The following is a 130,354-nucleotide window of genomic DNA, read 5'->3' on the forward strand; positions in this document are numbered from 1 at the left end:
TCCACGCTCAGTAATGGTTTGTTGGCTTGTCTGTTCTTTTGTTTTGGTTTTGATCCATCTGTATCGGTAGCCTTGTGTATGGATATGCATGATGAAGTTACATGCCCCACTGAGTCACAATGTGGCCCTGAAGGTTTAGCTTCTACAGCTGATAGGCTGCAACAATGTACAACTGTAGAGACTAACTGCCTTGCTTCTCATTCTGTGAACACCTGTAGAACTAACTGTCATCTCATTCTGTGAACACCTGTAAAACTAACTGTCATCTCATTCTGTAGAACTAACTGCCTTGCTTCTCATACTGTGAACACCTGTAGAACTAACTGAACACCTGTGAACACCTGAACTAACTGCATCTCATTCCTGTGAACACCTGTAGAAACTAACTGTCATCTCATTCTGTGAACACCTGTAGAACTAACTGTCTATGTCTCATTCTGTGAACACCTGTAGAACTAACTGTCATCTCATTCTGTGAACACCTGAACACCTGTAGAACTAACTGTCATCTCATTCTGTGAACACCTGTAGAACTAACTGTCATCTCATTCTGTGAACACCTGTATAACTGTCATCTCATTCTGTGAACACCTGTAGAACTAACTGTCATCTCATTCTGTGAACACCTGTAGAACTAACTGCCTTGCTTCTCATTCTGTGAACACCTGTAGAACTAACTCTGTCATTCTGTGAACACCTGTAGAACTAACTGTCTTCTTCTGTGAACACTGTGAACACCTGTAGAACTAACAACTAACTGTCATCTCATTCTGTGAACACCTGTAGAACTAACTGCCTTCTTCTCATTCTGTGAACACCTGTAGAACTAACTGCCTTGCTTCTCATTCTGTGAACACCTGTAGAACTATCTGTCATCTCATTCTGTGAACACCTGTAAAACTAACTGCCTTGCTTCTCATTCTGTGAACACCTGTAGAACTAACTGTCATCTCATTCTGTGAACATCTGTAGAACTAACTAACTGTCATCTCATTCTGTGAACATCTGTAGAACTAACTATCGGTCATCTCATTCTGTGAACATCTGTAGAACTAACTGTCATCTCATTCTGTGAACACCTGTAGAACTAACTGCCTTGCTTCTCATTCTGTGAACACCTGTAGAACTATCTGTCATCTCATTCTGTGAACACCTGTAGAACTAACTGTCATCTCATTCTGTGAACACCTGTAAAACTAACTGTCATCTCATTCTGTGAACACCTGTAAAATTAACTGCCTTGCTTCTCATTCTGTGAACACCTGTAGAACTGTCATCTCATTCTGTGAACACCTGTAGAATTAACTATCTGTCATCTCATTCTGTGAACATCTGTAGAACTGTCATCTCATTCTGTGAACACCTGTAGAACTGTCATCTGATTCTATGAACACCTGTAAAACTAACTGCCTTGCTTCTCATTCTGTGAACACCTGTAGAACTGTCATCTCATTCTGTGAACACCTGTAGAACTAACTATCTGTCATCTCATTCTGTGAACATCTGTAGAACTAACTATCTGTCATCTCATTATGTGAACATTTGTAGAACTAACTATCTGTCATCTCATTCTGTGAACATCTGTAGAACTAACTGCCTGTCATCTCATTCTGTGAACATCTGTAGAACTAACTATCTGTCATCTCATTCTGTGAACATCTGTAGAACTAACTATCTGTCATCTCATTCTGTGAACATCTGTAGAACTAACTATCTGTCATCTCATTCTGTGAACATCTGTAGAACCAACTATCTGTCATCTCATTCTGTGAACATCTGTAGAACCAACTATCTGTCATCTCATTCTGTGAACATCTGTAGAACTATCTGTCACCTACAGGCCTCTATATTCAGCTTCATGTCTCTCTACACAATACTAATCACCTACATACAGCCATAATCACCTCGATATTTCTCTTCACAATCGACACGCACTCACTCACACACAAGTGCTGCAAATGCGCCTGCAGCAAACATACAGTGCCCGCTTGACAAGGCTCTATATTGCCAGTTTATAGTCGCCAACCATATGAATGAATGGCATTGAAATTGCTTTCATGACGTCGGGTTATTCCATAGCTTGGTGCATTAAATCAAATTGAAGTTGATTTTCACACACATGTAGTTTCGTTTTTCGTGTATTCACATGTATACGTCCGTACACTCGTGAATAATACGTATCCATTGTAGTTTCGTTTTTCGTGTATTCACCTGTATACGTTTGTTCACTCGTGAATTATACGTACCCATTGTTATTCCGGGTGAGGATGTAGGTCCCTCAAAGCCTCAGCTGGAGACGACTACATGGACCAGGGGGACATGGTCGGCGACTTGAAAATACATGTCATCGTATTGCAGCTGCGTAGATGGATGGTCAGGATGCCAATCACTGGTTTGTTTGGTCGAGGATGAGCATCAACATTCCGCTGACATATAGCTGAAATATTCCTGAGTTCAGCATTAAGCCATAAAGGAACATTACACCTGTATCACACCGATACGTGTATGAACGTTACATACACCCACCAGCTGTTGGTAGCTACATCCAGGTAGCTCATGATACGCCATTAACATCAACTGGCAAACATGATAACATCATGGCTAATATATATGGAAATTGTGCCTTCCCATAACAGTAGCAATAAACTTTATATGCGTTTTCTACTGTATATTTTCTGTTTCATGGTCATGTGATTGTGTGTGGATTAATGGTCACCAGGCGGTGGCTGTCAAACCTTCGTGTGTGATGAGGCAGTTCTGCAGCTCCGTTCATGCTCTAGGTCGTCATCAGCTACACACGATAAGGTCAGTCCATTGGCCGGCACGTGATCTGTTGACGTGTACATCTTGCTGGGAAACTTTTAGTAACAAAATAAAAAATACACGTTTCGAGGTTTATGATTTCAAAGGAATGGTTTTCTAGATCTACGATATAAGGAACTCTTGACATTTACAATATGGGACCAGTATACGCTCCTCAAAAGAAGATAAAGACTGATTTCTTACGTTTTTTTAAAGGTGTTAACGAATAATCTGCCCTTCCTTGACTTCTTTCTTTTAGAAATATACGACGTTTATCTGCATTTTATCCTCAGTTATTGTAAACCTTGAAGAGCGATGACATTTTCATAATGTTAAATATAGTTTCATTTTGATGGCGGTGGGGTAGCCTAATGGTTAAAGCGTTGGCTCGTCACGCCGAAGACCCGGGTTCGAATCCCCACATGGGTACAATCTGTGAAGCCCATTTCTGGTGTCCCCCGCCGTGATGTTGCTGGAATATTGCTAAAAGCGGCGTAAAACCAAACTCAGTCAGTCAGTTCAACGCGAACGTTCCCATGTTTTGTCGTTTCCCAGAGGACATGAAGATTTGGATTAACTAATGAAATTTCGAAGTATTCAATAATTGTACCTCAAGGTAAATATTTATTATTATAAACAAACATATCCCATGGTTGTTTTTGTTTCGTTGATTAGTTTTGTACTTATCACAAAATACCCATCAACGCATGTCACGTGACAAATACCTTTACCGTATTAAAGAGAATCATAATACCTTGCAGATTTATCGTATCGGGGAGAAAACGTTCCGGTATTTATATTCACCACAGGAATTTGATGTTCGGATTACAAAAATCAAACCATATGTCTTTTCTTAATGATGCACCCTCTTCTCTACATATTCACTACTCTGGCTGGATTACCGGAGGACAGGGTGCCGTTGTACAAAACAACCTTAGCGCCAAAATTACCGTAAGTCTATGTTAAGGAAATATTGGAGTTACGGTCACCTTTGCGCTAATTTCGCTTTGTACAACGGCACCTAGGTCTCAAGCAATCTACCCTCAGTGTAAGATGACCGGGAGCGGATGGCCTGGTCAATTGTGTGTGTCCCTTTTCCGATGGCGTGACTCGCTGCTCAGGATATCGATCACTGGTTGTATCAGAATCGATTATTTACAGGACGCCTTTGCTTGCTATGAACATAAAAACAATCAGACAGACACATTTAATCTTCAGTAAAAGCCACGACCCATATTATAATAATATCCAAGAATTATACAAGAATATTTATATGAATGTTTCGGGGTTTCGGAGCCTTTCTCGACCAGACGCCAGCTGGCGCCATTACAATTAGCATCAAAATAAATTTCAAATTCATAATTCCCTTGTTTTGCATAAAACTTGAAAGAATTATCGTTCGTTGTTCCAGTTCGTCATAAGTTTGTCTCAATGAGTTGTTATCAGATATCATGTTCAGATGGCGGACTAATGTTGAGTATACATGGACGTAGATAACATCCCGTCAAACAATGGCGACCAACGACACACTGGTGACGAACCTGGCTGTGGGCTCGGCTTACAGTGTATGGTATTCACACATGTTGCCATTTCTCGTTTAATTGATAATTTTAATCACGTTGCCATGATCGAGCAATAACTCAGCCGCATCTCTTCCCGTGATGCACTGCGAGATGTCAGCTACAGTGTGGCAGCACCGTGCTTGCAGTATCACAATGGCGGACACCAGCTCGCACCTGTTAGATTCTGATATCCAGAGGCGTGTCCAGCTGCTAAAAGATCGTATCTTCCTTTCATTAAATCGGAAATAGCATACACATACAAAATAGACATAGTGGGTTTGAATCCATTATTAGTCTATTTATGATTTTCTGTTTGCCAGCACCATGCCCGTGTTAGCAGAGACCACATATAATAATCTATTATAAGGTGTCTGGTGTTAGTGATAACCACATCGAGTCATCATCTGACCATGACTTAACTAAAATACTGCTCACATAGAACTGAATGTGTGTAAGCCTTGACACTTTTCCTATAGAATCAGTTTGTCGCATCGAAATATGCCATTCACCTCATGCTATTTCCATACAGGGGCGGTGCTGTAGCCCAGGGGATAAAGCGTTCACTCGTCACGCCAAAGGCCCGGGTTCGTTTCCCCACACGGGTACAACGTGTGAAGCCCATTTCCGGTGTCCCCCGCCGTGATATTGCTGGAATATTGCTACAAGCGGCGTAAAACCCAACTCACTCACTCACTCATTATTTCCATACATCCTGCTCGTCCTTTAACATATCTACAATTGAGTCCGATGTCAAGTTCAGTAGAGTGTAAGATACTATGGAGGCCTGTGGAAACACTAGTTTAAGACAACTGTATGTTCCTCCCGATGGTTCCAACACTGAGTGAGTGAGTGAGTGAGTTCAGGTTTTTAGTTAAGCAATGTTCCAGCATCATCACGAAGGGGGAAACAAGAAATAGGCTGTTGTATCCATGTGGGGAATCGAACACACGTTAACCACGCTTTAACCACATACCACCCCACCACCCCCTTACCAACACTGGGTCATAGTTTCAACCGCAGAAGCTGGAGAAGCAATAGACATGATCGACAAATATTTGTAACAGAGAACAGTTACAATATTGCCTCTGCACATCTTATGTCGTTGTCTGTATTGCAATGAGAGTATACCACTTCACTAACGCTGTTTGCTGACCAGAGTAAAACTTGAATTAAGAATGTAGCTATTTTACCTGGAAATTCGTAATCAGCTGCCCTTAGCCTACTTTCACACCATTTATGTACTGTTGAGCATTTTGCAAAAGTGTTAACCTAAAATTCAACGGTGGTCGAAAAACTTCATTAAAATAAACCTCCAGATTAGTACTTAGTAAGAAAATTGCTTAATTTTGTTTTTATTTTCATTTGATAGAATGAAGACTTTATTCGAATTATCCACTGACGAACAGATGGTAAATGCTCGTGTTTTTCGTTTCACCTAATCCCCGCTAAAATCTTTTGGTCAAACAACTATTAATTTCCCTGGTAAACTAGGTTTTTGTTGTTGATTGTTCAAAATGATACAAAAATATTCTAAAGCATTGACACCAACATTATTAGCTGCGTCACAGGGAAATAATAATTAATGCAGGCCTATAATGTTATTGGAATTATGTGTGCCCCCATTCGTCAGTTCACTTGTAGATGTGGAACAATAACACCTATAGTCATGGTCGATGACCTGGCGAATGTCTTTGTATGAAGTACCACGTGTGCAAGGCGAGCACTAGGATGGCTCCGCGTACCAATGACTCAGTGAAGGCCCCTTCCGCTCTATTGGAGAACACTGTCGATCACATCACCAGCTGTTAAACAGGTACATCAGTGCCACTTGATCGATACCCCCTTTACAATCGATCTGGTAGAAGAAGTCTATGATATTCATTGGTAATCATTCCGCACAGTTTCAGCATTCAAAATGTAGACAATTCTGTCTTCATGAACCAAAAATTATACTCATGCCAATAATGGTTGTCACCCCCTTCAACATTTTTAATTGGAGAGGGGTGGGGGTGTGAGGTGTGGGGTGGTTGGGGTGAGGAGGGGTGACAACCATTATTGGCATGAGTATATTTGTATTTCAAAATGTTCAACATTTCGGATAAGTAACGATAATTTAAAAAGTCTGTTTTCCAGTTTTCTGCAATTCAGTGGGCTCGACATGAGTCCCAGCCTGCAACAGCCTCTGTATGTAAACCTGTGTCTTGCAGGCAGACATAGCTATACTATGTTACAATGCTACAAATCATCCACTGCTTAAAAGTGGCCCGTTCTGTACAAACAGCTAACCGGATTTGGTGGTTACACCTCGCTGACCTGGTTGATACATGTCGTCGTGTGGGTGTTCATGATGTCAGTCAGTCGATTGTTCAGGGCGGTGCTGAATAACAAACCAGTTATAAAATGCAGCCAATCAGAACTCAGCCACAAGCTTTGGCGAATATGGTGTGGGGAAGGTGTGAAGATTTTAAGACGCTTCTTACAATATGTGGCGTAGACACGACTCGTCAAACGAACACTCGCAAGAATGTGTGGTTGGGGCATATAAATAGGTATTTATAATGAACAATGAACAACGAAAAGATAAAAAGATACAGAACATGTATATAACAGAACGACTGACACAATCCACTCACTCCCCCCACTTTCATCCCCAAGCTCACATCCGGGGCGGTGGGGTAGCCTAGTGGTTAAAGCGTTGGCTTGTCACGCCGAAGACCCGGGTTCGAATCCCCACATGGGTACAATGTGTGAAGCCCATTTCTGGTGTCCCCCGCCGTGATGTTGCTGGAATATTGCTAAAAGCGGCGTAAAACCAAACTCAGTCAGTCAGCCAAAGCTCACATCCAAACTCCTGATGTTGCATTCTGGCCTCGTTGCGTCATTTCCATCGCAGGCTGACATCTACTTGTGCTGGTTTCACAAAACATACAATTATGTGCATCACTGATATCCAACCTGAATCCTTACAAACCCGTAGTTTCACCACGCACTAACGACGATAGGCCATTTAACATATACTACCCATTAAAGTTTAGACTCACTTAAAACACTCACTATATGTTATGTATATATACTACCCATCAAAAGTTTAGACTCACTTAAAGCACTCACTATATGTTATGTATATGTATGTGGTTACATCGAAGATGAATTTCTCCACCAACTTGGGGGGAACCAACTGAAAACCTTATGCAGATGAATTGCACAAGGATGATGCTTCAAACTGCGAAAGGCATGAGCAAATGTCGTGCATGTGAACAGATGCGTTTTGGTGTAAAGTTTTGTTAAGAATTCGCCAATTTTCACAGATTTTAATCATTTACTGAACTCATGACAATAATCTTTTCAATGTTACGAATATGTTTTACAATACACCAGTTCATAACTAAACAGTACCTTTAAACAGTATGGAATATTTTGCAAAAAGCTAGTTTAGAACAGTGGACAAGTAAGTGGCTACATTTACACTAGTGAGTCTAAACTTTTGATGGGTAGTATATATGTGGTTACAACGAAGATGGATTTCTCCACTAACTTAGGGGAACCAACTGCAAACCTTATGCAGCTGAATTGCACGAGGACCATGCATCAAATTGCTGAAAAGCATATGCAAATATCGTGCTTGTGACCAGTTGCGTTTTGCTGTGAAATTTTGTTAAGAATTCGCCCCTTTTTCACTGAGTTAATGAATTTATTGAACTCATGATAATACTCTTTTCTACGTTACGAATTTGTTTTACAATACATCAGTTCATGTGTAAACAGTACCTTTAAACAGTATGGACTATTTTGAAAAATCTAGTTTAGAACAGCTGACCGTAGTAAGTGGCTACATTTACACAAGTGAGTCTAAACTCTCCGAGTATAGTACAGCTTCTAATACTTGTGGAAGCCGCTGGTTAGATCGCTTGCTTTGTGTGCTGGCTAGTAGGTGCAAGTCCCTGAGAATGTGGGTTTGAATCCCGGATGGTATGGATAAATTTGACCACTTTTTAAAAGCGATTATGTATCAACAGGCTGATTAGCAAGGATTCAGGCTTATTCCGCGCATCGCGTTGTAGATCCAGCAAGTGACTGTTGTTAAAGGGCCACAGTCGGCTCTACTCGCCTAGTTCGTGAGTGAGTGAGTGAGTTTAATTTTACGCCGCACTCAGCAATATTCCAGCATATGGCGGCGGTCTGTAAATAAACGAGTCTGAACCAGACAATCCAGTGATCAACAGCATGAGCATCGATCTGCGCAATTGGGAACCGATGACATGTGTCAACCAAGTCAGCGAGCCTGACCACCCGATCCCGTTAGTCGCCTAAAACGACAAGCATAGTCGCCTTTTCTGACAAGAATGGGTTGCTGAAGACCTATTCCACCCCGGATCTTCACGGGTCCTCGCCTAGTTTGAGGTGAGGTGAGGTAGGTGGGTTTAATGTCGCGTTCAGGATTATTGCACTTACAAAGTAACGTGAAGCACGTGTGTGTGCGGGTTTGCGGTTGTGTAGCCCACTGAGATACCATGCTGCAGTTTCACAAGGATACCCCACTCAGTCCTTGTTTTATCCCATTAGTTCCCAGCTCCAGGCAGGGTACCAACAAGTACTTCTTCTGGTATGACGAGGATCTAACCACCAACATTCCGCTCTCCGGGCAGAAGCCTCGTACTGTAGAATGTGCAGGTGCTCGACACTCATACTGGATGAGGTAACCGATCCAGGCCGGGAACCCCCAGTTTCACAAACAGCAAGCTGTTGCTCTATTATCAAGCGAGCGTTCGAAAAAGATACCATCACCTTTAAACATTCCTAAAAGAAAATTTCGGTTGTGAAAAATACAATAAAAAGAACAATGTTATTTATGTACATAAAAAAAATCAACATAGTAATTTTATTTTCCATACAACCTGACTGTTAGTACATTGTGTTATTGTTCATAGAAACACTGTTCTTCACCATCATATGGGCCTAGATGTTTAAAGGGTGCGCTCGTCACGCAGAAGTCCTGGGGTCGATTCCCATATGGGCACAATGTGAGAGTCAATTCCTGGTGTCCACCGCCTCGATATTGCTGGAATGTTGAAAGTGGCGTAAAACCCAACTCACCCACTCACCATCAGATGCAACTCCAGATAAAAAAACACGTCACCTTCACCTCGAAAAGTTCGCGATAGTATCCATATGACACACCTTGACGTTCACCGTCGCCTGGAGATGGGTTTGGCAGGTGGTAAAAACAGCAGGCGCAAATACGAAAACAGATTTGTTGAATCCGAAGATTTGAATGTAAATACTTCCATAGTCTCTTTAGCCTGTGTGTTCGTTGTCATTTTCATTTTAACACTGACCAAGAGTGAGTTAGGTTATAACGCTGTTTTCAATTGTACTAAATTTATGCTACATGGCGAAGGCGTTTATAACATACTGAACCAACGTCACCGAAACATCGCATGAGTATGAAAGGGACGCAACTCTGCACAATAAATTGCAGTGTCCAAGACCACTAACCCACAGGATCTGTCCAGTTCTTTCTTTAAGCATCAAACAGCAATATTCAGCTATTACAATGAGTTGTCAAACAAGTAACTATATGTCAAACAAGTGGTTCATGCGATCAGCAATATTCCCCCATTAAAACCAAACCCCGCAGTAAGCAGCAATAGTTGCGTGAGTGAATTTGGTTTTACGCCGCATTTAGCAATATTTCAGCATTATCACGGCTGGGGACACCAGAAATGGGCTTCACATATTGTACCCATGTGGGGAATCGAACCGGGTCTTAGACTCGTTTGATGGCTAAAGACATGGAGTATGGTGTAATAGTAGTATACTATGGTACATTCCAGGCGCTTAACAGTTCGGCTGCAATATAACCTGTATTCCAGAACAGGTTAACTCCTCGTGGCATCACTAGTATCACCAGCATGTGTAACACAAGGAGCCCAGAATCTGCTGTTGGGTGAAGTGTCTCTCCAGATATCGTGACGTAGGCATAGCACACGTTGACCCATCATCATCGAAGGTCCCTTGTGAAAACACCCGGTAAAGCTTCAAACAAACGTATCGCCATCTTTTGTGTAAGTTTTGCCGTAGAGAAGAGAACTGAGATAGTCGACCAAACCACTCAACTGATAGTACTCCGCCTCGGTAAGTAGCTCCCGCCACAGATTTTCGTTCTGCGGAAGGATACCTTCCTTGATACAACCGTCTCTGAGGTAATTCAGTATATACCGGAAGTGGGTGCCGTCTCGGTCTATGAAGAAACTCCCGTCCAATTCTCGTTTCAGCTCGTGCCTCCCGCTAAACATGGCAGCCAACATGGAGTCGGGGTCCTTCGTTAAGGTCAACAACGACGTCGTGAACAGATGGCCGCCGATGTCGAGCTTGATCCGACTGTCCTGAATCTTATACATCTCTGACATCCTCTGAAAGAACATTGACTGACCGATAAAGGAACGCCGTCCCATTACATTACATACATGGTTAAAACAAATATGAAAACAAAATCGAGCAGATTCAAAATAGATGGTTGTAGGTTTCTGATTTGTTTTTTTAGGAAAATCGGGGTTTGAACCCGCGACAGGCAATTACAACCAGTCCATGATCACAAGGAAAAAGGGGCGCTGGTGTAGAGTATCAGACTAGGGCATGGAGTGGGGGTAGGGGTCGTATCAGATCTGACCACGGGGGAGGTCGTATCAGACCAGGCAAAAGGGTGGCGGGGTGGTCGTATCAGGCCTAGGACACAAGAAAAGTCGTATCGGGCCAGACCTCGGGTGATGCTGGATCAGTTTTTAATAGATAACATTTATGCCTTTTGATGATGACATCGTGACAAAATGAAAAATATTATCAATTATCAATTAACATTACCAATAGGAAATGACATACTTTTGAGCTTAAGCTTATATTTAAGGTTTAACTGACCATTAAGAACACTGTTTTTAGATAATCCAATTATCTTCGGTGAAAGCACATGCCTAAATACAAGGTCCTTTATAAGGTAATAACAGCAATGACAACTTTAACGTTGTTCCAGTAAAATCATACTTTGACATCTCGCGACAGCCGGTCCACGTGATCTTGAGAATATTACCATATTCAGATAAGTACATGACATATTAGACTATCTGTGACCAAATCTGCATATAATTAACATCTATGGGATAATAATGCACATGTAACCAGAGACCATACTTTAATAAGATATCTCATTATATGGTCTCTGATATCACGTGCATGAAATCTGATTTTACAACGCTTATCCTAGATGTGAACGTTCGTGAGGACAGATGCTTTTATAGTGTGATAGTGTGTGTAATGAGTATGTGTGTGCGTGAGTGTAAGGCGGGGGGCACTAAGGGAATGCTACATCTACATACAGTGTTCTACTCCGACATGTTGGGTAAGGGTGATGAAAGTTTCTCTTATGGACATATAGTAAGTAGACCATTCTAGATTTTCCCTGCATATGGTACCAAACGGTGACCGCTGGATATATTTTCAGATACCAGAGTCGTAAATATGGATCATATGCATTCTCCATTATCCAGAGGACATTATTCTCATCTGTTGAATGGGGACATTATGCACTGGATAATCGATAATGATGTATGCCGTCGATGAGCGAGTTGGTGAGAAAAGACTTTATACGAGTGTTTTGATTAATTAAAAAGTGTCACAAACCTTAATTTCAGATTCGAACCTGGCTCTGTCAGCCTCCATCTGTTCTCTTTCTCGGTCCATTTCATCTTGTTTCTTTCTAACACCCACTTCCGCTTCCTCCATTCGGTCCCGGAAGTCACGTTCAAGGTCAAGTCTCAGCCGCTCGTACTCTCTTATCTTCTCTTCACACGTGACGAGTTCGGTGTGGAGACGTCGTTCACGGTCCTCTAGACGGATAGACATCAGGTCGATGTTCCTCTCGCGCGTACTCATGTCACGTTCACGATGTCTCAGTCGACTCTCACGTTCATCCACGTAGTCTTTGGCGCGCTGGACGAAAACGTTGTAGCTTGAATGCAACTTTTCCAGAAAGGACTTTCCAATGTGGTCGATCTGGTCGTGGATGTCTATCTCCCACGTGCTCGTCACGTCTTCGAAGATGTCGTGATCGACGAGGGGGTCCGATGGGGCTGTCCTGACAAGACTCCGTGTTCTCGGGGTTTGTGTTCCAGATCCCATCTGGATCTGACACCTCCAGCGCAACAATCGGTCGAGTGAAATCTGAGTCAATGTCAAGACTTCGACCTATGGTCTTGTCTCTGTAGAAGACTGACCGCCAGTCACTGTCGACGTCCGCCTTCGCCCACATCCGTGTCGTCTTATCCTGGGGGATGTGGTATAACTCCCGTATCTTCCACTCCACGTGGCCAACCTTCTCCATCTTGCTGAACCTCACGTTATGGAAGTCTTCCGGGGGAGAATTCGACAGCATCACCTTGAAGGAATTTTGATTGTGTTCTATTTCAGCAGCCCTCGAGTAGTGATACACCACTAGCTTCATCGGCTTGTGCCCCTCCGACAACCCATACCACTGAATCAGCATCCTCCACGCATCTTCGTGTACTACGTCGGCAGTATGTGCGTAGTCTCGCCGTGTGACGATCGCCCCTGGGGTGAGGTAACGCGCTTAGGGTAGTACTTTCTCGTGCTGGAGAGACCCACGTATCGTTTGAGATGCTCCAGCCACTCTGCTACCACCACGTACCAGAGGTCTCCCTCAACAAGTTTCCGTTCAAACAACTGCTCCAACACCGTCTTCTGTGCTACCGGCTCGGGGGGAGAGGGTCCTGGCGCAGGGGTGGGAGGGGAGGGTGGGGACGCTGCTGCCATGCCACTCGACCGTCGTTCGACGAGCACCTGACGGTGGTGGAATGATGACGTCACGACAGTGCCGCTTGCAGGCATTGCCTGAGCTGAAACAGACAACATCACGTGAGACGTGCATCTTCTCCCCGCCCTTCTACAATCTACTGCGTTCTTGCATTCCGTACCTGTGACGCTGTTGCCAGAGGTGCCAGACACGTTGCTAGGCAAGTGTTGCTAGGCACGGTTCCTTTACAGAGCCAAAAATAAACTTTGGATCTGAGCCACGTGCCTTTGTTTACAAACGTTCTTAAAAGAAACTCCGCACTTAGTTTAGCCTATATTTCAATCCATCAAATATCAGGTTCTAAAAATGGACCTACCACCAATAAAAGACACAAATCTTGCTCCTATATTAAGACATTGCAGTAATAACGTCATGGCTGAGATTGTCCTCTGTAGCTAAGAAACGGAAGAGTTGTTATGAAACAGATATGATGAAATAAAACAATTAGTGCAGTTGTAAACGTACGAGCGGGGCGGGCGGGCGACACCGATGACGTCGCCGAATGGGACACGTTGCTTCTGTTTGTTACACAGTGTCAAGCCCAACTGTGTGACGATGATGATTGTTACGTTTATCACAGGTAAGACACAGGTAACAATCATTTAAGGTAAACCCACATGCATCGTTACAGGAAAGAAACAGACAGGTGTGATAAAATCCGAGGATAACGGACAGGAGACACGTGTCCGACCACGTGACAATGTGACTGGCATGTCATCGCCTGTGTCGTCATTGCCATTGTCACCCTCAGTGGTGATAGTGTATATACATGTACCATGTAGGTCAGAGCGAGTTCAGAGTTGAAACGTCATCGTGCTGGGATGCCGCCTACGTGTATCATCTCAACAATGGACAGACAGTATGTAACACTGACATTCTATATATCAATAGTTAATGCATACAACAGTGATAAAGGTGACAGTAATTAAACAATATTTCGTTAAAGCGTGTTTGTGAACGCAGAGATGTCGATTTACCTTCTGTTTACAAACACAGACACATGACAGTGGCCATCGCCAGTTCTCGAGAAGACAATGGTGCCCAACTGCCCAACACAGGTGTGTGAACGTGTGCTTACCTGGAGGGATGACTATTGGCATTCACCTGTAGACCGTGTGAGATTTTCTTTCAGACATCGCATTTGGATTTGTTTTATACAGGAAAAACTTCACGTGATTCAGGTGAAAGTGAGGCTACCTTTTTGTTTGGCAACAACCTGTTCGTGACGTCACTGCCTTGAAATAACGGCACCAGCGTGGATACGCTCCCCTTCGTGGAGTTCCGTGTCAAAATGCCGAGTGAGGTGAAGCGAGTTCGGCGACCAGAAATACCTATACCTGCACTGTACTGCCAGTGATTGGCCATGTAAAATAGGCTAGGTGCGTCTGTTTAGGGGGGAGGTGGTTAAGGGATCGGCTGGGGGGATGAGGCGAGGGAAAATAGACCAGAATGTTACGGTAAACTCGATTTTGAAACCAGACCCAATGACCGTATGCCGACCAAGACGCACAAAGCGTTTGCCGGAGCTCTCGGCGGGGCTAAATCTAGCTTCTAGATTGGCAATTACTGCGTATTTGAAACTTCGTTCGTAACAAACGTAACTTTGATTGTTCTGGGTTTGTTACAATGTACATGTTTTCTTAGTTCATTGCATTAATTTGAAATTTCAACTTACATATTTTTAAATGTCAACATAGAATCTTGAAATTTAGAGATAGCGCCTTGATATTTCAACTGAGTATCTTCATATTTCAATTTACTTGTCTTCACATTTCAACTAAGTATCTTGAACTTTAAAGACAAAAACATGAAAATAAAGAGAAATCAAAGGTTCCTGAATTTTTTCCTTAAAAATGTGTGACCTGGCTGACCGGTTGCTCCGTCAACTAACGGGATCGGGTGGTCAGGCTCGCTGACTTGGTTGACCATGTCATCGTATCCCATTAGCGTAGAACGATGCTCATGTTGCTCATCACTGGATTGTCTGGTCCAGACTGGATTATTTACAGACCGCCGCCATATAGCTGTAATATTAGGCCTACTGCGTGCGGTGTTAAACAATCAACCAACCAACCGTCGTCATGGAGCTTTCAAGACCTGATTTGTCTGTAACCGCCAGAGATATTGGCTACTGACTTGCAGGAAACAACATTCACTCATTCACGCCCCTACAGCTTTTCATTAATTTAAATTTTCTTCAATATAAAAATACTGTATATTTCTCCTTGTTTATAGTAACAAAATTAATTGCTTTTTTTATGTTTGTGAAACCTACTACGGCACGGCAGTTTATGTTTTGTTTGTTTGTTGTTTACAACACTGTTGAACAATATTCCAGCTAGATGTGGGCGGTGGGGTAGCCTAGTGTTTAAAGCGTTGGCTTGTCACGCCGAAGACCCGGGTTCGAATCCCCACATGGGTACAATGTGTGAAGCCCATTTCTGGTGTCCCCCACCGTGATGTTGCTGGAATATTGCTAAAAGCGGCGTAAAACCAAACTCACTCAGTCAGTCAGTCCAGCTAGATGTGACAGCGGCCCGAAAATAATCTAGACAAACCAGTGGGTGATGTCATGAACAATGTTCCATTCAGAAATGAGAGAGAGATGACGTCGGTTGATGCATACCATCATATCCCCTTTGTATACACCGATGCTGTAGATCGCTGGATCCAGCCTATTAATTACATACCAACATCATATAGCTGGCTTATTGCTGCGTCCTGCTTGTAACCTCAATCAAATCTCAGGACCGGTATTCGTGCCACACTGCATGAGTGAGTGAGACAATTTGGGTTTAACGCGCGAAGGGTTTTCAATTGTATTACGTATTGTGTTTTTATTCTGCTGTTGTTATGTGTTTGTGTAAGTTCCATTTTGTCTCTCTGTTGGTGACAGCCGACCCACGTCAGTGTACCTCTCTAATGTTTATTATAAACCGTCGTCGTACAGCTGGAGTGAGGAGATATCTCTTTCACGCACAAGCACGCACGCAAGCAAGCAAGCAAGCGCACGCACGCACACACACACACACACACACACACACTGTTCAATACAGTACATTGTATACTTGTATGCTGTCTAACCTATTGTAGCGTAATGTAATAGCGTAAACTATCTTACTCTTCGTTTTGTGCTGGATTTAAGAGTACTGCAGCAATCACTGCTAATTAGAGTTCAAGGATAACGAAAAGATTACACTTGGTAACTCCGGGGTACCCTTCACCGATACTGCCAACTCCTCCTACCTCGCAGTTCATCAGTACACAAACCACAACTTCTCCCCAACCCCCATCTCACCTACACCCCTCTACCCCTATCCTCATCCGAACAACACCTCTCCCTCACCCTTCCCACCAGCACAGCACTACCTCTCTTCTCCCCACTCACTCCCCCAGCCAGCCTCCTCCGTTGTAAGCACGAGAGGGAGAGCTGGCACCCATTATTCTAAAAATAGCACAAATGGCACCACTTCCGTCGGGCTTGAGAAGAATAAGTTGCACCAAGAAAGTTGTCAGTCTGATTTAGCTGTTAAGTCGGATTACATCAGAGTATGCAGAAATCTTGTATGATGGGTGCACGGTAGAGCTCAGGTGTTCGTGTGATACAGCATTCACCCAAACAACAGCGGAACGACGACATTGTGGAAATCAGGTAAACATTGGTAGAGGTGCGATTATTGAACACGTAATATCACACTGTTACACATTGTGACATGGCTGTGCCTGTCGTTGTGGCCTTGTCGTCGGCTGAGCAATATTTGGTTTATTACACGTATCTACGTATCTATGTGTGGAATACTTGTACTTTGTTTCTAGAAAGTAAACAATAAGACCCAGATTCACACATGGTATGCATTAGGGTCGCTCACTGACAGCCAAACCCTCATAATAAAAGTGGGGGTTTGTCTCAACCTTACACATCTAGCAGATATATATTTTTTGCCTGACATCATATTCTGAAGCAATTTATTTTGGGACTCTTTGATGCTTGGACAAGGCAAAAGTGTCACATGAGAACACTATTAAAAGGCAAGGCTTTACCATTTATATTCCTGTTGCGAAACAGTCAATAAGGATGCCATCTATGTTTTTTCATGATGTTTGGTATGACAGTGTAGAGTGTTGTTTCAGACAGTTGACCTGTTAACAGAGCACAATGGATTCTACAGAGACTCTTGCTTTGAAGACAATGTCGGAGTTCAATCCTCCCAACTATGGAGATGAGCGCCACCTGGATCTGTTCCTGGACTTTCTGCTGACAGTGGTGCTACCAAGTGGCATCGGCCTCATCCTTGCATTCTGCATGGCCATGTGCATGTGCAGCTCAGGTTCCAGTCGGTCAGTATCATTACATAATGACCAGTCAGTCAGTGTCATTTCATAATGATCAGTTGGTACATATAATTACATACTGACCAGTCGGTTAGTATCATTACATAATGACCAGTCAGTCATTCAGTGTCATTTCATAATGATCAGTTGGTACATATCATTACATACTGACCAGTCGGTCAGTATCATTGCATAATGACCTGTCAGTCATTCAGTGTCATTTCATAATGACAAGCCAGTCAGTGTCATTACATAATGACAAGCCAGTCAGTATCATTCCATAATGACAAGCCTGTCAGTATCATTCCATAATGACAAGCCAGTCAGTATCATTCCATAATGACAAGCCTGTCAGTATCATTCCATAATGACAAGCCAGTCAGTATCATTCCATAATGACAGGCCTGTCAGTATCATTCCATAATGACAAACCAGTCAGTATCATTCCATAATGACAAGCCTGTCAGTATCATTCCATAATGACAAGCCAGTCAGTATCATTCCATAATGACAAGCCAGTCAGTATCATTCCATAATGACAAACCAGTCAGTGTCAGACAAACCAGTCAGTATCATTCCATAATGACAAGCCAGTCAGTGTCATTCCATAATGACAAGCCTGTCAGTATCATTCCATAATGACAAGTCAGTATCATTCCATAAAGACAGGCCAGTCAGTGTCATTCCACAATGACAAACCAGTCAGTATCATTCCATAATGACAAGCCAGTCAGTGTCATTCCATAACGACAAGCCTGTCAGTATCATTCCATAATGACAGGCCAGTCAGTATCATTCCATAAAGACAGGCCAGTCAGTGTCATTCCACAATGACAAACCAGTCAGTATCATTCCATAATGACAAGCCAGTCAGTGTCATTCCATAATGACAAGCCAGTCAGTGTCATTCCATAACGATGACAAGCCTGTCAGTATCATTCCATAATGACAGGCCAGTCAGTATCATTCCATAATGACAAGCCAGTCAGTGTCATTCCATAATGACCTGTGAAGGTCCGGGTTAGAATTAGCCTTCAGTAACCCATGCTTGTCATAAGAGGCGACTAGCGGGATCGGGTGGTCAGGCTCACTGGCTTGAATGACACATGTCATCGGTTCCCATTTGTGCAGATCGATGCTCATGCTGTTGATCACTGGATTGTCTGGTCCAGACTCGATTATTTACAGACAGTCGCCATATAGCTGGAATATTGCTGAGTGTAATGTAAAACTAAACTCACTCACTCACTCATTCCATAATGACAAGCCAGTCAGTGTCATTACATAATGACCAGTCAGTCAGTATCATTACATACTGACCAGTCCAGTCAATCACTCACTCAGGGTGATATGCTGACTGGTAAATCAGTAAGAAGATATATTAACTAGTTATCCATCAGGGTGATTTGTTAACTGGTTTGTAATGGGATGACATGATGACTGGTTAGCCAGTATATCCAGAATGATGGTATATTGACCGGCTCTCCAACAACATGATAAATAGCCAGGTTATCCAGTAGGGTGATACACTCACCAGTCTGTCATTCAACATGTAAGACATACGCTGAAAGTGAAGGTACTGAGCATGTAGAGACTAGAGACACTGGAGACTGTAGATCACATGGAGACTTGAAGGACACACTGTAGGCTGAATACACTGGAGACTGTAGATCACATGGAGACTTGAAGGACACACTGTAGGCCGAATACACTGGAGACTGTAGATCACATGGAGACTTGAAGGACACACTGTAGGCCGAATACACTGGAGACTGTAGATCACATGGAGACTTGAAGGACACACTGTAGGCCGAATACACTGGAGACTGTAGATCACATGGAGACTTGAAGGACACACTGTAGGCCGAATACACTGGAGACTGTAGATCACATGGAGACTTGAAGGACACACTGTAGGCCGAATACACTGGAGACTGTAGATCACATGGGAGACTTGAAGGACACACTGTAGGCCCAATACACTGGAGACTGTAGATCACATGGAGACTTGAAGGACACACTGTAGGCTGAATACACTGGAGACTGTAGATCACATGGAGACTTGAAGGACACACTGTAGGCTGAATACACTGGAGACTGTAGATCACATTGAGACTTGAAGGACACACTGTAGGCCAGATACACTGGAGACTGTAGATCACATGGAGACTTGAAGGACACACTGTAGGCCAATACACTGGAGACTGTAGATCACATGGCGACTTGAAGGACACACTGTAGGCCGAATACACTGGAGACTGTAGATCACATTGAGACTTGAAGGACACACTGTAGGCCGAATACACTGGAGACTGTAGATCACATTGAGACTTGAAGGACACACTGTAGGTTGAAAACACTGGAGACTGTAGATCACATGGAGACTTGAAGGACACACTGTAGGTTGAAAACACTGGAGACTGTAGATCACATGGAGACTTGAAGGACACTGTAGGCTGAATACACTGGAGACTGTAGATCACATGGAGACTGTAGATCACATGGAGACTTGAAGGACACACTGTAGGCCGAATACACTGGAGACTGTAGATCACATGGAGACTTGAAGGACACACTGTAGGCTGAATACACTAGAAACTGTAGATCACATGGAGACTTGAAGGACACTGTAGGCTGAATACACTGGAGACTGTAGATCACATGGAGACTGTAGATCACATGGAGACTTGAAGGACACACTGTAGGCCGAATACACTGGAGACTGTAGATCACATGGAGACTTGAAGGACACACTGTAGGCCGAATACACTGGAGACTGTAGATCACATGGAAACTTGAAGGACACACTGTAGGCCGAATACACTGGAGACTGTAGATCACATGGCGACTTGAAGGACACACTGTAGGCCGAATACACTGGAGACTGTAGATCACATGGCGACTTGAAGGACACACTGTAGGCGAATACACTGGAGACTGTAGATCACAGGGAGACTTGAAAAGGACACACTGTAGGCCAATACACTGGAGACTGTAGATCACATTGAGACTTGAAGGACACACTGTAGGCCAGATACACTGGAGACTGTAGATCACATGGAGACTTGAAGGACACACTGTAGGTTGAAAACACTGGAGACTGTAGATCACATGGAGACTTGAAGGACACACTGTAGGCCGAATACACTGGAGACTGTAGATCACATGGAGACTTGAAGGACACACTGTAGGCCAATAATACACTGGAGACTGTAGATCACATGGCGGCGTGAAGGACACACTGTAGGCGAATACACTGGAGACTGTAGATCACATGGCTGACTTGAAGGACACACTGTAGGTTGAAAACACTGGGAGACTGTAGATCACATGGAGACTTGAAGGACACACTGTAGGCTGAATACACTAGAAACTGTAGATCACATGGAGACTTGAAGGACACTGTAGGCTGAATACACTGGAGACTGTAGATCACATGGAGACTGTAGATCACATGGAGACTTGAAGGACACACTGGAGACTGTAGATCACATGGAGACTGTAGATCACATGGAGACTTGAAGGACACACTGGAGACTGTAGATTACATGGAGACTGTAGATCACATGGAGACTTGAAGGACACACTGGAGACTGTAGATCACATGGAGACTGTAGATCACATGGAGACTGTAGATCACATGGAGACTTGAAGGACACACTGGAGACTGTAGATTACATGGAGACTGTAGATCACATGGAGACTTGAAGGACACACTGGAGACTGTAGATCACATGGAGACTTGAAGGACACACTGGAGACTGTAGATCACATGGAGACTGTAGATCACATGGAGACTTGAAGGACACACTGGAGACTGTAGATCACATGGAGACTGTAGATCACATGGAGACTTGAAGGACACACTGGAGACTGTAGATCACATGGAGACTGTAGATCACATGGAGACTTGAAGGACACACTGGAGACTGTAGATCACATGGCGACTTGAAGGACACACTGGAGACTGTAGATTACATGGAGACTTGAAGGACACACTGGAGACTGTAGATCACATGGAGACTGTAGATCACATGGAGACTTGAAGGACACACTGGAGACTGTAGATCACATGGCGACTTGAAGGACACACTGGAGACTGTAGATCACATGGAGACTGTAGATCACATGGAGACTTGAAGGACACACTGGAGACTGTAGATCACATGGCGACTTGAAGGACACACTGGAGACTGTAGATTACATGGAGACTTGAAGGACACACTGGAGACTGTAGATCACATGGAGACTGTAGATCACATGGAGACTTGAAGGACACACTGAGGAGACTATAGGATTACATGGAGACTGTAGATCACATGGAGACTTGAAGGACACACTGGAGACTGTAGATCACATGGAGACTTGAAGGACACACTGAGACTGTAGATCACATGGAGACTGTAGATCACATGGAGACTTGAAGGACACACTGGAGACTGTAGATTACATGGAGACTGTAGATCACATGGAGACTTGAAGGACACACTGGAGACTGTAGATTACATGGAGACTGTAGATCACATGGAGACTTGAAAGGACACACTGGAGACTGTAAGATCACATGGAGACTGTAGATCACATGGAGACTTGAAGGACACACTGGAGACTGTAGATTACATGGAGACTGTAGATCACATGGAGACTTGAAGGACACACTGTAGGCCGAATACACTGGAGACTGTAGATCACATGGAAACTTGAAGGACACACTGTAGGCCGAATACACTGGAGACTGTAGATCACATGGCGACTTGAAGGACACACTGTAGGCCGAATACACTGGAGACTGTAGATCACAGGGCGACTTGAAGGACACACTGTAGGCCGAATACACTGGAGACTGTAGATCACATGGCGACTTGAAGGACACACTGTAGGCCGAATACACTGGAGACTGTAGATCACATGGCTGACTTGAAGGACACACTGTAGGCCCGAATACACTGGAGACTGTAGATCACAGGGCTGACTTGAAGGACACACTGTAGGCCGAATACACTGGAGACTGTAGATCACATTGAGACTTGAAGGACACACTGTAGGCCGAATACACTGGAGACTGTAGATCACATGGAGACTTGAAGGACACACTGTAGGCCGAATACACTGGAGACTGTAGATCACATGGCGACTTGAAGGACACACTGTAGGCCGAATACACTGGAGACTGTAGATCACATTGAGACTTGAAGGACACACTGTAGGCCGAATACACTGGAGACTGTAGATCACATGGAGACTTGAAGGACACACTGTAGGTTGAAAACACTGGAGACTGTAGATCACATGGAGACTTGAAGGACACACTGTAGGCAGAATACACTGGAGACTGTAGATCACATGGAGACTTGAAGGACACACTGTAGGCCGAATACACTGGAGACTGTAGATCACATGGCGACGTGAAGGACACACTGTAGGCCGAATACACTGGAGACTGTAGATCACATGGCGACTTGAAGGACACACTGTAGGTTGAAAACACTGGAGACTGTAGATCACATGGAGACTTGAAGGACACACTGTAGGCTGAATACACTAGAAACTGTAGATCACATGGAGACTTGAAGGACACTGTAGGCTGAATACACTGGAGACTGTAGATTACATGGAGACTGTAGATCACATGGAGACTTGAAGGACACACTGGAGACTGTAGATTACATGGAGACTGTAGATCACATGGAGACTTGAAGGACACACTGGAGACTGTAGATCACATGGAGACTGTAGATCACATGGAGACTGTAGATCACATGGAGACTTGAAGGACACACTGGAGACTGTAGATTACATGGAGACTGTAGATCACATGGAGACTTGAAGGACACACTGGAGACTGTAGATCACATGGAGACTTGAAGGACACACTGGAGACTGTAGATCACATGGAGACTGTAGATCACATGGAGACTTGAAGGACACACTGGAGACTGTAGATCACATGGAGACTGTAGATCACATGGAGACTTGAAGGACACACTGGAGACTGTAGATCACATGGAGACTGTAGATCACATGGAGACTTGAAGGACACACTGGAGACTGTAGATCACATGGCGACTTGAAGGACACACTGGAGACTGTAGATTACATGGAGACTTGAAGGACACACTGGAGACTGTAGATCACATGGAGACTGTAGATCACATGGAGACTTGAAGGACACACTGGAGACTGTAGATCACATGGCGACTTGAAGGACACACTGGAGACTGTAGATCACATGGAGACTGTAGATCACATGGAGACTTGAAGGACACACTGGAGACTGTAGATCACATGGCGACTTGAAGGACACACTGGAGACTGTAGATTACATGGAGACTTGAAAGGACACACTGGAGACTGTAGATCACATGGAGACTGTAGATCACATGGAGACTTGAAGGACACACTGGAGACTGTAGATTACATGGAGACTGTAGATCACATGGAGACTTGAAGGACACACTGGAGACTGTAGATCACATGGAGACTTGAAGGACACACTGGAGACTGTAGATCACATGGAGACTGTAGATCACATGGAGACTTGAAGGACACACTGGAGACTGTAGATTACATGGAGACTGTAGATCACATGGAGACTTGAAGGACACACTGGAGACTGTAGATTACATGGAGACTGTAGATCACATGGAGACTTGAAGGACACACTGGAGACTGTAGATCACATGGAGACTGTAGATCACATGGAGACTTGAAGGACACACTGGAGACTGTAGATTACATGGAGACTGTAGATCACATGGAGACTTGAAGGACACACTGTAGGCCGAATACACTGGAGACTGTAGATCACATGGAAACTTGAAGGACACACTGTAGGCCGAATACACTGGAGACTGTAGATCACATGGCGACTTGAAGGACACACTGTAGGCCGAATACACTGGAGACTGTAGATCACATGGCGACTTGAAGGACACACTGTAGGCCGAATACACTGGAGACTGTAGATCACAGGAGGCTGACTTGGAAAGGACACACTGTAGGCCGAATACACTGGAGACTGTAGATCACATTGAGACTTGAAGGACACACTGTAGGCCGAATACACTGGAGACTGTAGATCACATGGAGACTTGAAGGACACACTGTAGGTTGAAAACACTGGAGACTGTAGATCACATGGAGACTTGAAGGACACACTGTAGGCCGAATACACTGGAGACTGTAGATCACATGGAGACTTGAAGGACACACTGTAGGCCGAATACACTGGAGACTGTAGATCACATGGCGACTTGAAGGACACACTGTAGGTTGAAAACACTGGAGACTGTAGATCACATGGAGACTTGAAGGACACACTGTAGGCTGAATACACTAGAAACTGTAGATCACATGGAGACTTGAAGGACACTGTAGGCTGAATACACTGGAGACTGTAGATCACATGGAGACTGTAGATCACATGGAGACTTGAAGGACACACTGGAGACTGTAGATCACATGGAGACTGTAGATCACATGGAGACTTGAAGGACACACTGGAGACTGTAGATTACATGGAGACTGTAGATCACATGGAGACTTGAAGGACACACTGGAGACTGTAGATCACATGGAGACTGTAGATCACATGGCGACTTGAAGGACACACTGGAGACTGTAGATCACATGGAGACTGTAGATCACATGGAGACTTGAAGGACACACTGGAGACTGTAGATCACATGGCGACTTGAAGGACACACTGGAGACTGTAGATCACATGGAGACTGTAGATCACATGGAGACTTGAAGGACACACTGGAGACTGTGAGATCACATGGAGACTGTAGATCACATGGAGACTTGAAGGACACACTGGAGACTGTAGATTACATGGAGACTGTAAGATCACATGGAGACTTGAAGGACACACTGGAGACTGTAGATCACATGGAGACTTGAAGGACACACTGGAGACTGTAGATCACATGGAGACTGTAGATCACATGGAGACTTGGAAGGACACTGGAGACTGTAGATCACATGGAGACTGTAGATCACATGGAGACTTGAAGGACACACTGGAGACTGTAGATTACATGGAGACTTGAAGGACACACTGGAGACTGTAGATCACATGGCGACTTGAAGGACACACTGGAGACTGTAGATCACATGGAGACTGTAGATCACATGGAGACTTGAAGGACACACTGGAGACTGTAGGATCACATGGCGACTTGAAGGACACACTGGAGACTGTAGATCACATGGAGACTGTAGATCACATGGAGACTTGAAGGACACACTGGAGACTGTAGATCACATGGCGACTTGAAGGACACACTGGAGACTGTAGATTACATGGAGACTTGAAGGACACACTGGAGACTGTAGATCACATGGAGACTGTAGATCACATGGAGACTTGAAGGACACACTGGAGACTGTAGATTACATGGAGACTGTAGATCACATGGAGACTTGAAGGACACACTGGAGACTGTAGATCACATGGAGACTTGAAGGACACACTGGAGACTGTAGATCACATGGAGACTGTAGATCACATGGAGACTTGAAGGACACACTGGAGACTGTAGATTACATGGAGACTGTAGATCACATGGAGACTTGAAGGACACACTGGAGACTGTAGATTACATGGAGACTGTAGATCACATGGAGACTTGAAGGACACACTGGAGACTGTAGATCACATGGAGACTGTAGATCACATGGAGACTTGAAGGACACACTGGAGACTGTAGATTACATGGAGACTGTAGATCACATGGAGACTTGAAGGACACACTGGAGACTGTAGATCACATGGAGACTGTAGATCACATGGAGACTTGAAGGACACACTGGAGACTGTAGATCACATGGAGACTGTAGATCACATGGAGACTTGAAGGACACACTGGAGACTGTAGATCACATGGAGACTGTAGATCACATGGAGACTTGAAGGACACACTGGAGACTGTAGATCACATGGCGACTTGAAGGACACACTGGAGACTGTAGATTACATGGAGACTTGAAGGACACACTGTAGGCTGAATACACTGGAGACTGTAGATCACACGAGGTAAAATTAGGTTTTATGTCGTGCTTAAAAATATTTCGCTCATATGACGACGTCTATGTGTATGTGCGGCTGCTTGTACTAACCCAGACTTAAGCTGGTTTTATAGTGCTAGCCCACTGAGATACCATGCCGCAGTGAAGCATGAATACCCCACTCAGACACATTATACTGACTCCCGAGCCGACCAGTCCTTGTTGTACCCATTAATGCTGAGCGCCAGGCAGGGACCAACAAGTACCATATTTTAAATGTTCTTGAAAGGCATTTAGAAGCTGGACAAACATGAATACATGACACGTTTTTATGGATAACAACTTTTGTATATTCTTTATACGATGTTTCAGAGCTAAAATTCTGCTTTGTTCAACAGGTGGGTGATGACGAAGGAGCAGGAATTAGCTCTGAAATCTCGTATAAAGAATACAAAGAAGTTGTTATCCTTAAAAACGTGTCATTTATTCAACCTTCATCTTGTAATGATAGTTAAACAGATCTTGTAATGATAGTTGAACAGTTTCACAGTTGGCACTTGGTTTTCTTTCAGGAAGAGAAAGTTAGAAGCTGATGAGTAAGTGGTTCTTACAGCATCTCAAGTTGCTAACAGCATTGTCTCATGTCGCTAACAACTCTGTCTCATGTCACTAACAACTTCATCTCATTTGGCAAACATTTTGTATTAATGATTATATTTGCTGGGTAATGGCTGCTAACACAACTAACAAACCACTGGTAATTCCCCTTTAACATCCAGTCAACTAGTTGCAGGTGTATTGTAGGACACTCAGATCTGGCTACATTTGTAGTGAGAAGCATTTGGCCTAAAAAAAAAGTGTTGCGGCTCCGATTACCCAACCGACCCTTGAATTCTGGTGCCGACCCTATCTCTTTCAAGCGGTATGAATAAAATAAGATTTCAGATTGTTTTTTCCCATCACCGTCGGACATCAGTCACTCAGATAGAGAAAGTCGACATGATGACCGTAAGCTTGATTGAATAAACAATTACACATTGATAAATGTGTTATTAGTTTGTACAGTGGACTCTGTCAATACCGGCCTCTGTAAACACCGGCACTCTGTCTACATCGGCACAAAGTTTCAGTCCCGGCAGAAATGCACGTTATTATCATTTAGAAACTTCTGTAAACATCGGCATCTGTCTATTCAGGATATCGGCATTGTTTTTCAGTCCCAACAAACAAGTTGTTATGAAAACGAATCTGTAAAAACCAGCACATGAAAGACGGCGTAACCCTTTGATGCAATTAGGTCCAAATGATGTAACAACACAATTCGCTGTGACTCGAGATTATTCAGAAGCGGGAAGTGTTAATCAGTATCTTGTTAATCAGTGAGTGGTGCGTAACACTTACCCTGAGTAATTAATAATGTAGTGGGCAGTTTGACTGTATAAACAAGCAAGTGTTTACATTTTGTTGATTCAGCGGATATTGACTCGAGATTATTCAGAAGCGGGGAAGTGTCAATCAGTTTCTTGTTAATTAGTGAGTGGCGTGTCACTTACATAGAGGCGAATCGTTTGATGGTGGGTATCGTTCGAAAGCTCTTAACATCAACAATATCACTGTACTCTTGCCGAGAGTATTTTAACATTTGTAAGAAGCGATTTTATTGGATAAAGATTGGTTTCTAACGACGCTTTTTCACTACACTCTGCTTATAAGGGTCGTGATTGGTCAAAATCAGACACGTGACCTAAGCAGCCAATCATATTATGGAAATGGATACCTTCCTCGTAAACGAAAACTTTTAGATTATGACAAAAGGTTTTTGGTAAAATAATGCTATTCTGAACATATTAAGAAAGACATAAGCTACCTATCGTAAATTATGGAGCGTATTGGACATATCGTGCTAGGTTATGGCCTATGACAAAAATGCTTCAAGCATATATTTTCACATTAAGCATCGAGTCCGGGCGTCAAGACGGAGGTGGTGAAAGCCGAGATGTAACTTGTTAGTGACTTGACTTACATTGCATGATCGCACAAAAGTATGGAAATAGTAATTTTATATGTACGTTTGACAACTTTTATGAATGTTATTGTTGATTTCAATTTATTTAATGATTTCCTCGATGTTTGAAACATCGTTACTTTGCTCTTTGACAATACTATTGTAGACCCGCTGCCGAAGCATAAGCAAGAATCAATAACATTGCGAAAAATAGTTTATAATTTTAATTCTGCCGATAATATATGATCAGTTGAAATTTAATAAGAGATTTCAGACATTTTTATTTGATTTAAACAACATGAATGTGCATTCAGACACTGCCTTGTTTCTTATTCAAACATCTTGTTAATGCTAAAGTGACAGTACGACAGCGAACTTCCGTGTGCGCAGGCGTCATAAGCGGACCTAGCTAAACCGGCACTCTGTCAAAACCGGCACTTTTATTTGGTCCCGACTGATGCCGGTATTGACAGAGTACACTGTATACTTTACTTCTAAAAAAATGTAAAAAAATACAAAAACAAACTCCTACCTACCTACCCTAAATTTCAAAGAGGGGTAATCGGAACCACAACATTTTTTTTATTTGGCCTTTGTAAATGGTGGTTCAATAGTTTTCTGATTGAGTTGTGGAGTCCTCTCTCGAAGTGACAGTAATTAGAATTAGCCTCCAGTACCATTGCTGGTTGGAAACAGTGACATATTAGATCAGATGATCAGGATCATATTTTTGATTGGGTGTCCTTACCCCCCAGTTGTTCAGGACATTGGTGATCATATCAACCCGTGGTTTGTTTGTTTGGTCAAGACTCAATAACGTACTGGTTAAACTCGGGAAAGTGTCGTAAATATGCTAGATCAATTTTGTTGTTGGGGAGAGCTGATCAGAGCTGATCATTCTTGTGACTGGAGTTCTGGATGGAGATGTTTACATGGATGAGTTGTTCTGGGGATATATTTGGACGGGGGTAAGAGCATTCTACTCCGGGAAGGTGTTATATGGGTGTTCTAGGTGGGAGTGTTTTAGATGGATGTGTTTTAAATGGGGAGGTTCACCATCAGAGTATTCCAGTTGGGGGAAAGTTCTGGGTATGGATGTTCTAGGTTTGAGTGTTCCAGATATTAGGATGTGTATGTTCTAGACTAGTAGAGCTGTTGGGTATGGATGTTCTAGGTTTGAGTGTTCCAGATATTAGGATGTGTATGTTCTAGACTAGTAGAGGTGTTGGATATGGATGTTCTAGGTTTGAGTGTTCCAGATATTAGGATGTGTATGTTCTAGACTAGTAGAGGTGTTGGATATGGATGTTCTAGGTTTGAGTGTTCCAGATATTAGGATGTGTATGTTCTAGACTAGTAGAGGTGTTGGATATGGATGTTCTAGGTTTGAGTGTTCCAGATATTAGGATGTGTATGTTCTAGACTAGTAGAGGTGTTGGATATGGATGTTCTAGGTTTGAGTGTTCCAGATATTAGGATGTGTATGTTCTAGACTAGTAGAGGTGTTGGATATGGATGTTCTAGGTTTGAGTGTTCCAGATATTAGGATGTGTATGTTCTAGACTAGTAGAGGTGTTGGATATGGATGTTCTAGGTTTGAGTGTTCCAGATATTAGGATGTGTATGTTCTAGACTAGTAGAGGTGTTGGATATGGATGTTCTAGGTTTGAGTGTTCCAGATATTAGGATGTGTATGTTCTAGACTAGTAGAGGTGTTGGATATGGATGTTCTAGGTTTGAGTGTTCCAGATATTAGGATGTGTATGTTCTAGACTAGTAGAGGTGTTGGATATGGATGTTCTAGGTTTGAGTGTTCCAGATATTAGGATGTGTATGTTAGACTAGTAGAGGTGTTGGATATGGATGTTCTAGGTTTGAGTGTTCCAGATATTAGGATGTGTATGTTCTAGACTAGTAGAGGTGTTGGATATGGATGTTCTAGGTTTGAGTGTTCCAGATATTAGGATGTGTATGTTCAACTTCTAGACTAGTAGAGGTGTTGGATATGGATGTTCTAGGTTTGAGTGTTCCAGATATTAGGATGTGTATGTTCTAGACTAGTAGAGGTGTTGGATATGGATGTTCTAGGTTTGAGTGTTCCAGATATTAGGATGTGTATGTTCTAGACTAGTAGAGGTGTTGGATATGGATGTTCTAGGTTTGAGTGTTCCAGATATTAGGATGTGTATGTTCTAGACTAGTAGAGCTGTTGGGTAGAACTGTAGGCTAGTGTTAAGTCAGTGATGCTGTCAACCAATCCTGCTCCTCCAAGCTTGCTATGTACATTGTCAAGGTCATAGTTGCATGTTCATCACATTCATATTTGATTTCAGAAAATACATCACAAAAATGTATGCTTTACTTAATCTATGAAAATACATTGTTCCTTCAACAAACGACCTAATCTTGATTATAAGCAGAAATTGAGTATGAGCATGCACAAACTTACAGCTTGTTCAGCTTTACCTTAGCTACTCTACATATGCATGACCCGGCAGGTCAAGTTAACTTCATTGAAATGGGGAGCAGAGAATGTTTTTAATGCCTAAAAGCCCGAATTGGAAACATTAAACCATCTCTAGCTTCCTTTTTAAAGAAAGTTAGGACATTGCTGATGATTTTTCGACACTGAGATGTCAAACAGCGACCATGTCTCAGCTGTTGACAATGAACTGACTAAGGTACACCCCTTCACAATAATGGACCCAACCAGTTGTGACACGGTCACGCAATGCATTAGTATTCACTTGATCAGGTCAAGCTGAACAAGCTGTACACTAACACTAACACTAAGATACCCGGATACATACTTTTCAGTGTTTAGTCAGTAAGTAAACCTGATCACAGGACTATGTGGCATGTATCTATCTATAACAAGTTCTATGCTATTCACAATAGTGCTTCATATCCTGTCCTCAGGTGAATACTGAGTAAATGAATCGAGTCAAACTAAAGTGTGTATCATTCTCTTCCCACAGAGGTTACTTGTCGTATCTTCCCATGTAACCTCTGTTCTAATACGACCCTTTCATGGTGCGAGTGTTCAGGATTCATGATTGGTTGCAATCAGATTTAGTTGTGCAATCAGCGACGTTGTTTCAAAAGTGATCATTCGCAAGGCCTCAGTAATTTCCGTATGCTTCGGGGAAAACTAGAACTTCTTCCCCTGTACGATGCGCAAACGTTTCTTCTAGACAGAACTCAGTCATGTAATGGCGACTCAATAGCATCTCCATCGCCCTCGTTGACAACGGACAAGCTAGCCATTAAATGTCTTGTGTGTCACATCAACACAAGTCCCCAGCAGAGGAGGGATATTTGTGACCCCATATTTGCTTGCATTAGTCAAGTTGGATCTAAGTCGATGTAACAGAAGAAAGAAGGGAGATAATTCGTGTAGCGATATCCTGAGACTAGGGGGATTTTACAAGAACCGGGAAATATGGCCGTATTAGAACAGAGGTTCGAAGGAAGATATGACAAGTAACCTCTGTGGGAACAGAATGCACTTTCTATTGCTAGTTTCTGATTTTCAGTTGAACATGAAATACAAATCTATCCTTCACATATTGATCAACTAACTCCATGGCGGCTGCCATATTGGATCGATGTAACACGTGTTCTGATTGGATATAAAGAAGGGAGATAATTTGTGTTGTGATTTTTTGCCGCCAGGGGATTTTACGAGAACCGGGAAATATGGTCGTATTAGAAGTAAGAAAAGAGGTTACGTAGGAAGATATGACTTGAGTAACCTCTGTGTTAAGAGAATGAGTGTGTATATATATATATATATATATATATACCATGCATACTCACACATGCAGCTTCGTACACTCAAGCACACACACACACATACGATATATTTTCATCAGTACATGTACAAAATTACAATGAATAGTCGGATTAGCTGGACAGTAGAAATTAGCATGGTGCATCATGATCAGTAGTCAGTGTCCAAAATAGCTGCCGGCCTGCTGGCCTGTGGCTAGCAAAACTTTGGTCAGGCTAAAGGTTCTGAAATGTCCCAAGCTGGAGCAGCCACTCAGATTTTGTTAGTGATACAGGCACACCTCCAAGTCGATTAAATTATCATAAGTTCTCCCAATTCCGTAGGTCAATACTACCATTAACTAAAATAAGATAAATATCTGTAACAAGATTACAGTTATTGACTTCATCAGTGTTTATTTATTGTTTATTATTTGTTGTTTAACCTGTTTTAAGCAGCATTACTTACAAAACCTAAAATAATGGGGAACAAAAAATATATTGTTGCATATTTAAGGGACTGAAATTTGAAACTGGTGAGCAACATTTAAGGCTTGATGGCTCACCTTGCAAGTAACATTTTGATACCAGTTTCCTACAAACTGAACATGGTCATTATTTTTCTTTCTTCTGAAATGTCTGGCTTTTGTTCGAACTGTCTTGTCAGGATCATGAAAACCTTTGAAAGTTCATTTTTGAGTGACTGTAGACAATGACAGACCCATCTCTGTCCAACTTGATACAAAACACTGTGTTACCATGTCAAGTTTTGAGGAACGTGTGTTTTGAACATGATGTTGCTGACCGTCACCTTCTTCTGGCAGTGAGCAGTACAGCCGCTATGAGTCTGTACGTCGGGCATCGCTCAGTCTCCGTCACATGTCACAGAAGCGAGACACGCCCCTCATGAACAACGATCAGTGTATGACCCTGGACCGTGATCACCGACATCGGCGTGGGTTCCGACCACGGGATGCGTGTCAGTCAGCTCCTGGAACTCTTCAGAGGTAAGCATGTTTAGAGCTTACACCCACAGGTGGCGTGTGTCAGCTCCGGGAACTCTCCAGAGGTAAGCATGTTTACAGCTTACACCCACAAGTGGCATCCAGAGAAGGTATCTTCCTCGGTGACTCAACCACCAGTTTGAAGCAAGTACATACAACTGCTTTAATAATATCGATGATAGGTTAAATATTTCTAACGATAGCTAACATATCTGCACAACACAAATAATACACTGTGATACAGAGAGGTAATGGTTGCAGGAATAACTGCATTAATCTACCTATCATATTCCAAAATACATGTTCCTTTTCAGCTGTCTCTGTACTTCATGTATTGTTCTGATGTGTTTGTAGACAACATCGATGGCGACTCAGTGTTCCCAGCCCCTCCCTCCTGCCTACAGCCCCCACCCCAGTATCCGGACAATGAAGATGACCCCTTCAATCCCAGCCCCCTGGCCATCCTGCCTACAGCCCCCACCCCAGTATCCGGACAATGAAGATGACCCCTTCAATTAGTAAGTCTGTGTCGTGTTCCGCATTGGCCATCATCTGGTGATGTCCTACTGCTTTGTGTGTTCCCTGCTGCTGTGTCAGTGTGTGAAACAGAGGACCACATGAAGATATGTAGTATGTAAATAGTGATTGATCTCTAGAACTGTAGTATGGATTTGCATCAAGGTGTTTAATGGCTCTTTGCAGACACCAGTTGAGTGTAGTGACCTTGACCTTATTTTAAAGATGTTAGTAAGTGTTCGAACAATTTGCTGATCGTTAGAGCCATCTCTAGAGCTTCTGCATATGGTTCAAACTGATGGCAAGGTATTTTGGTATTTGTTGATAATGCTGACCTTGAAAATGTTTCACCTTCAAAGATGTGGGAACCGTTTGACTAATTTGCTGTTTATATCTCAAACACTATGTATCTTTCTGAAATTCACCGTAATCAAAAAGTTTCTTTGAAAGACCACAAATGATGAAAGTTGTGGAATTGAACTCATGTTTTAAGGTTGCTGATTATTTTCCTTTGTACTGTTTCTGTTAAATTTATCAGTATATACTTCACAGATTATATTCATACATACAATTTAGAAATGTGACATTGACCTTGTTTTCAGCGTTACAGATAGTGTTGAAGAGATTTTGATTTTGTACATTGATCTCACTTGGGTGGTATTCATACAATTATGATTTTTAGCAGGCAAGCATTTTTTCCGGAATGTGTCAAGAAAAGGGATATAAATGCAGCTTGTGTCATTTTTGCTCATTATTATTTTTATCATAACCCACGTCAGCCATGATGGCTTTGAATTTCTATTTTCATCACACATGGTGATATCATTATAAATGCTGTCAGTCCTGTCAATCACTCTACGCAAAAGGTTATTTCCAGAGCTGATCTTTGAAATCATACAATACCAGAGCGGCAGATAACCTTTTGGGCCATTGAGTTATGTACTTGTTTGTGCACATCTCAATTGGGTATCCTAATTTTTCTTTGAGTAACCAAATAAATTGTACTCACCTCACTCAAACTCAATTGGGTATTTTGCCATTTTCCATTAAATTTGAAAATATAGTGAAGATTAAAAGTTAATGTTTGTTGTTTATATTTGATCTGTAATATGAGAAATGATAAGAAAGACTGCAAGTTGTCAAGTTTATGTCCTGAAATAGAACCTCTCAGTATACTTCAGTTATTTTATCTATCCAACGGTACGCAAGCTAAGATTTGACATTTTTGTGTGTACGTATGTAAGATCACATTTATTGAGTATTTACAAAAATTCAAGCGTACTTGTACGCAATAGACAGAATAGAAATTGAGTTTTCACATAAATATTTGCATAATTTACGCAGATACGCAGCTTATCTGTACCTCTGCAATACTTCCTCGCCAAATGAATTCTTGCCTTTTGATAGTTTGGGATTTAAAAAAAAATATATTACAAGTTTCCATAGCAGCAAATTTGACTTGAACTGAAAATATGAGTAGTTTCAAAATCAGTATAATTACTTCACATATTCAATGTATACACCCGTGCATTAATTAAGCACCACCCTATTTTGAAAATAAGATGTGATGCTACAGAAAAGTTAGGGTATAGCCTTCAATTTAATCAACCTGTAGTTAAAAAGCTTTATCCACTGACAAGTTTACAAATACCATAACCTTTTCTATTCTTTATGAAAGAATATGTAGATGAAAATGTGATGGGACTGAATTTTTACCCAAAATAACTATGACTCTCCTGCTCAAACTACACTATTAAATTAAGTTTTGGCTAAAAATAACAATTCTGTTATATACCAAGATGACATTGACACATCAAGTAAGCTTTAATTATGCATAATCAGGAAGAACCCAAATGTCAAAGATTCAGACCTTTTTCCAACAATTCAGATTGCTAATTGACAAAAACTGAAAAAAGGCCACATTAATAAGATTTTGGAATAAATTGTTTATGATTTTGAGTTTATTGTAATGAATAAACACTTCTACTTGCCGGATACTGATAATTACAGCTAAAATCTGTTTGTTTTGTTTGTAAAGAAACTTTTACTGCATTCTAAAATTTTCCTTTTTTTAGTTTGACTGTAAATTTTCCTCAATCTTAGTTTACAACCTTCCATCCATTCACAATAAATAGCGAATTTATAGGCCACACAACAATCAATTATTACTTTCACTTTTCAAAATAAGGTAACTTGTTTCAGGACAGAAAAACACCTGTTTTAAATATAGGCAATTATCCTAATTACAATACATGGTAATTTCAATGATGTTTTCGTTTTTGAAATGTTAGATGCTTGCTCTATCAAATTATAAAGGTTATTTTTTGGAAAGAGTTTAGAATTTCATTTCAGACAAAATTAATTGGTAAAAATACAGGGTGGTGCTTATTTTATGCACAGATGTACATGTATATTTACCCTATTTTATGAATGAATTTGTCACTTTTTGGGCAAAGAAAAGCTTTTCTATCTAGTTTCAAGATCCTTCCTGAGGTATATCAGCTTTAACACAATTGTCACGTATGTTGTGTTGGTTTCAGTGACGACATCCCGATGCAAGAGTTACCTGGTCACGGCCACATCAACACTGGTGCCTCCACCTATAACGGCTACATGACAAAATGAGCATCAACGCTCCAGCAGAAAGGGGAGACAACTGATGGAGGGTAGTCAGTGAGAGGATGTCTGTCTGGTACACATCACTGACATCTTGATCATCTGACATCATAGCCCATGTATACTGATGAACAGAAATAAGGGAACAGATACCTGGGATAGACACCAGTTAAATCTTACTGCAACTGTAAAATTGTTTTGTTTCCTAATCTCAGTAAGGCCACACAAAAAATATTCTCTTTTCTCATCACTTTTTAAAAATATATGGGTGGGGCAGGCAGATTATATTTTTACATTTTATTTCATGTCCAAAATTCCTTGATTTCTGTGGAAATTTACACCTTTTCTCTGACAGAAAATAAAAACTTAGAAGTGTGAAAAATCATTCACATTTTGAGAGTCAAAGTTGCATTTTCTATAATGTAAAAATCTTAGGGTTGGGTCGAATATTTGGGTCGGGCAGTAATGAGAAACAAGAATATTTTAATATATGGCCTTTTAATATTCAAAATCTACAGAAAATGATGTTCTGAGGTCCCAGATGGTGTAAGTGAACTGCAATGATTTTGAGCACAGACAAAGACACCAGTTTTCATCTGAATATTTCAGAGAACATCTTGGACATGTGGTTTCTGTAAGATAATAGAACTGTTACGACAGACAAGTGTTTGTTGTTAAATCATGCACCTTGCTTACTCCTAGTTGATAATGTGCTACAATAAAAAAAAGTCAATGGCTAAATGTCATTAATAGTAGCACTTATCATATCTAGACAGAGACAAGGATGGGCAACAGATCGTTGCACCAGACCACCCATTAACAATCGTCATAACACACATTAGTCTGATGTGATATTCCTTTATCATCCACAAGATATGTTACTATGTCATCACAATCAAATGACATCACCAGTCTCTCTCCTACTGATGCTGGTTACTTTTTGCACTCAAGACCCTGGTTGTTACTGTTTATAAACCTTAAAGTTAGAAGAATGATATTGGGATTGATAAATGCAATCTCTCTTGAGCATATTTTGATATCAATATATCAGTTACAGCTTACAACTCCAAAGTCTGCCCTATTATATTTGAAGATGGGGTGGCATGTCCGTCTTCAGCTTCATCTGTGTCTATACAGCCTAAAACTGTTGTAACTATGGTACATTAATATGGATATTGTTGTAGTGGTAAGTGTGCCTTAAGTGTAGTGGTGAAAGTGCTGCCCCTGGTCAAGTTCATATCCTGCCAGGGTGTGTATGTAGTGACCTTGGCACTGAGATTATTGTATCATCCATATGGTAAATGGGTGAGTGAGTGAGTTAATATTTAACGTCACATCGGCAATATCTCAGCCATATCGTGACGAATATGTTAAATGCACATGGTGTGATGCTAAGACTGATCTTTGGTACAGGGTCTGGTGAAGTTTAAATCAAATTGAAGCCTGTACCATAGAGTGTGATGTTAGTGCGCTCCATCGTCACGGCAACATGGTTGCTTCATGTTTTTATAACTTGGGGGACATTATTTTGTTCTGTGTTCAATGATGGCATTAAAATAATAATACAAAATATCTTTTTGTTCAATTTTTTTAAAAGTTTTTATTCCTTAAAATATACCGTAACATTATGCTCCAAGCTGTAATTATATTGAATCATGATTGATCATACTTTTACATGCACCTTAGTAGCAAGCCAAGCACATTCTGGTCATCAACTCATACTGGTAACTAGGTAACAAAAAATATACATTGTAACAGTAACATGTTCATGATTGAATAAATATAAATAACTTTTGTGCTCTCAAATTCATTATCAACACATACGTGTAACTTGGTAACATAAATATATAACAGTAACATGGTCATAATTAAATATATTAAAATAACATTTGTGCTTTCAAGTTCATTATGAACACATATTGGTAACTAGGTAACATAAAGATATAACAGTAAAGTGTTGATGATTGAATAAATATAAATAACATTTGTGCTCTCAAATTTATTATCAACACATACTTGTAACTTGGTAATGTATGAAGAGTTTAAAACTTAACGATGACAAGATCATGATTGTATAAATATAAATAACATTTGTGACTAGTAACAACTGGCAGTTATAAGTGGATCTCTTAACAGTTGTGTGCGATATATCTGTACAGTAGAGACCGGGAATCATAGGACATTTAATGTATGCCAGATTTAGTAATGAGGTAATAATAATTAAGCTCAGATGCTTTGATCCAAAAGGAAATTAATCATGAAGTCGTGACGGAATGTTAATTCCCTGCTTGTCAACACTCACTCTACCATTCACATGGAACATGACATCCATGATTATATATGGGTGATTTTCATTAAACTTGTATTTGGTTACACATCAATTTAGCTGTGTAACCTATATAGCATCAGGACAATTGCATAGCAGCTCAGTCACAACATGGCCATGGAAAGAAACCTTCCAAAATGTCCCACTAAACCACAGCATCAGTGAGTGGACAATAATTAGTGGTCCTGTCTGTGCTTCACTGGTCTAAATAACATTCGTACATTTACTTAACAATCAATACCAAATTCACTGGCCACCAGGACCACTGCAAACTTACTTGTCCTGATGAATGTTGACTAGCCAGAACCAGCGTAAATTTCGCACACTGCATGGGTGATATGATGCTGGTGTCACTCCTGACGTCATAAATACTCGTGACAGTTCCCTTTGAACAAGTTGGGGGAATCTGGGCTACTAACCTTGCCCTTAGAACAACTTATAAACTGCTACTGTGTGAAAGGTAAATTCATGCTGTAGGACAGATCAGGTCAGGTCAGACCGGAGTTGCTGCCATTTACCAGTTCCTTCCCCTGCGGAGGTAGATGTCACCGTATGCCTCCTTCTGTTTGGCTTCAAGAATCTGGTTCCCACACAGGTCTGTAACGTAAGTTGACAGTTATGGCAAAACTGAAATGTTGTTAAAGGTGGCTTGTAAGTAATCTAGTCTTGATAATACAATCCTGTAAATGATATCAATGGAAACAATTCATGCTGTCAATGACACATTATCAACCAAGTAACGGAGACTGACCATCGAGACTGACCACCGAGTGAGTGAATATGTTCTACACCACTTTTACCAATATTCCATCAATATCATGGCTGGGGACACCAGAAATGGGCTTTACACATTATACCCAGGTTCTGAATCAAACCCAGGGCTTCAGCATGACGAGCAGACGCTTTAACATCATCTAATTATATTTGGTTGCCTCTTTCGACCAGTACAGGTTGCCGGGGAACAAGTCTAACCAAAATTCCCTATTGTGTAATACTGGTAGACCAACATTCCCTATTGTGTAATACTGGTAGACCAACATTCCCTATTGTGTAATACTGGTAGACCAACATTCCCTGTTGTGTAATACTGGTAGACCAACATTCCCTATTGTGTAATACTGGTAGACCAACATATTGTGTAATACTGGTAGACCAACATTCCCTATTGTGTAATACTGGTAGACCAACATTCCCTATTGTGTAATACTGGTAGACCAACATTCCCTATTGTGTAATACTGGTAGACCAACATTCCCTATTGTGTAATACTGGTAGACCAACATTCCCTATTGTGTAATACTGGTAGACCAACATTCCCTATTGTGTAATACTGGTAGACCAACATTCCCTATTGTGTAATGCTGGTAGACCAACATTCCAGGTAAATATTTCGGGACATAAATTTGGAGATCTACCTATGACGGCATTGAACATACTGTAAATGTGGACACCTACCTTGTACAGCATATAACCTACCAGATACGTGGACACCTACCTAGGACAGCATATAACCTGCCAGATACCTGGACACCTACCTAGGACAGCGTTGAACATTTTGGCAGCGTAACTGCGGAAGGTGTTGTGAGTACCACAGATGGTGTGGAATCTGGTCCACGTCTTGGTGACTGTTCGCTGCTCCACGTGTCTGACATACAGAACATGATGTGAACATACAGGCTAATATAAAGGACTGCTCCACGTGTCTGACATACAGAACATGATATGAACATACAGGCTAATACAAAGGACTGCTCCACCTGTCTGACATACAGAACATGATGTGAACATACAGGCTAATACAAAGGACTGCTCCACGTGTCTGACATACAGAACATGATGTGAACATACAGGCTAATACAAAGGACTGCTCCAGGCCTGCTCCACGTGTCTGACATACAGAACATGATGTGAACATACAGGCTAATACAAAGGACTGCTCCACGTGTCTGACATACAGAACATGATGTGAACATACAGGCTAATACAAAGGACTTAACAGATGAAAAACTAGAGAGGTTTGGTAACATTACACTTAACTTTTCTTAGCTTCTATGGTTAGTGCTGCAGGTAACATATTAAAGCTTGTTCAGCTTGACCTGATCAAGTGAGTACTAATGAAGTTGGTTTGGTCTATTATTGTGAAGGGGTGCACCTTTGTCAGTTGATTGTTCACATGGTCCAACAGCCGAGACAAGATCGCCGTTTGACTTCTCTGAAATCGTCAGCAATGTCCTAACTTTCTTTAAAAAGAAGCTACATTTTGTTTAATGTTTCCGAATCGGGTTGTAACGAATCTATGTGGGCATGTCTTTCACGAACACAACATCAATAACATTCTCTGCCCCCTATTTAATGAAGTAAACTCGACTCAGGCAACAGGCTGTGCTATACACACTTACCTGTATTGGCTCATAACCTAATACCTATATCGTGTAGCTCATAGACCCATTCTATCAATTTGTGCAATTTGGACGCCACAGCTCAAGTATTTCACAGTGAATTTGCTATGGTATTTAATAACTAAATACTTAATTGGACATTCCAATCTTCTCTAAAATGAAATATTGATTGACTGAAACATTAATATTTTTAAACGTGGGATCAAATATTCACTACGTTTCAAGCCTTTTTGCTTTTTTCCTTTATGTCCAATGAAATATAAAATTCACACAAAATTGTTACAAATTAAGTATTGTGATACATATTGTATAATGACTAAAGCATAATGATAGAAATTGTATCTGGAGACAGTTGTATCATGACATCACTACTAGTTTATCTACAACAGATTACACATTTCAACTTCTTGTGTTTACTGACCAGTGTCAGTGAGATGCCTTGAATTGTTTTAGAAAATATGCATTGAGGAAAATACTTAACTTATGATTGATGCCTTGTCTGAGTTACCATTTTGAATGATGTGGGAAAGTACAACTTGCTTAATGAATGCAAAACATTCAGAAAACTATTTGCCTTTATCAGCAAGTAATTAATGAATTCATCATTAATATTATTATTGAAGAAATGTTACACAGCCCACCTCATCATTTCCTCGGGGTAGTTGGATACTGAAGATGGAGACCTGACAACAGGTGGCACCACTTCCTGTTCTTCCTGCACCGTCTCCAGGGGCAACAGACCAGACATCCCATCTTGCTCCTGCACCAGCTCCGCCAGAATCTCCTCCTCCGAGGCGAGCTGCTCTGATCCTCGTCGAGATCTGAGATGAAGACAGCATCAGTGAGATGTTTGAACAGGTTACAGACCTGAGAAGCAGCTGCCATCAAACATCATAGAGACAGCAGGTGGCCTTAAGATCAAGGATACAGTCATCAGTGTTACAAGAGATCATAGAGACGTCAGATGGCATCAAATGTCTAAGATGGAGGTGTCACTTGGCAACAAGAGTCTTAAAGAACAAATAAACTTTGGTTTTTTGTACTCTTTTAACCATTACATATGAAAGATTTGTGGTTAGTCTTATGCGGAGCACCAAATTCATTCTTAAAAAACTTGTTTGTTAATTAATACCGAGCGATTAAAAGTTGCCAAAAAGTCGCCTGCGCCCGCCAACGAAACCACAGACAGGTTACGTAACTCTGTCGCCAGAGCACTGCAGTGACGTCATATGAGGAAGGATTTTCAGTTAGTTGTATATAAAGTGTGTAGCAAGCTCGTCATTTTGATGATTTCTCAACATCAACGAAGACAGTCATCAAAGATTTAAGATGCATAGAATTGGCATATATGATTAAAGATCAAGACATTATTATTGGGCCTAATGGACATGATTTGACATAAAACGTAAAATTTGAATTGAGGCGAAAATGTTTAGTGGCATTATGTGTAGCCACTAGCCAATGAGAAGAGATTTCTTTCGACCGAAACGTCGCACCTAGTGCAATAAAGAAGTTGTCTATCCATAAACAATTGTTCTTCAATAATATGAGGGTGATAATTTGGATTATTGTGACATTATCTCCATCCAGAACCCACACATCTGCGAATGTGTAGTGACAATGTCACACACCTTGGCCGACTTAAGATACTGTCCTCCATACTCTTCTCCCTGCTCCGCTCCAGGCTGTGGGTGCTGTGGTCAATCTCAATGGACACGTCTCTCTGGCGACTTCTCTCCAGCGAGAGTACCGAGTCCCCACGCGCCACCTCCATAGAATCTCCCTCCTCCATCTGCTGATGAGAACAATGCAAACGATGATGTCATAGGGCAGTTCACAACAGCAATGTTAGGGGCCTTTACCAATGGAGCAATTCACAACCGCAATGAGACGGATGTTATCTTGTTGGACTGTGGCACATCCCAGTGGGGTAACACTATACAGTTTGGACTACTGATTTCATGTCAGCTCTCTTCTACATATGCACCCTGACAAAACGGTGTCTTCTCTGCTGGAGCGATGGGGTAAACTTGTGGTTTAACTTGTCGATTTCCTAAATGGGTAGAATGTGTGAAGCCCATTTCTGGTGTCCCCGCGTGATTTTGCTGGCATATTGCTAAAAGTGGCTTGAATTTGTGCTCGCTCACTCACCTTCTCTGCCGATGGCTGACGTGTCAGACGCTTGGATCGCCGTGTACGGGTGCTCTTGTCAGAGTCCGATGACTGTTCAGCAGCTTTGAGAGGACTCAGTTTGAGGCCCAGGTCACTGTCTGAAAGACTTTTCTCTGTTGGTGGGACCTTGGTATAGGAGTAGTTAGTCCGCAGTCAGTATGTTCACAGGACAGTGTGTAATGTGAATAAACATAAATCAAACTTTACGACATATATTAAGGCAGTTTCTAGGGCTTGCATATTCTTGGCTACAAGGCCAAGAAAAAAAGTGAGATGAAAGACACTGACACATTGTAAGTGAGGGGAAAACTTACTGACCGAGGGTCAGTTGAAAACTGTGCTGTGAATAACTGTCGTCATGGTAACCACCATCATAGCAGTTATCATGATGGTTACTGTTGTCACTCACATAGTAACTGTCGTCATGGTAACTACTAACAGGTAACTACTGTCATGGTAACTTACCAGCACTTGTTTTGGCGACTCCATGTCCAGAATGGGAGACAACCTTCGTCGTGTCTGTCGACTCTCAGGAAACTCATCTGGGCTTTTCATTAACTCTTGAAAGGTCAAAGAATATAGAAATTGTTCATAATACTGATATTGGTGGGCTGTACCTTACTGCATCCATTAGCATAAAATCACTATTACATCAACAAGGCACTGTGCGCAATTACAGCATCTGACGTACATAAAATATTGACTGCCTCCATAAATTATGTAACTCCTCGTGCATCTCACCTGCTACTGTCCAAGGTGTGTCATCGATCTCCTCCCCCCATGACGGCATTCCTGGTCCATAGCCTCAGCAGCTTGGGGTGACACAGCTCTAACAACAAAGAGTGAGTGACTCAGTGAGCTTACTTTTATGCCACACTCAGCAATATTCCAGCTATATGGTGGCAGTTTGTAAATAATCGAGTCTGGATCAGACAATCCAGTGATCAACAGCATGAGCATCAATCGACGCAGTATGGATACGATGACATGTATCAACCAAGTCAGCCAGCCTGACCACCCGATCCCATTAGTCGCCTCTTATGACATGCATGGGTTACTGAAGATCAATTCTACCCCGCATGTTCATGGGTCCTGACAACAAAGAACATACTCCAACTCAGCAATTGCATCTGTTTATACAGACTGTGATCTACTCGCCTGCTCCCACTCCTGTGACAGTACGAGAAGTCTTACTCAGATTATATGTCCATGAACATACTCCACCTCAGCAATTGCATCTGTTTATACAGACTGTGATCTACTCGCCTGCTCTCACTCCTGTGACAGTACGAGAAGTCTTACTTAGATTATATGTCCATGAACACGGCCAACTCTCTTGTACTTACAGTAATCTGCTGTAATAAACCAGCACCAGTAAATTAGGGAAGAGTATAGGAGAGAAGCATGTCTGACTATGACAGTAGAAATGGATCTGTCACTCTGACAATTGGAGGCCACACAAAGAAAGAGGCATTGTGACCCTGACATCTGTCTTACAATATTCCAGCTATATGGCGATATATGGCGACGGTCTGTAAATAATCAAGTCTAGGCCAGACAATCCAGTGATCAATATCATGAGCATCAATCTATGCAATTGGGATACGATGACATGTGTCAACCAAGTCAGTGAGACTGTCTACCCAGTCATGCCTCTTGCGACAAGCATGGGTTGCTGAAGACCAATTCTAATCAGGATCCTCACAGGTTACACGTAAAGAGAGACAATATGCATAACAACACTGTTTACATGTCCAAGATTTACTTAAGTGGTGACATGGAAGATTTCACAAGCTTACACTTACCCTTTTTGCAAGGTCGGGAAAACAGTTCCTCGGGAAGGGAAGGTCTTGTAGATGGAAGAATCTAAAACGTCAACAGAGACCCAGATAAGCTGCGTATCTGGGTAAAATATGCATAGAAAATTTCCAATTACGCATTGAAAAATGTTTGTTGCGTACCAATTACACATTTAAAATGTTAGATACGCAAAAAGTTTATGACAAATGCGTACAGTAGGACAAGTGTTGTACTGTCAGTATAGGATGGGTGATTTTTTATGAAATCATTTCCCTTATATTTAAGTTGGTTTTGATTAGGTATGACATAAGGCAGAACATACCTGCTTAGTAAACATACTCAATGACATAATACTTAAGTGAGTAAAATGACTGAAATACGCACATATTTGAAAGCAGTGGGTAACGGAAAATGAAATACCCACTCAACATTCATAATACCCACTCCAAAAAAATACAATGGGTACAGTACCCACATGAGCTAAATCTTATCTGGAGCTCTGTATCAATATCCCCAAACAATAAGTTCTATATATCTACTTTGAGTAGCATTTAGAAGTTGGTGTAATGAACAACGAGGAGAGTTCTATGGATATACAACTTCTTTAATATTAATATGAGAAATGTTTCTGTAGCTATAACTATAACTAAATGAAAATGCCTTTTGTAACAAAAATTGCTTAAATCGAAATGATTATTCACTTTCGAAAAAGAAAAAGACAGTGTGTAGCACTTTCAAATGTTTTAGATAATTTAGACAATCAGAGATATTTCAAAGTTTCTCAAGTTTGTTTGCACAGAGTCAGTATTTAATATCTTGTACATGAATAAGACTCAACTGTCCTCACGTTTGTGCGGCAGATGTCTTTGCTGGTCACCATGTTGCGCTTCAGCTGTTTCTTGGATATCTGGGTCTCTATGTCGATAAACTTGAGGCGGCGCTTACGACGTCGAGTCACAGAACCGGGTGCAACTGGATCCAGCTCCATTGTCAGACTTGGCCGCTGGACATATATCAGCGTATTCATACATCAGTAAAAGAAATGAGGCTGTACAGCAGGTATATATTAAAGTAAGGCCAGAAATGCTTGGAAAATGCTTTTTGGCAATTATTTGATAATGGTTGATATTTCATATTCAAAACTCATATATAATCATTCATACCACCTCGACCTAATATGGCATATGAGTAATCACGATGTACCATTCCCTAATCATAATGATTACTCGTAAAATATCGAAAAACTTAGAAAAATTCCATGGTAGAAACACTTCAAAGAAACAAACTATACTGTGACCCACCTGGCAGGCAGACAGGGTGACAGTGTTATGTAACGCACGGGCAGTGCATGTCAGGGACCGTCTCAAAATATCAAGTGTCAGTATCACTGCTGGTCGAGGACTCTAGCGGAATTACAACAGGTGCAACTTGGCTGACGTTAATGCCATCCCGCAGATGGTATTCGTCCTCGATTTTGAGAACACGGTCTTCAGCCTTTTGCCACACTTCTGGGGTAATTCTCGCGAAAGAAGCATACACAAGCTCTTTAACGTCTGAAAGCTTGAATGTGGTATTATTGCGAGTAATAAAATTCTTACAGCTACCCCAGATCAGCTCGATGGGATTGAGCTCACAGTGCCGTACTGGTGTACGCAGAACTATGTGGCCTTGTTTTGCAGCTAGTTCGTCAGTGATGTACTGGATTGGCTTTTTGTGCTGCTGGATTTTTTCCATGAGCTAGGGCTTTGTTTCTGTCTTTCTTTGATTGCCTGTAAGGCACGTTACAGGAAGTGAGAAAATCCTGCAACTGAGCCTTGAGATTGCTCATGGTGGGTGTGATGGTACCAGGGACACCTGGTTTGTCCAGCTGCGGTAAAAGCTGATGTTCGAACCAATCCAAAAATACCTGCCCATTCATTTCCCTATGGTAATCACCATCAGATTTCTTGGCCTCAAAAACAAAGTCACAACCCCAAATCAGTCCCTTGTACCAGCATGCAAGATGATCAGGCGTCTACCTTTGCCTGATGGTAACACTGGTGCCTTAGAACAATCTGAAGGAAGCCACATGCGATCAGTTGAGTGATTTTTATTACACCAGGTTTCATCAAGGTATATAATTTGAAACCCCAAATTGCGGTATTCTTCAACTGTTCTGAGATAAGCTGATCGCATGGACAGGATTGAGTACTTTTCTCTAAACACAGCTCTGTCATCTCCCCATTTGGTGTACCTGAACCCCATTTCTACCAGAGCTACAATAAGTGTTGTTTTCGAGACATTTATTGTATCTTTGATCTCATCTTGTATTTTAGCACACGTCGATGGGATTGTGCGTTCATACAGATTATGTATGACACCCTTATCAAAGCTATCCAGTTTGTGTTTCCTACCTGGTTTTGATTTTGACACGACCCCTGAGGTAACTGATTTGTTTACACCTTTGTAAACCTGACTATATGTCAAATTAAGGGCTTTACACATTTTATAGTAAACCCTGTCATAGCTGACGAGAGGTTTCCCCGGTATGAAATACTGGTATAAATTTGAAATTAATTGTTCTGCAGAGATATCAAGTCGCATGTTGCCAGTTCAATGCTCATACATGAAGTGAAACTTCTATGGGTGAACAAGATTATCTATGCGATAATCTATGCGACTTTTTTACGTAATTATTTTGAATATTACTACTACAAGAGTTCCATCTTTTTCACACATAGATGTTAAAAAAAAATCCAAAACTTTTACAATCATTTATGTAATTTCATTAGTTGAGGCTATGTGAATAATTATGGTCTGTATTTCAAAACTACAGTTTGTACTTAAAATATTTACGAATGTTGTTAAAACGTCAAAATTTCCTCCTGTGAAGTCACCCCTCAAGTGCATTTTTTCATCTGAGCTTTAATATCCAACTAGGTAGTGCCGTACATGTATCATATATGTGCTTTTATCTTGTGTCAAATTCATCATATTGATATTGAAGTCAAAAAGCATTTTCCAAGCATTTCTGGCCTTACTTTAGTACTTAATGCATTGACAGACATACCAGTTCAGCAGGTATATATAGTACTTCTGCAAGGATATATCAATATAAGTTAAGGCAGCAGTGCTAATATTTAGTACTCTATATATGGACAATGTAATTTTCTGACTAAAATTGATATTTTATACTTATCCTGACTCATGCTAAATGCTTGTCTCCTTCTTGCAAATGATAGTGGAACACTTGAAATCCTTTGAAGTTCCCTTCTAAAAGCGGATGTAAAATCACCACTCACCCACGAGTTACCTCCCTTGCCTCCTTGGCGCCCTTTTGGTCACCTGACCGGCCATGTTTTGTCACTCTCTCCGTATGTATGCCCGACACCCAGATTTACAGGGAAATCGAGCAGTTTCCATGCAGAGCAAGTGTAGACGCCAGGGCTCTGACTTCATGGGGATTGGAGGCTCGTGGAGGCTCAAGTCCTGCTGCTTTGTAGGCCCTTAGTATAACGGCTCTCATCCATGTCGATATTGTTGTCCATGAGACTTCTGTGGGCGTCTCAGTGGATAAGGGGATGAATAGGCGCTTGAATTTTCGTCTCCTTGTTTTTGTCCTTTGTAGGTAGACTTTTAGTGCTCTGACAGGGCATAAGGATAGATCCTGTGTATCTGTGGCCCAAGGACTGTAGAGAGTGCTGGGATGTGGAACTGTCTGTCGGGCTGGCCGGGCAGTTGGTTCTTGGCAATAAAGTCCCATCTCAGTCCTAGATGTACGATGTCACGATGTCTTGATTCAAATTGTGTTCGTTCAAAGTCCAGAGCATGTATTTCTGACATCGGTGCTGCTGTTGCTAGGGCGATCAGGAACAGCGTTTTCTGTGTCAACAGTTCAAAGGATGTCCGTTCTAGAGGCTCGTAGGCGTCACTGGTGAGATGTTGTAGAACTACGTTGAGATCCCAGGCAGGAGCCTTGAATTTCTTTTGTTGGTCTTCCAACTTGAACGAGCGTAGTAGTGCCAGTATCTCTGGTACTTTGGTCAGCTTGACACCCGTCTTCATGGTGATAACTATGATGAGAGCAGCCAGGTACGTTGAGAGTGTTGAAGCTTTTAAGTGTCTCGTCTGTCGCAGATGACACAGGTATTCCGCCACTTGAGGATGGGTTGCTTTTACCGCTGTAAAGCCTTTCCTCGTTGCATACTGTTCAAATCTCTGCCACTTGTCGTCATACAAGTTGCGAGTTGATCTGCTTAGAGCTAGTGTCACTGCTTTCGCTGCTCTGGCGGAGTACCCTCTAGTCTTCAGGCAAGCTTTGATACGCTCCACGCGTGTAGCTGGAACAATGCCGGATTCCCGTGAGCTTGCTTGGTGTGTGGATGGACGAGCAGGTTTGACCACTCTGGTAGTTTCAGGGTTGGACTTCCGAGTTCTTGTATGAGGACGGGAAACCATACCCTCGCTGGCCAATAGGGCGCGACCAAAATCAGTTGCAGAGTTGTCGTCTGCTTGATTTTCTGTATTACTTGTGGTAATAGTGCTGGAGGTGGAAACGCATAAGCGTTTAGTCCTTTCCATGAGATACTTAAAGCTTCTGTTGCCCATGCCTGAGGATCAGGAATCGGTGAGACGAATGTTGGTAGTTGCTTGATGAACTTTGTTGCAAACAGGTCTGTCAGTGGAGATCCTATTGTCTGTATGACAAAACCGGAACGCTTCTGGGTGTAACATCCATTCCGTCGGGGATGGTTGTAGTGGACAAGATAGGGCGTCTGCTATGACATTCTTCGCTCCTGGAATGTGGCATGCCTTCATGTAGATGTTCAGGTCGTCGACGATGCTGATGAGTTGTATTCCTAGAAATTGAAGATCCTGTTTCGGCTCCAGTTCCGACTTGAGGAGATTTACCAGCCATCCTGAGTGAGAAGCCTGATGGTGAAGTCTAGTTGCAGTCTGAGTTGACTGGGATCTTGATGAACTTGAGTTCTGTCGTCCAGACAAAAAGCACTACATAGACCTCGACGATGTAGATATGTGACGATGGGCTTGGTCACTCGAGTAAACAACTGACGATATTCCAAATGGTAGAACCTTCCACTGGAAGTGATGTCCGTTGAAAAGGAATCTTAGGTATTTCCTTGAGTCTGGATGTATCGGGATGTGTAGGTACGCATCTTGTAGATCTATGCTGGCGAGGTAGTCTGATGGATGAACGAGATGTCAGAGCTGAGGAAGATGTATCATCTTGAAATTTGCTGGTCTGCGGAGATACTCCTGGTTGAACTTCCTCATGTTGTAAATGAGCCGAAACTTCTCCTTTGAATTCTTCTTCGGTACCAGGAAAATTGGGGACTAAAAACCGGGCATGATGAGATCTTGATTTATTTCTTCTACTGCATCTTTGTAGAGTAAAGTCTTGATTGCGCCGTCCAGTTTCTCTGTCTGGTCGGCTGCATAGTTGAAGGCCAGTGGGTTGCTTGTAAGCGCCGGGGTGGCTTCTAACTGTATCTTGTTCCCTCTGCGTAGTATCTGGGATACGTAGTCGTCCTGTAGTATTCCCCAATTCTCCCAGTACCGTTGAAGACGTCCACCCACTGTCGAAGGTTGTACAGGAACGGCTGGGGGTGGAAGACTCCAGTCGTTCCAAACCTGTCCTTCAGCGCTTGGTTCCTCTGGCACCCCTGGGTGCTCAGCCTCTTCCGGGGTTACTTCTGGGGGCTCCGGTTGGGCGACGAAAAGAACCTCTTCCTTCCCTAGAGCTGGAATACTTCTTTTCTCTGGCTCTCTGGACTCCTGCAAACTTGGATTTGTTGGAGTAGCGCTGGGACGCTAGATGCTCCGACATAAATTGGTGGTCCTTTTTCTGAGTCAGTAGCGCAGAATATATCATCAAGTCATCTTTGTCGGTGCAGTTCTTGAACTTCGAGATGAGTGCTTCGTTGATAGCCCTAGACCTGGCTAGTCCGAAGAAGGTACGCCTAGTAGTCATATCCAGTTGCGCTAACTTCTTGTCGTCTATCTTGTAATTCCTATAGCGGGAGTCGTTGATGATCTTGTAGTCCTCATTAATCTCTGGTGCCTTCAGGACGGGTTCCATGTGATGTAAGGGGAATTTCCTGGCGTTGAACGTCGGGATATGCTGATTCTGGAACTTGGTAGCCTTATCAAAGGCTGAGCTGAGACTGTCCGGTACTTGGTAGATCAGGTCGATCGGCGGAAAGGTGAGTGTGTCGAAATCATCGTTGGGCATCTTGTAAGTAAACGCTTCGTCTGTGTCCTTGGAAGGTGATGCTAGGTCCAGGCCATTAGCAATCCATGAGGTTACTTCCGTATCGGACTTCACCTTCTTCCTCTGATTTAGACATCTCCCGCTCTGACGATCCACGACGACGTGAGTCTCTGTGTGATGATCTGTATGACGAACTGCGCGCAGGTGAACGATCCTGATGTGATCGTGTATCCTTCCTGGAGTCTTGAGATCTCTCTCTAGGCCTTCGTGAAGGTTGATTCTTAGACGTAGTTTCCCCTCTGTAAGATGTGGAGTGCATGCGTGCAGGTTCCCGATGTGTGTCTGAGTCCGATGGTGATGGAGATCCATATCTCCGGCGTCTGTAGGGTTCTGGAGAACGCTTCGACCTGCTTCTGCATGGAGAATTCTTAGCGGCTCCTTCAGAGACGTCTAAGGCTGAGCTGACGTTGGTAGCGTTGTCCAGGCTCCTAACTTCAGACGGGGAAGATCGTCGGGTGCGTGAGCCTTCAAACAGGCTTCCCTCTTCTTCCAAGTGCGTTGGAGAGACTGCTGAACCTTCACGCAGGCTAGTAGTCATCATATGGGTCTTCGTAGCAGCTTTCTCCTGCGCGAAGCGATGTTCCATCATCAACATCATCTGGTCTGTAAACTGTTGCATGAACAGCCCTGGGTTGAAGTTCTGCGACGTCTGATGAGACTGCTGCAGGGTTGATGATACTTCTGACAATGATGAGGCCTCTTCTAAGGTACGCTGCACTTGTGAAGAGTTGACGCTGCTGCTATCTCTTGTACCCGATGTCTGAGTTGATAGAAGGTCTTCTGTCAATGTCTGCACTGATACAGTTGCCGATGTAGCTGTAGAAGCAGGCTTCGTCTTCTTGCTGACGACTGTGACTTCAGGTATGAGGATGGGGGGATCATCATACATGTCTGCTTCATTCGGGAGGTACAATCTCGGCAGAAAAGGATCTCGACTTCTGCGTAGAGCTGTGTAGAGACTTCGACAAAGTCTTAGGGGTAGTAGCCTTCTTCTTCTGCGAAAAGGTCAGCTCCGTTGACGACGATCTCTTATTAGCTCCAGGGTTCATCACTGGAACAGCGACCTGCCCCCGTAAAACGCTCTGCAATTCACTGGAAATATGAACATCGGCAGCAGTAGTTAACACACGGTTATCAGCGCAGTCACTCGATTTAGACATGACTTGTGAATACCTTCTTACCCAGTCCTTTGCATGTCTATGAATGGAAAAAAGGTAGTTATTAAATTTAAAAGTGGTTAATTCCAGACAATGTTTACAGCGAGAGCTGAAAGAACATGAAGTAGTGCAATCAGGACATAATAAATGTGGGTCAGCTGCAGACAGTCGGTACCTACAACGAACACAAGTTTTCATCAAACGTAAACACGATGAAAAAACATGTCAAACAACGTATAATTTAGATCACATTTCAAACAATATAGTAGAATACAATCCTAAAAGACGTATTCAGCAATAATTTTGATGTAAAGTCCCATATAGGGACCCAGGTGAGCTCACAACCGTCCTCAAGGGCGAAGAAGGAGAGAGTGACAAAACATGGCCGGTCAGGTGACCAAAAGGGCGCCAAGGAGGCAAGGGAGGTAACTCGTGGGTGAGTGGTGATTTTACGTCCGCTTTTTAGAAGGGAACTTCAAGGGATTCAAGTGTTCCACTATCATTCGCAAGGAGGAGACAAGCATTTAGCATGAGTCAGGATAAGGAAAAAGTATTAGCTTATATCACAAGGAACATAACAGGGATATACAGTACTTGTTTACTTGTAAACGTTTCATTGTCACTTGAGTGCTGGCAAATATCAATATATTGATATATAGATAGCAGAGAGAAGGCTGTATAGATAATAGTGGTGATCCGATTAATTGAAATAATCGAAGATTGGTCGCAGTGACTAAACGACCAAGCAATCGATCATGTTTTCTCATAATCGAACACAAAACAATTCTGGAACACTTGTCTTCATCAACAATATTTTTCACAAGGTTGGTTTTGTCTGTTACATTTCATAAGCACTATAAGCTCGTTCCAAGTCATGATTGAATTTATCTTAAAGACACCATGAAATTTATGTTCCTAACATACTAGTCATCCTTTAAAGATGTGAAATTTTGCCAAAGCCCCCAAAATAACTACGTTTTTTCCTTATTTTTTGTGTGCATTAACAAATTTCATAAATGACGCTAACCAATTATTTTTGATGAAGAACTTTACAATCATTGGGGTACTAACTACTTTTATCATCTGATCCGTCTGATGACGTTAGTCACATATTAATCAACAGCTGGGGATTATATCTGATCCGTCTGATGACGTCAGTCACATATTAATCAACAGCTGCTGGTCATATATGATCCGATCCATATGATGGCGTCAGTCACATATATTAATCAACAGCTGGGGATCATATCTGATCCGTCTGATGACGTCAGTCACATATATTAATCAACAGCTGGGGTCATATCTGATCCGTCTGATGACGTCAGTCACATATATTAATCAACAGCTGGGGGTTATATCTGATCCGTCTGATGACGTCAGTGACATATATTAATCAACAGCTGGGGATCATATCTGATCCGCCTGATGACGCGTCATCATATCAATCAACTGCTGGGGTCATATCTGATCCGTCTGATGGCGAGTCAGTCATATATTAATCAACAGCTGGGGATCATATCTGATCCGATCTGATGACGTCAGTCACATATATTAATCAACAGCTGGCGGTCATATCTGATCCGTCTGATGACGTCAGTCACATATTAATCAACAGCTGGGGGTCATATCTGATCCGTCTGATGACGTCAGTCACATATATTAATCAACAGCTGGGGGTTATATCTGATCCGTCTGATGACGTCAGTCACATATATTAATCAACAGCTGGCGGTCATATCTGATCCGTCTGATGACGTCAGTCACATATATTAATCAACAGCTGGGGTTATATCTGATCCGTCTGATGACGTCAGTCACATATATAATCAACAGCTGGGGGTCATATCTGATCCGTCTGATGACGTCAGTCACATATATTAATCAACAGCTGGGGTCATATCTGATCCGTCTGATGACGTCAGTCACATATATTAATCAACAGCTGGGGTCATATCTGATCCGTCTGATGACGTCAGTCACATATATTAATCAACAGCTGGGGGTCATATCTGATCCGTCTGATGACGCCAGTCACATATATTAATCAACAGCTGGGGTTATATCTGATCCGTCTGATGACGCGTCAGTCACATATATTAATCAACAGCTGGGGTCATATCTGATCCGTCCTGATGACGTCAGTCACATATATTAATCAACAGCTGGGGTTATATCTGATCCGTCTGATGACGTCAGTCACATATATTAATCAACAGCTGGGGGTTATATCTGATCCGATCTGATGACGCGTCAGTCACATATATTAATCAACAGCTGGCGTCATATCTGATCCATCTGATGACGCCAGTCACATATTAATCAACAGCTGGGGGTTATATCTGATCCGTCTGATGACGTCAGTCACATATATTAATCAACAGCTGGGGGTCATATCTGATCCGTCTGATGACGTCAGTCACATATATTAATCAACAGCTGGCGGTCATATATGATCCGGCCTGATGACGCCAGTCACATATATTAATCAACAGCTTGGGGTTATATCTGATCCGTCTGATGACGCCAGTCACATATATTAAATCAACAGCTGGGGGTCATATCTGATCCGTCTGATGACGCCTGTCACATATATTAATCAACAGCTGGGGTTATATCTGATCCGATCTGATGACCTCCGTCACATATATTAATCAACAGCTGGGGATCATATCTGATCCGTCTCTGATGACGCCAGTCACATATATTAATCAACAGCTGGGGATCATATCTGATCCGCCTGATGACGTCTGTCACATATCAATCAACAGCTGGGGTCATATCTGATCCGTCTGATGACGTCCAGTCACATATATTAATCAACAGCTGGGGATCATATCTGATCCGTCCTGATGACGCCAGTCACATATATTAATCAACAGCTGGGGTCATATCTGATCCGTCTGATGGCGTCAGTCACATATTAATCAACAGCTGGGGGTTATATCTGATCCGTCTGATGACGTCAGTCACATATATTAATCAACAGCTGGGGGTTATATCTGATCCGTCTGATGACGTCAGTCACATATATTAATCAACAGCTGGCGGTCATATATGATCCGTCCTGATGACGTCAGTCACATATATTAATCAACAGCTGGGGGTTATATCTGATCCGTCTGATGACGTCAGTCACATATATTAATCAACAGCTGGGGTTATATCTGATCCGCCTGATGACGCCAGTCACATATATTAATCAACAGCTGGGGTCATATCTTATCCGTCTGATGACGTCAGTCACATATTAATCAACAGCTGGGGTTATATATGATCCGTCCTGATGACGCCAGTCACATATATTAATCAACAGCTGGGGGTTATATCTGATCCGGCTCTGATGACGTCTGTCACATATATTAATCAACAGCTGGCGGTCATATATGATCCGTCCTGATGACGCCAGTCACATATATTAATCAACAGCTGGGGGTTATATCTGATCCGCCTGATGACGTCAGTCACATATATTAATCAACAGCTGGGGTTATATCTGATCCGTCTGATGGCGTCAGTCACATATATTAATCAACAGCTGGGGTCATATCTGATCCGGCTCTGATGACGTCAGTCACATATTAATCAACAGCTGGGGTTATATATGATCCGCTGATGACGCCAGTCACATATATTAATCAACAGCTGGGGTTATATCTGATCCGATCTGATGACGCTCTGTCACATATATTAATCAACAGCTGGCGGTCATATATGATCCGGCCTGATGACGCCAGTCACATATATTAATCAACAGCTGGGGTCATATCTGATCCGTCTGATGACGTCAGTCACATATATTAATCAACAGCTGGGGGTTATATCTGATCCGTCTGATGACGTCAGTCACATATATTAATCAACAGCTGGGGGTCATATCTGATCCGTCTGATGACGTCAGTCACATATATTAATCAACAGCTGGGGATCATATCTGATCCGTCTGATGACGTCAGTCACATATTAATCAACAGCTGGGGATCATATCTGATCCGCCTGATGACGTCTGTCACATATCAATCAACAGCTGGGGTCATATCTGATCCGTCCTGATGGCGCCAGTCACATATATTAATCAACAGCTGGGGATCATATCTGATCCGCCTGATGACGTCTGTGACATATCAATCAACAGCTGGGGGTCATATCTGATCCGTCTGATGGCGTCAGTCACATATATTAATCAACAGCTGGGGATTATATCTGATCCGCCTGATGACGTCTGTCACATATCAATCAACAGCTGGGGGTCATATCTGATCCGTCTGATGACGTCAGTCACATATATTAATCAACAGCTGGGGTTATATCTGATCCGCCTGATGACGTCTGTCACATATCAATCAACAGCTGGGGGTCATATCTGATCCGTCTGATGACGTCAGTCACATATATTAATCAACAGCTGGGGGTTATATCTGATCCGTCTGATGACGTCAGTCACATATATTAATCAACAGCTGGGGTCATATCTGATCCGATCTGATGACGCCAGTCACATATATTAATCAACAGCTGGGGTTATATCTGATTAAGCCTGATGGCGTCAGTCACATATATTAATCAACAGCTGGGGATCATATCTGATCCGCCTGATGACGTCTGTCACATATCAACAGCTGGGGGTCATATCTGATATTATTACCCGTGGTCAACGCATGGGTAGTTGCATATTAATCTCGTCGTCACGCGAGTAATGTATTATCGCGTTGACCTGTGTCGTGAAGCGACTTGACCTGAAATTCTAACGATTTGATTGGATAACCGATGACCTCTCAATTAGGTCACATTCTGGCGTAACTATTTTTTCATTCATAACAAACCGCGGAATTCATTCATTCTACAACTTAAATGCATTGTGGGAATGTAAACATTGCGAACATTGCCGTGTCGGCTGTTTAATTGTGAGTCGAACTGAGACATTATATCTGTCGAAAAACATAAACGCCAATGTTTCCACCAGTGATGTTAGCCGAATGAAGCAACTGGAAACCAAGAAGCGAGGTGAACGGAGTAGTTTACTGTAGGAGGCTGTACGGTGCGATGACAACTGGCATGCGTCGTGGCGCCGGGTTACCATGGCAGTGACGTCATTAGTGTGACGTCATGCAAATATTGTACTACAGTACAAAACTCTTCCGCCAACCTCTTTATGAAACCGGTTTCGGTTTGAAACCAAAACATAACAAAAATACGCTATTTTGTCAATTTAAATGCATGTAAGGCGTGGGTAATAAATAAAATGCCACACTTTCGGTCTCATTACATACAAATTATCACGAAACTTCATTGACCTTCCTATGTTATCTGACCTCAAGCTTTAAACGGGTCAGATACCATGGAAGGACACTCGCTTCGTTAATTAATATGTAATGAGACCTCGCGGTAGTATTCTCTATATGTGTCACTCACCACGCAGCGATGCCGCTTTCGACTGGGCTCTTCTGGTTGAATCGGTGTCACTCCTGGGGATTCTGGGAGTTTTCGACGTGCAGGTACTTCTTTGTTGTCCACCATTTTTTCACTGGGTGTCTCAATCACTGGATGCAGAACTGCCCTGTGAGTGAGTGAGTGAGTGAGTGAGTGAGTGAGTGAGCCTGTGAATATCCCTGCCTTGATCAGGCAAACCACAGACAAAGAAGCAATGACTTCTGAGTATGATGAAACTATTTATAATCACAGACTATGACAACACATCGTACACTTTAGAGGATCTTACGACCTATTCTAATTTACCAGGGTCCATAAGGACATCCTAACTTGATAAGTGTACTATATCTCTAATTCTCCATCCAATTATGACAAATACCTTAGACCTATCCGCCACATTATTTGAAGAAAAAAAGAAAGAAGACCTTTTATTAAACTATTGAAAGCAGGGGATACAAATCCTTATGCTACTAGATATTCCATTTGTCCTGGCATCAGTGCACAGTATGGCTTGCCATGAAAATATTTGACGTTTGTTTTGAGCCTTTCATCAAACCAAGAAGAGGGTCATATGGTGGGGTCCAAGGTATATACCACAAAACAATGTCAGCATGAATACCTTGGAAGCAATGGACAAGTCTTCAGCAGTTGATGGTATGTTAGTGTATGAAAGTAACTCAAGATGGCTGTATCCCACTTGGTCACAAGTCCGCAGCTTGAACTTCACCAAACTGTCTGCTATGTTTACATTTTTGGTCAGTTTGATTAAGTTAAAATTTGAAGCAAAAGTCTGTTGCTCGTCATGCTGAAGACCCGGGTTCGATTCCCAACATGGGTACAATGTGTGAAGCCCATTTCTGGTGTCCCCTCCATGAAATTGCTGGAATATTGATAAAGAGGTGTAAAACTAAACTCACTCACTGAAGCAAAACTCACAAACGAAGAAGAAGTTCAGAATGCTCAAATATCTACCAGTCATTGAGGGCTACTGCTAGATTGTAACTAGTTATCAGCACAGTTTAACAATCAAACAAGACTGTATTTAGATCATCAAGATATGCTTAGCTCCTCTCCAACAGCTGGCTGAGACTCACTCTTCTTCATGAATCACCGGCATGATGTCTGACATGCTGGAGGTTGATCGTGACCGTGTCTTCATCGGGGAGATGAGGTCAGCAATCTCAATGGGGATATCCTCCATCTTATCCTCAGACATCTCAATATCCTTCCCATCAAACCCTGGCAGCTCCTTCTCATCCGGCACCTGCACCACATCATATTCATTACAAACATCCTAAAAAACATCTTCACTTTCCTCAAAACCTACATCCCTTACACAGGCATCTTTAACATCATCGTCCTGGATAGCATCACCCTCAACACCAGCTCCCGCAACACCAACATCCTTATCACATGACCTTTACAGACATCCGCGCTATAAGCGTCATCAAGACTAACATGAACATCTTTAAAGCGGCCTTCACACAGCAAACTAAAGTTTGACAACACATGTTATTAAAATTTGAAAAGTTGTCAAACTCGCATTTTCACATGTCAAACACATGTTGTCAAACTTTCGTGTCATTTGAGCGCCATGTCTCTATCAGTGTGGTCACGTGACAATTTCGTTGGATGTTTCTGAACAACACGAGTTTGACAACACCGAAAGTTCGATGGAAAAGTTGGTGAGAATAGAGACTGATCCTATTTCTCAATACAGTTTGACAACTCTGAAATTGGTGTTGGTGGTGAGTTGGTGGAATGTTCACACTCTCAAACTCGAGTTTGACAACATGTGTTGTCAAACTTTTGTTTGCTGTGTGAAGGCCGCTGAAGACCAACATATCTAATACCAGCATCCTTAACATGTGTTCTCGACACAGACATCCCCAACATCAATTAGAATATCCTATACAACAATGTGCAAATATTATGATATTGTATCATATATGAGTTCACAATATGCAGGGGGTTGGGGTAGCAATAAAGCGCTATTCCCCACATACAATGTTTACTGGAGCATATTGCTGAATCTAAAAGCGGCGAAAACTTTCCAGTTTCTTTCCTATAGTTTACTGGAGCACATCTCTTTTCCATTTCTTAGAGTTCACACATCTTATAAAGAAAAACCTGACATGCTTTCTCTTGTGGGCAGTAGAATAGAATGTAAGTAACATATATTTTACAGAGAAGAAATGGAATAAGCCAAGTAACAACAGATAATGTGAGGTCAAAGATGCTTTGCATCAACCAAATCAGCAAGCCTGACCACCCAATCCATTTAGTTGCCCCTTATGCCTTCTGATGTACTACTATTAGATGAGCCACGACCTGACAAATGACCCCAATTTGCATATATGGGAACGCCCTCCAGAACATTCCATTTGAAAAATGAGGGAAACAGCTGGTTGTCGTCTAAAACTTGAAAAGTTCAATTTCCTCGTGCGAATCATGTTTTGATTGTTATATCATACTAAGTATGTGTACAGCTAAGATCCTTAGAAACTGAACCACGACAAATATAACTTTATTTACAAAACACCCCACACAAGTGCTAGAGAAAAGAACATGTTATGTTGACAAACAGATGTATAATCGGCATATATTCTGGTGCATCCTCTCCATACAGGGGTGAAATACGGAATAGATCCATTATAGAATTCACTGATTTAGGCATACTTCAGGTCTTAGTTGTCACTTTGTGAATCGGTCTCGGTGTCTGAATCACTTGCCAGTCCTACTTCGATCACGATTGATTAGGCTGAACCCCATTTATCTCAACCTCACCATCAAGCTGCCAACATTTTGGGACAATGTGGTGTTGTAGCAACCAAGTGTATTTGTCTAGATTCCCTGACCCGTCTACTTGTCACAAACGCTTGTACATGTACTGCGCAGGTTCATCTAATAAGAGTCAAGCAGTAGCATGAGTTACCAGTATTGTCACATGTATTTGTGTTCTCTGCTTTACCTGTATCCGTTCTGAGGCAAGCGAGTCGTCTTCCTTCAACCGAATGTCTTCTGGTTTAGATACAGTGTGAGGACTTTTTAGTGCTGTAGAGAGAATCACACAATGTGGAAATAGTCCACTCCAACTCCAACTTTTTATTTTCAAAACATATATTCCTACTGAAATATGGCTTAAAATCAAATCACAGATAAAGCTATCAACTGATACAGTCATTCTGTTACTTGTCTAGGGTTGCTATGACTCAACTATATCTCCAGATATGATGCATAACATGATATTTAAGTATTCTGCCAATTATGTGTGAATTCAAATATTTCATGAGACATTAACATCATTAAAAAGCCTTGACACTTCCTGAATATCTTTTCTCACATTTGAATATAAAATAATGACTCATTCACTTAAGTATTGTATTTCAGAAAAAAACTGTAATGTCGACATAAATTGGCTGGTTGTTTAACGCCGCACTCAGCAATATTCCAGCTATATGGTGGTGGTCTGTAAATAATCAAGTTTGCACCAGACAATCCAGTGATCAACAGCATGAGCATCGATGTACGCAACTGAGATGCAATGACGATAGTTTACTCTTATGACAAGCGTGGGTTGCTCAAGATCAAATATAACCCGGATCTTCACAGATTTGTCAACATAAATACTTTCTATCACTAATAATTATAGTAACTTCCCTTAGATGTGCCCTTGAAATAAAATACATTAAATATGAATAAATGATACAGGATTAAAATATCAGTTAATACAGATTAAAGGGCATTGTTTCATCTGAAAATATTACCAATGCATTAGTAAAATATGACATCCCTTCAGTTTCCTCTGATAAGTGTGGTACTTGTGAATTGTGTGCCTGTGTGATTCATGAAATGAGAGGGAGTTTGTCATGGCAAGTGTAGGACATTCACCACATTGATGAAACCAAAGAACACAGGTATGGAGCAGACAAACCAAGAAACAGTCTGGGTGAATCTGGGAATCAAACCCTTAATCATGAGTTTCTAGGGTGGTGCATCATGACTTGAAGTGCTTTCGACAACCACCACCACTGTGCCCAATGTAGGAAATATATAATCAGACTTCTCAACTATGAAAACCATGGGACTTACCATCTTGTACCATGTCCTGCATTGACAGAGGAAGGGGAGACAACTGCACCTCCTTGGGCGGACTCATGCTGATCCCTTGCCACATGTCCTGTCAACAGATTCGGACCCCATGTTGTAGGGTCATGAATTTATTAAATTGTTTACTATGCCAGCAAACATAAACAAACATATTTCAGAGTTCACACAGATGTTTGAACTTTATCAAGCTCTTTTCAAAGGTCTACTTCATTCATCTAAATGCACATCCAGTCAAAACTAACTTAAATATAATGGAAATGATTTCATAAAAAATCACTCATCCTATACTGACAGTACAACACTTGTCCTATACTAACAGTACAACTTGATAGCAATCGATGTCTTTTTCATTACGCAAGCAATTTTTATAAATATATTCCGTGACGCATTTGTTTTAAACTTTTTGCATATCTAACATTTTAAATGAGTAATTGGTACGCAACAATTATACTTCAACTCGTAAATGGAAATTTTCTATGCGTATTTTACCCGGATACGCAGCTTATCTGGGCCTCTGCATCCTGAATGCATGATTCAGGTCCAACAGGTGCAGCATCCAACTTCCAGCCCTGTTTCTGTCACAAGTCAGAGGGCCGATGTAACATTTGTGAGCTGGTTTCATATTGTCGGAAAACCAGGCTCAGTTGTTACTCATCATAACATTATAGTTAAACTGTATTCAGCTGTACAATATGTTCAAAAATTAATGCATGTAACCCATATGATAATCAACTGCAGACCTTTTTTTCATGCTGATAAGCATTTAGGAGGGTCTGGACAAAATCTGGAAAAATATTTTGAGGGTCATAATTATTTGGACATATTGTCTGGCAGTCTCTTGTGCTAATAACTAAAAAACATCAATGCTGTAATCTCAACTTGTGTGTAGATTATTATGTGTCAATTGTGACAAAGAGATCTACAAAAGAAAACGTCAGACTGAGACCCGCACCTGCTCCATGATGCTCAGGTCCTGACTTGGCAGATCCCACATCCCAAAGGTGTAGTTGTAGTCAGCGCTCAGGGGGTCGATGGTGCCCACAAGGTCTGGAAGATTCTGCCGTGCGGTATCCAACCTGTGCGAGACAAGGTATAATGCTGTCTGACACTTGGGTATAGGTTTGTTACTGTCTGCTATTGTACATTTTGACAATTAAATTAAAGCAAAGTCTGATGCCCTCAGCTCGCACTAATGAAGTAAAGCATTATTATCTTGCAGATTGGAGAATATTCTCATTTCATAACATACTCTAAAATATCTTCAAGCTTACGTTTATATTTTTTTCAAATCCAAACATTTTGAACCAAATAACTCCATTAAATACAATAGAAAAACTCTGAATCAGATTATTCACAAGACAATATCACAAACTATGCTTCCACAGCCTTCGCTTTAAGGAATTATTTTATTGACAAAATACTTTCATGACTCACAAATTTAGAAAATCACTCCAAAAAATTTTTTTACTGAGGCACCATGGCTCCCAGTCAAAGTAAAACCCTGGCATCCTTAGGGATCCACAATATCATTTCGTGTGCCAATTTCTTGACAAGAAATAGAGAGTTCCTGTTATAAACGTAATCATTACATATAAAAGTGCAGTACTATCAGCTATTTCATTACTTTACAAAAAACTCAAATTTGCTAAAAAGAGCCTTGAAACTAGTATCTTACTGTTCCTCTGGGTAACACCCTGGAAGTTGTTTACTTTTCTAGTTGTTATTCATCCAAGGCATAAATTTCATGATTTACAGTTAATTCAGAGATGCAAACGTGGCAAAAGGTTAAATGTTTCAATGTCAAGGTATGAACACTACAATACAAGTCTCGCTATTCCCTGCCACTTAGATGCCCTGATCTGTAAAACGTACCATTACCCATACACACGCATAAAAAAACCCAGGTCATCTTGATTGTTTCATCTACATCTATTTATAAATTGTTTTTGAAGCAAAACAATTCAGTCTACATTATCTATTATCAAGTGATCTAAATTATAAACTTTCAAAACAAGTTACACAATTATAGTGAAAACAATTTACATATTTTTGATATTTTTATGTTTCCTCAGAGCACTGTTCAAGACTGACATACTTGAGGTCAATGTCAAAAGTTGATGTCTTCAGGCCAGACAATGCCAGACGCGACCACAGTGTTGATGTGTCATCTGGAAAATATGACAATGTTGGCTTCAGTATAAGAGACAATATTATATGTTATCACAATCAGTGGAGGTTGATATTGGGAATTATCAGACCCGTGTAAGGTTTAATCCAAAGAGCTGCCTCCAGCTTGGGACAAAACCTAACAAGGGTCTGATAATTCCCCAGAGCTACAGATAACTTTTTGGGTCATTGAGTTATGTACGCGCTTGTGTTCATCTCAATATTGGGTATACTAATTTTTCTTTGAGTAACCAAATAAATTGTACCCACCTCACTCAAACTCAGTTGGGTATTTTGTCATTTTCCATTAATTGTAAAAATATAACATAGTTTAAATGTTGGTTTAGGTGTTTGTTGTTTATATTTGATCAGTAATATGAGAAACGATAAGAAAGACTGCAAGTTGCCGAGTTCATGTGCTGAAATAGAACCTCTCAATATACCTTAACATTTTCATGTGTACGCATGTAAGATCAAATGTATTGAGTATTTACAAAACATCAAGCGTACATGTACGCAATAGACGTAATAGGAATTGAGTTTTCACATGAATATTTGCGTAATTTACGCAGATACGCAGCTTATCTGTTCCTCTGATTCCCAATGTTAACCTCTACTGAATGTGATGATGCATTTATCTTACTGAAATGTTTCAAGCTATCATCAATAAAACAAACAAAAATGCACCAACATCTTTTATTCATAACAACGATGAAACGGGGTCAAAATCCAAACAAACTGGTTCAGGGGTGACAATGGCATGCACCAACTGACGTGAATGGACACTATTCATGTGCCGTGGTTTTAGACATTGATTGGACCTCAGAAAAAATTAACCACCAGGTGGGCGGTATATATGGAAATTTGTTTAGGTTCACGTAGACCAATCAGAGATCAAAGTTCTTACATGAGGTAGGATAACAGTTGCAGTGAGGCGTGGGTTCAGTTATCTCATAGTTTGTCTCACCACAGAGACAGAGATGTTTGTTTCAGAACAGAAACATTTGTCTCACCGAAGAGAAACTGGTGCTGTTTCCTGAACACCTTCACCGTGCCGTACATGAGTGTGGCTGACAGGTACAGGGAAAACCGCGGTCGGGTCTGCCCTCGTGTTGTAGACGGCACACGCAGCAGTATGTAGTCAATGATGTCATCACTGAAAGGTTTTAATATTGTAATGAAAATCAACTTGGACAAATAAAATTCATCAATATACTGGTATACTTCATCAATCAGTTCAGTTCTGAAAGCAACTAAATCTGAGTGAGTGAGTGAGTGAGTGAGTGAGTGAGTGAGTGAGTGAGTGAGTGAGTGAGTGAGTGAGTGAGTGAGTGAGTGAGTGAGTGAGTGAGTGAGAGTGAGTGAGTGAGTGTGAGTGAAGGAGAGTACACCAATATTCCAGCTAAAAGTGCTGGCCTGTACATATTCCTCTTCATCAGGATGAACCAGAATTCAATACCCACAGTTTCTGGTGTACCCAAGGGATATTTGAAAGTCACTGGTGCCAACCAAGTGTAAGGAGTACGTCCTGCCCTAGACTGGTTGGACCTGCAGCTCACACATTATGCAAACACAAGTATGTGTGCGTTGCCCTGACACCCCACTGAACTGCTGGCATGTAAACAAGTCAGACAATCAGTGCAATGTTTCCGCTGGCATATTTTACTGCTGGACATTGTGAGGCATTTTAAATACCGGCCATTTGTAAGTTTTACCGGTCAAGTGATCACACATTTCATTGTGCACGAGACCTTGCACCATAACAACCAATCATAAATGTAGAGGGTATCGCAATGCGTCAATGCCTGGGGTTTTCGAGAACTGCTGGGTTTTTTTTTTATGCCATTGTGAAAAAATAATGTTTTTCGAGGAGAAATAAGACTGACAGAGGTAATTAGAAAATTGATTGTAAAATGCCGGACAACGATGACCGACAGCCTTTGAAATTACCAGACATTCCAACTTTGTACCAGTCAAAATCTTGTATATCCTGGATAATGGAAACACAGCAATCAGGTGATGAACCATAAGTCTAGTCACATGATTGTACATTCGAGTAAAACAATACAAACTCATCACAATTGGGATGCAGTGCAGTGTATGTTCATTCTGATCTACCTCTGGTATCCAGGAGCTACATTTAATAAATCTGATTTTCTTAATTGGTAGCCCTACCATGTTCTTCTGACTCTGACGCTCATATACTCTCGACGAGTCAGTTCAGATGATCGAGTAGCAGCCACCCTGAAAAGTAGGAGAAATCACTATGCAGCATCCAACCGAAATGGATAAACAATGGCCTCTTACATCTCAAAGGTTTTAGCAACACTTAGTTGATGATTCTTTAACCCCTAGGAAATACCAATTTATTTATATTTACAAAAGAAAATAAGAAGATATTCTTTAAAGGTTGTCAATTCCATTTGCAAAGCTGAGTCGCCAATTTATACATATTACAAGCCAAAGAGTCTAAAAGATGATAGAAAAATTCATTGTTTGCTCTACTTTGAATTTTGTTCCATTTAGTGAACACTTTCTACATGGCATTGTGTATTCACTGCCCTTGGTAGAAAAAAATCACAAGCAAGGCTGACAATGTTGCTTTTTTGGTTTGGTTTGTTTTTTACTTTTATGGGGTGGGTGGTCCTATTTATGAATAATATTATTAACACTAGTGAATAATGAGGGTTATTGGTTGTTTCTACCTCTGCTTACTTGGGTCCACAGATCTGTTATCTGTGTGTATGACAACCTTATGGAAGATGATTGGACCAGAAATAGTAACAGATATGACAACTCACCACACAATACCAAATTTTCCGCCCTCGCTTCTGCAGAATGTCATGACTGTAGAACATGGTCAGCTCTCAGTGACCCTTTCCAGGAAGCTTGAAAGTTAATGCTGTAATAAATAATTACAAACTAGAAATGTTTCAACTGATCTGATCACTATTTATATCAGGATGGAAACACCTTTAATCACTTAATGATCTATTAGATATATCTAGTGGTATATTTGATTTTGTATTTTATAGTGTAGATAATATTTTTGGTCAACAATGAGTGCAGTTGCCATGTAAAATCAATGGTTTGTGCATAAGCAAATGCATTTACATGCTAGAAATACGAACTATTTCACATTTTACGAACAGACATACCGATCAGATATCCACTTCTTGCTGAACAAGTTTGACAGATCAAGTTCCTACAGTCTACACACACATTCGAAACATCAAATTTCCCGCCAAAAAACACTATTCGTTAGGAGCGCGAGAATAAAAAGTTGGCTTCCTGAAGTGAAAATGAAGCAGATTCAGAGGGTTTACAAATATTGGAGCAAAGCCACAATATCTTTTAGTTATACAACACTTTATAAATCTTTTTTGAAGTCCACAAATGCTATTAACTGCAGCTACAGATAACATATTTATACAGTTGTATTTATCTAAATCCATTGAATATTTCTGCTTTTGCAATCAACAGAAAATAAACGTGCCCTTATCCTACTTCCGGAGCCACACGTTTCCGTCTCAAAAGACTAAAGTGAAAATAGGGTTCTCAGATAAACTTACGCGGGTTTTAAAATAGGTTTGTTGCAACACATTTCGTCAGGAGATTTACTGAATTCAAAATGCCGCCACCAGACAGGTAATGATCATGTTTCCCAGTTATTAATTAGACATTTTTCGTTATCCGTTCTAGATATTTTCGTGGAAGACAGAAAACCAGGACGATACCGATGATGACTGTTGGTACTAAACAGTATGCTTCGAATTCCGACATTGTGTGACTGCCGCAATATAAATGTATGATATAAATTCATTATCAAATATCAACAATAATATTTTCTTCACGATATCCACCACAAGAAATATAAAAACATTCCCAGGAACAGCTTTCTCAATATATCTGTTTTCAGATATCCAATGTGAGAACAGCTTAATAGAAATAATGAAGTGTCGCAAACTGAAACAAGGGCCATGGCCACACCATCTGCCTTTACAGCATCTGGTGTTAGTGCTAGGCATAGGCTTTCAACAGACCGAATAATTATGGAATTTTGACGTTTGCTCATACAATTCAAACTTTTGCACTTAAAGTTACTATAATCTGAAATGTATTTGTGGCATTGCTTAGCACTAACACAAAGGTTAGTGATGAAAGCAGTTCCAAAGTTGGAGTTTGTCAAAAGGAGGACTGCCTCCCAGTTTGGGAGAAACATCACAGGAGTTAAAGGGTAGATCTTTCAGTTATGTTTATACCATGAATAGTGTTTGTTGCTTGTTAAAAGAATAATACAGTTATGTTACTGAAGCAATTTTTAAGTAAGCATCAACTACTTAAGCATCATTTTAAAACAAATTACAAGATTAATAAAATCATGTAGCATTATCAAGTTTTATCCATTTTATTTCATCAATAAAATTATATGTATCCTTGTAATAACACTGGGTTCAGTTATATCTATCTGACATAATCATTACCCGATTTCAAGAGCAAATTTTTTTATTTGTATAGTTATTTCGTAATGTTTGAGATGATGTACATATTCAGAGAGCTTTGATAAATATTTGCAATCTGTTTCAGATGGGAAAAATACACAGCACTTGGTAATGTTATAAAGGGGACAAGGATCGTGTGCTTCAAGGTGCCCCTCAAATATGTAAGAGCCACTCTTTACCAGATAGCATGAACATCACCAGGTTCACAATTACTCTACTGGTTAATCATGGTTATTAATTAGTTTTGGTTAAGAGACACATGTTTTACATTGTTAAAACTGTAAGTTTTGTTGTCGTGATTCAGTTAATTTCTCAAGCATCCCTAATCTCCATGACTTATAACTAAGGTTTGCTGATTGATAATAGCTTTGTTTTAATTGCAGCCTTTGGTTGAAAAGTTACCAGAAGAAGAAAGGTGAGAGTTTTAGATGAAACTGTCTCAAAAAACTAAACTAAACTAAACAAAATGTTATGTTGGTAGTGCAATATTCTGTTCAATATTTATTTATGGGCAATGTCTTGTTCTACTAGTTATGTAGTGCCAGAGATAGAAACTAGTGCTAGAGTGTCTGCACTTAGTAAATTGTGTTGAGGACTAAAGTACTGTCGAAAATAGGAAAACATTTTTTTTTTGCTGTTACTCTGTATCCCTAAAATTTACACAATTGCAAATAGCATATGTCGAAATAATCCACATCGGCCTAACTGGGCGTTCAGTGGGATGCGTAATAGGATATCCAGAAAAGCATGTTTACTCGTAAAATCAGGCAAAAATTGAATAGCCTACAGCCACAAGGGGTCATCTCAAAGATATTATATGCGTTTTCTTGTGTGTTGAATATGTCTCACATGTTGATGAACATCTAACGTGTCTTTCTTTCATAAAGTTGATGTTGAGATATGTAAAATAGTATGATACCCATAGAAAGGCTTAAATCAGCCATCATATTGAATGTCTCAAAAGGTAGGTAGCATGGCCACCGGAAGATTGACAGGACTTGATATTATTTGTAAATTGTTACTTGCCCAGTTTAATTCCCCTAAAGGATTATCTCATCTGAGCTGATATCTCTATACCCCAGCCCGACCCCAACCATCTTCTGCGACACCCGACCTGGTTTTGCTTTTGAGACGACCCCCATGTCTGTTTGTCTTTATAGTGGTAGTGAGACTCCATGGCAGCTACATCCTTAAGAGTTCACAATTAAAAATATTATTTTGTACGTCATCTATCGTTTATAATGAAGCTAAGTCTAATTTCAAAATGGGAAATTAAAAAGTGTCCTTTGTAATACAATATCATCGCACACTAATTTGCATAAAGCCAAGGTCTGTTCCAAATAAGTCGACTTGGACTTAGGAAAAAACCTCATTGCTCATTTCTGCACTAATCTCTCCTCAGTAAAGTCCTTTTTTCACGTTTCCTATCTCCCTACCACTGAGACTGTAGTTAGGCCGAACTTGGTTTAACAGATATTTCACACTTTCAAATATTACCTACATAAATTGTGGATATAAATGTGAAAAAACAGTTTTTTTCTATTTCCGACAGTTCTTTAGTAAAAATCACTATTGATAAGAGGTGGCTGAGTCTCCTGCAGCACTCCCATTTGCAGAGTTGCTTCCCTTGGGCTCCCAAGTTATGCTATATGTCAACATGTAGTTATACACAATTCACTCTCTCACTCATAATGAAGCATTATGGAATCAGTTTGGCAGATGAAAGTCAACAGGTGCAGTGAAATATACATTTCATTTACATAAACCCTAGTTAATGAGTCAGATTGCAATGAATGGTCCTGTTTCAGATTCACCCCAACGGCCTTGGTAAAAAAGATGGCTGACTCAGGCCACAACCTTGGACTTGTGATAGATCTGACCTTTACCAGAAAGTACTACAACTCTAAGGTTAGACTGATCACAACCTATAATATATAATAATAGCTAGTGTATATTAGTGGTGTTCCGATTAATTGAAATAATTAAAGATTGGTTGCAGTGAGCAAACGTCCAGGCAATTGATCACATTTTCTCATAATCATACACAAACAGTTTTGGAACTACTGTTTTAGTGTTTGAAACACTTGACGATGGACCATATCTTATAAGTTGTCAGAGCCTGAAACAGTGTTTAGTGCTTAGATAACTCACTTCACTTACTGAAAGACCGCCTCCGTGGTGTAGTGGTTGGAGCGTCCTACAAGCAGCCGCACATACACATACACACGCATGCATGTCGTCATATGAGCGAAATATTCTCAAGCACGACGTTAAACCCAATTTCACCTCACCTCATTTACTGAAATGTCATGACTGAATATTTCTTGATGATATTTCCTGATGAAGGAGCAAGCATACACTCTGAAGTGCCATGTTGTTCACAATAAAGATGTTGACATCCATAAATCTTGCTTTTCATATTTCTTGGAGACTCCAGGAACTTTATGTTCATTATATTAACCATCACTTTAAAGTAGCAAATTGCATCAGTTTAGATTGGAAGTGAAATTTACAAATATTACAAAAAGCAACAGATAATCATGTTATACTTATCTGCAATAACAACCTAAATAGGAAAATCTTAAAACTGACGCTAACCAATTTGTTTCGATTATTGCTCGTTGGTAACGAACCAATTATCAATTGTGAGATTTCAACTAATTTCCAACACATATGTATGTACTTGTACACCTTCAGATATATTTTGTGTGTGTTGACAACTGGCCAGTGAACAGGTGGAAAATCCTAAGGAGAAGTAGTATACTCCCCAAACTTATATAAACATGATATACAAGTCAAAAGTATTTTGTGGATTAGTTGTCCGCTTCCATTACCATGGTGACATGATCAAATAAAAGAGACTGATATCTTCATGTATCAAATTTATATCACAAGAAGACTTTAGAGCTTTTATGATAAAAGTAGCTCCCAACATGTTTGACAGTAAGTGGCAATAATTGTACACTTAGACACTATTTTTTTCCATACTAAGGCCCTAAAAATACATGTTATGGTTCTGATAACGTCAATCTCAAAACTAGGATGGATATTGAGGGATTCTTTTCTTTATATACAATTCATAAATCTATATCGAAACGTCGCTCTCACGAATAAAAAGAAGTTGTTATCCATAAATTGGCGATATTGTACTTCCCAACTTCTAAAATGCCACTCAAAGAAGTTGTCTATACAGTGGACTCTGTCAATACCGGCCTCTGTAAACACCGGCACTCTGTCTATATCGGCACAAAGTTTCAGTCCCGACAGGGAACTTATCATAAGCGAACCTAGCTAAACCGGCACTCTGTCAAAACCGGCATTTTTATTTGGTCCCGACTGATGCCGGTATTGACAGAGTACACTGTAGTATATTGTAAACCAAAATTCACTGTGTTCTTTAATCTGATTGGTTGAAAAACGTGATCAAATGGTATTTGAGTCCCGGAAATTCTCTACGTATTAATACATACAAACATCGCTCGCACCATTGTATTGTTACGTCGTCAGCTGTGATGACGTCATTAAAATCATATTGTGACGTAAAGTCCGAATGACGTCACAAATGAGCAGTTCCAGATGCTACCATGGGAGACAGCCGAAACGGCCGGCTGATGACATTTCACTGCTGTACCCGTACTCGATGTCAATGAGAGCAGACACAAAAACGTGTGTGGACCTTTGGGTTTACTTTTGTTTTATTACAATGTCGATAAACATCATGTCTTGGCCAATTTCGGGTGTTATTGAGTATTTGAAATTGAAGCACGGGAATATTTCATTTGAAACCTCCGGCTGACGCCGTCGGTTCCAAATGAATTCCCGTGCTTCATATACTCAATAACACCCGGAAATTGGCCAACACATGATGTTTATCTCCAAACTGTTCAGTCTGTTGATTAAGAAGGGAAATGTCAAGGTGAATGGAAGTCACCTATGATGAAAGTGTAGATTTTAACATAAACCACAGAGATTATGACAAAACCTGTTTATATTTCGGCCCAATATACTGGGTGTCAGAAAAAATAATGCATATTGCGCTAACCCTGGCAGTGAAATGTGGCAAAATTATGGAGAACAAGATCCAATGTATAGCATGTAGTTACTTCCCTTTGCATGCACACAACTTTACTGCACATCTTGTTATGGGAGTAGTATATTGAGCTTGAACTTTGAAATTGAAGCTCATTGTATGCGAGTGTTATGCGCACACTTGTGATCAAAGACTGTATTCTGGACTACCATGTACAGTTTTAATCTGTTTGATATTAAATGCCGCCATGTATGTATTTTGTGGTATTTTCATGAGCACTATTTATGTGTTCATTGATTTATATTGTAACTGTACAATAGTGTAAAGAATGTTAATTCTGATTCACTGGATATTAAAACAAATTGGCAATTATGACCATTAGGGCTGCAACGATTCACCCAGACCTTGATTTGATTTGATTTTCGATATTGGCCCCTCGATTCGATCATTTTTCGATTTGATTCTTCATGCAAGTTAAACATCAGACACTCGGAATCGGCTTTTTTAGCGTGAAATCCATCGTCAACTTGGTGATGTCTACTAACAACAATTCTCATCGGATAATTAACCTGGCGTCAACCAATGTGCCCAGTTTCACCTTATTTCAGCGCTCGAAACTGCTCAAGTTGCAGTCACAATTGCGTTCTTGCAGTGTGGAAATAATTGAAATAGGTATTCAAATTTTGAATCAAAATAGTGATAATGATTTTCGATGAATCAAACTGAATCGTTGCATTCCTAATGACCATAATAACATATGTACATCTGTCATTTAAGAACGCACTCATGGTTAACTGGGTATTTGGCATGAATATATTGTTAATGCTTTTGATAGTCTATATGGTTAATGCAGTAACACCAGGGTAACTGCAAGTTGTGAAATACATCTGTACCCAAGCTTGGTCTTCCTGCCTGAAGAGTTACCATGGCAACCACCCCAGCTGCTTCAATATGGATAAAGGGATACAACTACCAGTAGTGTTCTTATCAAGGAGACCTGTGAAGATCCGGGGTAGAATAGGTCTTCAGCAACCCATGCTTGCCACAAAAGTCGACTATGCTTGTCGTAAGAGGCGACTAACAGGATCAGGTGGTCAGGCTCGCTGACATGGTTGACACATGTCATCGGTTCCCAATTACGCAGATCGATGCTCATGCTATTGATCACTGGATTGTCTGGCCCAGACTCGATTATTTACAAACCGCCGTCATATAGCTGGAATATTGCTGAGTGCGGCGTAAAACTAAACTCACTCACTCACTCACTCACTCTTATCAAGGAATATCAATATATAGTGAATCCCCTTCCAAGGTTGAAAATAATAATAATAAAGAGAACAAATGGCTGTCTGCCCACACCTTTTTATCCCCGGCATGTAATGCTGTCTGTCCGTCCGTCCGTCCGTAATCATTTTGTTTTCAGAGCATAACTCAAAAACCGTTCAATATTTTTCAACAAAAATTGGTAGATATATCAAACAGAACCTAAGGTGGTGCCTTTTGCTATTTACAGAATTTTGTCATTTTATTTTGCTCGGTTTCCATGGAAACATTTTGGACTTAGTCTTAAAGGGGGATGGGCTTTGTTTCCAGAGCTTAACTCAAGAACCGTTCAATATTTTTCAACAATACTTGGTAGATATGTCAAACAGAACCTTAAGTTGTACCTTTTGCTATTTGCAGATTTTTGTCATTTTTATTTTTCCCGGTTTCCATGGAAACGATTCGGTCTCTTAGTCCCAAAAGGGATGGGTGGGCTTAGTCCCAAACTCAAGAACCGGGTGGGCTTCATTTCTGGTGCCTTTGCTATTTGCAACTTGAAAATTCGTTCAGTATCTTTCAACAGAAACTTGAAAAAGTTCAGCAGATATATGCAGATATATTAGGCAAATTTTGAAATGGTGCCTTTTGCTATTTACAGATATTTGGCATTTATATTACTCATGATTTCCATGGAAACGATTTGGACTTAGTCTAACAAAAATCAAGCTGGACTTTAAGTAACTGTCAGATGATTTGTTCTTTCAAATATGTAGGGGCCAGGGGGATATGTCATCTTCTGATGACTCTTGTTTTTTAATTGATACAGAAGCATGAATCAGTTGATGGCATTAAGATAGACTGGTGACTATATGTCCTCGATAGATCTAGAAGCATGTGTTTGTTGTGTTGACAGGAGCTGACAGACAAAGGCGTCCAGTACGAGAAGATATTCACCAAGGGGCATGAAGTCCCCAACGACTTTGTGTTTGGCAGGTAGTTGATTCTGATCCTTCTGTTTGTGGATTAATTAGGGTTCTTTGCCTCTAGGCAGGAGACCTATTGTAATTGTTTGGATTATTATTATTATGATTATTTATTATTCCGCCGATTTTATACCAAACATACCTCCTGAACCAATGCTTTGAATCGCTTACACAAAATCACACTGAAGTCTTAGGGATTCCAGAACACTAATTCTTTTGACCGTAGACCCAAGAACAACTGAGATACAGCCTTTTAAAGAGGGAACTATTTCTTCTCCAGATACGCATAAAAATTGACAATGGACGCAACAAAATGTATTAGCGCATCCACAGGGACTCAGAAAAAGTCCAAATACTTTTTGTAAAACTTCCAATCAAGTGACAATAAGTTATCACTGAGTTTGCTACTAGCTGGGTTATGGTATTATTTGCAATTTAATTACTGTAACAATGTGATGATCATGATACACAATACAATAACAGTATTAATGATAATATTTAAGTGTCTGGGACCCCATTTTGTTGTCCAGGACCCTGAAAATTAAGAGTATGAGTCCAAGGGACCCTCAAATATAGGACTCAAGGTAAATCCCTGTATATGTTGTTTGTAATGGACACTTTCCCAGCTAATGTTAATTTGTGTTGGAGTTAGAATTGCTTATCTTATTTCCAGATTTGCACATGTGATTGATCAATATTTGGAACAAAGCTCAGACAGCAGTAAGTAAAGCATGTTTCCCACTTAAGCTGACAGTGTTATAACATTTCCTGTTTTGAAAGTGCTAATGTTGATGTATATATTGAAGTACACATATCTCAGATGATTTCTTGAAGTATGTGATTGTGTGAGTCGTCATGAAATGTGACATGAAACATATATAACTCATTTATAAGTAAGTGTGACTTAAATATGACATTTGTCAAGTATTTAATAAACCTTCTGTCACTTCACTGTATGATAACTTTATTAACATAAATGCCCTTTTGTAAAGGAGGCCCTCAACTCAGAAATACAAAATACTAGCAGTATACAACTTCTTATCAGTCATGTTGAGCATGGTAATTGACAATTATAGTTCAATTACAAAAACAGCTCACTGGCAAGAATGAGAACAAATGAGAGTTATCTCCCCTAGACTTGTGACTGCAGTTATGCGTGACTCATCAATTATGTGAGATATATCTGTTTCAGCATCAGTGGTTGGCATCCATTGTACCCATGGTGTGAACAGGACCGGCTATCTGGTCTGCAGGTATATCATCTTCACTCCTCTTGTTTGTTATGTCACATGGTTTGGTGAGATTAACACAGTGGTCAGACCTGTGTACTTTCGACGTCGTAATCAATAAGAGCAGGAACTAAGGAGTTAAGGATTAGTTAAAAGTTGAATTGTAAACGACAAGGTCTGGACATGCTCCTCATAGAATTAGATAGAGTGCTCTATTGTCAATGATATTAATGGTCTACTTAGAGCATGATGTCTAGATGGAAAAGGCTTAATACAAATAGACTGGGGTGGTGAGGTAGCTTATTGGTTAAAGTGTTCGCTCGTCATGCCAATGACCCGGGTTCAATTTCAACATGGGTACAGTGTGTGAAGCCCATTTCTGATATCCCCATATATCTGATATTGCTGGAAAATTGCTAAAAGTGACGTAAAACTAAACTCACTCTCTAATAAATAAATAGACTAGTAGTTAAAGTGTTTGCTTGTCCAGCCGAACCCAGGTTCGATTCCCTACATGGGTTGTATATGTGAAGAAGATTTCTGATATTGCTGGTATATTGGTAAGGTAGTGTAAACCACACAAGTCATGACTGAGAGTGTTGTGTGTTTGTGTTTCAGGTACATGGTGGAGAGCCTCAGTATGCCACCTGATGATGCTATTGCAGGTGAGTACATTTCTTGTATATCTTGTACAGCTGATGAAAGAACATCTCACAGGCTCACAGAACTCCCGACATGTGGAAGATTGATGAAAAATATGTAAATATCTCTCCATAACCCAATTAATGTTGATTTGCATGTATACATAAACACTAAACAGTGTCAGTAGTGTAATAACACAATACTAAATTACCTAGCGTACCTTGGTTCATGTATGATTTTTATTTGCTGATGTAGGCATCATGTATATATCAACTTAAATAGAACTATGTCTCGTCTATTGTAATTTAGACATGTACATGTTGTTGTGAGCTTATGTGACATGACACTTGGGGTATTATATGGGCAAATTTATAGCCGTCTGAAACAGAATTTTGATTGAAATACCTAATAGTCAGGATTAGGGGTGAAACGGTAAACTGCGGTATAAGTAGAATCATGGTATTTTGCCTTTGGTTCGGTATACCGTAATGCAATCCAAAAATTCGGTATTTTCGGTTTTTGTACCATCATTTTATTAACAATGTTAAACCTCTTCTAAAATGCCCAGAACAGAATCGTTCGTCAAAATCTATGCATGTCTTTGCAAGATGTCAATTTTCTGCATAATGAACATATATCATTTACCGAACCAAAACGAAGCAAACCAAAGGCCTTGTACTGCATTACGTACCATACCGTTTCACCCCTAGTCAGGATCCTAGTGAGTTGGAATGTATTGAATACTTGAAGTGAGTGAGTTTAGTTTTACGCAGCACTCAGTAATATTCCAACTATATGGCAGCAGTCTGTAAATAATCAAGTCTGGACCAGACAATCCAGTGATTAACAGCATGAGCATCGATCAACGCAATTGGGATATGATGACATGTGTCAACCAAGTCAGCGAGCCTTACCAACCAATCACGTTAATCGCCTCTTACGGCAAGCATGAGTTACTGAAGATCAATTCTAACCCAGGTCTTCACGGGTCGAATATTTGAAGAAATCTATCAGTACCCCGAAGGAGATGCATGCAACTAACTACTGATAGGCTCAGGTATGTATCTGGTGTCCTAGGAACATGCACTCGCACAAGTTTTGACAAGTGGCATCTGTTTCAGCCTTCAATGAGGCACGAGGACATGATGTGGAGAGGGAGAACTATATCGAGGACCTCCGCACCAGGACACCGTGAGTAACGTAATTCAGTAAATGCCTTGATTGTTCATAACTTCAAGCTGTTTAGTCAAATTATTCTACTATATTGTCTCGCTCATTCCACTTGTACAGACAATTGAAGACATTTGATGAGTAGATGCATTGTGCCTCACTCTCCGTGCAGAGTGGCATTAATTTGGCATGCCATAAACCAATGACCAAGGGTTCAAATACCAGGTTGATTCCAAATTTATAACACTGTACTCAGGGACACTCGTGGTCCAGTCAGCTAAGGCATAATGGTTGTGTCCCTTGGTTGTGTCAGGCTCCGGTGATGTTGTGACACTTGTGGGGTGGAATGCCTTATGTTTGTGAGCACCGTACCTACGCTAGTCATTTCACCCAAGTGATGTATGTCTAACACCTGCCTCTTTTCATGATTTCATTCCACTTCAAGCAGACATGACGTAACATGACTACTTCTAAAATTGATTTTAAACCTTACTCACTCACTCGCCAAGGGTTTTCCTCTACCATTAGGCCAGTTTCTCAATACCGCTTGACCCAAAAATTCGACCTGACCCTAAGATTTTTTTGTTTTTTACATTAGAGAAAATGCAACTTTGACTCTCAAAATATGCATGAATTTTTTCACTCTTCTAAGTTTTGATTTTCTATCAGAGAAAAGGTGTAAATTTCCACAGAAATCAAGGGGTTTTGGACATGAAATAAAATAAAATGTAAAAAAAAAATCCATGCGCCCAACCCATATTTTTGGGAAAAAGTGATGAGGAGCAAGAATATTTTTTATGTGGCCTTAAGCTGACTCCAAATTGATCATACAAATGTGACATGTGGCTGTCATGATGTGACTATTTCCAAAGGTCAAATATCTTGCATCTTTGCAGAGGTGAGAAAACCCCATTTGATCCATCTGCCGCTCCGCCTGAGGATACCTCACCTGACACTAACAACAGAAGGATGATGGACAAGTTCTCGCACCTGGATACAAGGCAGAAAACTCCTACAGTAAACTTCTGGAAAAACATCGTAGTCCCTATGACAACCAGAATTCCAATCATTCACAGCAGAGTGAGCGAGATCACGAGATGAGGCCTCACCGAGGTCAGCCAAGGAACGACGGCAGGAGGTCACAACCATGGCAACAGAGATATGGTGATGGTGGTGGTGGCTATCCAGGGAATTGTTATAGTAGTTACCGAGGCAATGACAATCGCTGCCACCAAGGTTATGGGGGTTACCAAGGTAACAGGTATGGTGGTTACGGTCAATCTACCCACTATGATAGCCACAAACGTAGGCGTCGCATGGCGGAGATCATTATCAGAATAATGATTATGCTTATGATGGGAACTATTCATACGATGTTGACTTTTCTCAAGAGGAAGGTCATGGACAGAATGGAATGAACAGTAAAAAAAGTGCATATATAAAGCAACATTGGAACAATGAAGACTACCGAAGCCCAATGAAGTATGCAGACTGGTCAGCTGATGACACAGATCGGTATGACAGAAGTGGGTGGAGCAGTGGTCCTAGGGGTGGCAGGCGGAAGCAGGGGGGTTATAACCGAGGGGGATACAACCGAGGGGGTTACAAGCAGGGGGGGTATAACCGAGGGGGCCACAACCAAGGTGGTTGGAGTTGAGGCTGTGACCCACCGGTGTGACCCAAAACTGCCTGTGATGACAACTCCTTATGTTGTACTATTTTATGTGTATATCCATTTGAGTAGATTAATCTGCTTAAAAAAATGTGTTAAAAATACTCATGAGAAATGATTCACAAGAAAAAGATAATTCCCCTCTGCAGCTTCTGTATGTTTTGGGCAAAAGGATATTCCTAGCAGCTGCCAGCATGACAACATAATATGTCTGCTTGCATCATGATGAATATGAAAACCAGGACATCCTGATCTCTTTGATGAACATTTTAGGACAACTGGTAGCTCACTTTTAACCATCCTCGATAATCTCCAGGGTATACATTACGATAAATTTCACTAGTACCCTGGATGCATCTATGGCTCAGCCCTATAATTTTATTATCTCCCTTTGCTGGTTATGCCTTCTCACAGAAGCCAATCAGATACGCTGTTACAACCGAGCTTGCCAGTGTCAACAAAGATAGCGGCCACAGCCGTGAAGATTTGCTCGCTGTGCGACTCAGATTTAGGGAAAAAATCATGCAGACAAACTGACAGATCTGAAACCTTAAAAAAATATATGCAAGAACTCCTATCTCTTTCAGGGTACCTCTGCAACAATTGTGTTGCCAAGTTTAATAAGTTAGATAAAAGAAGCGAAAGTGAGTTATGATAGAAGCCTTGTGATTGTAGGCTCAACTTCCCAGCATAGACACCTGATTGGATTAAAAGCTAGCAAAGGGAGGTAATAAAGTAGACGTATCAATTATCGAGGATGTTTTTTACCAGAGGACCATTTATTGCATGCCAACACGACTATGCCAAGTGTTCATGATTGAGAATTTTTGGGAAAGGAAATATTGTGTTGTGTGAAGCATTATTTATTATATGCATAGAATGTGAATCAAAAAGGTAACAAACAGTTGTGCTGGCACATGACTAAATTGGAATCACTTAAACCACCCAGGTGCAAATTATCGGGTCACCTTCATTGCAGATGATCTTAAATATTTCCAATGGATTTTATATTATCTTCAGCCATCAAGAATATGTTTTTAATTAATGCCCCCAAAAATATATTTTATCTTTATGACTTGAGACTTTCTGGAGTATCACTGTAACTTGTAATTACTAAGTTTATATCTTTTTCTAGTGTCCCCCTCTGTGATGTTGATGGAATATTGCTAGAAGCGATGTAAAACCTTACTCACTCGGTTTAATAACTGGTTTGTAAAAAGCCCTTCACAAATACAGGTCTAGGTTGAAGGTAAGCCTGGTCAATGTGTTTTGCATATGTTTTAAGAATATCAATGGACTAGTGTAACTTGTAATACCATGTCCTACCCAAAACAAGAAATATAATTCAATAGCCAGCTTATGACAAGAAAAAGGAAGCAGGGGGTGTCGGGGGTCAGTCCCACATACACATTATCACCCTTGAGTCACTCTGTGGAACAACATCGCAGAGGTCATTTCCATCTAATGTACAGGTTATTTGTCTCTTATGGCAAGCATTGGGTACTGAGGGGTTATTTTGCCTTGATATACGCAGTGGAGAGTCAGATTATGTTAATATGATACAGATGAATAAAATTTTTTGTAAAATGTCTTCCTGTGTAATGTGGTAAAATGTCTTCCTGTGTAATGTGTGATGTGGTTTGTGTGGAATGTTTATATCTTGACAATATCAGGAACAGTTGCAATCTCGCCATGGCCTTTCTGACAACACAAGTTAAAGAAGGTTCTAGTGGTGAAGTATTTACTTACTGGCCAACACTTTAGATCAACAGATTAAAATGTGCCTACCTCATGTAGGTGTCTAGTTATCCCCCGCTGCACGTTTAGTGCGAAGCGGAGGATATAGTATTAGGCTCCGTCCGTCCGTTACGTATGGATTGGAATATCCTAAGAACCGTTGACTAGATTCTTTTCATTCTTGGTACCTGGGTCTTTCAGCAAAACTTGGCAGATATGTGGGGCAGATCCCAAAGTGGTGCCTTTTGCTATTTGCAGATTTTTGTCATTTTTATTTTTCCCGGTTTCCATGGAAACGATTCGGACTTAGTCTCAAAAGGGAGGGGTGGGCTTCGTTTCCGGAGCACAAATTGAAAATCGTTCAATATCTTTCAGCACAACATGGCAGATATATGAGACAGCTGTTGAAGTGGTGCCTTTTGCTATTTGCAGATTTTTGTCATTTTTATTTTTCCCGGTTTCCATGGAAACGATTTGGACTTTGTGTATAAGCTGGACTTTAAGTAACTGTCAGATGATTTGTTCTTTCAAATATGTGGGAGCCGGGGGGATATGTCATCCTCTGATGACTCTTGTTAAGTTTGATTTGATAATGTGCGGCGGGGAATTATGTCACCTTAATGACAACTGCTTGTTACAAAGTTGGTCCACCTCCCATATGTGGGTTTCTAGGTGTAAAGTGGGTCCACCTTCCATATGTAGGTTTCTAGGTGTAAAGTGGGTCCACCTACCAAATGTAGGTTTCTAGGTGTAAAGTGGGTCCACCCTCCAGATGTAGGTTTCTAGGTGTAAAGTGGGTCCACCTCCCATATGTAGGTTTCTCGGTGTAAAGTGGGTCCACCTCCCATATGTAGGTTTCTCGGTGTAAAGTGGGTCCACCTCCCATATGTGGGTTTCTGGGTGGGACCAAATGTGGGTCCACCCACCCATGTGTGGCTTTCTAGGTGTAAAGTGGGTCCACCTTCCATATGTTTCTTGGGTTCTAGGTGTAAAGTGGGTCCACCTCCCATATGTGTGGTTTCTAGGTGTAAAGTGGGTCCACCTTCCATATGTGGGTTTCTAGGTGTAAAGTGGGTCCACCTCCCATATGTGGGTTTCTAGGTGTAAAGTGGGTCCACCTCCCATATGTGGGTTTCTAGGTGTAAAGTGGGTCCACCTCCCATATGTGGGTTTCTAGGTGTAAAGTGGGTCCACCTCCCATATGTGGGTTTCTAGGTGTAAAGGTGTAAAGTGGGTCCACCTCCCATATGTGGGTTTCTAGGTGTAAGTGGGACCACCTCCCATATGTGGGTTTCTAGGTGTAAAGTGGGTCCACCTTCCATATGTGGGTTTCTAGGTGTAAAGTGGGTCCACCTACCATATGTGGGTTTCTAGGTGTAAAGTGGGTCCACCTCCCATATGTGGGTTTCTAGGTGTAAAGTGGGTCCACCTCCCATATGTGGGTTTCTAGGTGTAAAGTGGGACCACCTCCCATATGTGGGTTTCTAGGTGTAAAGTGGGTCCACCTCCCATATGTGGGTTTCTAGGTGTAAAGTGGGTCCACCTCCCATATGTGGGTTTCTAGGTGTAAAGTGGGTCCACCTCCCATATGTGGGTTTCTAGGTGTAAAGTGGGTCCACCTCCCATATGTGGGTTTCTAGGTGTAAGTGGGTCCACCTCCCATATGTAGGGTGTCCTAAAAGTGGGTCCACCTACCATATGTGGGTTTCTAGGTGTAACCTCCCATATGTGGGTTTCTAGTGGGTCCACCTCCCATATGTGGGTTTCTAGGTGTAAAGTGGGTCCACCTACCATATGTGGGTTTCTAGGTGTAAAGTGGGACCTTCCTCCCATATGTGGGTTTCTAGGTGTAAGTGGGTCCACCTCCCATATGTGTGGGTTTCTAGGGTAAAGTTTCTATATGTGTTTCTAGTGTAAAAAGTGGGTCCACCTCCCATATGTGGGTTTCTAGGTGTAAAGTGGGTCCACCTTCCATATGTGGGTTTCTAGGTGTAAAGTGGGTCCACCTCCCATATGTGGGTTTCTAGGTGTAAAGTGGGTCCACCTACCATATGTAGGTTTCTAGGTGTAAAGTGGGTCCACCTTCCATATGTGGTTTCCACCTTCCATATGTGGGTAAAGTGGGTCCACCTCCATATGTGGTGGTTGGGTCAGGTGTAAAAGTGGGTCCACCCTCCATATGTGGGTTTCTAGGTGTAAAGTGGGTCCACCTACCAAATGTGGGTTTCTCTAGGTGTAAAGTGGGTCCACCTTCCATATGTGGGTTTCTAGGTGTAAAGTGGGTCCACCTCCCATATGTGGGTTTCTAGGTGTAAAGTGGGTCCACCTCCCATATGTAGGTTTCTAGGTGTAAAGTGGGTCCACCTTCCACCATATGTGGGTTTCTGTAGGTTTCTAGTAAAGTGGGTCCACCTTCCATATGTGGGTTTCTAGGTGTAAAGTGGGTCCACCTCCCATATGTAGGTTTCTAGGTGTAAAGTTGGTCCACCTCCCATATGTAGGTTTCTAGGTGTAAAGTTGGTCAACCTACATATGGGAGCTAAGTGGGTCCACCTTCCATAGCCAAAGACTAAATCATATTTAAAGGATTTATATGGGTCCACCTACCAAATGTAGGTTTCTTGATGTAAAGTGGGTCCACCTGCCATTTGTGGGTTTCTCGGTGTAAAATGGGTCCACCTCCCATATGTAGGTTTCTAGGTGTAAAGTGGGTCCACCTACCAAATGTAGGTTTTTGTGGGTAACTAGGTGTAAAGTGGGTCCACCTTCCATATGTGGGTTTCTAGGTGTAAAGTGGGTCCACCTATATGTGGGTTTCTAGGTGTAAAGTGGGTCCACCTTCCATATGTGGGTTTCTAGGTGTAAAGTTGGTCAACCTACATATGGGAGTTAAGTGGGTCCACCTTCCATAGCCAAAGACTAAATCATATTTGAAGGAATTATAACGGTACACAATATACTCTGGACCAAACTAAATACCATGTCTAGCTGACAAGCCATGATCAAAATGAAATACTGCTGAAAGTGACATTCAACCTCACTCACTCACTCAGGATTACTTCATAATTAGCATTCCGGACAACCTGCTGGTGACATATGACAACACATGGCAATTGTTGGTGGAAATATTTTATTTCTCTTGAAAATAGCCAACTCTGACGTACATGGCAGTTGATCAGTCCTGGATGGCGACAGGTTGAGGTATTTGGGTAGTAGCTGGGGTAGCTTCAACACTTTGTACATATCACACTTGGCAAAATATTTAAAACAATTTCCTCACATCAACTAATTTATGTACAAGTAAACTAATTTTTCAAGAGTGAGTAAAGAATTTCATCTTGCATAAAATGACAACCTGACAAAAATATGTCCTTTTATGTTCATAAAATAAGTCAATTGTAGTCTTTATCATCAAGAATGTATAAAGACAAATTAACGGGTAAAAGTACAAAACTGATAACTACAGTACTGGTCCTAACAATTCATGGTGGACACTCAAGGCAGAGCAAAGCAAGCACACTTGTGTTGAAGTCACATAGCTTTTCTTCAGACGTTCAGCAACTTTAAAGGTCTTTCTGGAGGCTTATTTCACTTCTCTGAGATCACAAACAACCCAAGTAGAATTTTCCTAACATGACACCAGTATTTGTCCATGCATATGTCAATTCATACACAAATGGAGCTGCAGTTTGCTCCCATTTTGCCTCTTCTGTGCAATTTTACTGAAGTCAATTTTAGCCATTTCATCAGGTGACTGAAGGACCTGTCACATTAAACAACTAAGTCACTGTGTAATTCATGAATGATTGAGGAACGCTGTGTACATAAACTGTGAAGCATGGACGATGGTGGGAAAACCACAGCACAAAAAGTATACTGATCAACTTTTCATAAACAGATATTTCATATAGTCCTACAAAAAACATAAAGGATCACACAAGTTCTTCACATTACCCTGGCTAATCTGTCAGGACATGACAGCTTTACTATTGTTATATAAAGGATTCATGCTATCCTTAACTTTTTTAGAAGTATATTTCAGGGAGTGATTCACTAGTCCAAGTTCAGTGAGATTTTAACATGACAACCTACGATCATACCAGTTCAAATACTAGCTGAAAGATGTCCAGCCAGACTGCTTTTTTTCTTCTATAAATTCACAAATAGTTCTGTCTAGCAAAGACCGAGTCGTGTATTTTAACTTTCAAGTTAAAGCAAGAACTGAGTTTGACGGATGACCAAAGTACCTGACACTGACCTTGAACCTTGACAACACTGTCGGCTTTGCAGGCTCTAGGTCCCAATACATTAAGCTGTATACCTAGGATCATATCCATCATTGCACACTCCTTTATTCTGTCCATGACGACATCTAGCTGGCCGGTCACTCCTTACATCACACACAGCTGGCCATGCTGGCTATCACATGACAAGCAGATGGATGAAGCCACACAGCACTGTTTCATGATAGCACTGAACATGTGATCATGTCACCAAGCACATGGACGAGGAAACACAGCACTTATCAAGTGATGCTGGTCACACACAGCGAGGTGGTTAGGTCTTACAGCACTGTCTGATGTTAGGCACTGGTCAAGTGATCAAGCTGAGGTAGACAACACACTTGGCCTAAGTGGTCAGCCTTCTTTATCCATGGCACACCCACCAACGGACCCATCCCACATGTCCTGCTTTAGTCGTCGCTCCTTGCGACGTTTCTCTGTAAATAAAAATCAGTTTAAGTTGAATGAATCTCAGTCAATGTCAGCAACTTTCTGTCATGGTGGTGTCATGTCAAGTCTGGTCCAGGTTAACCTTTCAAGGCATTATCAGGGTTTGATGTTCCACTTCTGGCAAGTAACGCAGCCTGATGACCCAATCCTAAGCTTTGTGATGTTTTCAAAACTGAGTACAAATTCAAAGCCAACATGGTGCACATCAGCATACTTTGCACAATACTTATTCAATTTCCTGACAAATGTGTTTTATAGTTTCAAATTGTAATTGGTAAAACTTTGATCCCACCCAACACAGTCCATGTTGAATCTGACAGTGACCTTGACCTACCCTTGGCCTCCTTCAGTTGTTTTCGCTCTTGTTCCCGTTTCTCTCTGGGGATCTGGGACTGCAAACCCAGGGCTCCAGACACCAGACGACGAGCAGCAGATGCAGACGTCTGAGGACGGGCCTTGTAGGGCTGCAGGAACTCTGTGTAGACACATCAACCATAACATCTAACATCCAGTCAAAGTGAGTGAGGTGGATTTAAGGCTGCTTTCATTAGCTGTCTTTGTCAAGAAGGCAAGCACTTTGTGTTTCAACTTCAGTAAAAGGCTTCAAGGTATGTTTATTTGTGTAACATTTTCTGAATGTAGAGCCATCATCTGTTTCTGATTGCATGAGCAGCACTTGGCACGTCAGATCTATTTAGTTGCCTCTAAGCTGCAGATCAGTTGTTGGGAACCTATATTCTTACACAGAGTCCTCACAGAATGCGACATGAGAGAGAAGGGGATATCACATGGACATCAACTTTACTATGTCAAACAAATGGCTGCCATACAGAATGTTAAATGTTTAGCATTCTGATTGTCCACAAGATAAATATCTGACTGGATGTTTAAATTATCAACTAGGTAAAAAATGACATACAGTCAGCCTGACTTTGTGACCTTGCAGACCCAATCTTTCTTTCAGATAACACTGGAGGTATTACAAGATGTGTTTTCAGGCTATGACAGGTCATGTATAAACTCTGTTACATGTGAGAGGTTTGTCATTCATGGTTTCATTATATTTCCTTATTCCTACAACGACAAGAAGAGATGTCAAGTCATACCGCAATTCTTCTTGGCCTTGACCTTAGACTGGCGAGATGCCTCTGACAAGCTCCGCACCTTCAGCATTTGATGTCTGCTACTCAGGGCATCTTGAGCTGAACAGACATCAGTTCAAGAAAAATGTGTTGGATGAATGGTTTTAAGTATATTCGTTTCAGAACAGGCATTACTTTACACTCAGTAAGCATTAATGACATTGATGCCTGTATGGGCGAGTGTTTGCATGTATATATGTGGTAGAGGTTTGTGCGTTGTTTTTTGTGTGTTACTCACTTGCATGTGCGTTTGCATGAGTGAGTGAGAAACCAGATTAGTGTGTGTGTGTGTGTGTGTGTGTACATATACTGTATATATATACTTGTCTTAGGACTGTATCATATTTTGCTCTTTCTCTCACACACACATATATTTGACATCACATTTTTTCCCCAAGCCTCCTCTCTATAATAAACGATCAGTGCCCTAAGTAATGTTCAAATTGATAACCTTTTCATTTGAAGAAAACAATACAGTTCTATGTGTGACGACATAACCCGGCACTGAGGACCCAGACTACACAGCAAGCTTACCTGCGATGGGGCTGGCGAACACCCCAAGGACCCAGACTACACAGCAAGCTTACCTGCGATGGGGCTGGCGAACACCCCAAGGACCCAGACTACACAGCAAGCTTACCTGCGATGGGGCTGGCGAACACCCCAAGGGCCCAGACTACACAGCAAGCTTACCTCTCTGGCGAACACCCCAAGGCGATGGGGCTGGCGAACACCCCAAGGGCCCAGACTACACAGCAAGCTTACCTGCGATGGGGCTGGCAAAGGACCCCACTTTACCTGCGATGGGGCTGGCGAACACCCCAAGGACCCAGACTACACAGCAAGCTTACCTGCGATGGGGCTGGCGAACACCCCAAGGGCCCAGACTTAACACCCCAAGGACCCGACTACACAGCAAGCTTATGGGGCTGGCGAACACCCCAAGGACCCACAGCACTACACAGCAAGCTTACCCAGGGCACAGATGGGGCTGGCTGGCGAACACCCCAAGGACCCACAGAAGCTTACCTGCACAGCAAACACCCTTAAGGGCCTCTTACCTGCTTACCTGCGATGGGGCTGGCTGGCACCCCAAGGACCCAGACTACACAGCAAGCTTACCTGCGATGGGGCCCACCCCAAGGACCCCGACACAGCAAGCTTACCTGCGATGGGGCTGGCTTAACACCCCAAGGACCCAGACTACACAGCAAGCTTACCTGCATGGGGCCTTAACACCCCAAGGGGCTGGCTACAGGACCCACGAACACACCAAGGGCATGAGTATCATCAACCCATTTGATGTCAAAGCCTCGAGACCTACACAGGAGTCAACACAGAATCACATATCTCAAATTCATAGCTCTGCTTGGAAGAATTCACTCACTGCAATAAACTTATTCTAACATCAAACAGTTACAATTACAGAAATTCTTGAATTCCTTATGGATATGTGCTATTAATCTTCAACTTTGGGAAATATATGTTACTATCCTATTTCTTGTGACTTGCCAAACTATGTTCATCCATGGAAATATACTGAGGGAAACTAAAAAGGGAACACCATTTCATGGTAGTGTTCCTTTATTTATTTTCAGATTTCCTCCCACAGCGCTATTCAAAGCTGGTGATGAAAACTGGAAAATATTAAAATTTTCCTATGTTCCCTTATTAGTTTCTCTCAGTATATTAAGATTCAAAGGCTTTACAATCATCAATATTTCACAGGCTTCTACAGAGAAAGATTTATTTAAACACCTGTTGAAATACGGACAATGAGATTAAATACAGAACCCTACATTACATTCTAAGTTTCACATAATCAAATACTTAACATTTGATATAAGGTTCTAATAACTTACCACTGATTTTTATACTTTTTACAATATATCAGTAATTACCCCAATAAATATCAAGATCTGAATTTGTTTTACAAACAACCATCGAAATATTGTTGCTATTCACATAAATCCTGTGCTGGAAAGTGACATTTGAAATAAAGTCATATTCTCCTGCAACAGAAATACTGTTTCCTAGCAACCGGAAATATTCACAAGTTGATATTATTGTTTCTCCTTGTACCCAAACATTGAATCCACAGATGCCCCCTACTGAGGAAGGCCTGAACATCGTGTCAGCTGAATAATCTCTATAGCATGCACTCACATGTAATCCTTAAAGGCAGCAATGAGATCCCGAGTCAGGAACTCGCCTGGGAAATCGTAGATCTCAATCACATGGCCATACACTGGAACACAATACAATGCCACGTTCAACCAGATCAACTAAAATGCGGGCATCCTAAGTTACCCATAGTCAGCACTACACCTGTTTCTCTGTCTTTTTCCTTTGAAGCTTGTTATAGTTAGACTGAAGCCCTATAACTTCTAGAGTGCACTTATTTTCAAAATAAACCTAGTGTTGGCACAGGGTTTGACATTAAGACAATAATCAGAAGTGTTTTGGTTAACAAATATATACCATCACATGAAATTTTATGATATAATAGGCAAGGTTTTGTAAGAACAGTAAGCATGGAAGTATTGATCTTGGTACTGACTGTTCATATCCATGTCAGGATCCTTGGGCTTGAAGTCAAGATAGTTTATCTTTGGCTTGTCGATCTTCACATTTCCTACATGGGCCGTCAGCTGAAATAAAAAGCAAACATACAGCTTCAAACATCACCATATGTCCTACATCCAGCTGTAGGCATCACATCATTCACACACTCAGATCTGTCCTACAACCAGCTGTAGGCATCACATCATTCACATACTCAGATCTGTCCTACATCCAGCTGTAGGCATCACATCATTCACACACTCAGATCTGTCCTACATCCAGCTGTAGGCATCACATCATTCACATACTGTCACATCCAGCTCCACACATCCAGCTGTGTCCTAGGCCAGCTATCACATCATTCACACACTCAGATCTGTCCTACATCCAGCTGTAGGCATCACATCATTCACACACTCAGATCTGTCCTACATCCAGCTGTAGGCATCACATCATTCACACACACACACTCAGATCTGTCCTACATCCAGCTGTAGGCATCACATCATTCACACACTCAGATCTGTCCTACATCCAGCTGTAGGCATCACATCATTCACACACATCAGACCTGTCCTACATCCAGCTGTAGGCATCACATCATTCACACACTCAGATCTGTCCTACATCCAGCTGTAGGCATCACATCATTCACACACTCAGATCTGTCCTACATCCAGCTGTAGGCATCACATCATTCACACACTCAGATCTGTCCTACATCCAGCTGTAGACATCACCAGCAGATTCACACAGCTGTAGTCATTCAGGATCTGTCCTACATCCAGCTGTAGACATCACATCATTCACACACTCAGATCTGTCCTACAACCAGCTGTAGGCATCACATCATTCACACACTCAGATCTGCCCTACATCCAGCTGTAGACATCACCAGCACTCAGACACTCAGATCTGTCCTACATTCAGCTGTAGACATCACCAGCACTCAGACAATCAGATCTGTCCTACATCCAGCTGTAGACATCACCAGCACTCAGACAATCAGATCTGCCCAACATCCAGCTGTAGACATCACCAGCACTCAGAAACTCAGATCTGGCCTACATTCAGCTGTAGGATAACTTTCATACATCTCAATTGTTATACCAATATTTGTCTCTACATAAAAGATGAGTCAGTTGAAGCCATGAACAACACAGACAACATTTCCAGCATATTCACAAAATCATATGAATAATAAAATCTTGCCCAGTAAACCCCCGTAAACAGTCAATAAGTATTTAGTTTCTATTACATCAGTATATCCAAATCAACTCCAAAACACATTTAAGCATGCCTACCTCCTCCATTGCTGACGGGTCAAGACAGTCACCATTGTCGTCGAACATCTTGTCCCATGAGTCCTCATCCTCATCCTGACTGGGGCTGGGTGGGTCAGTAAAGTTCTCTGCAGCAATAGCTTCAGCCTTCAACTGCCTCTCCACTGCAAGGGATTCAGCATCTTCGCTTTGTCTCCGTATCTCCGAATCCAATGCAGCCAAAGCTTGTTCTTTCAGCTGCTGTTTTATCTCCTGAGAATCCTGCAGACATTCAGGGATTTCAACTTCAGCATGATCATGAGATGTTTCAGATTCTTCCAGATCTGCTGCAGTGTTGGGGCCATCCTGATGGCTCTCATTGACCTCAGACGCAACACCATTCACTTGTTGGTCCCCACTGTCGACCTCCATCTGGATGTCACAGTCTTCTGAGAGACTTTTACCTTTTGTCATTTCGGTTTCTCGGGAACGCATCCGTCATCCTGATCTGAGATCTGATCCTCCATTGCCCCTACACTTGTGACATCTGGGTTGCTACTGTTCTGGTTCTGACTGAAAGTTTCAGAGTCTGCTGATGGGTTACTGTCTTGAACCAGCACACAGACATCAGGCTCAACACTGGCCTGGCTGGTGGAATCATCAGAAGCAACTGGAATATCAGACACGACATCCACCGCGGACGTGTCATCCATACAAGTGGGAGCCGTATTGGACTGGACTGTTGTCTGAGACATGGGTGGTGCTGGAATGTTATCAACATGACCATCCTCCTGACTTTCAGTACATTCTGTGTTAACTTGTCTCCTGCTTTCACATCCATGTCTGACGCTAACAGAGCTCTCAACTGTTGTACCATCAGATTCTGAGAGGGAAACATTTTCAGAGCCATGAGATGAGGCACATACATCATTGATGCATGACCCATGTATGGAATTGCCATCGCCGATATAGTCACTTACAGAATGTGCACTGTCAGCCACCTGTGTGGCTAATCCTTGAGAACATTCTTCACTTGTCTCTGTATGAGTCCCCTGAACTAAGTCTGGAAGAAGCCCATGTTCAGAGGAAGGTTCTGCAACTGCCCTTTGAACACAAAGACCATTTGCACTAGAATGATTTGACACACTGCTTTTGTTAACAGATTCTTGTGTTTCAAGATGGCTTGAATTGATACCATCTCTCCTCTCTCCAGACTCTGAAACCTTTCCTGAACCATCAGGCCCAGAATCACATTTCAGCTTTTTGACAGAAGATCCTTTTGGAGATTCAGTGAGTTTCTCTGGAGTTGGCGTGTTCTCGGTGTTGCACTCCACCCTTTCATCCCATGTCTCTGGAGTAGCTGGTTGTTCACTGGGGGTATCAGACTGTGGCTGTCTCCTTGCACGAGGAACATATCTTTGTATTTCTGGGCGTGGCTTACGACCCACCTTGGCACGTCTCTCTTCCCTTGGAGACTCTGCTGGATCTTTCCTCAAACCTTTTTGACTTGTGTCCATTTGACCTCTAGGGGTCCTTTCACTTTGACACTTAATAGGTGCATCTCCATGACCGATAGGTGCCTTATCACCTTGACCCCTGTACCCAGGGTCACATGGCTCACCATGCAGCCTATCATCAACCTGATGTTGCTGAGTGAGTGAGTGAGCATCACTATGCTGTAGACTGTCAGACTGAGTCACTCTGCTAACCTGTTCCTGGTGTACACGGCGGGCACGTGGGACATAAATCTGAGCTCCAGGTTTCTTTTTCTCTCTGGAAGATATTGCATCATTGAACTGACAATCTGTACAATGAAGCACAACTAAAATGTCATTGATTCAAGGCTACTCAGTCATCTCTAATGTACATAAGAAATACTGAAATACCCTCAGAAGTAGTAACACTGGTTATTCATGAGGCAAGCAGAGTTACTCTGCATCAGATCCTTGAAATATTTACAACATCCAATATTCAACATTTCATAATGAACTGGTACACTAACAGTGGAAATAAAACTGCACCAAGTGACCTAGTGTCTATTATTTCCTTCCTCGATTAACTGGTGTATATTAAGTCCCTGGGCCAATGGTTGCATATTGTTTTGAAATAATGTAACTTGTTACATTTCTTCTATAACAGAATATATGTCACTCTTGTGCATGAAATAAACAATAAACTAACATGACACTTCTGACATGAGTTCAGCCAGATCTACATTCAGCCTGAAGTCCTTGATACAATTCTCCAAATGAAAAGACAAAATGTTGGCTGGAAATTAGTTTAATCTTTGAAAATTACTAAGACAGGGGAGGAAATTCCATTAATACATGTCCTGGGAGCATATCATAACAGAATGGAGATCTAATACCCAGGTCACATGCCATATACTGTATTATACAAATTAAGCCTTAATATTACCAACCTTGCTCCAAGAGAGTGTCTCTCTTTGACAGCTGATGCCCTAGCTTCCCGTGACACAGCCTCCACCCCCTGCCCTGGTGCACTCTCCCGTGTAGTTAGCCCACTAGGGGAGGGGCTGCCCCTAGTTGCACCACGCCCCCTGCCCCGCCCCCTCCTGGCAAGTGGCTCAGGAGGTCGGGACATCAACTCTTGACCCAACTCACCTCTGTAACATGTATACAACTGATGTTTACAAGCAATTAGCATCCATAGTCTAAGGCCATCCACATTTTTTTTATGTATCTCATCTCCAAACTGGTGCTGATGAGGGGCGGGCGGGCAGGAAAAAAAAAAAGCAAGAAAAAAAAAAAAAAGTAAGCAGTTTGCCATTTTCTTTTCAAGCTGGTGACAGAAAATGACCCTCCTACAGTACCCAGACCATAAAAAGAGGCTTTTCTTATTGTGAGAATCCTTTTTTCTCAATTTTAGACAGTTCATATATCATTAAACATTAGGAAACTATATGGAATAATTACCCGGTATGCTACAAACTTTTTATAGAGCCTCTTTAAATGTCACATTGGATCAGAATACAACAAAGTCAGTTCTTCAAAACTGGTACTTTCTTTATTTTTGGAGAGATTAATCACTTTTTGTAGGTTTTTTGGCCACCGGTCAAAGGCTGTCGTCCACTGGTAACTCACTGGTTGCATGTCCACAGTTTGTTTAATTTCCAAGCGCAATACGAATTGACACGATAGAAGATAACAGGAAAAAAAAAGGAAAAATCGGTATATTCATGGCATTTCCTACGACAGAACTCAAGACAGTGTAAGTCTCAGATTTCATAGCATTATACTTTATATATCAGCCCTTATGTTATTTCCAACGGCAATGCTTCAACTATTGCCACATTCAAATTTAACAATAGTTCTCATACTACCACCGACCTCAATGTGAAGAGAATCGGAGATACACCTCCAACCAACGGACCTGTATCCCCTGGAAGACCAATATCGCAAATTTGTGATTATTACACATCCCTGACAATTGAAGAAATTCTGTGTAGAATGTAACCTTTAATATTAAATATGAATAATACGTTTTGATCAGCAGTTCTTCACACATTTCATTTTATTTTTAAATTCTGAAACTATGTTTCTGACGCGTACTTAATGTACCATACACCTATTATCCAATTAGTCGGTTGCAGCATAAGTACCAGTCATCATAGTTTGAAATAAAAGATTTAGCCCTTATAAAATGTGCCCATCAGTCAGTGCTGTGAGTCATTTTCTATGTTAATTCATTGATCCATTTCTTACAAAAGTTTAACATCATTCAACCTCTAAACATAAGGACTCATTTACAGAGATTTGTCTCAACAAACAACAGATCATGCTGACCACCCAAGAGGATGTGTATGATAGAATTATATGTGTATAGAATGACATATGTATCTTCTTGTTTTAGTAACATTATGTTGACAAACTATTTCACATGACAGACCATATACTATCTAGCTATAGCTTTATATTCTGATTTTCATTCAACGCTTCTGAAGAAACTTTAGTGTTATGTCTGTTTGTCAGGAATTAACATAGAAAATGTGTATAAATCAAATATGTTTTTGATGACATAAATTCCATGTAGATATGTGTATGCATTATTTATTTATTTTTACAAATTAACAGATAATACTTATGTACAATGACTAAATAAAGTCATGCATGTGTAATGTAATATTAAAGGTCACATGCAACGCAATGAAAAAAAAAAAACGGCGAAATCGAGTTCAAGCGTTTCACTAAATTTCCCCAGACTTTTCAGGGGAATATGGGTTTCAACAGCTGGGCTGCGCTCATAGCACGCGTCTTGCTTGAGTGAAATAGGTTCAGCAGAACTTGGAAGCGAGCTGTCTGGTGAATACTTTCGGTGAAGGCTTTGGTGTGAGCTATTTTCATAATGTTTTGTTGATATCTCACGAGTAGCTGAGCTTTTGTATGTTATGACAGTAAATAAACTGTTTATATAATTTCATTTGTCTATTTCACCACACGTTCTTCTTACGAGTCACTTTCTCAGTTCGATACTTAAAAGCAATGTCATTATTTAGAGTTGACACAATTTCTAACTGTGATATAGATATGTCGCTGTCACAGACAAAACTCAATGTCTTGTTTTATTGACACCTGTGTGTCTGCCTGCCTGACTGCTAATGACAATATTCAATACACAACTGCGATCACTGACCACATGCAATTTGAACTTAACACCAATCAGGTTTTACACCATAAACAAAACGCATTGATTTATGGCCCGAGTTCGGTCTCTGTCACATTATGTAATTACACAGACAGGCAGGTGTGATACTTGAACACATGACATGTTATGATGTCTGTTGATTGCAAAATGTTATACACACAAAATGAGCATGTATTTACAAAACCCAACTTTCTATATATACACACACCGTGAAGGCGGCATCTGCTAATGAACCAGCCGTTACACTTGAGTGCACACCCACCCGCTCTGACTGGGTTCGGTATCCCGGCTGCTTCGTTTCGAGGGAGGTAAACCCAAGTACAAAATATTGCACTTTTGATTTGCGATTATACGCTTATAATTTTGTTTATTTGTTTTTTCATAATCAGCAATGCATATTATATGTCATGAAGAAGTGATAATTGTGTTTTAATTATGTTTGATTTTTTGGTTGCATGTGACCTTTAAAGTACACACGCACCATCATATTAAAATATCAGATAAAAATCACGACGAAATTCACACGTTGCATAACAATGTTTTCACATTTCGCGCACAATATCAGTTCCCGACCGTACTGAATTACATGAATGTAGCCTAATCGGCGTAATACGATATAGATTTGAGTACAAATGCAAAAATAAACTGGAGACTTAAAAGGTGATATTCAGACATCTAGTGCCAGATTTGAATTACTGATTGTAAAACGTCAACAAAATGACAAAATATGACCTGAAAATGATCAGCTGATTCCACCGACTCGCTTCGAATGGCCATTTTGCGATTCATTAATGCAATATAAGCAATCATGACTATGCCCGGTGTATCATGGAATCACATAACAAATATTTCAGGATATCACAGTTGATATATCATCGGTCAAGGGGAAAGATATACTGTCCATATGCACCAGCGTGAACGTTAACGGTGATGGTGAAGGCTGTACTGGTTAACTGTCTCTAAGTGTTTAGTAATCAGAACAGCTCCCATCGCGCATAAGACATGCACTGTCAGTTTAAGGTTGGACTGTCCGGATCAGCACTCCAAGTGGATTAGTGAAGGGAAGATAAATTCAAAATGATCGCCCATTTAGATGCTTGAGAGACATTTCAAAATATTATTGTTGACTTTCTAAGTTGACTTTTAAGACACATTTTTCATTTGATCAGGCTGAAATTATTGCTGTCGGCGTCATTTTGTAAAATAAAAAAAATGTTTTATGTTCCATCGGAAGGAAAGTTTGGGTCGGTCGGGAGATGAGAAACACAGACAAAAATATGGATGGCCTAAACATGAATACCCTGTATATGATAATAACAGGGGTAAATATAGGTACACTCCAAACCATGTCCACCTGCAGACAAAACTGTGGCAAGATGGAATGCGCTTTGAGCATCATATGACTGAAATATTGTATAAAGTGCTATAAGCCACACTCCCTCACACTAACAACTGGTATTTATTTTCAAGAATTAGGAATAAGGACATTCATAAATACAGTCAAACATCACTGTGTCAAATATCACTGTGTCAAATTCCTGACTGCCCAAAACTCACCTTCTGCTCCCTACAAATTTCTTCTATATTTATCCTCACTCCAACTGAGATGTCAAAACTGGATGTGTCAAATATCTTGATCTATCAAACTCATTTGGGAGTTTTAAGTTTACAAAAATGAAGCATAGCATTCATCTGAAGACCTGAACAGTTGAAAACAAAAAACTGAAGTTTCAACTTTTAGCTCATTTCACAGCTGACCTCACTACGATTGAAGCACTCAAAGGCAGGATGCTTCCTAACAACATGCCAATAGACAAGTAGGCCCCATCATCAGGCACACCCTACATCAAAGGTGCAAGCTGATTACCTGCCACCCCCTTCATGACCTGCAGCTTACAGCAACACATTGAAATTTAGTGTAATAATTCCAGCTGGGTAGTATTCTCTCATAACATGATGTTTGGCTTTCGAAAAGTCACTTTGTTGAATGTCTCAAACCCTGGATAACACGAAGTTGTTTCCAGATTCCAATAAGTTTGACACAATGAAGTCTGACTGTCATAGCAGACAGTGGCAATGACGTAGTAGAATCTGTGTACACCAGCTCTCAACCTACCTGAGAAGTGATACAGTGAGACAGACAACAGTGCGACGATTGAGGGCCTCCCCAACTGAGAAACTTGCAAGTCCACTATATTCCTCAACAGTCTTGTGGATAAGTAGCCGATGATAGCTGTTGACGGGAGGGAAGATCAGGACTCTATCAACAGCAGACATCACAAAACGTCAAACATCCCATCACCAGAGACATGTTAATTGTTGAGTATTAAGCAAAATTCTGATAACTCCAGAGTGAAACATTATCATTAATCCTTCAAGTGTGAACCAGTAGGTGAGTGGCCTCTAATGACCAGCACTAATTGCTGGGAACCAACTGTAACTAAATATCCATGCTGGGAACCCTTTTTTCACTCTAGGCTGACTGAATGAGTCTGGTTTTATGCCACTTTTAGCAATATTCCAGCAACATCACGGCAGGGGACACTAGAATTTTCACCCTAGGTCCCAGAGTAACATATCCTACTACTCAACATGGTTGTTCTAAAGTGTTAGTAGATAAATTGCCTCTTTTTCTCTTTTATCAATGATCCATGCTAAATATTCATTTTCCAATTCTCACCTTTGGTAGTTATTGTAGTGAATCATGTGCCTCTGCCAGAAGACATCTGAACATTCTGATCCTCAGACAATGTCAGTGTTTAAAGTGTTTTATAGCTGAATTCTGAACCAAGAGAGTGTACAATGAACACCAAAGAATAAATGGTTGTTTCATGTCACAGTCTATGTTTATCATACATAATACAAGCCCAATTACCTGTCAGGTTGTGCTCGTTCCAAGAAGTCTGTGATATCGGTTGTGACAAATGTAACAAACTTTGAGTCGTCTGTGTTCAGGTAGTGATTATCTAAGTAGGCCGCCAGCTCTAAATATTTGACCTTTTAGCTGAGAACCACTGCATTTCCATCTTAATCCTGTAAGAAAGGAATCCCTGTTATAACATAAATTCTAGCATTAGTCTGTACAAATTCCCAAATTTGAATTAAAAGCCTGCCCCATATATGACAGCAATATTATTAATGTTGTGACCTTGCAGATAAAAAAATATGATGAGGAAGAAGCTGTACTGAAAGGTTTTATAATCTAAACTTGCAATGCTACAAATACAATACCTCTGATTATTGGGTAATGGGAACTATGCCATATCGAAAATCCAGTTCCATTTTGGGGTTGCCAATATACAAGTGCTAACCATGGATGCCTATGATTACAAACAATGTAGATGTTGTGGGTAGAGTCTGAAAAGAAATAATTATGCCTCTCTCAAACAGTTCAATAATTATTTGTTTAAAATGGATTTTTTTAAAACAGTTGATAACTTTAAAGGTTAACAGAGCATTCAATACATTATATTGAAATTAAGTATTCACAGCCATTTATTGTTCCTGTTTTGAATGAAATGTAGGTCACCTCTGTCATATCTCCACTCCCATAACACTAGAAATGATAGGTTCTATGAAGTGGGCAATCTTAAATTCCAGTTCAGGAATCTAAGCAGACATTTGTTGCAGATCTGGGCTATGTGTTTGAGCAGGACAAAAAAAACCTAAGGATGTGTAACACTAAGTTACTGACTAAGGACAGAAGCTCTCACATGTTATTAAATAGATCTCTGTCTGTCCAACTGTTAAACACCTGGTAATGAAAATAGAAATCATAAACAAATGATCCATGGAATCCACTGAGTGAACGCTGGGGTCTCGAGTAGACTTCCTTGTGAAAGTAACCTTATTTAACATGAGATTCAACTTTTGACAGACTTTAAATTGATAAACAGATACTTGCAATCATACTTTAGACACTTCTGGGAAAGCATAAGACTTGAAAAGTCCAATGACACTGACACTGACAGGGCATATCTTTTTTGGCGAACGCTTCCTGGGTAAGTGTGTTTGGATGACCAACACTGGACAATGTGAGCTCCGTTGTAGATAACAACATGGACACGAGAATAGCGGTAAACGTTAAGAAATTACAAATTACATTGACGTGGATTCACCAAACTATCTACCTTTTTATCCAACAATATTTCACCTCACACGAAAATCTCTACCCCTGTCCGGGTAAGTGTTGTGTTGAACGTCATCGATTAATGTGTTCAGTAACCTGTGCTTTTACAACTCAAATTACTCTTTCATTCACCCATCTTTCGGCACGGAAGGGAGAAAACTGGAGAAGAACAGTAATTGGAAAGCTGAAGTCATGTGACTTGCACAAAATGGCGGAAGGTGGGAAAGTTGAATAGCTCTGTTATTTACCAGCAAACGTTTGTTCTGATCATCATGCAGTGTCATTAAAAATTTTTGATTCGTTTCATAGTAGCGATAAACAAATCATTCTTGTCTTTTCAGTAGGTCTCTATGCGGCATGGTAGATACTGGCTCCTGTCAGTGTCAAATTTGGCAACGTGGTTGTTGACAGAACATGTTGTGCAAGACTCTACTGGCTGCCGAACAGTTATCGCCGTATTTTAGCGGTACAAAATTATTCCGCCAATCGTTAAATTAATGAAGCAGAATTAATTTTGATACTCAAGTAGCTATTCACCGATGTGTCCAGACCGTTCACTGCCGCCGATTGTGTATTTATATAACGCGGCGGAAGGGAATCATGGCAGTACAAATCGATGTTTTCTCACAGCTAACTGTAAAAGTTATATCCAGTTTAGCATGTCTTATGTCATTCGTGAAATATAATATATTCATATCATAAAGTAACCTAGAATAATTGATTGTGTGACTAGTTGAGTGGTTTTTTTAACAGTAGATTGATAGTGAGTGAAACAATTAATGACTTTTGTGAACTTGAAATTGCTATTATATACATCGCGTGACATTCTCCCGACTAAGTTAAAAAAAAATATATGGTTCATAGCTTTATCTTTGATTTTTCTCTTATTTTACTTACCATTAAGAATTTTCTTTTGCAGTCCTTTATTGTTGTCAAATACCATGAGAATAAATACCGGAATTGTAATTGACCGGAACTGATTTATTGGCGATAACTGTTCGGCAGGTAGTAGCTGAAAACATTTTCCCAATAGATACAAACCACTAATGCTAACTGCTTTCGTCTGCAGCTCAAACATCAGTACAGATTCTTATATCCAAAAATATAATAAAGAAGTTTTCATCCATAAAGTATAATACCTTTCTTATTATTCATCAACTTTTGAAATGTCAGTCAAACAGATCATACACCACAGTCATTCATTCAGATGAAGAGTTTATTTAATGGCTCCTCATATGTACATAAGACTGGCTAAATATCATGAGAGTGGTGACTGACAGAGACATCAAATCTAAAAAATTGAAGGATGTACTATTAAATCTAATTGAGGTTTTTACATTGATGACATGTGTTTGAAACAGAAATGTCAAAATTATACATTGTTTTAAAACAAATAATCCAAAGGAATTTCCTTGTTATCCCCCTTTGTTATCCCTAATGTAATCATGACTACAAAATGTTGGCAACTGACTATACTTAAGTAAGATCTATAATTCAGTATGTGGTAAATATGATCTGCAAGACCCATGAAGATCCGGGTTTGAATATTGGTCTTTAGTAACCCATGCTTGTCATAAGAGCCTAATAACGGGATCGGGTGGTCAGGCCCTCTGACTTCGGTTGACACATGTCATGACACATATCCCAATTGCGTAGATCGATGCTCATGCTGTTGATCACTGGATTTTCTGGTCCAGACTCTATTATTTACACACTTATAGCTGGAATATTGCTGAGTACGGCATTTAACAACAAATCAACCAACCAACCTTTAACACAATATGTTGAAATACAAATTATTTGCTTGAAGAAAGTCCAGTATCTGTATCAGAGTGTTTGTGTTAGCCTGTGCTAGTATGTTGGCCTATGTTTTCAGCTGGAGAGGAGGCTGATGAACCACTGATTGTTGGTGTGTCTGTTGTGTGTGAGACCAGCATCCAACCACATCTAACACTAGGCTGCCTTGTCCTCAAAGAGTCCCAGAAATCTGAATCTCTCTCATCTCTTCGATGTCAGATAAATGCCCAAATAAGAAGTCTCCCATCTGAATACATCTTCGTCACATCTCACAGGTTCATAAGTCTTTGTGAATTTTGTCCTTTCATATTTAACTTTCAAGTGATTATGTTATAATCTGATAACAGCACATTATTGTATTACAAGGAATTTAGATATAGACAGAAGAAATGTTTGGTTATACTGTCTATTTGAATGGCAAAACTAACTCTTGTTGTTACTTACTTTCTTACTTACTTACTAGCCGTTACTAAATTTTACTTACTTACTTACTTACTTACTTACTTAGGGGCGGTGGGGTAGCCTAGTGGTTAAAGCGTTGGCTCGTCACACCGAAGACCCGGGTTCAATTCCCCACATGGGCACAATGTGTTAAGCCCATTTCTGGTGTCCCCCCCATGCTGAATATTGCTGTAAATAAACTCATTCAGTCAAACTTACTTACTTACTTACTTACTTACACTCACTTACTTTACTTACTTACTTACTTTTACTTACTTACTTACTTACTTACTTATTACTTACTTACTTACTTACTTACTTACTACTTACTTACTTACTTACTTACTTACTTACTTACTTACTTACTTACTTACTTACTTACTTACTTAATACTTACTTACTTACTTACTTACTTAATACTTACTTACTTACTTACCGCGTTGCTCTTAGCACATAAGGCCGTTACTAGAGTTTTCCAATGCTGTCTATCCTGGGCCCATTGCTTGCCCCTGTCCCCAGGTCCACCCTTCGTCCTTCATCTCTGCCTCCACAGATCTTCTCCATGTCTCTTTTTATCATAGGATATTTATATAGCGCACATATCCAGGCAACTAGTGCATGCTCAAGGCGCTGGTATTTGTCCCCTCGATCATTGGATGTCAATCTCAACGTCACATCGTATTATCAATCTCAACTCCCTGGGGAGTATACAACTCTTGCAGCCACTAGGCGCACCGAGTTATTGTGGTTTTCTCATCCTAACGAGCTAGCCATTCACAGCTGGGTGGACTGGGACACATAGTCACAGTACTTTGTCCAAGTTCACTGCACGTTGCTGTACCCGCAACTAGGTATTTACACGTATTCATGTGGCCACCATCTGGTCATATACCAACGGATTCATGGGTTCTTTTAAGTGCGGAGGGTTGTGTACTGTACACTAGGGGTTGCACACAAAGTTGACTCCAAGGTTGTTTTACACCCGGTCACAGGTGGGCTCGATCCTGACACCTCAACCTCGCTGGATCACTAGCCTGGCGCCTTAGCCAGCTCGCCCACCGCGCCCCCTTGGGACATCCTCTGTTTCTTTTTCCTGTTGGTGTCCATCGCATAGCAACCCTTGGTATGGAATCTGGGTGCATCCTGCAGACATGACCGATCCAACGCCATCTTCTCTTCTGGATCTCGAGGGACAGTGGGCTGGTGTCCGATAGTTCTTCATTTTAGACGGTGCTTGGCCAGAAGATGCAAAGTATTCTTCTGAGACATCTGGTTTGGAATACATCAAGTTTGTTGCAGATGTTGTGGGATATTTTCCAGGATTCTGCGCCATACAATAGGACTCCAAGAATGTTGCTCTTGAAGATTCGCAGTTTGGTGACTGTGCTGATTGATTTTGACCTCCAGATGTTCTTCAGTGAACTGAACGCTCCGCTAGCTTTGCCTATTCCCGACTGTATATGTGCTTCTGAGTTGCCGGTGGCTGTGATCTTGCTGCCAAAATAAGAGAAGTCTTGAACTTTGTCAATGTTTGTACTTCCAAGGGATACAGGCAGTGTAGATTTAGCATTAATCTTGAGGATTTTGGTCTTTTCAGTGTTGATCTTCAAGCCAATCGTTTCTCCTGTTGTGGCAAAGTCTTGTGTTTTGTTTTGGATGTCTTGGAAACATTGGGCAAGTAGGGCAATGTCATCAGCAAAGTCAAGATCTTCTAGACTCTTGGTGAATGTCCAGCTGATTCCTCTTTGCTTGCTCTTGGTGACTCTCTGTAGTATCCACTCCAAGCAGAGGGTGAAGAGGAGTGGGCATAAGCCTTGTTTCACTTCTGTTCTACAGCATTTTCATGATAGAGATTAGTTTGTCTGTGATCCCATAGTGGGCGAGGACTTTCCACAGAGTGGCTCTGTTAATACTGTCGAAGGCCTTGGAAAAGTCTATGAAGTTGGCATAGATGGTTGCGTTCCATTCGTTACTTTGTTCTTCCTTTCCTGAAGCCAGCTTGTTCTTCTCGCATGAGCGTGTCCATGGTTCTCGAACGTCTGTTGAGGATTACTCGGCTCAGTACTTTGCTGGTGACAGAAAGCAACATTATCTCTCTCCAGTTGTTGCAGTTGGTCAACCCCCTTTCTTTGGCAGTTTTACTCATAAGTCTGTCTTCTAGGTCTCTGGTGCTTCTTCAGACTCCAACATGTTTGATATTATGTCTGTTAGTAGCGCTGGTATTACTGAGTCCTCTCCCTTGAGCATATCTGCATATATCTGGATCTTTCCTGGTGCTTTCCCGTTCTTTAGTGCCCTTATTGCTCTTTTCACCTCTTCAATGTTGGGTGGTTCTGTGCTGATGTCCAGCTGTCGGCTGCAGGTTTGATGTTTGCTTCTATATCTGGATCTTCCCGGTTCAGCACTTTCTCGAAGTGTTCTTTCCAGCATTGCAAGACTTCTTCCTCTTTGGACACAATGTTCCCTGTTGGTGTCTGACTGGTCCAGCTGCAGTTTGGCATTTCCCTGAGTGTGTCTTGGTCAGTCTGTGGAGGGTTTTCATGTCTTGTTTGGATGCTGCTTGCTCGGCTTCCTCTGCTATTCTTTCAATGTTATTTCCTCTTGTCTGATCTTGCTCCCTTTTTCACTTCTTTGTCCAAAGCTTTATAGCTTGTCTGCAGTTGTTCTTTTAATCTCTGCGACCTGGTGCCAAGGATTTTCCTCTTTTCTTCTTGTTGTTTCAGGATTGATAATTTCTTTTACACCATTAGATGTTAATTCCTTAAAAGTTTGGGTCGTCTGACTGTGATATAGAGTTGACTTGTATTGTGTCTTCCTGCCACTAGGTGGCCTGTTGAGAGAAGTCAGGAAAGCTCACTTCATCTTCAACACATTTTGACTCCAGAGGAGCTGTATGGATCAGCAAGCAATATGGTAGGTCACTGTGTTGTTTTTCATTCACAAGGTCTTTGAAATATGGATGAAATACTCCCAATATGATGTATTATTTAAATTTAAACTCACTCTTTATATATCTATTAGTTTAAGGAGCCCCCAGTTTACACTGTGGATTTGTGCTTCTTGCTAGTAACTGCTTGTTCTATTCCCATATTTGCTTTATGATTTGTGTGTGTGGCAGAACCATGCCTTCTCATTTAATGGTTTTACTGAAGTGGTATTAACATCTGAAACTTGTGTTAGTTGAACTTTTGTTGAACATTATGCTGACAACACCAAATGCCATTAAACCAAACTCACTCACACATGTGACAGAGCTTCATGCAAGCTTCATTGTCAACCTTCAACAGATAAAACAAGACTTGAAAATGTATCTGATCCCGGCCATTTGCCTGTTTGTCTTGTACCATTGTGTTTTGACAATATTGGTCTCTTTTTAATAAAGCATATGACTTTATGGATAACAACTTCTTGTTTACTGCTAGAGTGGCGTTTGCGGTGTAGATTCTTACACCATTTTCAAGTCTACAAGTGTGATATATTTTGGTCACATGAACAGGGAGTATATTCATCACTCTGTTACTGTTATTCAATATTATTCCAGCAAAGCCAAAGATTGGAATCAAAGCTAAGACTGGCATGGCCCTGGGCTTTGTGTTTACAGACTTCACCAGCAGACTGTCCAGTCTTCGACAGGCCATCAACCAAGAGGTGAAATATGTCCCTCACACATCAGTGATGACATCAGTACATTGAGAATATGGCACAAAATTATAGGATAAGATCCAGTGGAAGTGCTGATAAATTGGTTCACCCATCAAATGGAAATTTGCTTGACCAATCCTGGACAGTAGAAACTAAATTCAGCAATTTGGACTGGAGGGTATACCTAAATATGGTGCGATATTTGCAGTTGGATAAAATGGTTCTGTCCGTCTTGAAGCTTTTTAATATGTCTTATGTACAACTTTTGGTTGTGAGAAAGAAAACAATGCAGAATAAAAAAAGTACAGAGAATGGAAAATATTTTTCATCATGAATACCCTACATTTTATATTTTCTTTAAGACATTTATGGTTTCCTCCAGAGCTGGGTTTTCCTTCAAGCGTCACATCAATGTGGCAAAAGACAGTAACATTGATAGTGATTAATGTCCAAATGGATTTTGTGATGTGATGTGATGTATTGGGAATAAAAATTGAATCATGCAAGTCGGACAGTATTATTTGATGTCTGAAGATGACAATGGAATGTTCATCCATATTTCAGTTAGCATTTTTTTGTGGGATTCCAAACACCTACATGTTCTTGGATCCAAACGGTTGGCCGATTAGCAAGAGCCTGGAGTCTGATTGGTCAGTTCTTGACGTTGTCGTAGATGGCTGTGTTGTTGTGTGTGCAGACACCATGTCCATGGATATGATAGAAAACAAAAATGATATTGATCTGTTTCCCGCCTTCGAACCTCCCCGCAAGAAGATCAGAAGGTATTTATTAATATTTGTTGTTCATGAGTAACTGGAGCATTGTGTAGGCAACCTGTGTAATCATGCGAACCCAATAGTACTGAATTGTTTGGAGGACAACTGAAAACTCAATGATTGATAGTCAAAGACGGATAACCCCAAATCCACAAGTGTAGCTTGACAAGGGAGGTAACTCTGTGGGTAACCCTTGAAATGAGGATATTGTAACAGATATGCTAGGTGAAGATTACATGTAATATAATGGAGAGTGAAAATTAGAATGCACTTTTCCACTATCTATAACCTAATTTGTCATTTTTCTGGTTTTAAAAGACTAAGACAGCTGAGTTTCCGCACATCGAAGGATACAGATCGGCAGTCGAGTGTTGATGTGACGGAAGTGACTGACACGTCACCAGACACGAAGCAGCTTCTCATCAGCTATGTTACGTGCCGAAGCTGCTGACCATGCCCTCAAGTTGAAGGAGGAGTTGTCTGTCCTTGGATTTAGCGTGTATTTGGTATGATGATACATTTGAACATAGAGGTGATGAGATATTTCAGCAGAATTAAATCACATCTACTTTATTTTTACATGATTTCCTTCATGTATGTTCTATATTTAGGTATTTAATTACACATTCAACTCAAGCCCAAGCCATAGTTATATTTCTTGAGAAAGTATGAAACCTGTCCATTCTTTGACCTGTAGTTTCCAACTGATTCAGTATTGTGAAGCCGATCCTAAGTCTGTAGGGTGTAAACTGCCTCTAAGCTGCTTCTGTGCTTCTTTCAGGACGTCCATGAGATAAAGAGTGGAGTAGACTGGCAGGACTCCCTAAACGATGCTGTCAGCAATTGTGAGGTGTTTGTGCCCCTCGTTACACCGAGATATGGCGAGACACAGTGGACAAATAGAGAGGTGGGTGCTGCTTGGTGTATACATGTATAGCTAAATGACTGGTTCATCTCTTTCAGTCTCTCACACAAATCATGATTGGCGCATACAGTCATTTATGCAGAGCTGATTTTGTTTAGTAGGTGTCATCAAAGTACCACAAACACTGGTTTCTGAAGCCACACCAAAATCAGGAAACAAAAATGCTGGCTTACACAATGTTTGATTTTTGTGACTTGTTTTAAACATATTTTATTCGTGAGAAAAGGATTGGGAACAAGTTATACAACTTAGAACACCCTCTCCGTAGTATTTACATAGTATTATTTACATTCATTCTACAAGATGGACAGAGAAGAACAGAACAGAAATATGGGAAAAAGAGGAACAATTGCAACAATTAAGAAAATCGTTTTGAATGACAAATATATGTTTGAACAATTTTAAATATGTTTTGATTTATGTGAACAGTCAGATCTGCATTGCCATGTAATAGTAACTCATAGGTTATATCCACATTTTTGTGACTTCACTGCAAACAGAATCTAAGTCTGCTGAAACTAGCATCACCCATTAACCACCAACATTAAACTCCTTGACAATTGTTGGTGCATGCATGCAGACAAAATCTGAATCTGCTGAAACTAGCATCACACCATCAACAGCTAACATAAATTCTGTGACCACCCCAGGTATAAACTTGCTGACTTGCCATTGCCTGCTCTAGGTGAAACTGGCAGACGTGTTGGGCAAGTATATACTCCCGGGTCAACTTCCTGGACACTTGGCCGCCCCGATGTCTGGCAATACAGTTCGCAACAACACAGTACATCTGTTGGAAGTCTCCAGCTCAGATACAGACAGGTGGGTTGCCAGGATCAGTGCCGATACTCTCAACACTCACTCTTTTAATAAAGTTTAAGTCAGACCTGTCTATGACCATTTTTCAGACATTTGTTTCAAAATGCCATGAAAATTGGAACACAGGTGGTGGTGCTCAGTCATGTATATTCCATCTTTTGTCGTATTATATAACATTTTGGCCTGTGCACTTTTCACCGTTTTGAATGCTGAAACTTACGGCTTAGTAGTGATATTAAGGTTGACTTTTGCTCTTGCTCTTTGTCTATGTTACAAAAATGCATTTTAGCTCAAGAACTTAATCTCCTGAAATTGATGGACTTCATACAGGGATTTACAGGACGCGAATTCCTGCATCCTATATGCATAAAAAATTGACAATGGACGCAACCAAATTTATTAGCGCGTCCACAGGGACTCAGAAAAAGTACAAATACTATTTGTAAAAATTCCAATCAAGTGACAATAAGTTATCGGTGAGTTTGCTATTAGCTGGGTTATGGTAATATTTGCAATTTAATTACTGTAACAATGTGATGATCATGATACACAATACAATAACGGTATTAATAATAATATTTAAGAGTCTGGGACACCCATTTTGTTGTCCAGGACCCCTGAAAATTAGTATGAGTATGAGTCCCAGGGATCCTCAAATACAGAACCCCATGTAAATCCCTATTGATAGAGCTTAGCATCTGCTTGTATCTTTCTCCTAAGTTTGACATCATATTTGATGAACCTTTCAGGTTTTGGTAAGAGTTTTTAGTCCTTCAGTAAATTGTTATCACTTCTGACTGCAATTTTACTTTCTTGACATTTTCAAACTGTTAACTACATATCTAGGTGAGCTACAGTGATTCTATTGTTCATTCTTCCTCTCGTACTACCAATGTCTCTCATTAAACAGGAAATTGTTTGATGGATATTGATTTGCCATAAGTAATGAGTCTGCTTGTAATTCTTGTACAGAGGTGGATCAGGGGAAGGGCTCTCAGGCCACAGACATCCGCATCTGGGACAGAGGGTATATAGAACAAACGGCCAGCCAGATTGGAGAGAGGCTAGAGCAACTCAGACAGGGAGTGATGAACAGAGTTCCCTCCCTTACCCGCCGGGTAAGTACAAGCTTGCTCATATGCTTAGGCTGATCCTAGAGAGGCAATGTGGTTGTGTTTCTCTCTATTTTGTTTCGTTATTTTGTTCTTTATAGGGATTCCAGCAGAATAGGGTCCTGAGACCTCCTTTCTGACAAAAGAACTAACTTGTATGGGGAGCAGGGCCACCTCGAGGGTGTTGAACGCAATTGTTTTTACCAGCGTAAACCTTTTTAGTCTCCATTGTGTCAGACATTGGTGTTGTCACACTATCAAGGGGAGATTCTTGAGAGGCATTTAGAAGTTGGTGAATATATAAGACGAGTATATGGATGGCAACTTCTTGTTTATTGTATAACACAACGCTTCTGGGCTACTTTTTGCCCCTTCATCAGGTAATTCTAATCACGTGAACAAGGGGCAAGAAGTAGCCCAGAAACAATAAACAAGAAGTTGCCATCCATATACAAGGGGAGATATTCAAGGAGAGATTTGTGTGCGGAGTTGCTGCCCTTAGTCATGGGTTTGAATTCCGGATTGCCCTTAATATGTGTTTTGTTTTACCCAAGCCATACACATGTTTGTGGGTTTATACTGAAGTGGTAAATGTTTAAAACCTGCACCATTTCTAGCTTCCCTGAAATGTCAAGCTGTGATTGTTTTAATGGAGTTAAACCCAAATGACTCACTCACCCATTTGACCACTGGTTTGTCTGGTCCAGGCTTATTGTACTGTAGCTGACCAGGATATTACCCATAGTACCTGACTTATTCTTACTTAAGCCTTACTTAATATCAGTTTTGATTTTTATGTATTTTCACAGAAACTGTTGGCATATGTCTGTAGGATCTCACTATGTAATATCTCTTCGGCAGAAAACTCTGATGAAAACATTTGCCGGCAAGCTGCCGGAGGGCATCGTCAGTATAGACGAGTCTGTAAACGGGGAGAAGGCGTTGGTTGTTATCTGTGTGCATCCCAACCAAACTGCATTTGTAAGTATAGATGTCATAACTGGCGACTTGTACATGTTACAGCGAGCAGCTTATTCATTTCATGACTAGCAATTATATCACCGGTATGTCCTGACTAGCAGAATTTACAAAGCTTACTTACTGCCTCGGTTGTGCAGTGGATAGAGTATGTTGAAGGTCAGTGGTTTAATTCTGGTTGTGTGATGCTTACAGAAGTTGTAAGAGTCTTATGTTGTGGGGTAGACACATTAAACTGAGCCTAACATGGTCTAGTGGTCTAACGCTATAAACCCAGAATACATCTGGGCGAGCACAAGTAGCCACACTCACATGTAGGTGAATGCAGGCAACCATCTTTATAGCGAATATGCTTGTAATGAACTCAGGGATATAACTAACTAAGAATACACAATGCCATTTAGAAAGTGCTCTGAAATTCAAACCCTTACTCTCAAAGTCAGGTACCTACTCCCCAGCACAGAAAGTCAGCAATCTAACCCAATCTGCCACCTCGGCTTCCATTTAATGGTTCCACTGTGTTGACATATGTCATCATATCCCAATTGCGTAGATCGATGGTGATTATGTTCATTACTAGACTTGTATATTTACATGTAGCAGGAATATTGCTTAGTGCAGTGTTAAGCAACAAACAAACCTCATACATGTTGTCTGTCCACAGGCTAAGAACCTGTGGCAGCTCCTTGAGGGGGCGGGGCTGGGGGTGTGGTGTACAGCAACACACAAACCTCATACATGTTGTCTGTCCACAGGCTAAGAACCTGAGGCAGCTCCTTGAGGGGGCGGGGCTGGGGGTGTGGTGTACAGCAACACACAAACCTCATACATGTTGTCTGTCCACAGGCTAAGGACCTGAGGCAGCTCCTTGAGGGGGCGGGGCTGGGGGTGTGGTGTACAGCAACACACAAACCTCATACATGTTGTCTGTCCACAGGCTAAGAACCTGAGGCAGCTCCTTGAGGGGGCTGGGGGTGGGGTGTGGTGTACAGCAACACACAAACCCCTTGAGCATACATGTTGTCTGTCCACAGGCTAAGGACCTGAGGCAGCTCCTTGAGGGGGGGGGCTGGGTGTGTGGTGTACAGCAACACACAAACCCTCATACATGTTGTCTGTCCACAGGCTAAGGACCTGAGGCAGCTCCTTGAGGGGGCGGGGCTGGGTGTGTGGTGTACAGCAACACACAAACCTCATACATGTTGTCTGTCCACAGGCTAAGGACCTGAGGCAGCTCCTTGAGGGGGTGGGGCTGGGTGTGTGGTGTACAGCAACACACAAACCTCATACATGTTGTCTGTCCACAGGCTAAGAACCAGAGGCAGCTCCTTGAGGGGGCGGGTCTGGGGGTGTGGTGTACAGCAACACACAAACCTCATACATGTTGTCTGTCCACAGGCTAAGGACCTGAGGCAACTCCTTGAGGGGGCGGGGCTGGGGGTGTGGTGTACAGCAACACACAAACCTCATACATGTTGTCTGTCCACAGGCTAAGAACCTGAGGCAGCTTCTTGAGGGGGGGGGCTGGGGGTGTGGTGTACAGCAACACACAAACCTCATACATGTTGTCTGTCCACAGGCTAAGAACCTGAGGCAGCTCCTTGAGGGGCTGGGGGTGTGGTGTACAGCAACACACAAACCTCATACATGTTGTCTGTCCACAGGCTAAGAACCTGAGGCAGCTCCTTGAGGGGCGCGGGCTGGGGGTGTGGTGTACAGCAACACACAAACCTCATACATGTTGTCTGTCCACAGGCTAAGAACCTGAGGCAGCAACACACAAACCTCATACATGTTGTCTGTCCACAGGCTAAGAACCTGAGGCAGCTCCTTGGGGGCGGGGCTGGGGTGGGTGTACAGCAACACACAAACCTCATACATGTTGTCTGTCCACAGGCTAAGAACCTGAGGCAGCTCCTTGAGGGGGCGGGGCTGGGGGTGTGGTGTACAGCAACACACAAACCTCATACATGTTGTCTGTCCACAGGCTAAGGACCTGAGGCAGCTCCTTGAGGGGGCGGGGCTGGGTGTGTGGTGTACAGCAACACACAAACCTCATACATGTTGTCTGTCCACAGGCTAAGGACCTGAGGCAGCTCCTTGAGGGGGCGGGTCTGGGGGTGTGGTGTACAGCAACAGGGGAGAGAGACACAACAGAGTCAGAGTCAGACACTCTACCCCTCAGCCAAGACAGTAAGTTGTACAGATACAGCTAACCTAGTCAGTCACACAGCAGCTGAACCATACTGTTCTCTCTTCTGCTCAACACTCTCTGTAATGATTTAGCACTGAAAGAAGCAAGTCTAGATTTACACAGGTTGTGAATCTCAATTTCCTTAGTGCTTCTTTTTAAGTTAAATGTAGTTGATTTATTTCTCAATCATTTTTATATATTTTCAGAGACTGAGATTTAGCCAAATGGTAACAGCTTGCTGTAGTGGATCAATTTTTACATAATAAAGAGATTATGCATAAAACATCTGTCTAAATACATAGCTCAAGAGTTCAGAAGCAGATCAGATGACTTATTGTATGGTAAGATCAATTACTTGGTCTGATTTTCTGACCTACTTATTTCAGTTTTGGGAGCCAAGAATTAAACAACAATGTGTTAACCCTGTGTCCTAGCAACCAGAAATTCCAAGAATTTGCAGACAGGGCATCTGTTGTTATCATCATTTTGTCACAAGCTTTCTCAAGGTCAAGGACATGTCAGCAGCAGGTGAGAAATTGAATAAATTCTATGTTTGTGTATTCTGTTTGCTCTGCTGAAATATTTTGAAACTTATCCTATCTCTCAATTCTAATGCAGGTGTTTTATTGTGAGCACCGGAAGCGAGTGATTCCTGTCAAGTTTGAGGAGTTTCGCATGCCTGGCTGGTTGAGTATGCTGATTGGGACAAACTACATTGAGGTGAGACCTTGGGACCAACTCTTTTGGGGTTAGAAATTGGGAACAACTATTTGGAGGTACAACATTGGGACCAACTGCATTGAGGTGAGACACTGGGGCGTACTCTTTTGAGATAAGACATTGTGCTCAACGCCTTTGAGTTAAGACATTGGCACCAACTCCATTGAGGTAAGACATTGGGACCAACTCCATTGAGGTAAGACATTGGGACCAACTCCATTGAGGTGAGACACTGGGGCGTACTCTTTTGAGATAAGACATTGTGCTCAACGCCTTTGAGTTAAGACATTGGCACCAACTCCATTGAGGTAAGACATTGGGACCAACTCCATTGAGGTAAGAAACTGGGACCAACTCCATTGAGGTAAGACACTGGGACTGACTCCTTTGAGGGAAGACATTGGGACTGACTCCTTTGAGGGAAGACATTGGGACTGACTCCTTTGAGGTAAGACATTGGGACCGACTGCGTTGATGTGAGACATTGGGACCAACTCCATTGAGGTAAGTCACTGCGTTGATGTGAGACATTGGGACCAACTCCATTGAGGTAAGACACTGGGACCAACTCCATTGAGGTAAGACACTGGGACTGACTCCTTTGAGGTAAGACATTGGGACTGACTCCTTTGAGGTAAGACATTGGGACCGACTACGTTGATGTGAGACATTGGGACCAACTCCACTGAGGTTAGATATTGTGACCAACTGCATTGTGGTAAGACACTGGGACTGACTCCTATGAGATAAGACATTGGGACTGACTGCATTGATGTGAGACATTGGGACCGACAGCATTGATGTGAGACCTTGGAACCAACTCCATTGAGGTGAGACCTTGGGACCAACTCAATTGAGGTAAGACATTGGGACCAACTGCATGGAGGTAAGACCTTGGGGCCAACGACATTGAAGTTAGAAATTGGGACCAAATGCATTGAGGTAAGACACTGGGACCAACTGCATTGAGGTAAGACACTGGGACCAACTCCTTTTGGGTAAGACACTGGGACCAACTCCTTTTGGGTAAGACACTGGGACCAAATGCATTGAGGTAAGACACTGGGACCAAATGCATTGAGGTAAGACACTGGGACCAAATGCATTGAGGTAAGAAACTGGGACCAAATGCATTGAGGTAAGACACTGGGACCAAATGCATTGAGGTAAGACATTGGGACCAACTCCTTTGAGGTAAGAGACAGGGACCAACATTTTCTACTGCTTGTTTTTATTGTCTGTCACACCATATTGTGAGTTTGTGGTGATGGATATCTTTGTTTTCCAACAGAGCGTGAAGCAGACAAACTTCGGACAGAGTCTGTTGACGCGGGTCCAGAGGTGTACCGATCCCAGCAGCTGCAACAACCTGCGGGAGGAGTTTGATGAAGTCCGACTCACACGTACAGTGAGTAGTCCTACATCATCATAGCCATTATGTCCATGAATGTTAATTTTAGCTGGTCCATTTGCTATTGGCCAGATTCCATGAACCAGGTTTATGGTCATGGCACTACATAAGGTGTGCAAGGTGTGCTTCCAAAGTGGTTAAGTTGTGCAGAGTTTTCACAGTTTCGAGACTAATTAGTCTTTAATAAAACAACATTGTTCACATAATCAGGTTGATAATCTTAAAGCATATCAATGCTGTTTTCAAAATTTTGAAATTGACATTGACTTTTGAAACGCAAAGAATTTAGGGGAGGCGAGTCCATAAGGAATGGACATGCCACTGGAGTGTCTAAATTTGGGCCTGTGAGAATTTGCCCATAAAACTAGCACAATCATCAATTTTAAGTCCGAGTCAGAGTAGTCTCCCTTGGCTGCTTAGTAACCAGAGGTTTTGTGGTATTTTTTTCTGAGACAGTGATAATAAGATGATAATAAGAGTTCAAGTTAAAATCTGAGGCTTCGTAGTCCCAGGTAGTTGTTGTGTCATTTGTTTGATAGCTCTGGTAATACGGGAAAAGTGGTACTGAAGTGTTATGATAACTCTGCAGGTGAACCACATCAAGGGTCGAGTCGGGCAGACGTCTTGTGTGTACATCTCTGGCAGCACTAAGTTCTACAACACCATCACTGAGGCCGTCTGTCGGTAAGTTCAACATAAATCATCAGATAAAAGTTAGCCTAATAGTTGAAAATAATGTAACTTTACCCATCATTCTGTCTGTTCTTTTTGTCAGATCAATTGGAAGTGAGTTGGCGCAGCTCCCAAACATCGCCATGGCAACTGGTGGGTTTTTTGGTGTTGGCGAAACTGTCAGTCTGACTTTTTATGAGGAATCTCAAAGACTGTGGAGGAAGAACAGTGTGTGGCATGTCCTGCCTGAACGTGATAACCAGGTCAGAGTCAGGATATATTCCTAAAACAGTTGACTGTACCCGTGAAGATCTGGGTTAGATCTTCAGTAACTCATGCTTGTCGTAAGAGGCTGACTAATGGGATCGGATGGTCAGGCTCGCTGATTTGATTGACACATGTCATCGTATCCCATTTGCGTAGAACGATGATCAAGATGTTGATCACTGGATTGTCTGGTCCAGACTCAATTGTTTACAGACCGCCGTCACATAGCTGGAATATTGCTGAGTGCGGCGTAAAACTAAACTCACTCACTCACTCACTCACTCAATTTGGGAACTGACACATTCTAGAGGGGCGGGCACACATTCTTTTTAAGGAGAGAAAATATTTTCAGATATTTGTTACAACTTAAAATACTTTTATGCTTACTAATTTATTGTCACACATGTCAACACAACTGCATTGTGTGTAGGAGTTAAGCATTACCAAGCATTGTTTCCAAACAATGGAAGACAAACATGCTTTTGTTACAAATGTAGGGATTATGTAAGCACCGATATTGTGCTTCATTCTTGATTGTCTCATAGAGAGGGTACAGTATATGAATTAGCATGGGTTTTGAAGGTTTTACAGGGGGTTGATTTATTGGTGGGGTTGCCCTACAGATGGCAATATACCTTTAGATCTTTTATTTGTGAATGTACATACTAAAAGTAATTGTATAAATTAGACTATGACTACAGTTACTCATTGGTGCAATTTTAACAATATTACTGAATGCAGATTGCTGTGTCACTGAATGCACTGGGGTTTTTTTCCTTTCAGAATATTGAAAGTTGTAATACGCAGCTGACAGTGTCTTGGTGATATGGTTAAGTGTAATAATGGAGATTGATATCTTGAAAATGGTTCAGTGATCATGTATACAACCACCAGGTTCTTTTTTCCCAGGATCGACACCAGCAAGCCCGCCAAAATCCAGATCTCACCTTCGGTATTGTTCCTTTTGGGAAGACAATATTCTGTGGCGACAGTGTGCGTGAGAGGGAGAATGTCGTGGCTCGAACTTTTGATGTCTGCATTCTCATTGAAGGTGAGTCAGTGTGTCACAAAGTCAGATTTGGTTTGGTAAATTAGAAATGGTTCCACCCATGAAGATCCGGGTTAGAATTGGTCTTCAGAAACACATGCTTGTCATAAGAGGCGAGGGTGGTCAGGCTGGCTGACTTGGTTGACACATGTCACCGTATCCCAATTGCATAGATTGATGCTCATGCTGTTGATCACTGGATTGTTTGGTCCAGACTTGATTATTTACAGACTGCCGCCATATACCTGGAATGTTGCTAAGTGCAGCATTAAACAACCAACCAACCAAGAAATGGTTCCCAGCAGCCTGTGCCGAGCATGAGACATGACCAAATGTCCTTGGTTATTTGGGTCAGTGACTGAACCGATGTGTCACCCCAGGGGCAAGGATCACTGGATTATCGGACCCAGACTCTCTACAGATCTGAGTGCAGCAATAAACAACACAGTCAAGGTCTTTGGGGAATATCAAACACATACCTTCAATATCTTTATCTTCTTTGTTTTGTTATGTTTATATTTCTGTGACAAAGACTTTTCTGCTTTTCTCATTGCATGGAGTCATTGCACACTTTCAGTCAGTAGTTGTGCTAATCAAGATTTGCTGAATGCTGTTGTATTGTTGGCTATAAAATGTTGTTTTCTCTTCTAATAAGCTACAGTATATTAACAGCAAACAAGAAACATCAACCAAATGGGGGACTGAGTATGATCAGGTCCTCGGCAATTTATGTTGTCATAGGAAGCACTAAATTGGATCGTGAGGCACTGCTTGTTCACTTGGTTGATTGATTGTAGCCGCTAGGTGTGGATGGTTGCTCTGAATATCAATCACTGGCTTGTCAATTATGTATTGGCCATTTTTGTGTGTGTTAAGCTAGAATCAGAAAATGAAACATCATGTGATCATTATTTCAGTGCTGGAATGACAGCCAGTAACATGAAGGTTTTGCTTTTGTATTGTCAAGAACTATCGATTATGATATTTGCACATGCTTTTCCCAGTCAGATTTTGTAAGGAGTTAAATTCACAGCTTTAAAATTGTATATATGCACCATGAAGGTCGCTTGTCTATATGGTGCTGTCAGTCAGAAGGTTCCTAATTTTGGGTTTCGCCACTAGGTGGCCCTGGTGCAGCACATGAGGCAGAACAGTTTGTATGGAACGACCATGTTGTGATCCCGGTCCGGTGCACAGGGGGCGCTGCAGGCGGCAAGTTTAGCATCCCAGACAAGATATTTGAGGTTTGTTTGTTTTATTCTTTGTTTGATTAATGTCACACTGAGTGCTTCCCTAGCTTCAGATGGCTGTAAGCAATCGAGTCATTTGTAGCTAAGGGCCATTTTAAACACAGATCTCCTTAGAGACATTTGAGATGGGCAGATCATATCTCGACTTACTTTCATGAGTTTCCTTAGTGACCAGATATTGTAGAAATACATGCACCTTTATGACAGGTTCTGTGATACATTGATTTACTGTATTGTAAATGTGTCAAACTACTCCATGTAGTTAATATCAGTCTTGGCATTACAGTTTAACTATAGTTGTATAAATGATAAGGTTGTGTCCAAGTCCTCTGGAGTAGTATATATAGGAGAATAGGGTGCATTTACTATAATCAATGGAAACGGACATATGTTTTTAAAACTATTTACCAAAAATCGACATAAAGAAGTTTCGCATAGCTCTCTCGTTTTCGTTGCTCTCCCATGAATTATTTATTGAAACTGGCAGGTATACAGGTATACAAAGAGAAAACAGAATATGTCAATTATGTAATATGAATACTGTTGAGGATGAACTACATTTCCTTCTAATCTGTCCTGTTTATACGACTCTACAAACAAAATACCTAAAGCCATACTATTATAAGCATCCAAGTGTAGGAAAATTACTTTCACTATTAACAGATACTACCACATCACTATTACAGAATCTGGCAATGTACATCTTTTTCGTTATGAGTTTAAGAAAAAGTATTGTTATAGAGATGAATTTATAAATTACTTCTATCTACTCATGTAAACTTTAAATGTACTATAGGCCTTTGGCCTTTTTAAGTCCTGAATAAAGATTGATTGAAGTGTGAATGTTCATGATGTTATTGTGTTTCTTGTGAAACAACAAGTTTGTTGTGTGCCTGGTTGCTGAAGGATTTCATAGATAAATTGTTAAATGATTGGTTATCAGGTACCACATGGAGTGTCAGAATATGATTGGAGCATGCTTGGCAAACCAGATGTCTCAGCCATTGAAATTGGCCAATCAGTGAGCAGGATTGTACAGGCACTGTTTGACAAGATGTCAACAGAAGATTTAGCATCTCAGCAAGACACACCCACAAAGGTCACCAGTGTGACCCCCTCAATGTCCCCCTGCAAGACCCCTAGCCCATCTCGGGTAGCAGGAAAACCCAGTCTCACAACCATGAGGACGGTGCTACTTGGCTAACAACTGGTTCCTCATCAAAGAAGAACTGTGATACAGTAATGTAATGCATTATAAATACAGCAGTTACCGTAATGCATTAATTATATTTTCTAATTATTTTTTATTAATATGATTGTCACTCATAACAATTGATGTATTCTTGCCTGATATCTGAATGACAAGTGCTGTTTAGAGTAATAGGAGTGTTTGAATTAAAGAGACATATGCTTTGTTATATAATGGGGTATATTTTATGAAATGGTTACATGTTTTACTCCAGCACGAGTGATTTATCATGCTGTATTTATGTATCAGGGGCCATTACTGTTATTGTATAAATTGTCTGTCAGTATTGTGATGCAGTCATTGTTGTTTAAAGAGTATTTTATGTTTCAATGCAAACTTTTTGCCATACCCAAAAATCATATTTGCCAACAACTTATTTTTTAATATTATTTTCCACCCCCTTTTTTACATTCCTCATGAAAATAGTTGCTTCAGAGAAATTTGAAAATTTTACATTTATGTCCAGCCTAACTGGTCTTTCATTAGAACAAATGTTTGCTTGTGTAGACCCTGCCAAGTATATTAAGTATCGGCACCCATTTTGAAATAGAATAATGTTGATGTTATGAATCTTGTTGCTTTGACATGTGTCGAACAATTGTGTATAAATGTTCATTTCAGTATCATTTGACTAATAATAAGTGTAACGGAAAGTAGTCTGCTTGTACTAAGAGTAGTTGTAAGAATGAAACCATGACAACATTACTAATATATGCATTTGTTTTGAGGTTTGTATAGGATATATATGTATGTTCCTTTCATTTTATACATATTTATGAGGAATTGAATATTATTTGTTGAACAAGCATTATATATATTTGAGTTTGGTGATGGAAGGGATTTATTTATGTGTTTTTGAAGCAGACATTTCATCCAAGTTCCAAGATTAGCAAGGTTAGTTTCAGTTCAACTCTGACAAACATGTTGAAGAGTGCATCCATAATTTACTCAAAATACATTTTTCATTCACAGGGTTTTAATCATAAAATAAATGGGGTTTTATTACTAGCTGTACTATGAATTTTGAAAATACTATAATCTGACTAGTCAAACAGAGGTTTCAAATCATAATAACAACCTCTGATTAAAACGTAGGTCTACATCACCCTGTTATGTTTAGTTAACCCCCAGTAAAAGAACATATAGCTTATAACATGCTGTCTACACTGCCATTGTTTATGTTTGTAGTCAAAAGTATGCATATATTGGTTTCTTTCCGCTTATTAGAAATATTAAGATGTGATTTTTTTGACAACTTTCTGTGGTATGTTCTAAAGATTCATGAGAGAAAAGCTTTCCCAATTTTATCTGATCTGACTCCACCATGAACCAGATTCCAGTATTTATTGCCTTGATACTGTTATGATACAGCAGACTGTACAACATTCCCACATTTCTCTCACAGCTGACTGTATAACATCCCCACATTTCTCTCACAGCAGACTGTACAACATTCCCACATTTCTCTCACAGCTGACTGTATAACATCCCCACATTTCTCTCACAGCTGACTGTACAACATCCCCACATTTCTCTCACAGCTGACTGTATAACATCCCCACATTTCTCTCACAGCAGACTGTACAACATTCCCACATTTCTCTCACAGCTGACTGTATAACATCCCCACATTTCTCTCACAGCTGACTGTATAACCTCCACACATTTCTCTCACAGCAGACTGTACAACATCCCCACATTTCTCTCACAGCTGACTGTATAACATCCCCACATTTCTCTCACATGTATAACATCCCCACATTTCTCTCACAGCTGACTGTATAACATTCCCACATTTCTCTCACAGCTGACTGTATAACATCCCCACATTTCTCTCACAGCAGACTGTATAACATTCCCACATTTCTCTCTCTACAGCTGACTGTATAACATTCCCACATTTCTCTCACAGCAGACTGTATAACATCCCCACATTTCTCTCACAGCTGACTGTATAACATCCCCACATTTCTCTCACAGCTGACTGTATAACATCCCCACATTTCTCTCACAGCTGACTGTATAACCTCCACACATTTCTCTCACAGCAGACTGTACAAAATCCCCACATTTCTCTCACAGCTGACTGTATAACATCCCCACATTTCTCTCACAGCTGACTGTATAACATTCCCACATTTCTCTCACAGCTGACTGTATAACATCCCCACATTTCTCTCACAGCAGACTGTATAACATTCCCACATTTCTCTCACAGCTGACTGTATAACATTCCCACATTTCTCTCACAGCAGACTGTATAACATTCCCACATTTCTCTCACAGCTGACTGTACAACATCCCCACATTTCTCTCACAGCTGACTGTATAACAGCCCCACATTTCTCTCACAGCTGACTGTACAACATTCCCACATTTCTCTCACAGCAGACTGTATAACAGCCCCACATTTCTCTCACAGCTGACTGTATAACCTCCCCACATTTCTCTCACAGCTGACTGTATAACCTCCACACATTTCTCTCACACCAGACTGTATAACAGCCCCACATTTCTCTCACAGCAGACTGTATAACGTCCCCACATTTCTCTCACAGCTGACTGTATAACATCCCACATTTCTCTCACAGCAGACTGTACAACATCCCCACATTTCTCTCACAGCAGACTGTATAACATCCCCACATTTCTCTCACAGCTGACTGTATAACATCCCCACATTTCTCTCACAGCAGACTGTATAACGTCCCCACATTTCTCTCACAGCAGACTGTATAACATCCCCACATTTCTCTCACAGCAGACTGTACAACATCCCCACATTTCTCTCACAGCAGACTGTACAACATCCCCACATTTCTCTCACAGCAGACTGTACAACATCCCCACATTTCTCTCACAGCTGACTGTATAACATCCCCACATTTCTCTCACAGCAGACTGTATAACATTCCCACATTTCTCTCACAGCTGACTGTATAACATTCCCACATTTCTCTCACAGCAGACTGTATAACATTCCCACATTTCTCTCACAGCTGACTGTACAACATCCCCACATTTCTCTCACAGCTGACTGTATAACATCCCCACATTTCTCTCACAGCTGACTGTATAACCTCCACACATTTCTCTCACAGCAGACTGTACAAAATCCCCACATTTCTCTCACAGCTGACTGTATAACATCCCCACATTTCTCTCACAGCTGACTGTATAACATTCCCACATTTCTCTCACAGCTGACTGTATAACATCCCCACATTTCTCTCACAGCAGACTGTATAACATTCCCACATTTCTCTCAGCTGACTGTATAACATTCCCACATTTCTCTCACAGCAGACTGTATAACATTCCCACATTTCTCTCACAGCTGACTGTACAACATCCCCACATTTCTCTCACAGCTGACTGTATAACAGCCCCACATTTCTCTCACAGCTGACTGTACAACATTCCCACATTTCTCTCACAGCAGACTGTATAACAGCCCCACATTTCTCTCACAGCTGACTGTATAACCTCCCCACATTTCTCTCACAGCTGACTGTATAACCTCCACACATTTCTCTCACAGCAGACTGTATAACAGCCCCACATTTCTCTCACAGCAGACTGTATAACGTCCCCACATTTCTCTCACAGCTGACTGTATAACATCCCCACATTTCTCTCACAGCAGACTGTACAACATCCCCACATTTCTCTCACAGCAGACTGTATAACATCCCCACATTTCTCTCACAGCTGACTGTATAACATCCCCACATTTCTCTCACAGCAGACTGTATAACGTCCCCACATTTCTCTCACAGCAGACTGTACAACATCCCCACATTTCTCTCACAGCAGACTGTACAACATCCCCACATTTCTCTCACAGCAGACTGTACAACATCCCCACATTTCTCTCACAGCAGACTGTACAACATCCCCACATTTCTCTCACAGCAGACTGTATAACATCCCCACATTTCTCTCACAGCAGACACTGGGTGTTTTCCTCTGCACTCTCAGTATGATTAACAGGTATGAAATGTACAATTTCTTACCTCACTGTAAGCTTTTACTGGTTGCATCAGATATGATCTACAATCACACACTACAGTCAGACTTTATTGACAAACTTGGATGTGTCTTGTCTTGAATTCACTTTCCGGCCCCTGCGATTTGTCTCAGATCCATTGAACATACTAGTGAGGAAGGGAGTACGCTGCTCTTATTGACACGCCAGATCCATTGAACATACTAGTGAGGAAGGGAGTACGCTGCTCTTATTGACACGCCAGATCCATTGAACATACTAGTGAGGAAGGGAGTACGCTGCTCTTATTGACACGCCAGATCCATTGAACATACTAGTGAGTAAGCTGCTCTTATTGACACGCCAGATCCATTGAACATACTAGTGAGGAAGGGAGTACGCTGCTCTTATTGACACGCCAGATCCATTGAACATACTAGTGAGGAAGGGAGTACGCTGCTCTTATTGACACGCCAGATCCATTGAACATACTAGTGAGGAAGGGAGTACGCTGCTCTTATTGACACGCCAGATCCATTGAACATACTAGTGAGGAAGGGAGTACGCTGCTCTTATTGACACGCCAGATCCATTGAACATACTAGTGAGTAAGCTGCTCTTATTGACACGCCAGATCCATTGAACATACTAGTGAGGAAGGGAGTACGCTGCTCTTATTGACACGCCAGATCCATTGAACATACTAGTGAGGAAGGGAGTACGCTGCTCTTATTGACACGCCAGATCCATTGAACATACTAGTGAGGAAGGGAGTACGCTGCTCTTATTGACACGCCAGATCCATTGAACATACTAGTGAGGAAGGGAGTACGCTGCTCTTATTGACACGCCAGATCCATTGAACATACTAGTGAGGAAGGAGTGCATTGCTGCTCTTATTGACACGCCAGATCCATTGAACATACTAGTGAGGAAGGGAGTACGCTGCTCTTATTGACACGCCAGATCCATTGAACATACTAGTGAGGAAGGGAGTACGCTGCTCTTATTGACACGCCAGATCCATTGAACATACTAGTGAGTAAGCTGCTCTTATTGACACGCCAGATCCATTGAACATACTAGTGAGGAAGGGAGTACTGCTGCTCTTATTGACACGCCAGATCCATTGAACATACTAGTGAGGAAGGGAGTACGCTGCTCTTATTGACACGCCAGATCCATTGAACATACTAGTGAGGAAGGGAGTGCGCTGCTCTTATTGACACGCCAGATCCATTGAACATACTAGTGAGGAAGGAGTACGCTGCTCTTATTGACACGCCAGATCCATTGAACATACTAGTGAGGAAGGAGTACGCTGCTGCTCTTATTGACACGCCAGATCCATTGAACATACTAGTGAGGAAGGAGTACGCTGCTCTTATTGACACGCCAGATCCATTGAACATACTAGTGAGGAAGGGAGTACGCTGCTGCTCTTATTGACACGCCAGATCCATTGAACATACTAGTGAGGAAGGGAGCACGCTGCTCTTATTGACACGCCAGATCCATTGAACATTGAACATAGTGAGTGAGGAAGGGAGACACGCTGCTCTTATTGACACGCCAGATCCATTGAACATACTAGTGAGGAAGGAGTACGCTGCTCTTATTGACACGCCAGATCCATTGAACATACTAGTGAGGAAGGAGTACGCTGCTCTTATTGACACGCCAGATCCATTGAACATACTAGTGAGGAAGGGAGCACGCTGCTCTTATTGACACGCCAGATCCATTGAACATACTAGTGAGGAAGGGAGTACGCTGCTCTTATTGACACGCCAGATCCATTGAACATACTAGTGAGGAAGGAGTACGCTGCTCTTATTGACACGCCAGATCCATTGAACATACTAGTGAGGAAGGAGTACGCTGCTCTTATTGACACGCCAGATCCATTGAACATACTAGTGAGTGGAGTACTGCTCTTATTGACACGGAGATCCATTGAACATACTAGTGAGGAAGGAGTACGCTGCTCTTATTGACACGCCAGATCCATTGAACATACTAGTGAGGAAGGGAGCACGCTGCTCTTATTGACACGCCAGATCCATTGAACATACTAGTGAGGAAGGAGTACGCTGCTCTTATTGACACGCCAGATCCATTGAACATACTAGTGAGGAAGGGAGTACGCTGCTCTTATTGACACGCCAGATCCATTGAACATACTAGTGAGGAAGGAGTGCGCTGCTCTTATTGACACGCCAGATCCATTGAACATACTGTGAGGAAGGAGCTGCTGCTCTTTATTGACACGCCAGATCCATTGAACATACTAGTGAGGAAGGAGTACGCTGCTCTTATTGACACTTCAGATCCATTGAACATACTAGTGAGGAAGGGAGTACGCTGCTCTTATTGACACGCCAGATCCATTGAACATACTAGTGAGGAAGGAGTACGCTGCTCTTATTGACACGCCAGATCCATTGAACATACTAGTGAGGAAGGGAGAACATACTAGTGAGGCTGCTGCTTATTGACACGCCAGATCCATTGAACATACTAGTGAGGAAGGAGCACGCTGCTCTTATTGACACGCCAGATCCATTGAACATACTAGTGAGGAAGGAGCACGCTGCTCTTATTGACACGCCAGATCCATTGAACATACTAGTGAGGAAGGAGTACGCTGCTCTTATTGACACGCCAGATCCATTGAACATACTAGTGAGGAAGGGAGTACGCTGCTCTTATTGACACGCCAGATCCATTGAACATACTAGTGAGGAAGGAGTACGCTGCTCTTATTGACACGCCAGATCCATTGAACATACTAGTGAGGAAGGAGCACGCTGCTCTTATTGACACCAGATCCATTGAACATACTAGTGAGGAAGGGAGTACGCTGCTCTTATTGACACGCCAGATCCATTGAACATACTAGTGAGGAAGGGAGTACGCTGCTCTTATTGACACGCCAGATCCATTGAACATACTAGTGAGGAAGGAGCACGCTGCTCTTATTGACACGCCAGATCCATTGAACATACTAGTGAGGAAGGAGTACGCTGCTCTTATTGACACGCCAGATCCATTGAACATACTAGTGAGGAAGGAGCACGCTGCTCTTATTGACACGCCAGATCCATTGAACATACTAGTGAGGAAGGAGAGTGCAGCTGCTCTTATTGACACGCAGATCCATTGAACATACTAGTGAGTAAGGGAGTACGCTGCTCTTATTGACACGCCAGATCCATTGAACATACTAGTGAGTAAGGGAGTATGCTGCTCTTATTGACACGCCAGATCCATTGAACATACTAGTGAGGAAGGAGAGTATCGCTGCTCTTATTGACACGCCAGATCCATTGAACATACTAGTGAGGAAGGAGTGCGCTGCTCTTATTGACACGCCAGATCCATTGAACATACTAGTGAGTAAGAAGGAGACACGCTGCTCTTATTGACACACCAGATCCATTGAACATACTAGTGAGGAAGGAGATGCCTGCTGCTCTTATTGACACGCCAGATCCATTGAACATACTAGTGAGGAAGGAGTACGCTGCTCTTATTGACACGCCAGATCCATTGAACATACTAACATACCAGAGAAGGAGTACACCTGCTCTTATTGACACGCCAGATCCATTGAACATACTAGGATCCTAGCCTGTGCTCATGGCTTCATCCAAGTGGAAGACATTCAGTGACAGCACTACTTCAGGCTGACAGCCCATGATATAACTGAAATACTGATTATTTTATAGTTAGCTCATTATGAATATACTTGTTATCACTTGTCTTAAACCAGAGGCTGATGCTGTGGCTTTTGTATCAACAACCACTCAGCAATACACGACAGCGGAATATACAAAACACAGATCTTTATTGAACATGATCAGCAATAAACAATGAGAGATATACACAATCGTTTTATTAGTAAAAATAATGCATCTCTTTTATTTCCCTGATTGATGCTTGAGTTATTTTTGCATCAACTGGCAAGCCATGCTTGTTATTATATCGTGTGTCTGGCTATCTGGATTAAAAGCCATCGTATGCAGACATTCAGAAATATAGATATTTAGACAGTGATTGTCCAGGTTCTATAATCCAGCACATCAAAAAGCATTAAGGCACAGAAAGTGATTGTGAAGTAGTAAGGCCAGATTTGATGAAAGAACCTAGTTCACAAATTTGCCATAAAATAGAAATATGCAAAATTGAGTTTGTGTTTCTCACTCTAGAATAAAGTCAAAGATTTTAGACAAGAACAAACTTTCAAAACCAGTATAAATATATTATATATAAAAGCTTCAGTTACACCAAATGCAAATGTTTTTTACTTAAAAGCTTCAAAACAAAAAATGAGGATGACTATTTTGAAAAAACCCAAAATGATATACTGAAATTGGAATAAATACACAATTGCTGACCTTTCAACCAAAATTTGGAGACCAAACATCCATAAACCAAACACAATTATTAAATACAGCCTCGGAACTGATGATTGCATAGGAGACACATGGAAAGCAAATGAAATAAGCAGGACTGGCACTGGAAAAGAGAAATATAAGTGTTAAAGTCTAAATAGAACCAATATCATTTAGTTAAGGACTACTGTATATACTGGTATCATATATGAAAAAAACATAAGGAAACACAAAAAGCAACCTTAACAAAAAAAATCCAGAATAGATCTTGGACTAATACAGGTGAAAATACTGTTACCGTGGTTACTGATCTTCTACTGGGAACAAAGATGTACAAAGACAAATCAGTGTAAGGGTCAACAAAACATGACACATCACTGTGGCAGGTCATTATGTAGGATAAACTCCCTTGGTGCCATCACAAGGCAGATAACTCGGTCAACATGTGTAACATTACAGTATATTAACAATGCACAAACATTAACATGTGGAACACAAACATTAACATGTGGAACACAAACATTAACATGTGGAACACAAACATTAACATGTGGAACACAAACATTAACATGTGGAACATCACAATACATTAACATTGCAGATAACTTGATATGTGCAACATTACAAAACAATATGTAATTTTCTGAATATAATTGATATTTTATACTTATCCTGACTCATGCTCTTTTGCTTGTCTTCTTCTTCTTGCGAACATAGTGGAACACTTGTATCTCCTATTGAAGCTCCCTTCAATAAAGAATAGACGTAAAATCACTCCTACCAAGAGTTATCTCTACTGCCGTTTAGGCGGGAAACTGTGGCGCCACCGTGCCCACATGCCTCACTCTCTCCTGATTATGAGTCCGACACTTGAATTTGCAGGGAAATCCAAAGTGTCTAGTGGGGAGGCTGGGTGGGCTTACCTCATGAGTCAGGATAAGTATAAAATAGCAATTTTATTCAGAAAATTACATATTTTCCTTATCCTGACTCATGCTCTTTTGCTTGTAGAATCCGACGGATTTGGTGGTGGGAAAAGCACTTTAGGATTTCTTTAGTGAATTTTACGTCATTATACGGGAACTTCGTAATGGCACTGTATTTACTGGTAAACTCTGCTGCTGTTGCGACCCTGACCTTCCAGCTGCCTTTAAATGGGGGGACCACAATAGTTAACTTTTGGTCCTTTCTTCTGTTAACATTTTATGTGGATTTTGCGACTCTATCTCTTGATGCAAGCACCAAGTGGAGAAGCGACCCATTCCTGTACAAGTATCCTTACAAGTACTGGGTCATATCACTTATGCTAGTTGTTAGATGTGCATTGTGACTTAAGCAGAACTCCGCTGAGTGTAAGCTTAGTAAGTCATGCGATAAAAAGGGCGAGACTCCGTCTCAGCGCCTTAGTGGGACTGTCAATTGTTGTGTTACAATAAGTGGGCCGAAATGGTGAATGTAAGAAGAGCCGTCCTCAGTGGCGATGTCCCTCAAGTGGTGGTTGGCAAACACCATGTCCCATTTCCAGAAGCAGCCCTCCATTATCGCCCCTGATAGAGCGATTCCCAAGTATAGAGAGCGCTAAGGCCAGAGCTCTCACTTCATGTGGGTTGGAGGCTCTTGGAGGATCCAGTCCTGCTGCTTTGTAGGCCCGTAGGATGACAGTTCTGATCCAGCTTGATATCTTAGTGCAGAAGACCTTCGTCTGTGCCGCTGTTGATATCGAGACGAAAAGACACTTGAATTTCCGTCTCATGGACCTGGAACACTGTAGGTAGACTTTCCATGCTCGTACTGGGCACAAGGATAAGACCTGCGTATCCTGTGGTCCAAGGGCTGATGATAGTGTTGGGACGTGGAACTGTCTGTCTGGATGACCTGGCAGTTGATTCTTTGCTATGAAGTCCCATCTCAGTCCCATATGCACGATATTTGATTTGTATCAAATTGTGTTCTCTCAAATCCAGAGCATGTATTTCCGACATCCTTGCTGCTGTTACTAAGGTTATCAGGAACAGCCCTTCTGTGTCAAGAACTCTAATGATGTTCTCTGTAATGGTTCGTAGATGTCACTAGTGAGATGTCGTAGAACAACGCTGAGGTCCCATACCGGAGCTTTAAATCTCTGATGTTGGTCCTCCAATTAAAAGGGCATAGTAAGGCCAGTAACTCTGGTACTTTTGTCAGTTGCACTCGTCCTCATGACGATAACTGATCTCCATGCCGCTAGGTATGTTGAGAGCGTTGACCCTTTTAACCGCTTCCTTTGTCTAGGTGACAAAGGTAGTCCGCCACTTCAGGATGTGTCACTTTCATGGCTGTGAAGCCGATCCTCGAAACGTATCTTTTGTCTCAAAACGTCACTACTTGTCGTCAGACAAGTTGCGTGAAGACTTGCGTAAAGCTAGTGTGACTGCTTTCGCTGCTCTGGCAAAATATCCTCTCTTGTTTAAGCATGCCTGATACCGTCCACACGTGTAGCCGGAACACCTCCGGGTTTCCGTGCGCCTGCTTTGTGTGAGGATGTACTAGTAGATTCGTACACTCTGGTAGTTGCAGTAGAGGCAGTCCTAGGTCTTGTATGAGAATAGGAATTCATATTCTCGCTGGTCAAAAGGTGTGCCCTAAATAGTTGT

The 130,354-nt window shown here is 41.3% G+C and overlaps 7 protein-coding genes across 13 annotated transcripts; 3 read left to right on the forward strand and 4 right to left on the reverse strand.

Annotated features, from left to right (window-relative positions):
• Positions 1-9,197: 9,197 nt before the first annotated feature.
• On the reverse strand, positions 9,198-14,488 carry LOC124284806. The gene is given in 5 exon segments (XM_046720920.1): positions 9,198-10,777; positions 12,039-12,497; positions 12,499-12,972; positions 12,975-13,270; positions 14,306-14,488. Coding segments are annotated over 5 exon segments (1,626 nt in total). The 5' UTR covers positions 14,328-14,488; the 3' UTR covers positions 9,198-10,402.
• Positions 13,700-38,055, forward strand: LOC124284808. Of its 4 annotated transcripts, none has more exons than XM_046720924.1 (7): positions 13,700-13,807; positions 17,359-17,565; positions 27,144-27,167; positions 33,172-33,354; positions 33,706-33,756; positions 33,826-33,869; positions 36,408-38,055. In XM_046720924.1, exons 2-7 carry the CDS (start codon positions 17,384-17,386, stop codon positions 36,482-36,484), a joined length of 561 nt encoding a protein of 186 aa, XP_046576880.1. In that variant the 5' UTR covers positions 13,700-13,807; positions 17,359-17,383; the 3' UTR covers positions 36,485-38,055. The 4 variants fall into 4 exon arrangements, with proteins under 4 accessions (XP_046576880.1, XP_046576881.1, XP_046576879.1 ...); XM_046720923.1 differs by lacking the exon at positions 13,700-13,807 and adding an exon at positions 16,518-16,879; XM_046720925.1 differs by lacking the exons at positions 13,700-13,807; positions 27,144-27,167 and adding an exon at positions 16,507-16,879.
• A 5,411-nt stretch (positions 38,056-43,466) lies between these two features.
• On the reverse strand, positions 43,467-67,558 carry LOC124284807 (meiotic recombination protein REC8 homolog). Its single transcript, XM_046720921.1, has 15 exons — positions 67,470-67,558; positions 67,113-67,199; positions 66,487-66,555; positions 65,325-65,467; positions 64,241-64,313; positions 63,098-63,221; positions 62,128-62,215; positions 61,007-61,089; positions 59,130-59,299; positions 58,018-58,162; positions 46,028-46,183; positions 45,186-45,246; positions 44,122-44,209; positions 43,846-43,940; positions 43,467-43,506 (listed from the first exon to the last, which is right to left on the reverse strand). The coding sequence occupies exons 2-13, from the start codon at positions 67,154-67,156 to the stop codon at positions 44,142-44,144; spliced, it is 1,224 nt and encodes a 407-aa protein (XP_046576877.1). The 5' UTR covers positions 67,157-67,199; positions 67,470-67,558; the 3' UTR covers positions 43,467-43,506; positions 43,846-43,940; positions 44,122-44,141.
• Positions 67,559-67,815: 257 nt separating this feature from the next.
• On the forward strand, positions 67,816-81,393 carry LOC124284810 (RNA/RNP complex-1-interacting phosphatase-like). Of its 2 annotated transcripts, XM_046720927.1 has the most exons (11): positions 67,821-67,959; positions 68,231-68,548; positions 68,899-68,974; positions 69,197-69,228; positions 70,622-70,721; positions 75,020-75,099; positions 75,763-75,809; positions 76,282-76,342; positions 76,937-76,983; positions 78,082-78,151; positions 79,027-81,393. In XM_046720927.1, exons 2-11 carry the CDS (start codon positions 68,427-68,429, stop codon positions 79,229-79,231), a joined length of 840 nt encoding a protein of 279 aa, XP_046576883.1. In that variant the 5' UTR covers positions 67,821-67,959; positions 68,231-68,426; the 3' UTR covers positions 79,232-81,393. The 2 variants fall into 2 exon arrangements, with proteins under 2 accessions (XP_046576885.1, XP_046576883.1); XM_046720929.1 differs by lacking the exon at positions 68,231-68,548 and having other exon boundaries at positions 67,816-67,959.
• A 3,259-nt stretch (positions 81,394-84,652) lies between these two features.
• Positions 84,653-91,714, reverse strand: LOC124284812 (coiled-coil domain-containing protein R3HCC1L-like). Of its 2 annotated transcripts, none has more exons than XM_046720933.1 (8): positions 91,284-91,714; positions 89,975-90,065; positions 89,581-89,662; positions 88,695-88,734; positions 88,266-88,296; positions 87,379-87,474; positions 86,607-86,747; positions 84,653-86,259 (listed from the first exon to the last, which is right to left on the reverse strand). In XM_046720933.1, the coding sequence occupies exons 1-8, from the start codon at positions 91,671-91,673 to the stop codon at positions 86,177-86,179; spliced, it is 954 nt and encodes a 317-aa protein (XP_046576889.1). In that variant the 5' UTR covers positions 91,674-91,714; the 3' UTR covers positions 84,653-86,176. The 2 variants fall into 2 exon arrangements, with proteins under 2 accessions (XP_046576889.1, XP_046576888.1); XM_046720932.1 differs by having other exon boundaries at positions 88,266-88,289; positions 88,688-88,734.
• LOC124284811 lies at positions 91,707-100,124 on the reverse strand. 2 transcript variants are annotated; one of them, XM_046720931.1, is made up of 5 exons: positions 100,037-100,124; positions 98,782-98,939; positions 98,023-98,139; positions 93,664-93,867; positions 91,707-93,014 (listed from the first exon to the last, which is right to left on the reverse strand). In XM_046720931.1, exons 4-5 carry the CDS (start codon positions 93,843-93,845, stop codon positions 91,712-91,714), a joined length of 1,485 nt encoding a protein of 494 aa, XP_046576887.1. In that variant the 5' UTR covers positions 93,846-93,867; positions 98,023-98,139; positions 98,782-98,939; positions 100,037-100,124; the 3' UTR covers positions 91,707-91,711. The 2 variants fall into 2 exon arrangements, with proteins under 2 accessions (XP_046576887.1, XP_046576886.1); XM_046720930.1 differs by having other exon boundaries at positions 98,023-98,166.
• Positions 100,118-120,841, forward strand: LOC124284791. Its single transcript, XM_046720902.1, is given in 23 exon segments — positions 100,118-100,253; positions 101,912-102,107; positions 105,099-105,186; positions 105,815-105,921; positions 107,010-107,124; positions 107,126-107,197; positions 107,473-107,598; positions 108,302-108,340; positions 108,342-108,438; positions 109,408-109,553; positions 110,409-110,528; positions 111,372-111,425; positions 112,015-112,140; positions 112,281-112,373; positions 112,604-112,725; positions 113,106-113,247; positions 113,338-113,439; positions 114,731-114,847; positions 115,440-115,534; positions 115,626-115,785; positions 116,699-116,840; positions 117,960-118,081; positions 119,031-120,841. Coding segments are annotated over 23 exon segments (2,778 nt in total). The 3' UTR covers positions 119,292-120,841.
• Positions 120,842-130,354: the final 9,513 nt, after the last annotated feature.

This window comes from Haliotis rubra, unplaced genomic scaffold (assembly GCF_003918875.1).
Source record: "Haliotis rubra isolate DU_JTF1 unplaced genomic scaffold, ASM391887v1 Scf345, whole genome shotgun sequence".
NCBI lineage: Eukaryota > Metazoa > Mollusca > Gastropoda > Lepetellida > Haliotidae > Haliotis > Haliotis rubra.

What these genes read in the sequence shown, in the direction of transcription:
- LOC124284812 (XM_046720933.1), bottom strand. Translation starts at nt 91,673, where the DNA reads ATGGAGGTCGACAGTGGGGACCAACAAGTGAATGGTGTTGCGTCTGAG. An exon ending in TCCTGACATGGATATGAACA is followed by an intron (nt 89,663 to 89,974) that starts GTCAGTACCAAG and finishes ATTGTGTTCCAG; the next exon opens with TGTATGGCCATGTGATTGAG. An exon ending in GTTCGCCAGCCCCATCGCAG is followed by an intron (nt 87,475 to 88,265) that starts GTAAGCTTGCTG and finishes ATGTCTGTTCAG; the next exon opens with CTCAAGATGCCCTGAGTAGC.
- LOC124284810 (XM_046720927.1), top strand. Translation starts at nt 68,427, where the DNA reads ATGTATTTGTGGCATTGCTTAGCACTAACACAAAGGTTAGTGATGAAA. An exon ending in AACGACTTTGTGTTTGGCAG is followed by an intron (nt 75,100 to 75,762) that starts GTAGTTGATTCT and finishes TCTTATTTCCAG; the next exon opens with ATTTGCACATGTGATTGATC. An exon ending in GACCTCCGCACCAGGACACC is followed by an intron (nt 78,152 to 79,026) that starts GTGAGTAACGTA and finishes GCATCTTTGCAG; the next exon opens with AGGTGAGAAAACCCCATTTG.
- LOC124284807 (XM_046720921.1), bottom strand. Translation starts at nt 67,156, where the DNA reads ATGACATTCTGCAGAAGCGAGGGCGGAAAATTTGGTATTGTGTG. An exon ending in TTGCCTCAGAACGGATACAG is followed by an intron (nt 59,300 to 61,006) that starts GTAAAGCAGAGA and finishes GATGTGGTGCAG; the next exon opens with GTGCCGGATGAGAAGGAGCT. An exon ending in TTCCCGACCTTGCAAAAAGG is followed by an intron (nt 44,210 to 45,185) that starts GTAAGTGTAAGC and finishes CTTTGTTGTTAG; the next exon opens with AGCTGTGTCACCCCAAGCTG.
- LOC124284808 (XM_046720924.1), top strand. Translation starts at nt 17,384, where the DNA reads ATGGATTCTACAGAGACTCTTGCTTTGAAGACAATGTCGGAGTTCAAT. An exon ending in CCCTCCCTCCTGCCTACAGC is followed by an intron (nt 33,757 to 33,825) that starts CCCCACCCCAGT and finishes TCCTGCCTACAG; the next exon opens with CCCCCACCCCAGTATCCGGA. An exon ending in GAAGATGACCCCTTCAATTA is followed by an intron (nt 33,870 to 36,407) that starts GTAAGTCTGTGT and finishes TGTTGGTTTCAG; the next exon opens with TGACGACATCCCGATGCAAG.
- LOC124284811 (XM_046720931.1), bottom strand. Translation starts at nt 93,845, where the DNA reads ATGTCCCGACCTCCTGAGCCACTTGCCAGGAGGGGGCGGGGCAGGGGG. An exon ending in AGACACTCTCTTGGAGCAAG is followed by an intron (nt 93,015 to 93,663) that starts GTTGGTAATATT and finishes AATATCTTCCAG; the next exon opens with AGAGAAAAAGAAACCTGGAG.